At 44.5% G+C, this 144179-nt stretch overlaps 1 protein-coding gene across 2 annotated transcripts; it reads left to right on the top strand.

Annotated features, from left to right (window-relative positions):
- Positions 1-34678: 34678 nt before the first annotated feature.
- Positions 34679-133182, top strand: LOC138680572 (visual pigment-like receptor peropsin). Of its 2 annotated transcripts, XM_069767921.1 has the most exons (7): positions 34679-34738; positions 34828-34960; positions 51006-51211; positions 114032-114131; positions 128730-128834; positions 131423-131646; positions 132635-133146. In XM_069767921.1, exons 2-7 carry the CDS (start codon positions 34840-34842, stop codon positions 133085-133087), a joined length of 1209 nt encoding a protein of 402 aa, XP_069624022.1. In that variant the 5' UTR covers positions 34679-34738; positions 34828-34839; the 3' UTR covers positions 133088-133146. The 2 variants fall into 2 exon arrangements, with proteins under 2 accessions (XP_069624022.1, XP_069624024.1); XM_069767923.1 differs by lacking the exon at positions 34679-34738 and having other exon boundaries at positions 34741-34960; positions 132635-133182.
- The last annotated feature ends 10997 nt before the right edge of the window (positions 133183-144179 follow it).

The following is a 144179-nucleotide window of genomic DNA, read 5'->3' as shown; positions in this document are numbered from 1 at the left end:
CCCTGCGCTTAGTTACCCGATGTTTACCCTGGTTACCAGTGAAGACATCGCTGGATCGGTGTCACACACGCCGATCCAGCGATGTCCACGGGAGATCCAGCGACGAAATAAAGTTCTGGACTTTGTTCAGCGACCAACGATCTCCCAGCAGGGGCCTGATCATTGGTCGCTGTCACACATAACGATTTCCTTAACGATATAATTGCTACGTCACAAAAAGCAACGATATCGTTAACGATATCGTTATGTGTGAAGGTACCTTAACAGTTAATAAAAGATTATGTTCCTGAAAAAATGGTGTGGGCTCCCACATAATTTTCTTAACCAGCAGAGGGAATGCTGACAGTGGGGGGGTCATGGTCCAGTATCCATGATCCCTTCCTAGGCTATTAGTATCAGCCTGCAGCTGTCTGCATAGCCTTTGCTGGTTATTAATTATAGGGGGACCCTACATCTTTTTGGGGGGATGCTCCATTTTAATAGCCAGTAAAGGCCAAGTATACAGTTGTGAGCTGATATTAATAGCCTGGGAAGCTCCATGGTTATTACCCCCTTTCCAGCCTATAAACATCGGCCCCCAGCCATCTGCTTTCCCTCTGTTGGTTAAGAAATTACATGGGAGCCTACGTCATTTTTTTCAGAAAAATTATCTTTTATTTATGTACTGTAGGCTGCACACCAACTGTACTAATTATATATGTCACTTACATCTGTATATCTATCTATTCTATGTGTACATACTGTATGTAATCCATCTATTCTGTCAGCTTCTGATGTGATTTTACAGTACGTGGCTGCTGAATTGCCGGCTTTCCTTCTATCTATGTAATCTATTTATATACCTACCTTGTAATGTATTCACATCCTGTTCCATCCAGATGTGTCCGGATCCCAGAATTCCAAGCAGCGGAAGTTCATCGACCTCCATATTGGGACACCTAAAGTGATGGGTGTCTCAATATGAAAACTGCTGGTGGCACCAACCTCTTGCGCGGTACCTCCAGCGGAACACCGTCACACACACTGTATACGCTGTATGTATCACACACACACACACACACACACTGTATACGCCATATGCAACACACACAGTATATGCCATATGCAGCTCCTTGCGCGTTACCACCAACGGAACACCATCACGAACATACTGCCGCCGGGATCAGCCGAATGATTCACTGATCGCAGTCATCTTTGTACAGGAGTAGTGCAGGGGGAGACAGCTCAAATGAGAGAGTGCATGAGGGAAGAAGACAGCACAGTGTTGGAGAGAGAGAGCAGACAAGGGGGAGAGCACTTGGGGTACACAGGTCAAAGGAGAGATGACATGAGAGAGTGCACAGGGGAGAGAGAGACAGAGCACAAGGGGGGAGACAGCTCAAATGGGACAGTACATGTGGGGAGAACACAATACAGGAAGGAGAAAGCAGACAAGTGGGATAGACAGGTCAAAGAAGAAAGTACAGATGGCAGAAGTCAGCACATGAGGAAAGAGAGAGTGGATAGGTGGGTGAGCACATGGGGGCGAGAGATTCTCAGCGCTGCAAAGCCCGCCCCCATCGTGACATTACCACCATCTAGTCCATGTATATATACATATACAGTGGGGCAAAAAAGTATTTAGTCAGTCAGCAATAGTGCAAGTTCCACCACTTAAAAAGATGAGAGGCGTCTGTAATTTACATCATAGGTAGACCTCAACTATGGGAGACAAACTGAGAAAAAAAAATCCAGAAAATCACATTGTCTGTTTTTTTAACATTTTATTTGCATATTATGGTGGAAAATAAGTATTTGGTCAGAAACAAACAATCAAGATTTCTGGCTCTCACAGACCTGTAACTTCTTCTTTAAGAGTCTCCTCTTTCCTCCACTCATTACCTGTAGTAATGGCACCTGTTTAAACTTGTTATCAGTATAAAAAGACACCTGTGCACACCCTCAAACAGTCTGACTCCAAACTCCACTATGGTGAAGACCAAAGAGCTGTCAAAGGACACCAGAAACAAAATTGTAGCTCTGCACCAGGCTGGGAAGACTGAATCTGCAATAGCCAACCAGCTTGTAGTGAAGAAATCAACAGTGGGAGCAATAATTAGAAAATGGAAGACATACAAGACCACTGATAATCTCCCTCGATCTGGGGCTCCACGCAAAATCCCACCCCGTGGGGTCAGAATGATCACAAGAACGGTGAGCAAAAATCCCAGAACCACGCGGGGGGACCTAGTGAATGAACTGCAGAGAGCTGGGACCAATGTAACAAGGCCTACCATAAGTAACACACTACGCCACCATGGACTCAGATCCTGCAGTGCCAGACGTGTCCCACTGCTTAAGCCAGTACATGTCCGGGCCCGTCTGAAGTTTGCTAGAGAGCATTTGGATGATCCAGAGGAGTTTTGGGAGAATGTCCTATGGTCTGATGAAACCAAACTGGAACTGTTTGGTAGAAACACAACTTGTCGTGTTTGGAGGAAAAAGAATACTGAGTTGCATCCATCAAACACCATACCTACTGTAAAGCATGGTGGTGGAAACATCATGCTTTGGGGCTGTTTCTCTGCAAAGGGGCCAGGACGACTGATCCGGGTACATGAAAGAATGAATGGGGCCATGTATCGTGAGATTTTGAGTGCAAACCTCCTTCCATCAGCAAGGGCATTGAAGATGAAACGTGGCTGGGTCTTTCAACATGACAATGATCCAAAGCACACCGCCAGGGCAACGAAGGAGTGGCTTCGTGAGAAGCATTTCAAGGTCCTGGAGTGGCCTAGCCAGTCTCCAGATCTCAACCCTATAGAAAACCTTTGGAGGGAGTTGAAAGTCCGTGTTGCCAAGCGAAAAGCCAAAAACATCACTGCTCTAGAGGAGATCTGCATGGAGGAATGGGCCAACATACCAACAACAGTGTGTGGGAACCTTGTGAAGACTTACAGAAAACGTTTGACCTCTGTCATTGCCAACAAAGGATATATTACAAAGTATTGAGATGAAATTTTGTTTCTGACCAAATACTTATTTTCCACCATAATATGCAAATAAAATGTTAAAAAAACAGACAATGTGATTTTCTGGATTTTTTTTTCTCAGTTTATCTCCCATAGTTGAGGTCTACCTATGATGTAAATTACAGACGCCTCTCCTCTTTTTAAGTGGTGGAACTTGCACTATTGCTGACTGACTAAATACTTTTTTGCCCCACTGTATGTGTGTGTCGCTGAGATCTTTATATTTATCTATTCTATGTGTATATATCTATTCTATTCTAACCTGTCACGTTGTGATTTTATTGTATGTGGCAGATGAGTTGCCAGCTTTTATTGCATTATTGCAACCATTATATATACAGTATATGTGTTGAAGAAAATTTTCTTTGAAAATGATGTGTAAATTACAGAGAATTACTCTATGTAAAAGCTCATGTTAAAATCGCATTGCAGTTGGATAGCAATCACACTGCATTCAGATGTAAATCGAATGCTAGGTGTGAAAAATTGGATTGTACTTGCATGACACTCGCATGACACTTGCATTACACTCGTTTGACTCTCGGCATTGAGAATCGGACCGATTTTTTTTATATGTTTAGTGTGTCTCCAGCCTAAGGGCTCATACCCATATGCAAGATAAAAAACGGTATGACGAAGAAACAGATGAGTACTATGCGAGTGTCATGCAAGTGTCATGAGAGTACAATGCGATTTTTAAACACAACATCCGTATGAAATCTGTATGCAATCTGTGTGCAATGCGATTTTAACATGAGCTTTTACATACAGCAGTTCTCTGTCATTTACACATCGTTTTAAAATGAAATATTCTTCAAAACACACACATACACATATAATAGATAGATAGGTAGATAGAGAAATAGATTAAAAGCTGGCAAATGATCTGCGGCGTACAGTATAATCACAGAATAGCAGGTTAGAATAGAATAGTTAGAATAGATATATACACATAGAATACACATATACCTGTATATATATATATATATATATATACATATATATATATATATATATATATATATATACATGTCAGTGACACACACATATACATATGTATTTATGTTGCACAGAAAGATAGATAGAAAAGCCGGTAATTCATCTGCCGGCCTCTGTGAAATCACTGCAAGAGCCGACAGGATAGAAGAGATGGATTACATACAGTAAATACATATAGAATAGGTAGATGTATAGATGTCAGTGACAAATACAATTAGTACAGTGTATGTGCAAATTACTGGACATGTATTTAATTAACAAACGATTATTTATTGAAAAAAAGGGAGTGGGCTCCCACGCAATTTTCAAAACCAGCAGAGGGAAAGCCAGCAACTGGGGGCAGATGTTTATAGCCAGGGAAGGAGGTAATACCCAAGGAGCTTATTATCAGGCTATTAATATCAGCTCACACCTGTATACTTAGCCTTTACTGGCTATTAAAATGGGGGACCCCCAAAAAAGCATTTTTTCTCACATCCATTGACTTGCATTGGCGAGTCTCATCTGAGAAACGCAGCAAATCGCAGAATGCTGCGATTTTTTTCTCAGTCCAATTTCAGCTGAGGAAAAAATCACAGATGAGATGTCACCCTTTGAATAACATTGGTAATAGTGCAATCTGATTTTTTATCGGATTGCACTCGTCGGTTTTTCTTGTAAATGGGTATGAGCCCTTACACTTATACTCTAACCTGCTATGTTTAGTTTGTCAAATGCTCCTTATCCAAATGTCCACTTCTTCTCCTCAGTTGGATTTCAGAGTACCAGAGGAACCACCCCAGTATTAGGCACATGAAATATAAAGTTATACATCCAGGAATCCTAGTTTATTATTTAATTATCTATAATTTATTACGTGTACTATTTACAACTAACTTAGGGAGGGAAGCGAGTGGGTGCTGTTGTGGACTCATAAAAAGAGCATTACTGGTAAGTAGTCCGGCTTTTTACCCTTTGCCACGACAGCGCCTACTAGAGAGATTTCTAGAGATCCATCACGTGGGAGAGACCACCATGCTGAGTATGGCTCTGCCAAAGGCTAGGTCAGAAGAATATGAAAGATCGAGTCTGTAGTGATTATAGAAAGTAGACGGAGTAGACCATGTAGCATCCTTACATATAGATTTAATTGGAACGTCTGCTCTCTCAGCCCAGGAAAATGCCATGGCTCGAGCTGAATGTGCTCTTATACCCTCTGGAGGATTTTCATTTTTTGCGGCGTATGCCAGGTAAATCATATCCCTGATCCAACGAGATTAGGTGCCCCTCATGACTCCATACCCTTTTTTATGGCCCTGAAAGGATATAAACAGAGCCCTATGCTGTCTCCATTCCCTAGATCTATCTATGTACTTCAAGACTGCTCTTTTCACGTCTAGGGTATGAATTTTTTTTCTTCTGGAGTGGCGGGATCACTAAAGAAGGAGGGAAGAAAGATCTCTTGAGATCTATGAAATTTTGCTGCCACCTTTGGGAGAAACGAGGGATCCGGTTTAAGTATTAAACTATCCTGGGATATTAATAAAAAAGGTGGGTCTATGGATAGCGCCTGGATATCACTACCCCCTCTGGCCGATGTCAGTGCTACTAGAAGTGTTGTCTTTAGAGATAAATATTTTAGTGGAACTGAGTCTAAAGGTACCGTCACACTCAGCGACGCTGCAGCGATATAGACAACGAGCCGACCTAAACTAGATCGCTGGAGCGTCGCTGTTTAGGTCGCTGTAGAGACGTCAAACACAGCAACTCCAGAATGATGCAGGAGCAATCCAGTGACGTAACGGCGACTCACTTCTCGTTCTCGCTGGTTGTTAGCTCCATGTCAAACAGCTGGAGTGTACCGATCCGACACACATCTAGGGGCCCTATGATCGTTGCTGGCGTCATTGCTTTCGATGTCAAACATGACGATACACGCCGACCTGGCGACGAAATAAATTCTGGACTTCTAGCTCCGACCAGCGATGGCACAGCGGGATCCAGATCGCTGCTGCGTGCCAAACACAACGAGATCGCTATCCAGGACACTGCAACGTCATGGATTGTTGTCGTTCTCTTTGCAAAGTTGCTGAGTGTGACGGTACCTTAACAGTTCAAAGGGGGGTCCCACCAGGGCCTCCAGGACTAGATTCAAGTCCCAGGAAGGAATACGAGATATGTGGACCGGATTCATACGTTTGCGTGCTTTGATGAACTGAGATATCCACCAATCTCCTGCTACATTATAACTGTAAAGAGCCCCTAGAGCAGATACCTGGACTTTTAAGGTATTAACAGACAGGCCTAAATCTCTACCTCTTTGCAGAAAATTCTAAGATAGGTGTTATCGGAACATCCCTGGAGCAGGTGTCTGTATAGAAAGCTAAGAATTTTTGCCATATCTTGGTGTAAATTTTTGTTGTGGAATGTTTCCTGCTCTGTAGGAGCGTATTAATTAGTCCTTCCGAGAACCCTCTTGATCTTAATAACTGCCTCTCAAGTTTCAGGCCGTCAAGTGTAGACTGTCCACTTGAGGATAGACGAATGGGCCTTGAGAGAGCAGATTGCAGACTGAAGGGAGGACCCATGGGTCTGATATTGACATGGCCTGCAGCCAGGAGAACCACGGCCTCCTGTGCCAGAATGGTGTGATCAGGATTATTCTTGTCCTCTCCTCCCTGATCTTCCTGATGACCAGCGGCAACAGTATTATTGGCGGAAAGGAATGCGCTAGTTTGAAATGCCATGGAGCTTGAAGGGCATCCACTATTTCCGGATGATCTGTTACGCTCAGGGAGGTAAATTTCGGTACGTGCTTGTTGTTTCTTGTGGAGAAAAGGTCTATTTGAGGAAGACTCCACATGTGCACGATCTTTCTGAATATTTGGTGGTTAAGACACCATTCTCCTTGCCTCAACGTATGGTGGCTTAGAAAATCTGCTTTTAGATTGTCCTTGCCCTTGATATGAAGAGCAGAGAGGGATAGCAAATGACCTTCAGCTAAATCGAAAATTATTTCTGTTGAAGGCATCAGGCTTTCTGATCTGGTTCCGCCTTGTCTGTTTACATAGGCTGTGGTGTTGTCTGACATGACTCTTATGTGTTTCCCTTGAAGCTGTGGGAGATAATGGTGCAGTGTATAGCTAACCGCATTTAATTAGTTTAGGTTTGACGACCCCAGTAATGCTCTTATATTCCACTGACCCTGTGTGACATTATTTTTCATATGGGCATCCTATCCCGTAGGGCTAGCGTCCATAGTGATTATACAGGAGGGTTTCACCACCCAAGGGACACCGCTAAATAGATCGGTATTATATAACCACCAAACCAGAGAGAAGACTTCTGCAAAAAGAGTTATTATTCTTCCAAGATGACCCCGCAAACATTTCTTCTCAAGGAGGATCTGATGCTGCAGTTTCCAGGTATGATACTGGGCCCATTTGACCACTGGGATACAGGAGGAAAGGGAACCTAACAGGGACATAGCCTCCCTTAGAGACATCCGGGGTCTGTCCATTGCTGCTTTAATTTTTTCTTTAATGAGTTATATTTTTACCTCTGGAAGTAGGCATCTCTGACTCGTTGAGGTGAAAACACAAAAAGGACTGGAGGGTTTGTGGTACGAGCCTGCAAGGACGAAATTGTATCAGCTAGACGATTTTTCATTGGGTGGCCGAATGTCCTACTATCAGTAAGTCTTCAAGATATGGTATAATTAATGTGTCTTTCTGATGTAAGAAAGCCATAACCTCCAACATCACCTTTGTGAAAAGTCGGGGTGCCATAGAGAGACCAAAGGGTATTGCCATGAACTGGAAGTGGTGGATCTCTTCCGCAAAAGACACTGCCACTCTGAGGTATTTTTGATGTTCGCCATGTATGGGCAGATGATAGTATGCATCTCTCAGATCCAGGCCGGCCATCATACATCTAGGGAACAGAAGTTTTATGGTGAACTTAATTGATTCCATTTTAAATTTATGATTGCGGATAAATGTATTTAATTTCCTTAAATTAATGATTGTCGTAAATGACCCATCTGGATTAGAGACCAGGAACAAAGGGAAGTAAAATCCCCTTCCCTCCTGGCCTTCCGGAACCTTTATTAGAACTCCTTTGGATAATATGCTGCAAATTTCTGACTCAAGAGCCGCCTGTTGTATTGGCGACTTGAGAGATGTAATAATAAATGATTCATGGGGAATCTGATGGAATTCTAATCTCAGCCCCTTTTTAACTATGTTCAATATCCAGGCACTTGCTGTTATTGCCTCCCATTTTTGGGAAAAAAATTCAGTCTGCCTCCTACTGGAGGATCAGGTTACCGGTATCCGCCACCTTTCCAGAAGGAGGATCCTTTAAATATAGCACCATTTTGTTTGTCTTCCCTTGTAGTCCAACGGCCCTGTCTTTCTGACGTCCCTCTTTTATTAAATGGTCATCTCCTAAATGTTCTTCTATAGAATGGGAGAGATGGATTAGGGAAACCTTTCTTTCTTTCTTTTGCTTTGGTGAGACTTTCATCTAGAACACTTCCAAAAAGGAACTCACCCTGACACGGGATAGCGCAGAGTTTCGATTTAGACTGCGTGCCCCCTTCCAGCTTTAAAGCCATAGGGCACGTCTTGCATTATTAATCAGGTCAGCCAACCTAGCTGCCAGGCGTAAAAAAGAGCTAGCCGAAGCATCTGCCATAAATGCTGCTGCCCCTCTGATTAACGGAATGGCAGATAGAAATTTGTCTTTGGACACTTTCTGCTGAACTTGCTGCTCCAGATGATCAATCCATACCAGCATGGACCTAGCTGTACATGTACTGGCTATGGCTGGTTTAAAAACTACCGCAGCGACTTCCCAACACCTTTTAAGTGAAAATTCTGCTTTGCGATCAAGCGATGACATACCCGCATCTTCCACTGGTAAAACTGACTGTCTGGAAGTAGAGGCTACCGCTGCATCTACTTTAGGGACTTTAGACCAGTTCAGCAGCTCCTCATCACTAAACAGATACTTCCTTTTAGAAGCTGAGGGAAGGAAGCCCCGCTGATTTCGTTTATCCCATTCCCTATTGATTAGGGCTTTTACTGCTGGGATTACAGGGAAGGCATTTCTTTTCCTTTCTGCCAGTCCTGCAAACATTATTTCTTGCGCTGTTTGGGCCTCCTTGGTAACTGTGCACCCTATAGTGTTCCTAACCAATCTAACTAGGTTGTCAATACTGTCTACAGTACAGACAGTAGCTGCTTTTTTCTTGCCATAATACAAATTCTAACAGTCTATTCAGTAGGACCATCAGCTGTGTATCCACCAGACTTTTGTACAACATAACTGATGGTCCCAACACCATTTATAAGGCAAGAAATCCCACTTATTAAACACTAGATGGCAGCCCGATTCTAAAGAATCGGGAGTCTAGAATCCATATATACTTTATTTATTCAAATGTAAGAATAATACAATTAATAAATAATAGTAAGAAAGAACAAAAATAATAGGCAGTATATGGAGAAAACACCAAACAAAAGTTCAAAATTGGTGTGAAAATGTCACTGAACCACTTCACAACTAAATATATATAGTTTTGGTAAATGGTATTATCATTTTTTTGACGAAATTCAGCAGGAGCTTGAAGAGCAACGTCACTGGGCCCGCCTCCACGCAGTAGAAACTTGCTGTGAGGTAAAAATTCAAAAATCACACCAAAATGGCGGGCGGAGTGTGTCACAGTACGGCACGTTTCTGATTGGTCGCTCGCAGCAGGCGGCAACCAATCAGACACTGGACACTGTTGACGTCACTTATCTCCGGACATTAGCTCCGGACATTAGCTCCGGACATTAGCTCCGGACAAAGCCACGGAAGTTGGCACAAATTGCAGGAAGTAGTATTCTAGGCAATTATATATTAGATGACAGGGTACACCTGTGAAGTGAAAACCATTCCCAGGACTACCTTTTGAAGCTCATCAAGAGAATGCCAAGAGTGTGCAAAGCAGTCATCAAAGCAAAAGGTGGCTACTTTGAAGAACCTAGAATATAAGACATAATTTCAGTTGTTTCATACTTTTTTGTTAAGTATATAATTCCACATGTGTTAAATCATAGTTTTGATGCCTTCAGTGTGAATGTACAGTTTTCATAGTCATGAAAATACAGAAAAATCTTTAAATGAGAAGGTGTGTCCAAACTTTTGGTCAGTACTCTATAGGGAAGCACGAGCGTCCTTCTATGTCCATTTAAAGAGATGACGAAGATGACTGTGATGAGTCGGAGGCTCCCTTAATGTCACTGTCAGATACCGAACTTCCCCTTGCTCTTATGCCTTTGGGGTATACTGGTCTGGCTCAAGGCCTGCTGCAGCGCTTCCCTTATCATCATGCGGATGTCTACTGATGACACCACAGCCTCCTCCTGCATTGTTTTATTAATACAATCCTGACAAAATCTTTTAGGATAGGAGTCAGGGAGGGGCTGGTACATAGGGCACATTCTTTATGTTTTGATTTCTGTCTTTTCATGGTCTGAAAGAAGGGGTAAATAGCAAGAGGAGAAGTAAGCCTAATAGGTAGAGTCCCATACACTCACCCAGTGAAGCTATACAATACCGATTCTGGAGGACGTGGTACAGTTCGAGTCTTGGGTGCATCTGCCACATCACCCTTCCGACTTCTGCCTGCCGAACCTCTGCTGGAGTGCCTGGATCCAGCACTCTGCGCCTGAGAGTCCATTTCTGGTGGGTGCACGTTATAAGCCTCCTCCTGTGGGGATGACATCTTAGCACACTGTTCTCCCTTTCTTCTGGACTTTATATTTTGAATTTGGCGCAGTTCCTGCCGGCTGCCCTACCTCTTCCGGTTTGCCCCGGAAGTATCCATCACTTCCGGGGCAGGAGCGTTCTCTGGCATATTGCACGGCCCTGATCATCCCTCGGCCACTCCACTGATATCGGCTTCCGTGGAGTTGCAGAGGCGGCCAGCGTCTGGACCCCAGTCTCCACCTGGTGCTCCCCATGATGTCGCGCGTGTCGGATGCCTTACCAAACGAGGAGGGAGGCTGATGGGCAGAACTCCCCCGATGCTGTTTCTGGACCAGAGCCCCTGTCGTTCCACAGATACTGCACAGGCAGCGTGCATTGGCCCAGGTATTTTTCTTTCCCGTAGGTGTCCATGCTTCGGTTCCTATAGGAACAGGAAACCAACAGAGGAGGAGAGGTGGGCTGCCCTCTTTTAGTTCTGTAGGCTTCCTGTTCCTATGGGCGGATCCCCTCTCTACAGTGGGTGCTGTCGTGGCGAAGGGTAAAAGCTGACATAGGCAGCTGGAGAGGTTACCTAGAGTGTGCTCCTGCCAGTGGGCACACAGGGCACCTTGTCCTGGTGTAAGTAATGCACCCTCATCTTTTTTTTTTAAGTTGTGTGCCTGGTAGCGGAGCTGCCCTCTCTCAGTACTGCCGCTGCGTGCACATTGCTAAAGCTGGCCATGGACCGCCACATGTGCACACTGCGCATCCCGCCCTCCATAATGCTGCACCACAAGGTGCATGAAAAATTAAAGGGTCCAGCAGCCGGAAACTGGGCTGGCAGCCCCTCAAGAGGTGGTGCACCACGGCCCACTGGGCAGATGCCCGAAAAGGCAGAGTAGCAGTCTGGGCCTGATCTCCAGTTTTATGGCTTTGATTCATATGTGATATACAATTGATATGGCAGGAGCAAGAGATATATATGCCCTGAAACTTCACAGGGAAAACCCCTTGAAATGCACTTTCTAGATTACCATGTAGAGGATTGGCGCAGTAAAAAATGAAGTGTATCGACAGGATCTACGGAAAACAATATGGATTATGATTATGAACTTGACCCTATGGGTCGAAAGTATGACTTAGGTTTTACATATTGTCTATTGAGCTTTAGTGTAGACAGGGCTGAGATGAGGGATAGGCATGGTAGGTACCTGCAGCTTAAAAAAAAAGAAAAGGCAATTTCTCCAGCTGCCGACATTCAGCATATTGACAGCTAGGAACCAGGCATGGATGAGCACTGTCAGTGAGTCACTTACAGCTCACCTCTCTCTGGCTGAGCCCAGCTGATGTTCCCTCCCTGCACTCAATTATATTTGTGTCCTTAAGATGCAAATGCATTTGATGTGTTATACGTCACTTATATCCACTGTAGGGATCTGGCAAATGCTGTCGGACTCTTTTCAGGGTCTGGGAGCTGTTTCAGCATGGTCAGCTAGTCCCCTGGTCTCCATGGATGGTATTCAGTCACTGTTTATGCCGTGATCTTTAAACCAACCGCCATTATTTTGTATGAACCTTTCCCATTTACCATCATTTAGAACACCACCCAAAGGCATTAAGGCCCTTCCCAAACAACTTTACCCATTTCTCTACTGCACCCTTTCCTTCTCTGCTTCAACTATTTGATATGTAGTTTTGACAATTAAAGGCTATGTGCACACGATGCGGATTTGCTGCGGATCCGCAGCCTATTTTTCTGCATAGAAACGCTGCAGAACCGCACTGTGATGTACAGTATAATGTTGTTCAATGGCGAAAAAAAGACGTGCAGATGGTGTGGAAAAATCAGTGTGGAATTGCTGCGGATTTCAAAGAAGTGCATGCCACTTCTGTTCAGCGGATCTGCAGCATTTCTGCACCCCTCCATTTAAAAATTCCACAGAGGCAAAAACCGCTGAAAATCCGCACAAAATCCGCATCAATTCCACACAAAATCCACATAAAAACCATGGTAAATCCACGGCTGCGGATTCTGACAAGAGATGCGGATTTTGTGCAGAAAATGATGTACCTCTTTTCCTACGTATGCACATACCCTTATTCTTATCCGCATCTTCTTCCTTCTGCAGGTTGATTTCCATCTTGCTTTGTTCTCTACTTCTGCACAAATTCCTTTACTGAAAATAATTGCACAGTACTCTTATTCCATAATTTCAAAGCAAGGCAAAACAGCTCCAGAGCTGTGGCCCTCTCTTTCTCTATTCTCATCCTCCCTATGGGGAACTGTGGGGTCTATCAAACTGTAAGGGCTATGGGAGATGTCTTACTATATGGGGGTTGGCGTGGTCATCATATTGATTATGGTGCTGTGGGGGATAACACACTGTACGAGGGGCTGTGGTAACCATACTGTATGGGGTGGATTGGTGGATATAATGCTATGTGAGGGGCTGTACTGGACATCATGTTGCATATGGAGGGCTGGGGTGATCATACTGTATAGGTGGCTGTGGTGAACATCATATTGTATAGGGGAACAATATGAGAAGGAGACACAGTTTGTAGAGGGCTGCATGGCAGGCAGTATGAGGGCAGTGTGAAGAGGGAGCAAGGAATGGATATGGAATGGGGAAAGCGTGAAATGGGGACACAGCATGGGTAGGGATTAGCATGGTGGAGGGGAAAATGAAAAGATATATAGAGCATAAGGGAAAACTGTGGATAGGGGATAGCCATGGTATAGGCCTTAGTTTATAGAAGCAGATGCTGTGGCAGTTATAGCTGATATGAGCAGATATTGTGCCAGCTAATAATGTAAGATGGTGTGGTAATTATAGCTCGCTAAGGTGAACAGTATAGTGGGTGTAGCTCATATGGGCAGACAGTGTGGACGCCATATATCTTAGGAGGCTTATTTAAGGTACAGTATGGACAGATATGTGTATGCAGAAGGCATTTTAATAACACATATTTTTAAGGTAACTGTGTTTGGTTGTGTTACAGAAGCCGGTGAAGACCGAGGTCTGCAGAGAAGAACTGATGATCAACAAAGTCATCATTCTATCTGCACAAGAAATCGAAAAGAAAATCGAAAAGAAAGTGAATGACTCCATTCAGAAAAGATAACATCTATAAGGTAAATGGATGTACCGTATTTTTCAGACCATAAGACACTTTTTTCCCCAAAAAATGTTGGGAGAAAATGGGGGTGCTTCTTAGGGTCGGAATATACTTACAAATTTTGTGGCGGAAGTCCCAGTGGCGGAGGTCCTGATGCAGCTCCCTTCCCAGGCTGGTGCTGTGGTGACAGTGCTCTGTGGTGCGACACTGGCGGAGCTCTGTGGTGTGGCGGCAGCGGCGGGGCTCTGTGCTGCATGGGGGACTCCGCCAGCATTTTGTCAAAGCCCGGAGGCCCCCGCAGCTCTGTTGCTGCAATGCAGTGGCCTCTGGGAAAATGGCAGCCAGGGGCAACGGGCTATCATCCCGAAATGCCAACAGAGCCCCCCACACAACACAGAGCCCCGCTTCCGCCCCAGCACAGAGCGCTGCCACCCCAGCAGAGAGCACTGCCACCCCACAGAGCACAGCCACCCCACAGAAGACAGCCATTCCACAGAGCACAGCCCCCAAACAGCACAGCCACCCCACAGAGCACAGCCACCCCACAGAACACTGCCACCACACCAGCATGGACCACCGAACGACCCCTGTGACCACTCCTCCACCTGTGCCGATCCCTTCCCTGGTTATCTGAATTCAGACTGTAAGACGGACCCCCATTTGACATTTTTTTCAATATTTTCCTTCTGAAAATATGGGTTGCGTATTATGTTCTGGTGCGTCTTATAGTCGGTAAATGTTTATTTGTGATTCTGCCTGCGTTTCATCAATGTTGTGGCTTTTGTATGGTCTGCAGTCTGATAATGGCTGGTAACAACTCCCAGTATCTCTTTACCATTGTTAAGAGCATACTGGGAGATGTAGGTTCATGTTATACAATTGTATATTGCTGTACTAAGCTTTGTTCATGTAATCAAGTACTTATGGTGATTCTGGTCAAGTATTTATGCATTGATGATGATTTTGGTGTCATAGCCATAGAGCACTCTGTCTGTAATGACTCAATATAATATATGAGTTTCACTTTTTGTATTGAAGAACTGAAATAAACTAACTTTTTGATGATATTCTAATTTAGTTAGAAGCACTTGTACCCATATGTTTAGTGATTCATCATAATATATTTAACAAGGAGAAAATATGCTAATAATATTGACATTTTCATTAATGCATAAAATTACAATAAAAATACATAAACAGTATATCATTTTGAGTACAGATATGATTTGATCCACATAACTCAGTGGTTAGCATTGTTGCTTTGCAGCACTAGAATCCTGGGTTCAAGTCTAACCAAGCATAACATCTGCAAAGAGTTTGTATGTTCTCCCCATGTTTGCGTGGGCTTCCTCCCACACTCAAAAGACATACTGATATAAAATTTAGATTTTGAGCCTCATTGGGGGCAGCAGTGATAATGTCTGTATAGCGCTGTGGAATTACTGGTGCTATATAAGTAAGCAAATTATATAAATAGCAAAATAATAAACTCTAATGTATTACTGAATGACCCCTACAGTGGCATGCAAAAGTTTGGGCACTTCTGGTCAAAATTACTGTTATTGAGTCTAGAGATGGGAGAACCCAAACAGTAAAGTTTGGAGTTCGTACCAAACACCTAGTGTTCATGCATGAACCCGAACACGGACCTCTCTGGGAAGTCCATGTTACTGTTTGGGTTCGGCACGCCGAATATTGGATGTTTCCCACACTGTCATCTGTTTCAAAGTGCAAGAAACATTGGTGGCTCTGATCGGCCGGTACAATTATTACAAGTCAGATAGCTGCTGTTCACATGCTGTCGGATGACAGTGTGAGCAAGCAGCTGTGACTTTTGATAAAAAGTTAAAGCTGACAGCTGCTGGCTGCAACTTTCAGCAGCCATCTTTATGGTGGCTGGTTATCAAGAACAGAGGGTCCCACACTATTTTTTAAAACTATTTAAATCAATAATTCAAGAAAATGGCTTGGGGTCCCGTTATTTTTGACAGCCAACCAAGCTAAAGCAGACAGCTGGGGCTGGTATTCTCAGACTGCTAAGGGGCCACTTAGATGGCACACAGGTGGATGCATGGGACTTATGAAGGTAAATTCTTGCAACAGAAATTTTTCAGGGCTTCATAGCAAAAGGGGTGAATGCATATGCACATGAAAATTTTTAGCTATTTGATATCATAAATTTAATTTATGCCTATATTTTTCTGACTTCAGGAACTGAGACTATTTAGTGCTGATGATCACACACCAATCGGTTTACAAAAATATATATAATGTCAGGTTGTAATGTCACAAAATAGGTAAAAAGCGAAAAGTATGTGTGTATTTGGTGGGATGGGGTGGTGGTGAATACTTTCGAAAGCCTATCTATCTATCTATTGATCCATCTACCATGCTCACCCTGAGCTCCTTTTTTAAATAAATCCTAAAGCTAACCTCAATATGTTTCACCTTGGATAAGCCTGTAAGTATTTATTGCTGTGAATTCTTAATGCGTGAGTCATAACTGGGAGCACTACAAGTTACTGAATATTTAAGTCAACAGAGGGATTAAAAAGGCATTGAACAAAAAACAAACTCCCGGAACTTCTCATTATTTTACCCATCAACACATAGACACACACAAAACAAGAGCACTTAACCCAGAAATAAAGATCTTCAACCTGTCCAGAGCTCCAGGTCTGTTCTTTATTCAGCTTTGCCTTAGGTTGCCAACAACTGTCATTAGTTAAAAGACTCTAATCTTTGAAGAAAACTTGTCACATGTAACTCAATAAAAGACAGCTAATTAGCATGTGAACTTTGAAGAGAGTTTATGAAAGTACAGCAAAAGGTACTGGATTAATGAGTGCTTATTTTTTTCTCTCCTTTCAAAACTTACATTTCTTTTGTCTTGTGTGAACTTGCAGAAAACATTGAAGGGCATTGGAAAGGATTTACTTTCATGCCGTAAGCCACGGATGCACATCAGCCATGAAAAACTGCCTTCATGAAATTAAATCCATAACCTTTCCTTCAGTTTAGTGTGCTTGGTCAAATAGTAATAGGTCATTGTATCTGCTATAGTCATGGGAAGTTTTTGTGAATAGTCTACAGCTATTCAATATGCTTTATGCTCCTGTCAAGTCTGTATGTAATAATACATCTGTGTAAACATTTGAAAAGGGACAATATAGTAAAAAATCGATTCCTTCTTAAAAAGGACCTGTCACCTGATTCATGCTCCTCAAACCATGATAAACATGAATCAGAACCTGGTTGCACAATTGTAGCCAGGTATGTTTTTCTCTGGAATGTTCTGGGATTTTCAAGAAAGTATATTTTCAGATATTAAGATATTAGGAGATGAGACTAGTTAAATGCTGCCCCATCCAGATTTTCCAAGTTCAACAGCAGGTGATTGACAGGTCTCTCCCATAGCAAGACATTGGTCAATGGCCTAGAATGGCGCTTTGAGAAGCTAGCTGTTGGTGACTTCAGAGTAGTCTTGTCTACGAGTTCTTAAAGTATACTGTTCATGTAGGAATGCTCAGAACTGACACCCAAGATGGTGCACCACCACATTATGGGTGTCAGGTCCAAGCATTCCTACATGAACAGTTTCCTGGAAGGTGAATTGGTTGTTGTGGGCCAGTTGAATGGCCACAAAGGTCTACCTATCTGACCCCTTTAGACTTTTATCTTTGTGGTCATCTGAAGGCAATTGTCTATGCTGTGAAGATGTGCAGCATCTGAAACATCGTATACTGGAAGCCTGTGCTAGCCTTTCTTCTGCGGTGTTGCTTTCAGTGTGTCAAGAGTGGGAGAAGAAGGTTGCATTAACAATCCAACACAATGGGCAGCACTTTGAACACATTTTATAAGTGATCATAAACTTGTAAATAACTCCTGAAATAAAGTTATGTTAAAACCAAGCATACCATTGTTTTTCTTGTAAAATTCTCAATATGTTTCATGTGTCACATGACCCTCTTCCCATTGGAAAAAATAAAGTTGGATCCAAAATGGCTGACTTCAAAATGGCCAGCATGGTCACCACGCATGTTGAAAAGTTTTCCCCCTCCCATATACAAATGTGCCACAAACAGGAATTTGATATCACCAACCACTCCCATTTTATTTAGGTGTATCCATATAAATGGCCCACCCTGTATTATGCCAGCGATGAGTGCAATGAAAGTTAAAGTCCCATAGAGGGACTAAGTAAAAATGTTAAAAATATTTTTTTAAAGAAAAACATAAGATAAATAAAAAAAAGAAAAACATACCAATAAATACGTATATTTATTTATTCATTTATTTTTAAAAGGTACTTTGATATCGCCGTGTCGGGAACAACCTGATCTATAAAACTGTCATAGTAACATAGTAACATAGTTAGTAAGGCCGAAAAAAGACATTTGTCCATCCAGTTCAGCCTATATTCCATCATAATAAATCCCCAGATCTACGTCCTTCTACAGAACCTAATTGTATGATACAATATTGTTCTGCTCCAGGAAGACATCCAGGCCTCTCTTGAACCCCTCGACTGAGTTCGCCATCACCACCTCCTCAGGCAAGCAATTCCAGATTCTCACTGCCCTAACAGTAAAGAATCCTCTTCTATGTTGGTGGAAAAACCTTCTCTCCTCCAGACGCAAAGAATGCCCCCTTGTGCCCGTCACCTTCCTTGGTATAAACAGATCCTCAGCGAGATATTTGTATTGTCCCCTTATATACTTATACATGGTTATTAGATCGCCCCTCAGTCGTCTAGTTAACCCCTTCTGTGACCATCGCAAACAAAAAGTGCCAATTGTTATCATGTCTCTCACAAAACAGCTCCGAAGCAGAGAAATAAAACATTTTTTATAGCTCTCAAAATGCAAAAACAATTGTTTTTTTCTATAAAATAGTTTTCATTGTGTAAAAGTGGCAAAACCTTAAAAATGAAATGTGATATCGCTGTAATTATTCTGACCCAAAGAATAAGGCTGTCTTATGTCTTTTATCACACGGCGAATGGCATAAAATATACCCCAGAAAACAATTCCTGAATTTCTGCTTTTCGCTCATTCTGCCTCCCAAAAATCGGAATAGAAAGCGATCAAATAATGTTATGTGCCCGAAAATTTCAATTTGTCCCGCCAAAATCAAGCCCTCACATGACTCTGTCTGTAGAAATGTAAAAAAAAAATAGCTATCAAAATATGGCGATGCCAAGTTTGTTTTTGTTTTTAAAAAAAACAATTTTTATTGTATGAAGTGCCTGCTTAATTTATGGGTGGATATCTCCAGAAGCAGGAGCTGGGCATAATATATGGGCATTACAATGTACTGGGCGCTACAATGGCAGATTTGCAATTTTCACTGCTTCTTGTTTCTGGAAAACACCCATGGAATCACAGCACCTGTAGAGAAATTCCCAAAGGGTGTAATTTCCAAAATGGGGCCACTTGAGGGAGGATTCTGCTCTTCTGGTACTTAGGAGCTCTGTATATGGAGCACACGATAATCTGTTCTCCGAGAGTCAAATAGTGTTATGTACCTCCCAAGTCTCGCTGTGTGGCTAAGCAGTGCTGTACAGCCACATATGTGGTACTGCCACGTTCAGCCGAAATTAAAGGGAATCTGTCACCACTTTTTTGGCATATCATGTAAAAATAGAATTCAATTCAGTGTTACCTATGCATTATAACAGTACTTTTGACACCCCCTGACTCTCCTCCTTTGATCAATAAATACCCTTTATATTCCTTCCTCGGTGTATGTAAATCTGCTCAGTCCCATCCAATGGGTGGGGCTTATTGTCGGTCTCCACCCCCCTCCTTGGCTTGCTGTACATATTTGTTTCTGTGAATATCACGGATCGCGTAGTGTTATCATGCATGCGCAATCAAATGGGCTTTTGCACGTGCACAGTATGCTTTGCCACAATACTTCTGGGCCATAGAATGTAATGGCGTATGCCAATGCATGTGCAATATTGATTTTATGCTTTGCCCACTGTTGGGCAAAGCATACTGCGCACGCTCGAAAGACCATTTGAATGTGCGGTAACAGTGCGTGAACGCAGGAATTACCCAAAAGAAATGCTTAATGCAAGACAGGAGGGGGAAGAGACGGACAATAAGCCCCACCCATCGGACCGAGCATATTTATATACATCGCGGGAGGAATAAAAGCGGTATTTATGAATCAAAGGTGGGGAGTCAAGGTGTATCAAAAGTACTGTTATAATGCATAGGTAACACTGAATTGAATGATATTTTTACATGACATTCCAAAAAAGTGGTGACAGATTCCCTTTAAGTGACAAATTTTGATGCAATTTTTATCCATCTGCCCATGTGAAATTGTAAAGTTTGTACTAAAACAACATTTTTGTGATAAAAATTTAAATTTTCTTTTTTCACTGCTCAATGGTTTTCAATTCTGTGACAGACCAATATAATATAATCAATATAGTCAATATAATCGCTACACCCTTAGATCAATTAATTGAGAGGTATAGCTTGTAAAATTTTGTCACTTGTGGGTAGGTTCTGCTGTACTGGCACTTCAAGGGCTTTTCCAGTTGGTCACGGGCCACGGAACCCCAAACCATAACATCAAAATCTGCACTAAAACACTATAACATATGGTTCTCCTTCCTTTCTACATTACATGTAGGGTACTGGCATACTCAGGAGAAATTGCACAACAAACAGAATGGTCTATTTTGTCCTATTAGCCCTTATGAAAATAAAAAACTTGAGGCAAAAACATTTTAGTGGTCAAAATGTAATTATTCTTTCTTCACCGCCTAAGGGTATAAAATTCTGTGAGGCACATGTGGTGTCAATATGCTCACTGTACTGCTATCTGAATTCATTGAGAAGTGTAGTTTATAAAATGGGGTTACCTATAGAGGGATTTTGCTGTTCTGGCACCTCTGCTAATGTGACATGTCATCATCAAACCATTCAAGCAAAATCTGAACTTCAATATGGCACGCCTTCCCTTCTCAGCTTTGCTCTGTTCCTTAAAAGTAGTTTTTGACCACATATGGGGTATTGATATACTCACTATAAATTACGTAATAAATTGTATGGTCCGTTTTCTCCTATAATCACTTTTGAAAATTGAAAACTTGGGGCCAAAACAACATTTTAGTGGAATAAATGGAAATTTTCTATTGACTTAACCCAATGTTGCACATTTCTGTGAATCGCCCGAGGGTTAAAAATGCTCACAACATCCCTGGATGAATTCGTCACGAGGTGCAGTTTCCAAAATGAAGTCACTTGTATGGGTTTCTGCTGTTTTGGCATATCAGGGGCTCTTCAAATGTGACATGTCATCTGCAATCTATTCTAGCCAAAATTGCGCTTCAAAGTTCATTTGGCGCTCCTTCCCTTCTGAGCCCTGCCATGTGCTCAAACAGTAGTTTTCCACCACATATGTGGTATCAGCGTACTCAGGAGGAATCACAAAACACATTTTGGGGTCCATTTTCTTCTGTGTGTAAAAATAAAAAAATTGGTGATTAAGCAGCATTTTTGCAGGAAAAATGTATTTTTTCATTTCACGGCTCAACGTTATAAAATTCTTTGAAGCACCTGTGAGTTCAAGGTTCTCACCACATCCCTAGACAACTTCCGTGAGGGGTGTAGTTTCCAAATTGGGGTAGTATGTGGTGTTGTGAATTCTGTGGCAGAGCTCCCTCCTGTGGTCACAAGTGGTACTTCGGCTGATTCTGTCTATGAGCTTCCGTTGGTGGAGGTGAGTGGTACTGCGGCTTCTGAGTTTCCTTCCTCAGGTGATGTGGTGAAGTCGTTAGGTGCTGCTCTATTTAACTCCACCTAGTGCTTTGCTCCTGGCCTCCAGTCAATGTTCTAGTATTGGTCTTGCTTCCTCCTGGATCGTTCCTGTGGCCTGTCTGCTCTGCATAAGCTAAGTTTTGCTTGTGTTATTTTTGTTTGCTATTTTTTCTGTCCAGCTTGCTTAATTGGTTTTTCTTGCTTGCTTGAAGCTCTGGGACGCAGAGGGAGCACCTGCGTACCGTTAGTCGATGCGGAGGGTCTTTTTGCCCCCTCTGCGTGGTTGTTTGTAGGGTTTTGTGTTGACCGCAAAGTTATCTTTCCTATCTTCGGTCTGTTCAGTAAGTTGGGCCTCACTTTGCTAAATCTATTTCATCTCTGCGTTTGTATTTTCATCTCTACTCACAGTCATTATATGTGGGGGGCTGCCTTTTCCTTTGGGGTATTTCTCTGAGGCAAGGTAGGCTTATTTTTCTATCTTAGGCCTAGCTAGTTTCTCAGGCTGTGCCGAGTTGCATAGGGAGCGTTAGACGCAATCCACGGCTGCCTCTAGTGTGGTTGGATAGGATTAGGGAATGCAGTCAGCAGAGTTCCCACGTCTCAGAGCTCGTCCTATGTCTTTTGGTTATTGTCAGGTCACTTTGTGTGCTCTGAACTTCAAGGTCAATTGTGGTTCTGAATTACCTAATCATAACAATGTGGGGGTTTCCACTGATTAGGCATATCAGGTACTTTGCAAACGCAACATGGTCTCTGCTATTGATTCCAGCAAATTTTTAGTCTCCAGAAGTCTATTTTGGTGCTCCTTCAATTCCAAGCCCTGCTGGGACCCCGAACAGTAGTTTTCCACCACCTGTGGGTTATCGATGTACTCGGCAGAAAATACGTAACAAATTGTATGGTCCATTTTCTACAGTTTCCCTTATGAAAATGAATACTTATGAAAACTTCTCAGGAAACAATCAAAATGAAATGTACTGTATATAATAGAAAATAAAGATATTAAAAAAAGCCATACCTTAAAATCATCATATCTTTACTCCAATAGTAAATGCTACAAAACAAAATAGCACAGGTAATGCCAGAATTGGGTTTTTGTTCACCTCATCTCATAAAAAATGTAATAAAAATCCTCAAAAGTTATAGATTTTCCAAAAAGGCACCAATAAATATTGCAGATTTTTATGCAAGAAAAAACAAACCAAGCTCTCATAGAGCTATATATATATATATACATATACTAGATGTTGGCCCGATTCTAACGCATCGGGTACTCTAGAATATCTATGTATGTATGTATGTACGTCGCACTGTGAGTGGGGGTTAAATTCCACGCCAATATGGCTGATCGGCCAGCAGGGCGCGACCAATCAGCGAAGCGTGGTTTAAATCTGGCGCCAATTTGCGGCCGGACTGCACCTGCCGCTGATTAGTCGTGGCCGGCTGGGCACGACAAATGACCAAAGTGGTGTTTAAATACCGTGCCAATATCGCTGATTGGTCCCGCACGGCTGGCCGCGACCAATCACTGAAGCGGTGTTTAAATCCCGTGCCAATATCGCTGATTGGTCGCAGCCGGCCGGGCGCAACCAATCAGTGAAGCGTGGTTTAAATCCCGCATCAATTCACTGCTGAACTGCGTCTGTCGCTGATTGGTCGCAGGATGTCAGGGGGTTCGGGTGCAGGATATAGTACAGCCACGTAGTATATAACACAGTCATGTGGTATATAGCCCAGCCACGTAGTATATAGTATATAGCACAGCCACTTAGTATATAGCACAGCCACGTACTGTAGTTTATAGCACAGCCACGTAGTATATAACAGCCACATAGTATATAGCACAGCCACGCAGTATATAGCACAGACATGTAGTATATAGCACAGCCACGTAGTATATAGCAGTCACATCGTGTATAGCACAGCCACATAGTATATAGCACAGCCATGCAGTATATAGCACAGTCACATAGTAATATAGCAGCCACGTAGTATATAGCACAACCACATAGTATATAGCACAGCCACGTAGTATATAGCACAGCCACGTAGTATATTGCACAGCCACATAGTATATAGCACAGCCCACGTACTATATAACACAGACAGCCACGTAGTATATAGCAGAGCCACGTAGTATATAGCAGAGCCGCATAGTAGATAGCACAGCCACGTAGTATATAGCAGCCACATAGTATGTAGCAGCCACATAGTATATAGCACAGCCATGTGGTATGTAGCAGCCACGTAGTATATAGCAGCCACATAGTATATAGCAGCCACATAGTATATAACATAGCCCACGCAGTAAATAACACAGCCCATGCAGTATATAACACAGCCCACATAGTATATATCAGTCACGCAGTATATAACACAGCCCAAGTAGTATACAGAAGTGTGGGCACCATATCTCTGTTAAAAAAAGAATTAAAATAAAAAATAGTTATATACTCACCCTCCGGCGTCCACCGAAGTTATCCCGATGCGTGCGAGGCGCTGGCGGCAACCTCGCCACTCGCGCGCATCGGTGGACAGCGGAAGGTGAGAATAGCACCATTTTTTTTTTAAATTATTTTTAACATTATATCTTTTCACAATTGATGCTGAATAGGCAGCATCAATAATAAAAAGTTTGTCACACAGTGTTAATAGCAGCGTTAACAGACTGCGTTACACCGCGTTATGTCGCGGTATAACGCAGTCGGTTTAACGGACTGCTAAAAGGCTATGTGGGTGGCAGGCGCTGACTGGGAGGGGAGTATGGAGGGGGCACTGACTGCAGGGGAGTAGGGAGCGGCCATTTCGTGGCCGGACTGTGCCCGTCGCTCTTTGGCCGCAACCAATCAGTGACTTGGGATTTCCGTGACAGACAGACAAACAGACAGACAGACAAACAAACAGACGGAAGTGCCCCTTAGACGTTTATATATAGGTATATATATATATATATATATTGCGCAATATTGTAAGAGTATTCTGCATATAGCATTTTCTGTCATAAAGTGAATTGCTGGGCATTTTTGCATTTGTATCGATCCATACTATAAAATTTTATCATTACCTATCGTGCCCAGAGAATGCAAAAAAGCGAAATAAACAGTGATCAAATTATAAATCACATTAATTGGGTATTGACATTATCATATCAATCTGCACCAGCAAAGTTGAAATAAAACTAAAATAAAAAAACAGAATTGATTTTTTTTCTACATGCCATCTCACAAATAAAGTGTACAAAAAACTTATAAAAAGTTACCCAACAATGAAACCAGTGCAAACTAAAAAATCTACATTATAAATTTAAAATGTCAAATAAATGTAATAGTGAATGATGTTAGAAATAAAGAAAAATGAGCACTTGGGGTAAATTGACATTATCGGCTTTGGGGAGTACAAACCTTGTCAAAATCTGCCTTATGCCTAGCATTCTTTAAATACTACATAATTCACCTACTTCTATTCCTAAATACTGGTTTAGAAAGATGCACAATATTTTCAGGGATTTGGTCTGGAGGAGAGGATTACATATGATAAAGCTGGAAAAGTTTCAGCTGCCTAAAAACCTGGGGGTATTAGCATTACCACAAACCTGGTGATACCTTCTAGCCTCTTAGTTCCACAATTTTAGAGGCTGGGTTCTGGATGGGTTCGAAGGGGTAGGGGTCATAATGCTAAAATTTATGGGTGGGGGTGGTAAGTTTAAGGTCAATTCAAAGGGTTTTCTGACTTACTCTTATTCATAAAATTTGGTGGTCCTGCAAGAACTGGTTGGGAATGGGAGAATACTCAAAATATACACCTATTTGGAATAACCCCTGTTTGAGGGAAAGGCAAAGTTTTGAAGGTTTTGGGAAATGGAAAGTGAAAGGATTGAACTACTTGCATAAATTATATGTGTGAGGACCCTGAAATAGTCTCCCGGGCTCTTGCAGCATAGCACAATTGTAAATATCTGAAAAATTCAGGGTTACTCACATTGAAAGCTTGTTTTAAGTGTTCATTTAATACAGTATATAGATAGATAGACATAGTGTTGTAGTTCAGGTTGAGATACTTGAAAATTTAACTTGAAACAAATAGATTTAATAAGCTTGAGAACAGAGGTCATGGCAGTCAGGACTTCATAAAATCACTTTGACTTTGACTGCCTGAGGTGTTTCCATGAGATTCAACATCTTGTTGACTCATATGTCCCGTCTGAATGGACATATCAGAGGTGAATGATCTTGCATAAAAAGAATCTTTTATTTAATTATTTTAATTGTATTTACATTATTTATTCCATATTTGTACAGATTGTATACATTACAGGTACGATACAATGGTATTTGATTTAGGAATTACCGTATGTATTACTTAAAATTCAGTAAGTTGAAGATAAGTGAACTATGAGGTCCTCTGACGTTGCTGATCTCCATTTGTTTTTATGTATAGTAAACAGAATTAATTGGGGCAGGACCCTTTTAGTCATGTGTATAAAGCCTTGGAACAACATTTAAAAACTAAACTATTAATTATTTTTTTGATTTGTTGTTAACATTATGGAAGTCACCTGTCCTGTATTTCCCTAGCTCCACTACCATGCAAAGACCATGAAAAAAGTTGTTAAACTTATAGAAAGTTCTTAAGCAGTGCTAAGTTTTTAAGATTGGGTTTATCACTAAAGTAATAGAGCAAAAGAGAATAACAATTTATAGAAAATTTAAAAGGTTTTTCAGAAAAAAAAGCCCAGTGGATTGTACCTGTAATGCATCCACAATCTCAATCCACTGTTACCTGTATTATCCTTTTTTCATTTCCTCTTTTGCTCCCTGCAGCCATCGTTGTGGTCTCTTATTGTTTACACCCTGAACTTCCTCCAAGTTCTCTCTCTGTTCATCTAAACTACATTTCCCAAGAGACAGAACTGAATCTGTACTACAGCTTCCTCAATCCCACCTTCAATGCCCAATCATTCTACCTGCAAAGCACCATCCTGAGACTTCCTACACAGTCTCAAGATAGATAAATCACTGCCCACACAGTTTCTCCCTCTTAACAGTCCTCCCATTTCACCTGGTATGAGCAAAACTCATACTCTCCTGCAGTCAATCTAACAGCTGCTGACACTGGCACCACACAGGCTCAGTGTACTTTAGTGTAGCAATGAATTATAATTTTTTCAAATATTGTAATATCATCTAGCACTCAGCAAAGCCCATTACCATCCCCTCTGGCCAAACTCCCTAGATTATTATTTATTATTATTTAGCGGCCTTCAGCTTAATCTTGAACCATGGTGACTTGCTGAGTGACAGCTCTGTAGGAAGGTCAATCTTGTGCCAGCCTAGATAGGTCCACCTGCACCTACTATCTTGATAGGATAATGATGTCAGTTTTGCAGGTCTTCCTCTTCTGCTTGTTCCATAGGGTGAAAACTGCAATTGAAATACAATATGATAATGAGCATGCTATAGCTTTGAAGTCCACACCATGATATCATGTTTGTGCAGATTTATTTCCTCAAAGTGTGACTGGGATTTTGAAGAAGCCATTTACAAAACCATGATATGTGAACTTGCACTAAGTTTCATTGTGCTCCTCTCGGTCTACAGAGGCAAAGCACATTTAGGACCACCAGGGTGACCATTCTGCTGGTCTAAAAAGTGAATCTCCAAAAGCGCACCACTTGACATGTAGGAAGTCAGGAGGTTGGGAATAGAAGATGAAAAAACTCCTTTAAAGCTGCAACTTCCTGTGTTATAATAATAATACTAATTTTATTTATATAGCGCCAACATATTCCGCATAAACAATCTTGTGTATTTCAACTGCTGCGCATAGAGAAATAACACACAGAGGCTTTATTATAGTGATTTTGGAGCAATCACATTTTAAGTGTTAAAAACATACTCCTGAGGAAGGCTCATTCAGAGCAGAAACGCATTGTGTTTTTTAAAAAGTTTTTCATATTGTTAGTGCATGAGCACTTTAAAAAATATTTCTAGAATAAATTAAATTGTAAACACGCAAGTGTAATATTGTGACTCTGGAACACCACCTGGAGTTTGCTCCTGAATTAAGGTCTTTTTGGGATTCCAGCTACTAGAGGGAAGCGCCTCCGAAAAAGCTTTTTCCACTATAAGTGTTAAAATTGTATTTCTTAAGTAAGAAAACAATAAAAGAATTCCCATTTGTTAAGGCTTAGCTTGCATATAGGCAGCAATTTAATGTGATTCTAATTGGAAATTCTGTTGCACAGCCTTAAAACAAAGTATGTAGTGTTACATTTTGGGAAATACTGAATTCCAGTGTAAATGTAGAAATTTTTCGTGTAAAGTAAATTGTAAATCCTCAGATTTTTTTTCTTGTGTAACTTAAATAGCTTAAGCCCTAATGAGATTAACCTCCTCTTACCAGGAACTTAAGGCAGCAATAATATTCTTGGAACTGAATTCTGTTTTAATTTGTTCTGTGCACTCTAAGAGTGGTCATAAAAGTGATATCGCAAGTGTCCGGAAACAGGTCTTTTACCAATATTGCTGTCAAAATCAACTAGTAGAGCAACATTTTTTTTAAATGACAATTTTTCTTTTCACCATTTATCTACTGCCTTTAATAGAAAATCAAAAACACAATGAAAGAACCAAGGTTGGTACTAGAGAAGAGCGGTAAACATACATAGAATGTTTATAAAGTAAAAAATAATTAAAAGTAAAAATAAAAATAAATTTAAACTCAGATATCTTTCTTCAAGCCCACTTATATCACCATGACCATCCAGTTCAGTCTTATTTTGCATATTCAGTACATCACATGCCAATGCAATAACTGCTGAAACTCAAATCCATACAAATTGTTCGCTGTCCCAAAATGTTTACTAAAAACAGTACAAATTGAAAATGAGCGGATAGCATAGCACAACCATGGTCCAGGTCAGTGATCTCTGGCCGCAGACAGAACTACGTGAATTTCCTGAGCTACCGGATACCATTTGATTTTCTGGCCTTGGGTAATATCCTCCATGATCCTTTCCTCAACCCTCACTCTACCAAAATGCTTGTGCATGCCTTAATCATCTCTGGCCTTGACTACTGCAACATCCTCCTTTGTTGATAACCCTTTTACACTCTCGCACCCCTCCAGTCCGCCCTTAAGGCCGGGGTCACACTAGACCGTAATACGGACGAGTGCAATGCGATAAAAAATCGCATAGCACTCGTCCCAATGTTAATCTATGGGGCAGCTCCCATCATCCGATATTTTATCGGCCGTATTCAGGATCCGAGTGAAATCGCAGCATGCTGCGATTGTCAGCGTTTCTCGGCCGAGAAACGCCAATGAAAGTCTATGGGGGTGAGAAAGAATAGCACAGCACACGGACCATCAGTGTGCCTTGCGAGAAATTCTCAGGCATTGGGCAGGTGACAGGAAAGGCTCAGCCATTATTTGCTCATTTTGCAAGTGTGTGAGAAAATCTCACCATACGGATGCCATACGGATGTCACACGGATGTCACACTGATCATTTAATGCGAGAAAATCGCATCCTCGCACTGCACACGGATCATTGTTTTGGTAACATTTGTGCGATTCTCGTCCGTCAAAAACGGACCCTTTTTTTATACGTTGTGTGTGTCCCCGGCTTAATTCTGCTGCCGGACTAATTAATCTCTCTCCTCGCTACACTCCTGCTTCCCCTCTTTGCAAATCCCTTCACTGGCTCCCAATTTCCCAGCGCATCTAGTTTAAACTACTAACACTGACCTACAAAGCCATCCATAACCTTTCTCCTCCGTATATTTCCATACTAATCTCTCAATATCTTCCCTCACAATCTCTGGTCCTCCCAAGACCTCCTTCTCTCCTCCTCACCCAATTGCCTCCAAGACGTCTCCCGAATATCCCCCATCTTCTGGAATTCTGTGCCCCAACACGTCCGGTTATCCACCACATTTGGATCCTTCAAACGGAACCTGAAAACCCATCTCTTCAAAGAAGCTTACAACCTGTAATGACCACACGGCCACCTCAACACCATCGGAGCTACTGCAACGCCCGACCTACTGTCTCCTTCCACATAATCCTGAAGAATGTAAGCCCGCAAGGGCAGGGTCCTCTTCCCTCTGTATCAGTCTGTAATTGTTACTTTATTTACTGCAAGTGATATTTGTATTTTGATGTAACCCCATCTCACACAGCACCATGGAATTAATGGCATAGAAAGAAAAAAGAATGCAGCACTCACCCACGACCTTCATGAAAAAGTGTGTCCTTTATTCAGCGACGAAAGCTTTACAGGACATTAAGCGGCATCAGCAGGGAAGTGAGAGGGAGCGGGAGTGGAGAGAGACCGGACGACGGCCGTTTCGCGCTACGGCGCTTCTACGGGTCCATATACATAAAACAGGTGATGTCATTTCCTTATAAAGGTTTAGACCCACCTGATTCTATTAATTGCAAAATGTGCGATAAAAACAAAACAGTCTCTTAATACAGAATGCTATATTACAAGGATATTATATGAACACTGCCATGTCTAATTTGTCGTTGAGACCACCCGGTCCTTGAGCGTTAGTTTTGAGGATCCATTTAGCCTCACGCTGCAGGAATAAGCGGTCATGATTACCGCCATACTGTGGGAATTTAACTATCTCTAGACCTGCGAAGCGCAACTGACCAGGGTCACCGCTATGCGCCTCCACCATATGTCTCACAAAGCGCACGCGTCCCTTGCCTGTCAGAATTGAATTATAATGCTCACGGATTCGGACTATGAGTAGTCTAATCGTCTTCCCGATATAAAATCGGTAACAAGGGCAGAAAATGACATATACTAAGAATCTACTCTACTAAGAATCTCCTATATTAACTGACCATTTGTAAGCGAACAAGTGGGAAGTCTCTGGAAGGTTTCTGAAATCAGCGTCTTTTTGCAGCACATGCCAATTTTTTCGTATTGCTGCTTGTATGTCCTTATCTAATGGGCTATGTTTGAATGTGAACGTGAACGTACGATTTTTATTGCGGCTTCCACTCGCATTATTGATTTTATTTTTACTTTTTTTGCCCTTTTCTAACAGCTGACGTTGGGATAACTTAGCCGCTCTAGATTCTGCCTGTTCGAGGACACCTACTGGATATTCCCTGTTCAAAAAACGTCTTTTTAACTCATCCACCTGATTTTTGTAGTTTTCCTCGTCATTATTAATTTTTCGCAATCTGACCATCTGACTAAACGGGATACTATGCTTTGTGTGATTCGGATGCGCACTTTTGAAATGTAAAATATTATTTGTGGCTGTACTTTTTCTGTGGACTTTCGTTACAATAGTTTCATTTTTAATTTCCACTTTAACATCTAAAAACTCCAATTCTCTATTGCTAAATACAGAGGTGAATTTCATGTTTTCATCATTATTGTTGTTTAGGAATGTTACAAATTCATTGAATGTGGATTCCCCACCATCCCATACCATAAAAATGTCATCGGCGAATCTTAAATAAAGCCGTATATGGCGAAGGTATGGATTCTGGGGTCCGGTGACATGTTTCTCCTCAAACGCTGCTAAAAACAGATTTGCGAAGACACATGCCACCGGGGTCCCCATCGCAGTGCCAACTTTTTGGAGATACCATCTATCCAGGAACTTGAAAGCATTATGCGACAGAACAAATTCAAGACTGTCTAACACGAATGAGATGAAATTCTGATCTTTTTCTGTATTCATCAGAATACGATGAATTGCCTCCAAACCCTTTTGTTGTGGGATTCTTGTATAGAGGTTGACGATGTCAATTGATGCGAGAGCAAACGTTGGTTGCCACTGAAAGTCCTTGAGGGCTAACAAAAAATCCCCTGAATCCTTTACAAAGGAGGGGATCTTGGATAGCAATGGTTTTAATAACCAATCCAAGAATTGGGAAAGCGGTTCCGTTAATGATTCTTTACCCGAAATTATCGGTCGACCTGGCAGTTTTTTCGCACTTTTGTGAATTTTTGGGATGCTGTACCAATGCGCAAAATTTGGAAATTCTGGCAGTAATTTTTCTGCTCTCCCTTTTGTCAACGTCCCCTTTTCCACATACTTCCTTAATAAACTCCTCAATTTTTCTTTAAATTTACCGGTGGGATTGCTGTCTAGAATAATATACGTGTCTGTATCATTAAGCTGAGATAACACCTCCTCAATATAATAAGATCTCTCTAGCAACACAATATTACCGCCTTTGTCGGCTTTTCGAATGATGACATCCCAAGTCTGTATCTCTCTTAAGGGTCTTTCTTCCTGCAATGACAGATTTTTTGGCGGTTTTCTGTATAATATTGCCTCTATATCTTTAACAACTAGATCTTGAAAGAGATCAATCGTATTCCCTGGTGATATCGGTAGCATCCAACTAGATTTGACCCCTCCCACAAATGGATCAATTGATGTGGATATCGGAGACATGGGCACTCTTTCATCTAGATCCTCAATATCTCTGCTCAACTCTGCTAACACGTTTGTCATTTCTATATCTTTCGGGTCCATGACCGGATAAGCCATGAATCCCAAAGATCCAATTGTAACAGGACAATCAGTAGCAACTAGCACAGACCCTCTCTCATAATTATTTTTGCAAAAATGTTTATACAAATGTAACTTTCTGGCACTCTTGAACAAGTCCACTTTAAAGTCACATAAATCAAATGATTCCGGGAGACAGAAATTTAATCCACGTGAGAGCACCTTCTCCTGATATATCGTGAGAGATTTTTTCGATAAATTGATGATTTGTAAGGTTTTTTCATTTTCACTTACAACACTTGAATCATTTACCGCCTCCACGATACTTGCTTGCGTTTTTTTTAACGCGCTTTTTTCTCCCTTCCCATCTGATTTTTTTCCCCCTAAAGGGATAAGGGGGGGAGATTTGCTGACGTGGACGGGACCTCTGCACTAAGGTCCTCAGCAGCACTAGAGTCAGAGTCCATGATCCAGCCATCTCTCACGACTTTCGGTTTCTTTGTAAATTTCCTGGAGCAATTTTTAGTAAATGCTTTTCTTGGATTGTTTCTGTTCCATGAAAAAATCTGGCCCATTTCGAAATCCCTCTTATCACAAAGGAATTTTTCTTTTTTCTTTTCTTTTGTTTCCATCTGAATCACCATTAGCCTTTTTTCCAGTTTTTTCCCAAAATTATTAAAATTTTCTTCATTAATACGCGAGGACAACTACTCTTTCGACTTCTCCAATTGCTCGCAAACTAGGTTATAGTCCTTTTCGTTTCGTGCAATTACTAATAGGAGTAACTTTTATGAACATTCTAGGTGGATTTGTTCCCAGGCTTTTAAAAACATGGGATCCTCCCTGAATTGAGAAATGTCCTTATAAACTCTGAGACCACTCGGCACTCGATTGCATTCAGCATAGGATTTCAAAGATTTTATTGTCCAATACAATCGAATTTCTCTTTCCGCCAAAGAGTATATCTTAGACTCCAATGTTTTAGTGCTGATTAATTCTAGTTCATCCTTGTAGTTGCAGTCTATAAAAAACTCCACCGTTCCCTCTCTGCCTGCGAGTCATCCACTCGAAACTTCTCGATCCTTTGCCAGATCCACTGCTCCTTCCATATTAATTTCCATGATGGAAAACAATAATCGCTGTAAAATAGAGCTCGTGCTCAGGTCCACACAAGAAAATATCCACTGAAAAAATCACTTCTCCAACAAGAATAAGTAAATGACCGGCACCGAGTTCCACTAGCCAGCAACAGGAGCTCTACAACTGTGATCTGATTAGGCAGGACTCGTCCTGCCTAATCAGATCACAGTTGTAGAGCTCCTGTTGCTGGCTAGTGGAACTCGGTGCCGGTCATTTACTTATTCTTGTTGGAGAAGTGATTTTTTCAATGGAATTAATGGTGCTATATAAATAAATTATAATAATAATGTTGCTTGCAGCTCACAGGTGACAATGCTCCAGCATAGGAAATCATAAACTGAACCTGGAATGCCAGAAGATTGGGAAATTCACGCAGCTCCTGTCCACGGTCAGAGAGCACTGACCTGGACCTTAGTTGCTCAAAGAGATCCGCTCATCTCCAATTGGTACCTAGAACTGTTTTTAGCATACATTTTAGAACTATGAATTATTTGCATGGATTTGAGTTTCCAAACATTTTTATTATTTTCAGGAGTTATCGCATGGGAATGTAATGTACTGTGTATACAAAATAAGACTAGACTGGATTGTCATGGCGTTACAAGTGGGCTGGAAGAGAGGTTTAATTTTTGGGTTACATTTTCTATGTATTTTTACTTTTTGATTATTTTCATGTATTTATTACTTTATAGATATACTGTCCAACAGGGCCCCATTAGTCTTCCCTTTAGGGCTCCTTCTCACTTGCGAGAAATACGTGCGAGTCTCGCATATTAAAACCAAGCTCTGGCTCCGGCACTTGGGACCGGAGCATGTGATTCCATGTATTGCTGTGCGGCCGCACGCTCCGGTGCCAGAGCTTGGTTTTAACATGCGAGACTCGCACGTATTTCTCGCAAGTGAGAAGGAGCTCTTAGACAAACACTTTAACCAGAATTTGTTGCCACTTTTCTATTAAAAACAAAGACCAGTTGGATGAAATCTCAATATTACTGGTGGTTTCGGCTTTTGGACTGTTTCAATTTGTCTATTATAAGCAAAAAAAAAATCCTTAAAACGAAAGTAACCCCCTATAAAATGTCAGTGTTGCAACTGTTGTCAGTATATTTTATTTATGAGTCTCCTTGTGAGAATATGTGAACAAAATCAGAAAGATGGCGGCCTTTGGCCTAGTCATCTCCATGTATTACCTATTTAGCGATAGTTAAATATTGTAGTTTATTAAGAAGGCTAATAGTGCCTTAAGTAAAAGCACTCTATAATTAGGACTCAGTCTGCCCTGTCTTAATTTGATCTATATCCAGTAATGATAACAGACATCTCAGGTAAACCTATCTATTATATATGCTGTTCAGTGACATACTGTGATGTATTTATAGCCCGGATTACAGAATGAGGAGGAGGAGGAGGGGGTCAAACGGTTACACAGCTCCTGTCTGCTGAGAAGATTTTCATCCTTAATTTGTTAATCTTGAAACGTAAGTCGCAAGCAAGTTCTAAATGCTAGACAGCAGGAAAATTCTCTCAATTCATGCCATCCTATAGGTAATTTATTATTTTCATCCAGACCCCACATAAAATGTCCATACAGTTTCCACGGCCAGCACCATGGAGGAATAATAATATGACCCTACCACAAAAAGAGAATCCACTGTCAGAGCAAGGGGAGACAATAATAGGCGTATATCTTCTATCTCTAGGTACGTACAGTCAGTATCATGTATAATTATTACACATGATACTTGTTTGTGTATGTTGGGTCCAATAAAGATCAAACGATCTATCTATCTATCTCATATCTATCTATCTATCTATCTATCTATACATCCTATATCTATGTATCAATGTATCTATCTGTCTATCTATCTATCTCATATCTATCTATCTATCTATCTATCTATCTATCTATCTATCTATCTATCTAATCTATCTATCTATCTCATATCTATCTATCTATCTATCTATCTATCTATCTATCTAATATCTATACATCCCATATCTATGTATCAATGTATCTATTGCATATCTATCTCATATCTATCTATCTATCTATCTATCTATCTATCTATCTATCTATCTATCTATCTATCTCATATCTATCTATCTATCTATCTATCTCATATCTATCTACTTTATCTATCTATCTCATATCTATCTATCTGTCTGTCTATACATCCCATATCTATGTATCAATGAATATATCTATCTATCCCATATCGATCTATTTATCTATCCACCTACCTATCCATCCATCCACCTACCTATCTGTCCATCCAACCATCTACTTATCTATCCATCCATCCACCTGTCCATCCATCCATCTATCTATCTATGAATCTATCTATCTATCTATCTATCTATCTATCTATCTATCTATCTATCTATCTATCTATCTATCTATCTTAACCATAGGATTTTGGGAATCCAGTATATACAGCACATGTAATGGTTCTTTTATTGCCATCAGTTTTTGTTTTTTTTCATTTTTAATTTTCTAGTATTTTTCAATGATATTTTGAAGTTAAGGTTGTAAATGATATTACTATTGTAATTTGTTTGATCCGCACTGCCTTATAGTTGTTACATATTTCAATTAATTGGATACAACAATTCACCTTCCAGGATACATCAGAACAACTATGATAAGGTACAAGTAGATCTGTCATTAATATAAGTGGATCTGTCGAGATAACTGAGCATCAACCTCTTCCACTACACTCATGTCCAAAATATGTATCAATGGAAGTACTTATCTCATTACATAAGCTACTTATGTTATCCTGCGATCAAGTACTCCACGGAAACAAACTAAAGTCAGGAATGTCAATTCAGGATTTTTACTAGAAATACTTGTGATGATGATGGATAGATAGATAGATAGATAGATAGATAGATAGATAGATAGACTATACGGATACATTATTGGGCTAATATTTATGGTAGACTCCTGACTTGGCCCTGACAGATGATGTTAAATAGCAACACGCACTCTTATTATCTTCTATTATAGGCCATTGCCACAGTTCTCTGGCAGTGACTTTCTCCGCTCTTCCTATTAAAAGCTCATCTATGCTCAGCTGAACTTAATGAATATGGAGAAGTTGAAAAAAGATAAGTTTTGGCTAAAAGAGCTTTCGACAGCTGTTATCTTCTACGGTGTACGGTCACTTTCAGTGGAAGAGGAGAAGATAGTATAAACTAGATTAATAGAGATATAGAAAGTGAGAGAGAGGGATGAATGTTTTCTTCCCATTAGCCCATTGCCATCCCCTACTGAGTAATGCATTTTATATAACCTGGGGGGAAGGAGAGAAAATAAAAACTTCTCGGACCATGTCCTTGGCTTAGAAAAAATGGTTTCGAGTTGATTCAGGGATTGGACTGATAGACTTAAAGGGCATTTACACTGCACGATTATCGTAAAATGGATAATCGTGCCGTCTACAGGATCATCTGTTGAACCAGTGAAATGTTCATTTATTAGATGAAATGATATTTTGGTTTGCACAAAATATCAAAACCGCATCATCTGATCTGCCAAGAATAATAGCAGTCTATGGGCACAGAATTATTACAGTGTGCCTTCAAAGTTTGGTCTGCCTGCGTCCAGGCTTTTTGCTGATTAGCAAAGAAATGGTGGATTGGTGGTTGGTTACTGCCACCTGTCGACTAATGTTAACCTACCTTAAATGGATGGTGCTATGAAAAAAAATGTTTTCTCAACAATTGAAAAAATGCAAAGTATTAATGTTTTCATGTTTTCCTTTTTTAATTATTATAATTTTGATTTAATTAAGTAAAATATGAAAAATAATTTAAAAAGGTTTGGTATTTCCACTTTTAAACACTAGGGGGAGCAGCTGCTAAAATTTACCATGAAAACCTAGTGTACGACTAGCTCACATTACGACTGCAGTAAATGTGGCGGCGTCTGCTCACATGTGTGTGATGTCATCTCGCTCCTCCCCTTCTGGGCATGTGTAATAGAGGATGAAGTTTAGGATCACATTAAAGGAGCCATTTTGTTGGTGACTGCAAGGTGATACTGATAAGTAGTTTGTCACCGAGGACGGCTGGCAGAGCCGATGCTGTTACTTGGTGCTGCTCACTGTATCATAAGTTGGGGTTAGATATGTGAAGAGTATCACATGAGCGATTAGATACACTTAAAGTAACACACACTGGGATTAATTACAAGGCTAAGTGTAGTTTATCACATCATGGGATTAGATATAGAGCTCAGCGGAGTGTATCACACAGGATGGGATTGGATGTGCAGTATCTAATATGTGAGACCGCTCCATCCACTCCTATAGAATCAGTGGTGTAGTTCATGACTCCGCTCCATCCACTTCAATGGGAGCAGTGGTGTAATGTATGACCTCATTCTGTTCACTTCTATGTGATCGGTGGTGTAATGCGTGACCTTTCTCTATTCACTTCTATGGGAGCAGCAGTGCAATGTGTGAACCTGCTCCATCCACTACATTACTACTCCCATAGAACTGGATGGAGCAATGTCACACATTACACCACTGCTCCCATTAAAGTGGACAGCATGGGATCACACATTACATCAATTCTTCCATAGAAGTGGACAGAGCAGTGTCACACATTACATTGCTGCCACATTAATTGCGCCCCCACCCCCTAAAAAAAACTAACATTCAACAGGGTCACGGAAGAGCATATCTCATAACTTTGAAGCCCTTACAAATAAATTTGTGTCCTATTCAACCCCCTAGTTTCTCCATATAGTCCTCCATATATTCCAGTGAACCCCACATAGTGCTCCACAGTAAAATTGCCTCACATTGAATATAAAAGAATATATAGATATCCTGTAGATTTCTAATTTCTCAAGTCCCTACATATAACTAACCTGCATCCTTTAGTGCCTTTTATGCAGCACTAAAGGGTGTTTAGCTTTGCTTAAGGCCCCTTCACATTAAGCGACGCTGCAGCGATACCGACAACGATCCGGATCGCTGCAGCGTCGCTGTTTGGTTGCTGGAGAGCTGTGACACAGACCGCTCTCCAGCGACCAACGATGCCGGTAACCAGGGTAAACATCGGGTAACTAAGCACAGGGCCGCGCTTAGTAACCCGATGTTTACCCTGGTTACCATCCTAAAAGTAAAAAAACAAACAGTACATACTTACCTACCGCTGTCTGTCCCCGGCGCTGTGCTCTGCACTCCTCCTGTACTGTCTGTGTGAGTACAGCGGCCGGAAAGCAGAGCGGTGATGTCACCGCTCTGCTTTCCGGCTGACCGACGCTCACAGTCAGTGCAGGAGGAGTGCAGAGCACAGCGCCGGGGGACAGACAGCGGTAGGTAAGTATGTAGTGTTTGTTTTTTTACTTTTAGGATGGTAACCAGGGTAAACATCGGGTTACTAAGCGCGGCCCTGCGCTTAGTTACCCGATGTTTACCCTGGTTACCAGTGAAGACATCGCTGGATCGGTGTCACACACGCCGATCCAGCGATGTCCGCGGGAGATCCAGCGACGAAATAAAGTTCTGGACTTTCTTCAGCGACCAACGATCTCCCAGCAGGGGCCTGATCGTTGGTCGCTGTCACACATAACGATTTCATTAACGATATCGTTGCTACGTCACAAAATGCAACGATATCGTTAACAATATCGTTATGTGTGAAGGTACCTTTACACTAATAAATAAGTGAAAGAAAACTATGTGGGATCCCCACTATTTCTGATAACCAGCAAAAGTAAAGCAGACAGCTGTGAGCTGATATTATCAGATTGGGAAGGTCCATGGTTATTGGGCCCTTCCCAGCCTAAAAATACCAGCTTGCCGCCTCCTCAGAAATGGCGCATCGCAGCCCCATATATTGCCCCACAGTATAATGTGCCCCACAGCATAATTGCCCCATATAGTGTCCTACAGTATAATGGTCCCATACAATGCCCCACAATATAATGGCCCCATATAGTGCACCACACTACATGTGCCTCACACAGTGCTCCGCAGTATAATAGTCCTAAATAGAGCCCCACAGTATAATGACCCCCAAAAAGTGCTCCACAGCATAATGGCCCCACAATATAATGATCCCATTTAGAGCATCACATTATAATGGCCCCATATAGTGTTCCACAGAATAATGTGCCCCACAGTATAATGGCTCCATATAGTGCCCTGCAGTATAATGACCCCATATAGTGCCCCACAATATAATGTCCCCATATAGAGCACTACACTGTAATGTGCCTCACACAGTGCTCCTCAGCATAATGGGCCCATACAGTTCCTCACAGTATAATGGTCTAATATAATAATAATAATAATAATAATAATAATAATAATAATAATAATAATATTATTTCTATAGCTCCAACATATTCTGCAGCACTTTACATTTTAGTGGGGACTTGTACAGATAAAAGACATTACAGCATAACAATAATCACATAAATCAACAGATACCAAGAGGAATGAGGGCCTTGCTCGCAAGCTTATAATCTATGAGGAAATAGGGGAGACAAGAGAGGTGGATGGCAACAATTGCTTTCATTGTATTAACCAGCCATAACGTAAGAAATCGGGTGTTCATGTAATGCTGCATGAACCAGTTATCAAAAAAAAAACACAAAAATTGAGCTTAACTTAAGTTGGTACACATGCAGAAGTTAAACGCATGTTCACATTGGCCTCAAAACATTGAAACCTACAAGAGAAAAACTAAGCAAAAACCCTGATGTACCTAAGTAAAAAAGCAAAAGTGCATTTAAATAACATTTTTAGTAATACTGTTTTTTAGATAAAAAAAAATAGCACAAAAGCCAGCCCAACGCGTCAAGGTAGCTCTGATCGGGACAGTCCTACACTGTCTAATATTAAAACTTTACCATGTGTCAATGTTGACCTCAGTGTGAATAAGAGCAGACAAAAGGACTAGGCCCACCAGGGAACACCAGACTGGGGAAGCCTTATATGCAATCTCTAGCTCAGAAACAGGGAGGCCACACCCCAGCTTGCACAGAATGCAACAATACAAAGAAAAAAACACAAAAATTGAGCTTAACTTGAGTTGGTACACATGCAGAATTTAAACGCATGTTCACATTGGCCACAAAACATTAAAACCTACAAGAGAAAAAGTAAGCAAAAACCCTGATGTAATTAAGTAAAAAAGCAAAAGTGCATTTAAATAACACAAAGTTTTTAGTAATACTGTTTTTTTTATAAAAAAAAATAGCACAAAAGCCATCCCACTGTGTCAAGGTAACCCTGATCGGGACAGTCCTACACTGTCTAATATTAAAATCTTACCATGTGTCAATGTTGACCTCAGGTTATCAGCCTGAATATGTAACAGTACAGACACAGAGGGTTATTAAATGCATAAAGCATGTGAGAACATGATACGAGGAACCAGGCTATGGTAAAAATTTTGAATGGGCAAAACAGGAATAGTTAGATTAATGTGTTGAGACGGTAGGCCAGTCTGAAGAAATGCTTAAAACTGTGGGTATTTTGGATTAATCAAATTATCCTGGGTAGTGCATTTCAAAAAATTGGCATAGGACGTAAAAAGTCTTGGAGACGGGAGTGGGAGGTTCTGATTATTGAGATTGTTAACCTCAGGAAATTAGCAGAACAGAGGGCACGGGTAGGGTGGTAGACTGAGATGAGGGAGGAGATCTAGGGTGGTGCTGAACCATGGAGTACTTTGTGGGTGAGGGTAATAAGTTTATACTGAATTCTGGAGAAGATGGTTAACCAGTGTAATGACTGGCTCAAGGTAGAGGCGCTGGTGTAACAGATGGTGACGAATATGATCCTGGCTGCAGCATTCAAGACAGATTGGAGAGGGGAGAGTTTGGTAAGAGGGAGACCGATTAGTAGAGAGTTAGAATAGTCCAGACGGAAATGAATAAGATAAACAGTAAGAGTTTTTGCAGAGTTGTAAATAAGAAAAGGTTGAATTCTAGAAATGTTTTTGAGGTGCAGATGACAAGAGCGAGCCAGTGATCGAATGTGGGGGGTGAATGAAAGATCTGAATCAAGTATGACCCCAAGGCAGCTGGCAGGTTGCTGGGGAGTAATGGTAGAACCATACACGGAAATGGCAATGTCGGGCATAGGTAGGTTAGTAGAGGGAGGAAACACAAGGAGCTCAGTTTTTGGCAGGTTCAGTTTTAGATAGAGGGAGGACATGATGTTGGAGACAGCATTAAGACAATGTCCAGAATAAAGAGAAAAAAATGCAATCGCACAGCTGCTATACGCTAGACCCTTACTGCTCCAGGTGCAGAAAAATGCACTATTAAAGCCTTTTGTCAGAAAACAAACTAAACAAAAAAACCGCTAAAAAGATTATACCTTGGTGCTGCTTAAGAAAAACAGATCCAACATGATACATAAGAAGAGACTGAAAGCGCACTCACCGGTATATGAACAATCAAAGCGGTTTATTCACATGAGATCATGCGGTGCAAGGAGGGCATGTGAATACAAAAGAGGATGACAGCTGTTTCGTGCTAGGTGAGCACTTCAACAGATCCAATCACCTTCAGATCCAATTGGATCTGTTGAAGTGCTCACCTAGCACGAAACAGCTGTCATCCTCTTTTGTATTCACATACCCTCCTTGCACCGCATGATCTCATGTGAATAAACCGCTTTGATTGTTCATATACCGGTGAGTGCGCTTTCAGTCTCTTCTTATGTATCATCAGCATTAAGACAATCACTGGTGTTTTCTAAAATGGCAGGCGTGATGTCAGGAGAAGAGATGTATAATTGGGTGTCAGCATAGAGATGGTGCTGGAAACCAAATTTGCTGATTGTTTGACCAATAGGGGCAGTATACAAAGTGAAGATGAAGGGGCCTAGGACCGAGCCTTGAGGAAACAAAATAGTAAGGGGAAGATGAGAGGAGGAGGAGCCAGCAAAAGCTCAAAAATCACTGAGTGTGGTGGAAAAGCAATAAAACTTAACCTTTATTAATAATAATTAAATAATAATATAACAATCCACCATGCTCGTATGCAGTCTGTCCTATATGACCCCTATATGGGCTTCACAAAGGTCACTATTATATACTTAAAAAATTAGCACTGTATTTACAAATTGATTAATGAACATCCCCTGATATTTTAAGGAGACATCTCCAGGTATACTATCTCATGGGCAATATTAGATAGCTATTCCACTAAACCCTTATCCTGAGGATATACCATATTCTCATTTCTATTTATTAACAGCCAATTTCCAAACAAACTGTCAGTAAACTAAAGTGCTGTTATTACTGCACATTCCCCCAATGAATTGACAATTGTCAGACTGTCAATAAACTAAAGTGCTATTATATTGCCCATATTCTCAAAAGGAGTTGCGATTCTCCATCATACAGTGTCAATCTATTAACGACACAATGGCTCCTATGTCCACTTAAGGCAAAAAAGTAACATCCACTAGCCGAGGTGGATCACTAATACCCTCCGTCTCTAGATATCACATCTCATATGTGCGGCACCCCAGGAGTTCGGGTACCACAGTAGTGCTGTCTTCCTCTCAGGGAGGGTAATGCTATGCCTGGAAACAAGAGGGATCTCTTTAGCAGGTAAATCACACACACAACACCTTCTGAATCCAGGCCAGGAGGGGGAGCTCAAAATCCTGTTTAAGGGCAGCTTCCCTGAATAAAGATCCTGGTTTGGAGGAGGAGTCAAACAGTTGGTCCTGAGAGACCAGTGAGTGCAATTGAGTCTGGAGAGGAGACAGGAAAGGAGCAGAGGAGAGATTTTAGGGCTCAAGGAGGCTGTGAGTGGGCCTCCAAGGAGCCAAAGCACAGGAACCGGGTACCAGGAGCCCGAGGGTAGAGTGGAAGTATAGGACACTGAGCAGAACCAGAGGGCACAGAACTACATTTATACAGCCCAAATTAAGCCTGTGGTACAGCAGCACCCTGGAGCATGGAGTCACCGTGCAGAGACCCCAGAAGGAATGGCTCAAGCTGCCTACCATACAGGTACCTGTCCCAGGGCAGGGGAAAGAACCAGGACCTTGTTAGGACATTACAGACAGCAAGGGACCATAGCAAGCACAAAGTGGAAGGCTCCCAACCTGACTTGCCAAAGGGATTCCACTTGTTTCCAGGCTGCCTGGACTCCTAATGTACCTGTTGCTGGTACCCTGGACTGAGGTCTGTTACATCTTCAGTAAAACAGGTAAAGACTACAACGCAGTGTCCGTTACTTATTTGTCAGCTGATACCATCTGGCCCATTCACCTTAGAACCCACTTCACCTGTGGGAAGCGTTACCATCATTGCTGGGACAATATCCCCCAGAGGACCCCTTTAAAGCAGCATCAGTCCCACTATTGACCGAACACCACAGGTGGCGTCACAACAGACTTTATCACAAATTCCCTTAAAAGACTGTTCCCTTTTTAGAGTGAGTCCCAGGGCCACGGACTGGGTCGCAGCCACTGTGACTTCCCCTTTAAGCGACCGGAACCAGTGCCGAGTACCCCAGTCTCTGGTAGAGTGACTCATAGGCACATATATGAAATAAAATTCACATTCTGCCAAAAATGAAGAGCCATATAGTCAAAGCTCTATCACTCAAATGCAGTAGCTCCCCATCCCTATATTTGTATCGGGACTAGTATGTTCAGAATCTGCCTGAGATGTTAGGCCATAATTTATGCTCAAATCATTCCTTCAGTATCGCCTCAACGTGTTTCACCCTACAACATTTCATTAAGGTACATCAGGAGGCTTAACCCTATTGGCTTTGTGCTTATATATTTACATTGGAGAATATTGTTACCGGCCACGATGAGAGCCGCCAGCAAAAGAAACAGCGAAGGAGCGGTCTGAGAGGTAGGAGGAGAACCAGGAGAGAACGGTGTCCTTGAGGCCAATGGAGTGGAGCATAGTGAGGAGGGGCTGATGATCCACAGTGTTGAATGCTGCAGAGAGATCCAGGAGAATTAGCATGGAGTAGTGACCATTAGATTTAGCTGTTAGTAGATCATTAGAGACTTTAACCCCTTTACCCCCAAGGGTGGTTTGCACGTTATGGACCGGGCCAATTTTTACAATTCTGACCACTGTCCCTTTATGAGGTTATAACTCTGGAACGCTTCAACGGATCCCGCTGATTCTGACATTGTTTTCTCGTGACATATTGTACTTCATGATAGTGGTAAAATTTCTTTGATATTACTTGCATTTATTTGTAAAAAAAACGGAAATATGGCGAAAGTTTTGAAAATTTCGCAATTTTCCAAATTTGAATTTTTATGCAATTAAATCACAGAGATATGTCACACAAAATACTTAATAAGAAACATTTCCCACATGTCTACTTTACATCAGCACAATTTTGGAACCAAAATTTTTTTTTTGTTAGGGAGTTATAAGGGTTAAAAGTTGACCAGCAATTTCTCATTTTTACAACACCATTTTATTTTAGGGACCACATCTCATTTGAAGTCATTTTGAGGGGTCTATATGATAGAAAATACCCAAGTGTGACACCATTCTAAAAACTGCACCCCTCAAGGTTCTCAAAACCACATTCAAGAAGTTTATTAACCCTTCAGGTGTTTCACAGGAATTTTTGGAATGTTTAAATAAAAATTAAGATTTAACTTTTTTTCACAAACAATTTACTTCAGCTCCAATTTGTTTTATTTTACCAAGGGTTACAGGAGAAAATGGACCCCAAACCTTGTTGTACAATTTGTCCTGAGTACGTCTATACCCCATATGTGGGAGTAAACCACTGTTTGGGCGCATGGGAGAGCTCGGAAGGGAAGGAGCGCCGTTTGACTTTTCAATGCAAAATTGACAGGAATTGAGATGGGACGCCATGTTGCATTTGAAGGGCCACTGATGTGCCTAAACATTGAAACCCCCCACAAGTGACACCATTTTGGAAAGTAGACTCCCTAAGGAACTTATCTAGAGGTGTGGTGAGCACTTTGACCCACCAAGGGCTTCACAGAAGTTTATAATGCAGAACCGTAAAAATAAAAAATCATATTTTTTTTCACAAAAATTAGTATTAGTTTTTCGCCCCCAATTTTTTATTTTCCCAACGGTAAGAAAATTAATTGGAACCAAAAAGTTGTTGTACAATTTGTCCTGAGTATGCTGATACCCCATATGTGGGAGTAAACCACTGTTTGGGCACATGGGAGAGCTCGGAAGGGAAGGAGCGCCGTTTGACTTTTCAATGCAAAATTCACAGGAATTGAGATGAGACGCCATGTTGCGTTTGGAGAGCCACTGATGTGCCTAAACATTGAAACCCCCCACAAGTGACACCATTTTGGAAAGTAGACCCCCTAAGGAACTTATCTAGATGTGTGGTGAGCACTTTGACCCACCAAGAGCTTCACAGAAGTTTATAATGCAGAGCCGTAAAAATAAAACAAAATTTTTTTCCCACAAAAATTATTTTTTAGCCCCCAGTTTTGTATTTTCCCAATGGTAACAGGAGAAATTGGACCCCAAAAGTTGTTGTGCAATTTGTCCTGAGTGCGCTGATACCCCATATGTGGGGGGGAACCACCGTTGGGCGCATGGGAGGGCTCAGAAGGGAAGGAGCGCCTTTTGGAATGCAGACTTAGATGGAATGGTCTGCAGGCGTCACATTGCGTTTGCAGAGCCCCTAATGTACCTAAACAGTAGAAACCCCCCACAAGTGACCCCATATTGGAAACTAGACCCCCCATGAACTTATCTAGATGTGTTGTGAGAACTTTGAGCCCCCAAGTGTTTCACTACAGTTTATAACGCAGAGCCGTGAAAATAAAAAAATCTTTTTTTTCCCACAAAAATTATTTTTTAGCCCCCAGTTTTGTATTTTCCCAAGGGTAACAGGAGAAATTGGACCCCAAAAGTTGTTGTCCAATTTGTCCTGAGTACGCTGATACCCCATATGTTGGGGTAAACTCCTGTTTGGGCACACGGGAGAAGGGAAGGAGCACTGTTTTACTTTTTCAACGCAGAATTGGCTGGAATTGAGATCGGACGCCATGTCGTGTTTGGAGAGCCCCTGATGTGTCTAAACAGTGGAAACCCCCCAATTATAACTGAAACCCTAATCCAAACATACCCCTAACCCTAATTCCAACGGTAACCCTAACCACACCTCTAACCCAGACACACCCCTAACCCTAATCTCAACCCTATTCCCAACCGCAAATGTGATCCAAACCCTAAACCTAACTTTAGCCCCAACCCTAACTGTAGCCTTAATCCTAACTGTAGCCTTAACCCTAGCCCTAACTCTAGCCCTAACCATAACCCTAGCCCTAACCCTAGCCCTAACCCTAGCCCTAACCCTAACCCTAGCCCTAACCCTAACCCTAACCCTAGCCCTAATCCTAGCCCTAACCCTAGCCCTAACCCTAGCCCTAACCCTAGCCCTAACCCTAGCCCTAGCCCTAACCCTAACCCTAACACTAACCCTAACCCTAGCCCTAGCCCTAACCCTAGCCCTAACCCTAGCCCTAACCCTAATGGGAAAATGGAAATAAATACATTTTTTTAATTTTTTTATTTTTCCCTAACTAAGGGGGTGATGAAGGGGGGTTTGATTTACTTTTATAGCGTGTTATTTAGCGGATTTTTATGATTGGCAGCCGTCACACACTGAAAGACGCTTTTTATTGCAAAAAATATTTTTTGCGTTACCACATTTTGAGAGCTATAATTTTTCCATATTTTGGTCCACAGAGTCATGTGAGGTCTTGTTTTTTGCGGGACGAGTTGACGTTTTTATTGGTAACATTTTTGGGCACGTGACTTTTTTTATCGCTTTTTATTCCGATTTTTGTGAGGCAGAATTACCAAAAACCAGCTATTCATGAATTTCTTTTGGGGGAGGTGTTTATACCGTTCCGTGTTTGGTAAAATTGATAAAGCAGTTTTATTCTTCGGGTCAGTACGATTAGAGCGACACCTCATTTATATAATTTTTTTTATGTTTTGGCGCTTTTATATGATAAAAACTATTTTACAGAAAAAATAATTATTTTTGCATCGCTTGATTCTGAGGACTATAACTTTTTTATTTTTTTGCTGATGTTGCTGTTTGGCAGCTCGTTTTTTGCGGGATAAGATGACGCTTTCAGCGGTACCATGGTTATTTATATCCGTCTTTTTGATCGCGTGTTATTCCACTTTTTGTTCGGCGGTATGATAATAAAGCGTTGTTTTTTGTCTCGTTTTTTTTTTTTTTTCTTATGGTGTTTACTGAAGGGGTTAACTAGTGGGACAGTTTTATAGGTTGGGTCGTTACGGACGCGGCGATACTAAATATGTGTACTTTTACTGTTTTCTTTTTTTTATTTAGATAAAGAAATATATTTATGGGAATAATATATATATTTTTTTTTCATTATTTAGGATTTTTTTTTTTTACACACTTGTAAAAATTTTTTTTTACTTTTTTACTTTGTCCCAGGGGGGGACAATACAGATCGGTGATCTGCCAGTTTGCACAGCACTCTGACAGATCACCGATCTGTCAAAGAGCGCTGCAGCGTTACCAAGTGCCTGCTCTGAGCAGGCACTTGGTAAGCCACCTCCCTCCCTGCAGGACCCGGATCCGCGGCCATCTTGGATCCGGGACTTGCTGCAGGGAGGAAGGTAGGAGACCCCCGGAGCAACGCGATCACATCGCGTTGCTGCGGGGGTCTCAGGGAAGCCCGCAGTGAGCCCCCTCCCTGCGCGATGCTTCCCTGTACCGCCAGCACATCACGATCATGTTTGATCGTGGTGTTCCGGGGGTTAATGTGCCAGGGGCGGTCCGTGACCGCTCCTGGCACATAGTGCCGGATGTCAGCTGCGATAGGCGATAGGCAGCTGACACCTGGCCGCGATCGCCTATGACATACTATTCCGTCCTTGGGAAGTAGGGCCCACCCCACATGAACGGAATAGTACGTCTAATGGCAGAAAGGGGTTAATGAGGGAAGTTTCAGTAGATTGTAAAGAGTGGAAACCGTATTGAAGAGGGTCGAGAAGAGAGTTATCTGAGAGATATCAGATAATATGGGAGTGGACCAGGCGTTCGAGGAGTTTAGAGCTGAAGGGAAGATTAGAGACAGGTCTATAGTTAGCAGCACAGTTTTGGTCGAGGGATGGTTTTTTAAGTAATGGATGTATGATGGCATGCTTAAATGAGGAGGGAAAGATACCAGAAGAGAGAGAGGTTGAATATTTGTGTTAGGTGAGTGGTGACAGCAGGGGAAAGGGACTGGAGGACATGTACAGGAATAGGGTCACTGGTGCAAGTAGTTGGGCGAGAAGATACAAGAAGCCTGATCACTTCTTCTTCTGTGACTAGTTCAAAATCAGAGAATGAGCTAGATGCAGTGCAGTGCATGAGCTCATATAGTGTCCCACAGTATAATGGCCTCATATAGTACCCCACAGTATTTTTTGCCCTACAGTGTAATGGCCTCATATAGTGCCCCACAGTATAATGGCCCCAGATAGTGACACACACTATAATGGCCCCATATAGTGGCCCACAGTATAATGGCCGCATATAGCACCCCAATGTGCCCAATATAGTGCATCCTGGTTTATGTCTCTCCATACTGGTATATGTCTCTCCATCCTGGTATATGTTCCTCCATCCTGGTATATGTCTCTCCATCGTTGTATATGTTCCTCCATCATGGCATATGTTCCTCCATTCTGGTATATTTTCCTCCTTGCTTACATGTGTTTCCCATCCTGATATATGTCTCTCATCTTGGTATATTTCCCCCATCCTGGTGTATACTCCCCATCCAGGTGCAGGTCTTTCCATCCTGGTATATGTCCCCCATCCTTGTATATGTTCCCAATCCTGGTATATGTTCCTCTATTCTGGTATATGTTCCTCATTTTGGTATATGTTCCCCATCCTGTTATTAGTTCCCCGTCCTGGTATAAGTTCCCCTTCCAGATATATGTCCTTCATCTTGGTGTATGTCCCTTATACTGGTATATGTCCCCATCCTTGTATATGTTCCCCATTCTGGGATATATCCCTCCATCCAGATATATGTTCCTCATGTCGAAATATGTACCCCATCCTGGTATATGTTCCCCATCCTGGTATATGTCCCTTATTTTTGTAATGGTCCCCATCCTGGTTTATGTCCCCTATCCTGGTATATGTCCCCCAAATATTCAATGCATAAAAAAAAACAATAAACGCTTCTACTCACCTTCACTCCACTTCCACGCAGCGTGGCATCCTATTCAGTTTGTTCAGAGAGCAGCAGTGTGTTTGTGGCACTACTGTCACAATTTTATTCTACTCTTGTCCTGCTCATCATTGAATTTCTTCAGTTCTAGTAATAGTAGTTTAATAATGAATACTGTGTATACAATGTCCTTATATTCAACTATGCACAGAGCAGGGAATGTTCGATATATTTTGCCCACACCTGACTAAATTTCATGTTATTATAATTAATATTATAAGCTTCTGAACTAAGAGAGACAATTTTGATGACTCTTTTTTTTAATGCTGGTCTCAGTCAGGAATTGATAGTCCCTTAATATGATCGGGAGTGAAACATATATGTTATTTAGATTATTGCTTCATTACAATAGTGCCTGATAACATGGGTTTTAATTAAATGTAAACCATTGCTTTGGATACTTTCAAGTGTATATTTAGAATTACCAAGATGTTAAGTAAAAACATAACATGTAAGCAAACAATCATTAAGCTATACTACATCTTTATTAATTCTTCCACTTTAATCATGTGAAAGACATGATATACATACAGTATATGATAAGGATTAAAGGCATGGTTATACATTTACATTTTCACACAAATTTTGGTACAGATTCTGCTTTGAAATCCGGATTTTTAAATTATTTCTATAAATAATTTAAAAAAACGGCATAGGGAACCCTCTATTCCTGATAACCAGCCTTGCTAACTCTGAAAGCTAAGGGTAGCAGACCGCAGCTGTCACTTTTGCCTGGCTGGTTATCAAAAATACAGGGGAACCCACTCCAGTTTTTTTTATTATTTATTTAGAGCGCAGGCGCCAGCTGATAAATACTCCCATCAACCGACACTTGCTCTTGTTGTTATTAGCGGCAACAGGCGTAGGCTGATGGGAGTAGTTGTCCCATCAGTTGAAGCCAGTGACCGGAGACAAACTTTTTACATCCGATCACAGCTGCGAGCTCAAGCTGTCATTTGACCACATGGGAACAGCGGCTGTCTGACCGGCGGAAATGATTTTACTGCCAATCAGAGGCATTGTTTGCTGCGCTGCCATGCACAGTGTTCAGGCCCCCCATTCAAATGAGTGGGGTCTGGGTTCGAGTTTGGGTACTGATCTAGTACTCAAACCAAAGTTTTTTTAACTGTTCGTCTGAACCTGCCGGACTTGAACATTCAGGGGTTCATCCATCATTAGTTGCAGACAAGTGGCAGAGATTGTAGCCCCAGTTTTAATGTTACTTTTTGCTTAAATATATTACATTATGAGTGCATACTTTGTCATGTTTTCCCAGTTAGATTTTTGCATTATTTTACTGTTACTGATACATTGTAAAAGGCTGAAAGGTAAGTACAGTACATGTATAATGTAGGTTTACAATAGTCCACAGCTACTATTTCATCTGCTCATTCATCATCTTCACTAAAACTCTAACTATCACCATTAACTAATACTATTAATTATGAAATATTATTCATTATTAACAAATCATACATTTCATTTTCAGGATGGATGTCATGGTTTGGAAACAGTATTGTCATTTTTATATTGTACAAGCAGAGGAACAGTTTGCTGCCCACAGATTACCTGACTTTTAACCTGGCAGTTTCAGATGCCAGTGTCTCTGTGTTTGGCTACTCCCGAGGCATCATAGAGATCTTTAATGTTTTTAGAGATGATGGCTTTCTAATTACCTCAATATGGACCTGCCAGGTAAGAACAGAAAGCATGGACCTAGCTGTCAATGTATGTTTGTGAAGTGTTGAGGTCTCCTATCCTATTTATTTTACAGTAATTTGGGGATCAGGTGTCAAAAAGTTTTATATAAGGAAACTGTAATGTCAACAAACTTCACATAAATCAATAGTACGTGTGAATATAAGAAACTTTGTAATATATCTTACCAGAGAAATCTGCTTCATTCCATACTTACCAGCTACTTTTTTACCTTGCCTATGCCTCCTGAACTTTTCATAAATTCTGATAAAAATAGCACAACTCCGTCTTGTATTGTTATTTCACTGTGGTATCATGTACTTAGCCCATTATACTCTACTAGATGGTGGCCCAATTCTAACGCATCGGGTATTCTAAAATATGTATGTCCACGTAGTATATTGGCCAGCCACGTAGTATATTGCCCAGTCACGTAGTATATTGGCCAGCCACGTAGTATATTGCCCAGTTACGTAGCATATTGCCCAGTCATATAGTATATTGCCCAGCCACGTAGTATATTGCCCAGTCACGTAGTATATTGCCCAGTCATATAGTATATTGCCCAGCCACGTAGTATATTACCCAGTCACGTAGTATATTGCCCAGTCACGTAGTATATTGCCCAGTTACGTAGTATATTGCCCAGTCATATAGTATATTGCCCAGCCACGTAGTATATTGCACAGCCACGTAGTATATTGCCCAGTCATGTAGTATATTGCCCAGTCACGTAGTATATTGCCCAGTCACATAGTATATTGTCCAGTCACGTAGTATATTGCCCAGTCACGTAGTATATTGTCCAGCGAAGTAGTATACAGCACAGAGCCACGTAGTATATTGCCCAGTGATCTAGTATATTGCCCAGTCACGTAGTATATTGCCCAGCCACGTAGTATATTGCCCAGTCACGTAGTATATTGCCCAGTCACGTAGTATATTGTCCAGTCACGTAGGTATATAACACTGCCCACGCAGTATTTAGCAGTGTGTGCACCATATCCCTGTTAAAAAAAATAATTAAAATAAAAAATAGTTATATACTCACCCCTGGGATCCAGCGAAGCTGTGTGATGCGGCCGCCATCTTCCGTTCCCAAGATGCATTGCAAAATTACCCAGATGACTTAGCGGTCTCGCGAGACCGCTAAGTCTTCTGGGTAAGTTCGCAATGCATCTTTGGGAACGGAAGATGGCGGCCGGTGCAAGCACATCTTCCGATGACGGAAGGTGAGAATAGCAGGTTTTTTGTTTTTTTATTATTTTTAACATTACATCTTTTTACTATTGATGCTGCACAGGCAGCATCAATAGTAAAAACTTGGTCACACAGGGTTAATAGCAGCGGATACGGAGTGCGTTACCCATGGCATAACGCGGTCCATTACCGCTGGCATTAACCCTGTGTGAGCGGTGACTGGAGTGGATTTTGGAGCGGGCATTGACTGTGGGGAGTATGGAGCGGGCGTCGGGGACACTGACTGCGGGGAGTATGGAGCAGAGCGCTGGGACACTGACTGTGGGGACTATGGAGCGGGGAGTATGGAGCGGAGTGCCGGGGACACTGACTGCAGGGAGTATGGAGCGGGCACGGGGACACTGACTGTGGGGAGCATGGAGCGGGGAGTATGGAGCGGAGCGCCGGGGACACTGACTGCACGGAGTATGGAGTGGGCACGGGGACACTGACTGTGGGGAGTATGGAGCGGGTGCCGGGGACACTGACTGCGGGGAGCATGGAGCGGGGAGTATGGAGCGGGCGCCGGGGACACTGACTACGGGGAGTATGGAGCGGGCGGCGGTCACTGTGATTGTAGGGGAGGGACTAATTGGACTGTGCCCGTCGCTGATTGGTCGCGGCAGCCATGACAGGCAGCTGCCGAGACCAATCAGCGACGCGGGATTTCCATTACGGAAGTTGAGGACAGAAAGACGGAAGTACCCCTTAGACAATTATATAAATAGATGGAGAAGAAAGACAAGAGGAGGTGTGAGGAGCAGAGTGATGAAGCAAGCAGAGTAAGACACAGGAAAATTGTGCTGAGCTTTCTAACAGGTACTTTACCTCATATCAGAGCTTGATTTTCATCAACACAGCTACAAATAAAAGGTATTTTACACTTCTATTTCACCCTCTTTCATATGTACCACACTATATTCAGGGGAATAGATCAGTGGCCCAAAGCCCCGAGTACTTGTTTTTACATATGATCCCAGTTCCTGCCACTTAAAATAAAATCTATGCATATTTGATTATCATGTACCAGACCTAAATATTATCCACTGTACAGTATATACTACAACACACTATATAAAGACAAATATTGCCAAAATTATCACTATGCAAAGCACAGATAATATCGCCACATGATGACCAACACAATTACCACTATACAGTGAAGAAAAAATATTACCATACCCCGCAGAACAATATACATGCTGTTCAATGACCAATTTTACCACCATACATCTATCACGATATAATGACTGAATTGCACCACCAATCTACTATATATACAGGTGCATCTCAAAACATTAGAATATCATCAAAAAGTTAATTTATTTCAGTTCTTCAATACAAAAAATGAAACTCATATTATATACAGTCATTACAAACAGAGTGATCTATTTCAAGTGTTTTTTTCTGTTAATGATGATTATGGCTTACAACCAATGCAAACCCAAAAGTCATTATCTCAGTAAATTAGAATACTTTATAACACCAGCTTTAAAAAATGATTTTAACATAGGAAATGTCAGCCTACTGAAATGAACTGTATATTCAGTAAATGGACTCAATACTTGGTCGGGGCTCCTTTTGGCATCAATTACTGCATCAATATGGTGTGGCATGGAGGCGATAAATCTGTGGCACTGCTGAGGTATTATGGAAGCCCATGTTGCTTTTGATAGTAGCCTTCAGCTCGTCTGCATTGTTGGGTCTGGTGTCTCTCATCTTCCTGTTGACAATACCTCATAGATTCTCTATGGGGTTAAGGTCTGACGAATTTGCTGGCCAATCAAGCACAGCGATACTGTTGTTTGTAAACCAGGTATTGGTACTTTTGGCAGTGTGGACAGGTGCCAAGTCCTGCTGGAGAATGAAATTTCCATCTCCAAAAAAGCTTGTCTGCAGAGGGAAGCATTAAAGTGCTCTAAAATTTCCTGGTAGACGGCTGCGCTGACTTTGGTCTTGATAAAACACAGTGTACCTATGCCAGCAGATGACATAGCTCCCCAAACTATCACTGATTGTGGAAACTTCACACTAGACCTCAAGCAGCTTGGATTGTGTGCCTCTCCACTCTTCTTGCAGACTCCTGGACCTTGATTTCCAAGGTCTAGTGTGAAGTATCCACAATCAATGATGGTTTCAGGAGCCATTTCATCTGCTGGTGTAGGTCCACTGTGTTTTATCAAGACCAAAGTCAGTGCAGCCGTCTACCAGGAAATTTTAGAGCACTTCATGCTTCCCTCTGCCAACAAGCTTTTTGGAGATGGAAATTTCATTTTTCAGCAGAACCGTCCACACTGCCATATGTACCAATACCTAGTTTAAAAACAGCAGTATCACTGTGCTTGATTGACCAGCAAACTTGTCTAACCTTAACCCCATAGATAATTTATGGGGTATTGTCAAGAGGAAGATGAGAGACACCAGACCCAACAATGGAGATAAGCTGAAGGCTGCTATGAAAGCAACCTTGGCTTCCATAACACCACAGCAGTGCCACAGGCTGATCTCCTCCATGCCACGCTGTATTGATGCAGTTATTGATGCAAAAGGAGCCCCGTCCAAGTACTGAGTGCATTTACTGAACATACATTTCAGTAGGCGAACATGTTGGATTTTAAAATAATTTTTTCAAGCTGGTGTTATAAAGTATTCTATTTTACTGAGATAATGACTTTTGGGTTTTCATTGGCTGTAAGCCATATTATTAACAGAAACAAACACTTGAAATACATCACTCTATTTGTAATTATTCTAATATATGCGATTCACTTTTTGAATTGAAGAACTGATATAAATTAACTTTTTGATAATATTCTAATTTTGTGAGATGCACCTGTATATACAGTATATATATATATATATATATATATATATATATATAAATAACATTACATTAAAAAGATATTAAGAGAATATTAAAAATATATTATCTGCATACGGTGACCAGATAGTGATTACTAGTGTTGAGCATTCCGATACCGCAAGTATCGGGTATCGGCCGATACTTGCGGTATCGGAATTCCGATACCGAGATCCGATACTTTTGTGGTATCGGGTATCGGTATCGGATCAATAGGGATGTGTAAAATAAAGAATTAAAATAAAAAATATTGATATGCTCACCTCTCCGGCGGCCCCTGGACATCACGCTGCTAACTGGCCGGCTTCTTTGTTTAAAATGAGCGCCTTCAGGACCTGCGAATGACGTCGCGGCTTCTGATTGGTCGCGTGCCGCCCATGTGACCGGCACGCGACCAATCAGAAGCCGCGACGTCATTCTCATTCACAAAACTCCTAATTCTAGGAATTAAGGACCTGCGAATGACGTCGCGGCTTCTGATTGGTCGCGTGCCGGTCACATGGGTGGCATGCGACCAATCAGAAGCCGCGACGTCATTCGCAGGTCCTAAAGGCGCTCATTTTAAACAAAGAAGCCGGCCGGTTACCAGTGTGATGTCCAGGGGCCGCCGGAGAGGTGAGCATATCAATATTTTTTATTTTAATTCTTTATTTTACACATCCCTATGGATCCCAGGGCCTGAAGGAGAGTTTCCTCTCCTTCAGACCCTGGGAACCATGAGAATACCTTCCGATACTTGATGTCCCATTGACTTGTATTGGTATCGGATATCGGTATCGGCGATATCCGATATTTTTCGGGTATCGGCCGATACTATCCGATACCGATACTTTCAAGTATCGGACGGTATCGCTCAACACTAGTGATTCCAGCTCAGTTATATACAGTATTCGTCACCTACAGGTGACATTCGTTCTGGTGAGGGTCGTTCACTTTTATAACCTTTCCAAACTGTTCTATCTGAATCATTACTATTATTAGCGCTTTTCCCTAAACTTGCTACATATACAGTGCACGTGAAAAAACACAAAAATTGAGCTTGGATTAAGTTGGTATACATGCAGCACATAAACACATGTTCATAAACGCATGAGCAAAAACCCTGCTGTTACAAAATAAGTAAAAAGCAAAAAAAGTGCATTTAAATAACTCAGGGTTCTTAGTTATTCTGTTTTTGATCACAAATAGCATAAAAAAGCATACAGTGCACAGTAGAGTTGAGCGACCTTGACCTTTTTAGAGTCGAGCCGGGTTTCGCGAAACCCGACTATCTCAAAAGTCTGGTCGAGTGAAATCAGCCGATTATGACGTAAAGTCGGGATCGACCGAAACACGAAACCCAATGCAAGTCAATGGGGCAGCATAGTCGGCAGTGAGTGGGGGCCAGGAAAACACCTAGAGTGCCCATTTTAATGTCAAAACCATCCATTCTTCTTAATGAAGCTTGTCAAGCGTAATTTACCTTATAATAATTGGAAGGCATTTGAAATTGGGGTTCATTTGGCTAAAGTTGTGGTGGGTAGGGCTGGTTCAAGTAATTAGTGGGCCCAGGAAATCTGGACCACGTCACGGCAGTGGAGCAGGGAGAGGTAAGTATTTCAACTTTGCAAGTGCTGTGAACCTGAGCAAGCAGGGGGGGCCCACTCGTTGGCATTGGCACTGGCACAGGGCCCCTCAAAGTACAGCGGTGTGTTTGCACGGCGGGGGCGCCTCCCACCGGCAGCAACACTTTTGCGTACTATGAGAGGCCCTGTGCCAGTGACGTCGCCAACTAGTATTCCTCCCCCCACCTGATGAAGGAACCTCCACTTTCATCTGCACCTTCCTCTTTGTCCCCGTGTAAGGTGGTATGGTATGCGGGAAGAGCAACCTGACTTTCAGCAGGGTCACAATGTTGTTGTGTAGCGTGCACGGGGAATGTTGCGTTATGGGTCAATGGACCAGCAGACTCATCTATCACTGGCTGGGCAATGGGCAGGATGAGGAGGAAACACAGATATAGGCCCAAGGAATAAAGTTGGCTAAATGCAGTTCAAAATTGGTAACACAGGAATAACCAGGGGGCATTGCAGTGGAGGACAACTGGAATGAAAGGCTGACACAGAGAGTAGGCCCAAATCAGTAAGTAGTCGAAATGCAGTTCAAAATTGGCAACCGTAGTAAACAGGTGGCACAGCTTTGTTCAGTGGAGGAGAACAGCAAGGAGTGGCAGACACCGATAGTAGGCCCCAACCCAACTAGTAGGCCAAATGCAGTCTAACATTAACAACTACTTAACGAGCGCCTGAAAACAGAATTTCAGGACAGGAAACCAGGAGAACAGCAAGGAGTGGCAGACACCGATAGTAGGCCCCAAACCAACTAGTACGCCAAATGCAGTTGTTCCGTTTAACCACAATTTAATGAGAGCCTGAAGATAGAAGTTCAGGAAAGGCAACCTGGAGAACACCTTGGAGTGGAACACACCATCTCTCTACACCCCATACCCAATTTGTAGGCCTAATGCAGCGTAGTTTCCAACAACTACTAAACGAGAGCATGATGATCGAAGCATTGGCGAGGAAACCTGGGGAACACCTTGGAGTGGAACACACCATCTCTCTACACCCCATACCCAATTTGTAGGCCTAATGCAGCGTAGTTTCCAACAACTACTAAACGAGAGCCGGAAGATCGAAGCTCAGGAAAGGCAACCTGGAGAACACCTTGGAGTGGAACACACCATCTCTCTACACCCCATACCCAATTTGTAGGCCTAATGCAGCGTAGTTTCCAACAACTACTAAACGAGAGCATGATGATCGAAGCATTGGCGAGGAAACCTGGGGAACACCTTGGAGTGGAAAACACCATCTCTCTACACCCCATACCCAATTTGTAGGCCTAATGCAGCGTAGTTTCCAACAACTACTAAACGAGAGCCAGAAGATCGAAGCTCAGGAAAGGCAACCTGGAGAACACCTTGGAGTGGAACACACCATCTCTCTACACCCCATACCCAATTTGTAGGCCTAATGCAGCGTAGTTTCCAACAACTACTAAACGAGAGCATGATGATCGAAGCATTGGCGAGGAAACCTGGGGAACACTTTGGAGTGGAACACACCATCTCTCTACACCCCATACCCAATTTGTAGGCCTAATGCAGCGTAGTTTCCAACAACTACTAAACGAGAGCCGGAAGATCGAAGCTCAGGAAAGGCAACCTGGGGAACACCTTGGAGTGGAACACACCATCTCTCTACACCCCATACCCAATTTGTAGGCCTAATGCAGTTTAGTTTCCAAGAACTACTAAACGAGAGCCGGAAGATCGAAGCTCAGGAAAGGCAACCTGGAGAACACCTTGGAGTGGAACACACCATCTCTCTACACCCCATACCCAATTTGTAGGCCTAATGCAGTGTAGTTTCCAAGAACTACTAAACGAGAGCCGGAAGAACGAAGCTCAGGAAAGGCAACCTGGAGAACACCTTGGAGTGGAACACACCATCTCTCTACACCCCATACACAATTTGTAGGCCTAATGCAGTGTAGTTTCCAAGAACTACTAAACGAGAGCCGGAAGATCGAAGCTCAGGAAAGGCAACCTGGAGAACACCTTGGAGTGGAACACACCATCTCTCTACACCCCATACCCAATTTGTAGGTCTAATGCAGCGTAGTTTCCAACAACTACTAAACGAGAGCATGATGATCGAAGCATTGGCGAGGAAACCTGGGGAACACCTTGGAGTGGAACACACCATCTCTCTACACCCCATACCCAATTTGTAGGCCTAATGCAGCGTAGCTTCCAACAACTACTAAACGAGAGCATGAAGAACGAAGCATTGGCGAGGAAACCTGGGGAACACCTTGGAGTGGAACACACCATCTCTCTACACCCCATACCCAATTTGTAGGCCTAATGCATTGTAGTTTCCAACAACTACTAAACGAGAGCCGGAAGATCGAAGCTCAGGAAAGGCAACCTGGAGAACACCTTGGAGTGGAACACACCATCTCTCTACACCCCACACCCAATTTGTAGGCCTAATGCAGTGTAGTTTCCAAGAACTACTAAACGAGAGCCGGAAGATCGAAGCTCAGGAAAGGCAACCTGGAGAACACCTTGGAGTGGAACACACCATCTCTCTACACCCCATACCCAATTTGTAGGCCTAATGCAGCATAGTTTCCAACAACTACTAAACGAGAGCATGAAGATCGAAGCATTGGCGAGGAAACCTGGGGAACACCTTGGAGTGAAGCACACCATCTCTCTACACCCCATACCCAATTTGTAGGCCTAATGCAGCGTAGTTTCCAACAACTACTAAACGAGAGCCGGAAGATCGAAGCTCAGGAAAGGCAACCTGGAGAACACCTTGGAGTGGAACACACCATCTCTCTACACCCCATACCCAATTTGTAGGCCTAATGCAGCGTAGTTTCCAACAACTACTAAACGAGAGCATGATGATCGAAGCATTGGTGAGGAAACCTGGGGAACACCTTGGAGTGGAACACACCATCTCTCTACACCCCATACCCAATTTGTAGGCCTAATGCAGCGTAGTTTCCAACAACTACTAAACGAGAGCCGGAAGATCGAAGCTCAGGAAAGGCAACCTGGAGAACACCTTGGAGTGGAACACACCATCTCTCTACACCCCATACCCAATTTGTAGGCCTAATGCAGCGTAGTTTCCAACAACTACTAAACGAGAGCATGAAGATCGAAGCATTGGCGAGGAAACCTGGGGAACACCTTGGAGTGGAACACAACATCTCTCTACACCCCATACCCAATTTGTAGGCCTAATGCAGCGTAGTTTCCATCAACTACTAAACGAGAGCCGGAAGATCGAAGCTTAGGAAAGGCAACCTGGAGAACACCTTGGAGTGGAACACACCATCTCTCTACACCCCATACCCAATTTGTAGGCCTAATGCAGTGTAGTTTCCAACAACTACTAAACGAGAGCCGGAAGATCGAAGCTCAGGAAAGGCAACCTGGGGAACACCTTGGAGTGTAACACACCATCTCTCTCCACCCGATACCCATTTTGTAGGCCTAATGCAGTGTAGTTTTCTACAACTACTAAACGAGAGTCGGAAGACCGAAGCAATGGCAAGGAAACCTGGGGAACACCTTGGAGTGTAACACACCATCTCTCTCCACCCCATACCCAATTTGTAGGCCTAATGCAGCCTACTTTCCGACAACTACTAAACGAGAGCATGAAGATCGAAGCTCAGGAAAGGCAACCTGGGGAACACCTTGGAGTGTAACAAACCCTCTCTCTACACCACGGAAGGGCTGATTCTTAGGAAGGAAGGCTGTCGGAAAGAAGCAGGGCGCGTCCGAGGGTGATTATATTCTTATTAGGTATATACTCACCCTCGGACGCGCCCTGCTTCTTTATTTGTAATGAATGTTTATTTGCAATGTGGTTTTGACTTACTCTATTTTTTTGGTAAATAATGATTTTATTATTTTCATTGTTTTGCATCTTCTTGGCAATAATATAAAGAAGACGCGACAGGACAACACTCGGTGGATGCCATATCTGTGTTTTAAATTGAAAAAAACTTTCAGTTAACTACTTGCAGGAGAAAGTTATTGTAGCTGGTGGCCATTTTTAGTACTGTACCAGATTTTTGTTGTATGTGTTTGTTTTTAATGTTAAAATGTCTGCATTTGATATCTCTCCAGTATTTTCTTTTTTATAAGCAAAATACTTATTTTTATATTTTCTGATGTTGGTTCCAGGGGTACACGGGCAGCAGTGGTGTGGTCAGTGGAGGCCTAGTGGAAGGAGTGACCGCAGACAGGCATCGAAGGCCTAAAGTAAAAAAATTGGGCTGGCTGTAGGCAATTTTAAATTGGTTCCAGGGGTACACGGGCAGCAGTGGTGTGGTCAGTGGAGGCCTAGTGGAAGGAGTGACCGCAGACAGGCATCGAAGGCCTAAAATAATAACACATGGCTGTAGGCAATTTTAAATTGGTTCCAGGGGTACACGGGCAGCAGTGGCCTGGTCAGTGTAGTAGTAGTAGAAAGAACGGACCGCAGACAGGCATCGAAGGCCTAAAATAAAAAAATTGGGCTGGCTGTAGGCAATTTTAAATTGGTTCCAGGGGTACACGGGCAGCAGTGGTGTGGTCAGTGGAGGCATATTGTAAGGAGTGACCGCAGACCGGCATCGAAGGCCTAAAATAATAACACATGGCTGTAGGCAATTTTAAATTGGTTCCAGGGGTACACGGGCAGCAGTGGTGTGGTCAGTGGAGGCCTAGTGGAAGGAGTGACCACAGACAGGCATCGAAGGCCTAAAATAATAACACATGGCTGTAGGCAATTTTAAATTGGTTCCAGGGGTACACGGGCAGCAGTGGTGTGGTCAGTGGAGGCATATTGTAAGGAGTGACCGCAGACAGGCATCGAAGGCCTAAAATAATAACACATGGCTGTAGGCAATTTTAAATTGGTTCCAGGGGTACACGGGCAGCAGTGGTGTGGTCAGTGGAGGCCTAGTGGAAGGAGTGACCACAGACAGGCATCGAAGGCCTAAAATAATAACACATGGCTGTAGGCAATTTTAAATTGGTTCCAGGGGTACACGGGCAGCAGTGGTGTGGTCAGTGGAGGCATATTGTAAGGAGTGACCGCAGACAGGCATAGAAGGCCTAAAATAATAACACATGGCTGTAGGCAATTTTAAATTGGTTCCAGGGGTACACGGGCAGCAGTGGTGTGGTCAGTGGAGGCATATTGTAAGGAGTGACCGCAGACAGGCATCGAAGGCCTAAAATAATAACACATGGCTGTAGGCAATTTTAAATTGGTTCCAGGGGTACACGGGCAGCAGTGGTGTGGTCAGTGGAGGCCTAGTGGAAGGAGTGACCACAGACAGGCATCGAAGGCCTAAAATAATAACACATGGCTGTAGGCAATTTTAAATTGGTTCCAGGGGTACACGGGCAGCAGTGGTGTGGTCAGTGGAGGCCTAGTGGAAGGAGTGACCGCAGACAGGCATCGAAGGCCTAAAGTAAAAAAATTGGGCTGGCTGTAGGCAATTTTAAATTGGTTCCAGGGGTACACAGGCAGCAGTGGTGTGGTCAGTGGAGGCCTAGTGGAAGGAGTGACCGCAGACAGGCATCGAAGGCCTAAAATAATAACACATGGCTGTAGGCAATTTTAAATTGGTTCCAGGGGTACACGGGCAGCAGTGGTGTGGTCAGTGGAGGCATATTGTAAGGAGTGACCGCAGACAGGCATCGAAGGCCTAAAATAATAACACATGGCTGTAGGCAATTTTAAATTGGTTCCAGGGGTACACGGGCAGCAGTGGTGTGGTCAGTGGAGGCCTAGTGGAAGGAGTGACCGCAGACAGGCTTCGAAGGCCTAACATAACAAAAATGTCAATACAATGGTATTGTCAGTGGCAGGCATTGAAGGATGTCAGCGCATAGATTAAACATTGGTGGAGCTGTGAGATAATTTTGCAAGTGGTAGAGCACTGTTTGAGCTGGGGGGGGACTGTCTTGTGGCCGGCGGTACAGGCCCAGGGCCCCTCATATTACAGCGGTGTGTCTGACGTTGGGTGCGCACCACCACCGCCAGAGACAATTTATTGTACTAGGAGGGACCCAGTGGCAGTGCCGTCGACCAAAAGCGGGCACACCCACCTCTTCAGACAAACAGCACTCTCACGGGTGCTGTCGCCAAGTGTCGATACCACGGCCCCGTGTGGGGAGTTTGGCCATTTAGTGAGGTGTAAACATGTCGTATGCTGGACAATCAGGTGCAGAAAATTACGAGATTGGAAAAGGCATTCAGAATAGTCCACAGGCAAGACCTTTTCATAGGAAAGCTAGGTGTCAGCCGGGCAAGGTGGGGCAAAAGATTTCGAAATCCAGTTGTGGTTCATTTTAATGAAGGTTAGATCATCTACATTTTGGGTAGCCAGACGAGTCCTTTTTTCTGTTAGTATTGAACCTGCAGCACTGAATACTCTTTCTGATAGGACACTAGCTGCCGGGCAAGCAAGCTCCTGCAATGCATATTCTGCCAATTCTGGCCAGGTGTCTAATTTTGATGCCCAGTAATCAAATGGGAATGACGGTTGAGGGAGAACATCGATAAGGGATGAAAAATAGTTTGTAACCATACTGGACAAATGTTGTCTCCTGTCAATTTGAATTGATGCTGCAGTACCTGTCCTGTCTGCGGTCATAGCAAAATCACTCCACAACCTGGTCAGAAAACCCCTCTGGCCAACGCCACTTCTGATTTCTGCCCCTCTAACTCCTCTGGTCTGCTGGCCCCTGCAGCTCGTGTGAGAACGATCACGGGCGCTGTGTGCAGGGAATGCCAGAAGCAAACGGTCAACAAGAGTTGATTGTTTGGTTGCTAATATTAGTTCCAAGTTCTCATGTGGCATTATATTTTGCAATTTGCCTTTATAGCGAGGATCAAGGAGGCAGGCCAACCAGTAATCGTCATCGTTCATCATTTTAGTTATGCGTGTGTCCCTTTTGAGGATACGTAAGGCATAATCCGCCATGTGGGCCAAAGATCCAGTTCTCAAATCTGCGGTTGTGCTTGGTTGAGGGGCAGTTTCAGGCAAATCCACGTCACTTGTGTCCCTCCAAAAACCAGAACCCGGCCTTGCCGCGCCACCAATTTCCAGTGGCCCCGGAAAAGCTTCCTCATTAAAAATATAATCATCCCCATCATCCTCCTCGTCCTCCTCCTCCTCTTCGCCCGCTAACTCGTCCTGTACACTGCCCTGGCCAGACAATGGCTGACTGTCATCAAGGCTTTCCTCTTCCTCAGCTGCAGACGCCTGATCCTTTATGTGCGTCAAACTTTGCATCAGCAGACGCATTAGGGGGATGCTCATGCTTATTATGGCGTTGTCTGCACTAACCAGCCGTGTGCATTCCTCAAAACACTGAAGGACTTGACACATGTCTTGAATCTTCGACCACTGCACACCTGACAACTCCATGTCTGCCATCCTACTGCCTGCCCGTGTATGTGTATCCTCCCACAAAAACATAACAGCCCGCCTCTGTTCGCACAGTCTCTGAAGCATGTGCAGTGTTGAGTTCCACCCTGTTGCAACGTCTATGATTAGGCGATGCTGGGGAAGGTTCAAAGAACGCTGATAGGTCTGCATACGGCTGGAGTGTACGGGCGAACGGCGGATATGTGAGCAAAGTCCACGCACTTTGAGGAGCAGGTCGGATAACCCCGGATAACTTTTCAGGAAGCACTGCACCACCAGGTTTAAGGTGTGAGCCAGGCAAGGAATGTGTTTCAGTTGGGAAAGGGAGATGGCAGCCATGAAATTCCTTCCGTTATCACTCACTACCTTGCCTGCCTCAAGATCTACAGTGCCCAGCCACGACTGCGTTTCTTTCTGCAAGAACTCGGACAGAACTTCCGCGGTGTGTCTGTTGTCGCCCAAACACTTCATAGCCAATACAGCCTGCTGACGTTTGCCAGTAGCTGCCCCATAATGGGAGACCTGGTGTGCAACAGTGGCAGCTGCGGATGGAGTGGTTGTGCGACTGCGGTCTGTGGACGAGCTCTCGCTTCTGCAGGAGGACGAAGAGGAGGAGGAGGGGGTGCGAACGGCTACAGCCAACTGTTTCCTAGACCGTGGGCTAGGCAGAACTGTCCCAAACTTGCTGTCCCCTGTGGACCCTGCATCCACAACATTCACCCAGTGTGCCGTGATGGACACGTAACGTCCCTGGCCATGCCTACTGGTCCATGCATCTGTTGTCAGGTGCACCTTTGTGCTCACAGATTGCCTGAGTGCATGGACGATGCGCTCTTTAACATGCTGGTGGAGGGCTGGGATGGCTTTTCTGGAAAAAAAGTGTCGACTGGGTAGCTCGTAGCGTGGTACAGCGTAGTCCATCAGGGCTTTGAAAGCTTCGCTTTCAACTAACCGGTAGGGCATCATCTCTAACGAGATTAGTCTAGCTATGTGTGCGTTCAAACCCTGTGTACGCGGATGCGAGGCTAAGTACTTCCTTTTTCTAACCATAGTCTCATGTAGGGTGAGCTGGACTGGAGAGCTGGAGATCGTGGAACTAGCGGGGGTGCCGGTGGACATGGCAGACTGAGAGACGGTGGGAGATGGTATTGTTGCCGCCGGTGCCCTAGATGCAGTGTTTCCTACTACGAAACTGGTGATTCCCTGACCCTGACTGCTTTGGCCTGGCAAAGAAACCTGCACAGATACTGCAGGTGGTGCGGAAAATGGTGGCCCTACACTGCCGGAAGGAATGTTGCGTTGCTGACTAGCTTCATTGGCCGAGGGTGCTACAACCTTAAGGGACGTTTGGTAGTTAGTCCAGGCTTGCAAATGCATGGTGGTTAAATGTCTATGCATGCAACTTGTATTGAGACTTTTCAGATTCTGTCCTCTGCTTAAGGTAGTTGAACATTTTTGACAGATGACTTTGCGCTGATCAATTGGATGTTGTTTAAAAAAATGCCAGACTGCACTCTTTCTAGCATCGGATACCTTTTCAGGCATTGCAGACTGAGCTTTAACCGGATGGCCACGCTGTCCTCCAACAGGTTTTGGCTTTGCCACGCGTTTTGGGCAAGATACGGGCCCGGCAGATGGAACCTGTTGCGATGTTGATGCCTGCTGCGGCCCCTCCTCCTCCGCTTCAGAACTGCTGCCGCCTGCACCCTGTTCCCCCAATGGCTGCCAATCGGGGTCAAGAACTGGGTCATCTATTACCTCTTCTTGTAGCTCGTGTGCAACTTCATCTGTGTCACCGTGTCGGTCGGTGGTATAGCGTTCGTGATGGGGCAACATAGTCTCATCAGGGTCTGATTCTTGATCAGCACCCTGCGAGGGCAATGTTGTGGTCTGAGTCAAAGGACCAGCATAGTAGTCTGGCTGTGGCTGTGCATCAGTGCACTCCATGTCAGATTCAACTTGTAATGGGCATGGACTGTTAACTGCTTCACTTTCTAAGCCAGGGACGGTATGTGTAAAGAGCTCCATGGAGTAACCCGTTGTGTCGCCTGCTGCATTCTTCTCTGTTGTTGTTTTTGCTGAAGAGGACAAGGAAGCGACTTGTCCCTGACCGTGAACATCCACTAACGACGCGCTGCTTTGACATTTACCAGTTTCACGAGAGGAGGCAAAAGAGCTAGAGGCTTAGTCAGCAAGATAAGCCAAAACTTGCTCTTGCTGCTCCGGCTTTAAAAGCGGTTTTCCTACTCCCAGAAAAGGGAGCGTTCGAGGCCTTGTGTAGCCAGACGACGAACCTGGCTCCACAGCTCCAGACTTAGGTGCAATATTTTTTTTCCCACGACCAGCTGATGCTCCACCACTACCACTACCCTCATTACCAGCTGACAATGAACGCCCCCGGCCACGACCTCTTCCACCATACTTCCTCATTGTTTTAAAAACGTAAACAAACTAACGGTATTTGTTGCTGTCACACAAATTACACGGTGAGCTATAACTTCAGTATGATTTAGCTACCCCTTTACAGGTGAGTGAGACCACAACGAAAATCAGGCACAATGTTACACACTCTGTTGTTGGTGGCAACAAATGAGAGAGATGCCACACACGCAGGACTGTCACTGAAGCACAAATGTAAATATTAATCTCCCACTGATTTGATTTTTTTTTTTTTTTCAGGGAGACTTTAGGAAAAAAAAATAATAGAATAAAATGATTTTTTCAGGAAGAATTTAGAAACCAAATAAAATAAAATGATTTTTTCAGGGAGAATTTAGAAAACAAATAAAACAAAAAAAGGCTTTCTATGGCCCACTGAGTGAGAGATGACGCACACAGGAGTCAGGAGTGGCACACAAGCCCAGAGGCCAATATTTATCTCCCACTGATTGATGTAGTGATTTTTTCAGGTAGATTTTGGAACCCAAATCAAGCTAAAAAAATAATAGGCTTTCTATGGCCCACAATTGGAGAGAGAGAGAGATGGCACACCCAGGAGTCAAGACTGGCACACAAGCAGAAAGGGCAATATTAATCTCCCACTGATTTGTTTTTTTTTTTTTTTTTTCAGGGAGACTTTAGGAAAAAAAATAATAGAATAAAATGATTTTTTCAGGAAGAATTTAGAAACCAAATAAAATAAAATGATTTTTTCAGGGAGAATTTAGAAAACAAATAAAACAAAAAAAGGCTTTCTATGGCCCACTGAGTGAGAGATGACGCACACAGGAGTCAGGAGTGGCACACAAGCCCAGAGGCCAATATTTATCTCCCACTGATTGATGTAGTGATTTTTTCAGGTAGATTTTGGAACCCAAATCAAGCTAAAAAAATAATAGGCTTTCTATGGCCCACAATTGGAGGGAGAGAGAGAGATGGCACACCCAGGAGTCAAGACTGGCACACAAGCAGAAAGGGCAATATTAATCTCCCACTGATTTGTTTTTGTTTGTTTTTTTCAGGGAGACTTTAGGAAAAAAAAATAATAGAATAAAATGATTTTTTCAGGAAGAATTTAGAAACCAAATAAAATAAAATGATTTTTTCAGGGAGAATTTAGAAAACAAATAAAACAAAAAAAGGCTTTCTATGGCCCACTGAGTGAGAGATGACGCACACAGGAGTGGCACACAAGCCCAGAGGCCAATATTTATCTCCCACTGATTGATGTAGTGATTTTTTCAGGTAGATTTTGGAACCCAAATCAAGCTAAAAAAATAATAGGCTTTCTATGGCCCACAATTGGAGAGAGAGAGAGAGATGGCACACCCAGGAGTCAAGACTGGCACACAAGCAGAAAGGGCAATATTAATCTCCCACTGATTTTTTTTTTTTTTTCAGGGAGACATTAGGAAAAAAAATAATAGAATAAAATGATTTTTTCAGGAAGAATTTAGAAACCAAATAAAATAAAATGATTTTTTCAGGGAGAATTTAGAAAACAAATAAAACAAAAAAAGGCTTTCTATGGCCCACTGAGTGAGAGATGACGCACACAGGAGTCAGGAGTGGCACACAAGCCCAGAGGCCAATATTTATCTCCCACTTTTTTTTTTTGGTTCCAGGGAAAATTTATAAACCCAATAAAAAAAATAATAAATAGGCTTTCTATGGCCCACTATCTGAGAGAGAGAGAGAGATGGCACGCTTAGGACTGGCACACAAGCCCAAAGGCCAATATTAATCTCCCTTTTTTTTTTAAGGGAGAATTTATAAAACAAAAAAAAAAAAAATAAATAGGCTTTCTATGGCCCACTATTTGTGAGAGAGATGGCACGCTCAGGACTGGCACACAAGCCCAGAGGCCAATATTAATCTCCCACTTTTTTTTTTTTTTTTCCAGGGAAAATTTATAAACCAATAAAAAAAATAATAAATAGGCTTTCTATGGCCCACTATCTGAGAGAGAGAGATGGCACGCTTAGGACTGGCACACAAGCCCAAAGGCCAATATTAATCTCCCACTGATTGATTTATTGATTTTTTCAGGTAGAATTTAGAACCCAAATAAAGCAAAAAAAAAAAAAAAGGGCTTTCTATGGCCCACTGAGTGAGTGATGATGCACACAGGAGTCAGGAGTGGCACACAAGCCCTGAGGCCAATATTTTTCTCCCACTGATTGATGTAGTGATTTTTTCAGGTACATTTTAGAACCCAAATCAAGCAAAAAAATAAATAGGCTTTCTATGGCCCACTATTTGTGAGAGAGATGGCACGCTCAGGACTGGCACACAAGCCCAGAGGCCAATATTAATCTCCCACTTTTTTTTTTGGTTCCAGGGAAAATTTATAAACCCAATAAAAAAATAAATAAATAGGCTTTCTATGGCCCACTATCTGAGAGAGAGAGATGGCACGCTTAGGACTGGCACACAAGCCCAAAGGCCAATATTAATCTCCCACTGATTGATTTATTGATTTTTTCAGGTAGAATTTAGAACCCAAATAAAGCAAAAAAAAAAAAAAAAAAGGGCTTTCTATGGCCCACTGAGTGAGTGATGATGCACACAGGAGTCAGGAGTGGCACACAAGCCCTGAGGCCAATATTTTTCTCCCACTGATTGATGTAGTGATTTTTTCAGGTAGATTTTACAACCAAAATCAAGCAAAAAAATAAATAGGCTTTCTATGGCCCACTGACTGAGAGATGGCACACACAGGAGTCAAGAGTGGCACACAAGCCCTGAGGCCAATATTTTTCTCCCACTGATTGATGTAGTGATTTTTTCAGGTAGATTTTATAACCCAAATCAAGCAAAAAAAAAAATAGGCTTTCTATGGCCCACTGAGTGAGAGATGGCACACACAGGGATGGCACTCTAGCAGAAATGTCAATCTTAATCTCCCACAAAAAAAAAAAAAAAAACAGGGAGTGTCCTTCAATTACTATCTATCTCCCTGCAGTAATCTCAGCCAGGTATGGCAGGCAGCAATAAGGAGTGGACTGATGCACAAATTAAATAAAAAGTGTGTACAAACAAACAAGATAGCTGTGCAGAAAGGAAGGAACAAGAGGATTTGTGCTTTGAAAAAAGCAGTTGGTTTGCACAGCGGCGTACACACAGCAATGCAGCTATCAGGGAGCCTTCTAGGGCAGCCCAATAAGCTACAGCGCTGAGGGGAAAAAAAAAAAAAATGTAGCTTCCACTGTCCCTGCACACCGAAGGTGGTGTTGGGCAGTGGAAATCGGTACAGCACAAGCGGTTTGGTGGTTAATGGACCCTGCCTAACGCTATCCCTGCTTCTGACGAAGCGGCAGCAACCTCTCCCTAAGCTCAGATCAGCAGCAGTAACATGGCGGTCGGCGGGAACTCCCCTTTATAGCCCCTGTGACGCCGCAGACAGCAAGCCAATCACTGCAATGCCCTTCTCTAAGATGGTGGGGACCAGGACCTATGTCATCACGCTGCCCACACTCTGCGTTTACCTTCATTGGCTGAGAAATGGCGCTTTTCGCGTCATTGAAACGCGACTTTGGCGCGAAAGTCGCGTACCGCATGGCCGACCCCGCACAGGGGTCGGATCGGGTTTCATGAAACCCGACTTTGCCAAAAGTCGGCGACTTTTGAAAATGAACGACCCGTTTTGCTCAACCCTAGTGCACAGTATAAAGAATGCATCTAAAAATAATACTGTCCCATGGAAAGTGCTTTCTAGAAAATAATAAGAACCCCTATTTGTCCTTGAAGAGTAATAATGTCCCATAGTACCCCAAATGCCCCCTTTAAGTAATGACAACCACTGAGTGCATGCATAAAAATCATGGTGCCACATAGCAAACATCCTAATTAGGCCCCAACAAGCTCCCAAAAACCTTTGACTGAGTAGGTGAGATCAAGGTTCATAGATATAGTCACAGAAAGGCATACCGCCAAATTTTTAAAGACAGTGTTAGGGATATGTCTTACGTCACTTACACAGTAATTTTGCCAATATTGAAGCCCCTTAGTGTACTCAAATACTACAATACCTATTTACCGTAATAGCCGCTGTAGCGTGGCTTAAGGTCGTATAGTCGACGGAAGGTATGTGTCGCAGAGATGGCTTGTCTCTGTGATGTAACCCGGAGTGTTTTCTTTAATGCACATAAGCACTAAAGGATCGTTTAGTACACTTGGGTCTGGGTTTCGGGTAACTGTGAGAGATGGGAGTGTCTGGCTACCCATATACCTTACCCCTGGGTAGGGGCATCATCATATCTCTATACAGTTAGGGCCAGAAATATTTGGAGAGTGACACAAGTTTTGTTATTTTAGCTGTTTACAAAAACATGTTCAGAAATACAATTATATATATAATATGGGCTGAAAGTGCACACTCCCAGCTGCAATATGATAGTTTCCACATCCAAATCGGAGAAAAGGTTTAGGAATCATAGCTCTGTAATGCATAGCGTCCTCTTTTTCAAGGGACCAAAAGTAATTGGACAATGGACTCTAAGGGCTGCAATTAACTCTGAAGGCGTCTCCCTCGTTAACCTGTAATCAATGAAGTAGTTAAAAGGTCAGGGGTGGATTCCAGGTGTGTGGTTTTGCATTTGGAAGCTGTTGCTGTGAGCAGACAACATGCGGTCAAAGGAACTCTCAATTGAGGTGAAGCAGAACATCCTGAGGCTGAATAAAAAGAAAAAATCCATCAGAGAGATAGCAGACATGCTTGGAGTAGCAAAATCAACAGTTGGGTACATTTTGAGAAAAAAGGAATTGACTGGTGAGCTTGGGAACTCAAAAAGGCCTGGGCGTCCACGGATGACAACAGTGGTGGATGATCGCCGCATACTTAATTTGGTGAAGAAGAACCCGTTCACAACATCAACTGAAGTCCAGAACACTCTCAGTGAAGTAGGTCTATCTGTCTCTAAGTCAACAGTAAAGAGAAGACTCCATGACAGTAAATACAAAGGGTTCACATCTAGATGCAAACCATTCATCAATACCAAAAATAGACAGGCCAGCGTTAAATTTGCAGAAAAACACCTCAAGAAGCCAGCTCAGTTCTGGAAAAGTATTCTATGGACAGATGAGACAAAGATCAACCTGTACCAGAATGATGGGAAGAAAAAAGTTTGGAGAAGAAAGGGAACGGCACATGATCCAAGGCACACCACATCCTCTGTAAAACATGGTGGAGGCAACGTGATGGCATGGGCATGCATGGCTTTCAATGGCACTGGGTCACTTGTGTTTATTGATGACATAAGAGCAGACAAGAGTAGCCGGATGAATTCTGAAGTGTACCGGGATATACTTTCAACCCAGATTCAGCCAAATGCTACAAAGTTGATTGGACGGCGCTTCATAGTACAGATGGACAATGACCCCAAACATACATCCAAAGCTACCCAGGAGTTCATGAGTGCCAAAAAGTGGAACATTCTGCAATGGCCAAGTCAATCTCCAGATCTAAACCCAATTGAGCATGCATTTCACTTGCTCAAATCCAGACTTAAGACGGAAAGACCCACAAACAAGCAAGACCTGAAGGCTGCGGCTGTAAAGGCCTGGCAAAGCATTAAGAAGGAGGAAACCCAGCGTTTGGTGATGTCCATGGGTTCCAGACTTAAGGCAGTGATTGCCTCCAAAGGATTTGCAACAAAATATTGAAAATAAAAATATTTTGTTTGGGTTATGTTTATTTGTCCAATTACTTTTGACCTCCTAAAATGTGGAGTGTTTGTAAAGAAATGTGTACAATTCCTACATTTTCTATCAGATATTTTTGTTCAACCCTTCAAATTAAACATTACAATCTGCACTTGAATTCTGTTGTAGAGGTTTCATTTCAAATCCAATGTGGTGGCATGCAGAGCCCAACTCGCGAAAATTGTGTCACTGTCCAAATATTTCTGGCCCTAACTGTATGTGTTTGAGGACCTGTGATGATGTCACGACCATGTGGCTAATCATGTGATGGGTTCCTGGGTGTGGTTAGAACTATATAATGTAGCCTAATGCTTAACACAGGACCTGTATGTGGGGAGGTGATAGCCTCCAATGTGTGTTGAGGCTCCAGGACTGAGCCTGAAATACTGGACATTAGTATTTTATTTTGCCTGAGTTAAAGGCTATTTGTTTTCTGTTTTTGGAGTTGTTGAATAAACCCAGTGAACTTTTAAAGGAACGTGCCTCCTGATTGCCACCTGCTGCACCTGAGGGAGTACAACCCCTACACCGCTTTAGAGTATGATGTCCTCCAAAATGAAGCACACACAATATGATGCCACCATAGTGCCCCTTCAGAGTATGATGTTAGAGCACCCCCCAGTAGGGCAATGGGGTCCTTTGGTTCTCGATGGGGATGTCACGGTGGCCCGACCCGGCCCGTGGCCCTTCGAGGGGCGTCAAACGAAATGAAGAGTTTCTATGAGAATAGTGTTCGTGACACCACCTGTGGTATTCGGTCATGGTGACCGATGCTGCTTAGGGGTCCGCTGGGGTGATGTTATGGCAGCTAGATGGTATACCTTCCCACAGGTGAAGTATGTCCCCAGGGCTTCCCAGAGTGTAGCTGGTGGGTGGTGGATGATGTAAGGCACAGTGAATAACAAGGACACAAGGTTGCAGTCTCTTTACCTTTACTGAAGGCTTCAGCATCCACAGTCCAGGGCACCAGATCACAGGGCAGGTTCTAGCTACCGGCTTCTGCGCCTCAGAAAGGAGGCAGCCTTTTACAGGGCAGAACTCCTTCTGGTTTCCTCTCCTTTGCTATGACTTCATTTCTCACTCACTACAAGACAATTCCCTTCTGATATCTCTTTCTTAGGATGCTGCCGCACGTGGGGCAGGCGCAGCTCCGTGGACCCTCGTCCTCTGCAGACCTCAGTCTGCATCTGGCTCCCTCCCACTCCAGCCAGCTCCTCCCTTGTTCTGCCTCCCTTTCTATCCAGATCACCAGTTTTACCTAGTTGTGAGGAGTGCCCTAATAGATAGAAGCATGGCTCCCCCTGGCGGCCTGGAGTGTGAAGTGTGTTGTGTGGTTTGTGATACCTGGTAAGGTGATCTCCTTTATTGCCTTCAGACGTAACATTACTCCCCCTGGTGGAAGAATGACATTACTGCAACGACCAGGACCCTGGGGCGCTGCCCCCCCCCCCTTCCCCCGTTAAATCCAGTACTCCCGGACTGGGAAAAGAAAACAACAATAAATTAGCAAAAGACATGCAACATTTTTGAAATGCTATAAAACAAATTAATTTAACTGTTGCTTCCCTTTATGGGAGGTGAGAACACTTGAACTTGCAAACAATAACATATTTACATTATGTGCGTGACTTTTAAAGGCAAATGGAAAACAATTATTATCTAACTATGAAACACAATTACCCATACAGGTATACTATCTACTTAGTGCAAGTACCCTCTGTTAGGAGTCGAGTTTCCTCTGCTGCACAGGGGGAATCTCGATCCGTCTCCGCTGCGGTCTCCCATTCTCCTCCAGCCGCAGTGGAGTCTGCTCAGCAGGGACGTCGATCCCAGCGTCTCGCTCAGTCTGACTCTGTGCGAAGAGTTGCTGCTACTTTTCCTGCTTCTGCCATTAAAGCCAGTGCTGGGCAGCGGCGAGTGGACGTTTCTGGATCTAAGTCCTTATTTGCACATACTGAGCATGCCCAGGGTAAGATCTCCCGTTGGAGATCGAGGGTCATGTGCTCAGGCTCTGCGGCACATTCCATTGGTCCTCTTGGCAGGTCTTGGAAGGGCAAAAGTTCTGTGGCCACTTCCTGTGCTGCAACTATATAAACTGCGCATGACCGCACGGCCATGCGCTAGTATTGTCTCATAATGCTATATGTGTGTGTGTAGATGAATGTATGTCGATGGATGAAAGCTCCTAAATATCCCTCCCTAGAGTTGTTGTCTGCTCGCGGATGTTGGTAGCTATCTAGCGCCCGACTAATCATCTGCACGATACACACATTACAGCGTCCTCTTGCTGTGTCCGCCTGTACGGCGCCGTGCGCTTGCCTTGCGCTTTCCATACCCAAGCCAGTGTGGTTGGTGGCGTCCGTCAGTGCGGCATTGCTCGCACTCCGGTGCATTTATATATTTATACTTAGTTTCCTTACACACCCAGTTGCGGTGTAGTGCCAGCGAGGGTCTAATCGGACTTCAATCCCAGTTGGGGTTAAGTACGCTGACTACTCGCTCGCGCTTTAGGTGCGGTACCGCGATCCTGTGACGCAACAGGATTGCTCCCTTTACGCTGGGTGAGGTTGAACCCACGTGTATATACTTTAGTGTACCGCCATATAGTCTGTATTTACTAGCAGCAGGTTTTCACCTGCACGGTGGACCCCGGACTGCGAACGCATCTATATCACCTTTCTTGGTGCGTTCCGCCAGTCCTAACAGAATACTAGCGCCAGGGTCTGGCTAGTAAATGATGGACGATCAGCGTTCACAGCGGTACATCCAGCAGCTGGAGGGAAGGTTGGCGGCTCTTGAGCGTTCGACCTCAGCTGTGGATGTCACTGCTGTCGCTGTTCAGGCTGCTAGTGTTGCTGCAGCCACCTTGTCCACTGCCGCTCCTGTCCCGACTCTAACTCGCCTCCCGCTTCCAGAGAAATTCTCTGGTGACAGTAAGTCTTGTAGGGGTTTCGTGAGTCAGTGCTCTATCCATCTCGAGCTTCTGGCCTCTCGTTTCCCTACAGAGCGGGCTAAGGTGGGATTTATAGTGTCTCTTCTGTCGGACAGAGCGTTGCAGTGGGCTACGCCGCTATGGGAGCGTAGCGATCATGTGGTGCAGAGTGCTCCGTTGTTTATGAGCACTCTGAAACAGGTCTTTTTGGGACCTCGTGCCACCCATGATACGGCGCTCCAATTGTTGGCATTGACTCAGGGCTCGTCCTTGGTCAGTCATTTTGCCGTCCACTTCCGCACCTTAGCATCTGAGCTGGAGTGGTCGGATAAAGCCCTCATTCCAATATTTTGGAGGGGGCTGGCTGACCACGTTAAGGACGCCCTGGCCACTAGGGAGATTCACGCCACACTGGAGGAATTAATAACTCGATCCACTCGTATTGATCTCCGTTTTCATGAGCGGAGGTTAGAGCGAGCCCAGTGTAGGCAGAGGTTTCGGCTGGCTCCCACCTTCGCCAAACCTTTGGAATCTTCAGACCAGGCTCCTGAGCCCCATGAGCCTGTGGTAGAGTCTCGAGCAGGATCTAAGTCCCGGACCGCTCGTGCACTCCAGATTTGTCATCTTTGCCAACAGTCTGGACATCTTGCCTCCAGATGTCTCCAGCGGTCGAGGAAACGTCAGCGTCTAGTGGTGGTTGGTGGAGGTGCACTAGACACGGCGACGTTTGCCTCCAAATTGTCCTTTAAGGGAACAATAACATTGGGCTCATCCTCTCACTCGGTGGAACTCTGCGTGGATTCTGGGGCCGAGGGCAATTTTATGTCTTCAGCCTTCGCCCAACGTCACGCAATTCCTCTGGTCATGCTATCTCAACCAGTAACGGTACGAGTGGTGAATGGGTCGACACTGCCCACACAGATTACACATCAAACTATCCCTTTTACTCTGTCCATGTCACCATCTCATCAGGAGATTATATCTCTACTCGTCATTCCTGAGGTAATTGATGAGGTTCTCTTGGGGATACCTTGGTTACAGTACCACTCTCCTCACATCGAGTGGTCCTCAGGCAGAATTCTGGGATGGGGTGAATCTTGTGGGAACAGGTGTCATCGAGAGTGCGTTCAGGTTACTACTACTGAGGTACCCGCAGATCTCTCCTCTCTCCCCAAGCAATATTGGTCTTATGCAGACGTGTTCTCCAAAAAGGCAGCGGAGACTCTTCCGCCCCATCGCCCCTATGACTGCCCTATTGATCTCTTGCCTGGTGCTGAGCCTCCCCGGGGTCGAGTCTATCCATTATCTCTCCCGGAAACGGAGGCAATGTCTCAGTGCATACAAGAGAATCTGGCAAGAGGGTTCATCAGGAAGTCAGTGTCACCTGCTGGGGCAGGGTTCTTTTTCATGCAGAAGAAGAATGGAGAACTACGTCCATGCATAGACTACAGGGGTCTTAATGCTATCACAGTTAAGAACAAGTACCCTTTGCCATTGATATCTGAGCTTTTCGATAGGCTTCGGGGAGCTAGAGTGTTTACTAAACTAGATCTGCGGGGTGCTTATAACCTGATTCGCATCCATGAGGGGGACGAGTGGAAAACGGCATTTAACACCAGAGATGGGCACTATGAGTATCTGGTGATGCCCTTCGGGCTCTGTAATGCACCTGCCGTTTTCCAAGACTTTGTCAACGACATCTTCCGGGATATGCTTTCCACCTCGGTTGTAGTCTATCTGGATGATATTCTCATCTTTTCTCCAGATATTGACTCCCACCGGAGAGATGTTGGCAGAGTCTTCGACCTCCTACGGGCAAACTCTCTTTATGCAAAGTTGGAGAAGAGTGTGTTTGAGCAGGAGTCCTTACCTTTCCTGGGCTATATCATCTCCGCCCAGGGATTGGCTATGGATCCTGCCAAACTACAGGCTGTGATGGACTGGCAAGAGCCCCATTCTCTTAAAGCGGTGCAGCGCTTTATGGGTTTCATAAACTATTACCGCCAGTTCATTCCCCACTTCTCAACTCTGGTAGCTCCCTTGGTAGCCCTCACCAAGAAGGGAGCGAATCCCAAATTGTGGTCGGAAGAGGTCTCCAAGGCCTTCACTTTTATTAAGTCCCACTTTGCTAGCGCTCCCATCTTACATCGTCCCGATGTGGATAAGCCATTCCTAATGGAGGTGGATGCCTCGTCCGTTGGTGCTGGAGCAGTCCTCTACCAAAAGGATGCTCAAGGTCGGAAGCATCCATGCTTCTTCTTCTCTAAGACCTTCACGCCAGCGGAGAGGAACTACTCCATCGGGGACAGGGAGTTGCTAGCAATGAAGTTGGCCTTTTCGGAGTGGAGACACCTTCTGGAAGGTGCGCGGTTTCCCTTCCAAGTTTATACGGACCACAAAAATTTGGTCTATTTGCAGACAGCCCAGCGGCTAAATTCTCGCCAGGCCAGATGGTCCCTGTTCTTCTCCCGGTTCCACTTTTCCCTTCATTATCTCGCCGGGGAGAAGAATATCCGTGCTGACGCTCTCTCTCGCTCCCTTATGTCAACTGAGGAGGAGGAAGAGGAGCCTCGGCTTATTGTCCCTTCCGAGAGCCTGAGAACCGTGGCGCCGGTTTCACTAGAGTCTGTGCCTCCGGGCAAGACTTTTGTGCCCATTAATTTGTGACCGGAGGTTCTCTCTTGGGCTCATTCGTCCAGGGTGGGTGGACACTTTGGAACAAAGAGGACATCTGAGCTACTGGCGAGGACGTACTGGTGGCCGCATATGGTCCGGGATGTCAGGGATTATGTTCTGGCGTGTGTCTCCTGCGCCAAAAATAAATCTCCGCGTCAAAGGCCAGCTGGTTTGCTCTATCCCTTGCCGGTGGCAGATAGGCCCTGGGAGATGGTCGGGATGGACTTTGTTGTGGGTTTGCCCAAGTCTCGCGGCTGTACCATCATTTGGGTCATCACCGATCATTTCTCAAAAATGGTGCATTTGGTGCCGCTACCACGGTTACCTTCTGCACGGGCCTTGGCAGCGTTGTTCATTAGACATATCTTCCGCCTGCATGGTATGCCAGACAAAATTGTCAGTGACCGGGGTCCCCAGTTTGCGTCTCGGTTCTGGAGAGAGCTCTGTCGTCTTCTCAGTATTGAGTTGAATCTCTCTTCCGCTTATCATCCCGAGACGAATGGGTTGGTAGAGAGGGCCAACCAGACCTTGGTCACATACCTGCGACATTTTGTTTCAGCCAGGCAGGATGACTGGGCATCCTTGCTATCATGGGCAGAGTTTGCACTGAACAATGCCGTAGCCGACCCCACTGGACAAACCCCATTCCTCCTCAACTATGGTCAGCATCCACGGGTACCTGTGCCTATGCCCGTGTCTTCCGCCGACTCCAGGGTGGCAGACTGGGCTGTGGAGGCACGGGATATTTGGGACCGCACTCAGGATGCCATTCGGGCCTCTAAGGAGAGAATGAGGTCCTCCGCCGATGCTCATCGGCGCCCCGCTCCGACCTTTGCTCCTGGCGACTTGGTGTGGCTCTCCGCCCGTAACATCAGGCTGCGAGTTGAGTCCACTAAATTTGCTCCTCGCTACTTGGGCCCATTCAAGGTCCCCGAGCAGGTTAATCCTGTGGTCTATCGTTTGGCCCTTCCGCCACGCCTGGGTATCACCGACACCTTTCATGTGTCCCTCTTGAAACCCGTGTATATGTCCCGGTTCTCTGAGTCATCTGCTGGGACATCGGGTTCGTCTACGGATGATTATGAGGTGAACGCTATTTTGGGGTGCAAGGTGGTGCGTGGTAAAAAAATTTATTTGGTAGACTGGAAGGGTTATGGCCCCGAGGACAGGTCCTGGGAGCCTGTTGAGCACATTCGGGCTCCGCAGCTCATTGCTGCCTTTGAACGTAGCGAGGCCCAAGGAGGGAGGGGCCCTAGGAGGGGGGGTAATGTTAGGAGTCGAGTTTCCTCTGCTGCACAGGGGGAATCTCGATCCGTCTCCGCTGCGGTCTCCCATTCTCCTCCAGCCGCAGTGGAGTCTGCTCAGCAGGGACGTCGATCCCAGCGTCTCGCTCAGTCTGACTCTGTGCGAAGAGTTGCTGCTGCTTTTCCTGCTTCTGCCATTAAAGCCAGTGCTGGGCAGCGGCGAGTGGACGTTTCTGGATCTAAGTCCTTATTTGCACATACTGAGCATGCCCAGGGTAAGATCTCCCGTTGGAGATCGAGGGTCATGTGCTCAGGCTCTGCGGCACATTCCATTGGTCCTCTTGGCAGGTCTTGGAAGGGCAAAAGTTCTGTGGCCACTTCCTGTGCTGCAACTATATAAACTGCGCATGACCGCACGGCCATGCGCTAGTATTGTCTCATAATGCTATATGTGTGTGTATAGATGAATGTATGTCGATGGATGAAAGCTCCTAAATATCCCTCCCTAGAGTTGTTGTCTGCTCGCGGATGTTGGTAGCTATCTAGCGCCCGACTAATCATCTGCACGATACACACATTACAGCGTCCTCTTGCTGTGTCCGCCTGTACGGCGCCGTGCGCTTGCCTTGCGCTTTCCATACCCAAGCCAGTGTGGTTGGTGGCGTCCGTCAGTGCGGCATTGCTCGCACTCCGGTGCATTTATATATTTATACTTAGTTTCCTTACACACCCAGTTGCGGTGTAGTGCCAGCGAGGGTCTAATCGGACTTCAATCCCAGTTGGGGTTAAGTACGCTGACTACTCGCTCGCGCTTTAGGTGCGGTACCGCGATCCTGTGACGCAACAGGATTGCTCCCTTTACGCTGGGTGAGGTTGAACCCACGTGTATATACTTTAGTGTACCGCCATATAGTCTGTATTTACTAGCAGCAGGTTTTCACCTGCACGGTGGACCCCGGACTGCGAACGCATCTATATCACCTTTCTTGGTGCGTTCCGCCAGTCCTAACAGAATACTAGCGCCAGGGTCTGGCTAGTAAATGATGGACGATCAGCGTTCACAGCGGTACATCCAGCAGCTGGAGGGAAGGTTGGCGGCTCTTGAGCGTTCGACCTCAGCTGTGGATGTCACTGCTGTCGCTGTTCAGGCTGCTAGTGTTGCTGCAGCCACCTTGTCCACTGCCGCTCCTGTCCCGACTCTAACTCGCCTCCCGCTTCCAGAGAAATTCTCTGGTGACAGTAAGTCTTGTAGGGGTTTCGTGAGTCAGTGCTCTATCCATCTCGAGCTTCTGGCCTCTCGTTTCCCTACAGAGCGGGCTAAGGTGGGATTTATAGTGTCTCTTCTGTCGGACAGAGCGTTGCAGTGGGCTACGCCGCTATGGGAGCGTAGCGATCATGTGGTGCAGAGTGCTCCGTTGTTTATGAGCACTCTGAAACAGGTCTTTTTGGGACCTCGTGCCACCCATGATACGGCGCTCCAATTGTTGGCATTGACTCAGGGCTCGTCCTTGGTCAGTCATTTTGCCGTCCACTTCCGCACCTTAGCATCTGAGCTGGAGTGGTCGGATAAAGCCCTCATTCCAATATTTTGGAGGGGGCTGGCTGACCACGTTAAGGACGCCCTGGCCACTAGGGAGATTCCCGCCACACTGGAGGAATTAATAACTCTATCCACTCGTATTGATCTCCGTTTTCACGAGCGGAGGTTAGAGCGAGCCCAGTGTAGGCAGAGGTTTCGGCTGGCTCCCACCTTCGCCAAACCTTTGGAATCTTCAGACCAGGTTCCTGAGCCCCATGAGCCTGTGGTAGAGTCTCGAGCAGGATCTAAGTCCCGGACCGCTCGTGCACTCCAGATTTGTCATCTTTGCCAACAGTCTGGACATCTTGCCTCCAGATGTCTCCAGTGGTCGAGGAAACGTCAGCGTCTAGTGGTGGTTGGTGGAGGTGCACTAGACACGGCGACGTTTGCCTCCAAATTGTCCTTTAAGGGAACAATAACATTGGGCTCATCCTCTCACTCGGTGGAACTCTGCGTGGATTCTGGGGCGGAGGGCAATTTTATGTCTTCAGCCTTCGCCCAACGTCACGCAATTCCTCTGGTCATGCTATCTCAACCAGTAACGGTACGAGTGGTGAATGGGTCGACACTGCCCACACAGATTACACATCAAACTATCCCTTTTACTCTGTCCATGTCACCATCTCATCAGGAGATTATATCTCTACTCGTCATTCCTGAGGTAATTGATGAGGTTCTCTTGGGGATACCTTGGTTACAGTACCACTCTCCTCACATCGAGTGGTCCTCAGGCAGAATTCTGGGATGGGGTGAATCTTGTGGGAACAGGTGTCATCGAGAGTGCGTTCAGGTTACTACTACTGAGGTACCCGCAGATCTCTCCTCTCTCCCCAAGCAATATTGGTCTTATGCAGACGTGTTCTCCAAAAAGGCAGCGGAGACTCTTCCGCCCCATCGCCCCTATGACTGCCCTATTGATCTCTTGCCTGGTGCTGAGCCTCCCCGGGGTCGAGTCTATCCATTATCTCTCCCGGAAACGGAGGCAATGTCTCAGTACATACAAGAGAATCTGGCAAGAGGGTTCATCAGGAAGTCAGTGTCACCTGCTGGGGCAGGGTTCTTTTTCATGCAGAAGAAGAATGGAGAACTACGTCCATGCATAGACTACAGGGGTCTTAATGCTATCACAGTTAAGAACAAGTACCCTTTGCCATTGATATCTGAGCTTTTCGATAGGCTTCGGGGAGCTAGAGTGTTTACTAAACTAGATCTGCAGGGTGCTTATAACCTGATTCGCATCCGTGAGGGGGACGAGTGGAAAACGGCATTTAACACCAGAGATGGGCACTATGAGTATCTGGTGATGCCCTTCGGGCTCTGTAATGCACCTGCCATTTTCCAAGACTTTGTCAACGACATCTTCCGGGATATGCTTTCCACCTCGGTTGTAGTCTATCTGGATGATATTCTCATCTTTTCTCCAGATATTGACTCCCACCGGAGAGATGTTGGCAGAGTCTTCGACCTCCTACGGGCAAACTCTCTTTATGCAAAGTTGGAGAAGTGTGTGTTTGAGCAGGAGTCCTTACCTTTCCTGGGCTATATCATCTCCGCCCAGGGATTGGCTATGGATCCTGCCAAACTACAGGCTGTGATGGACTGGCAAGAGCCCCATTCTCTTAAAGCGGTGCAGCGCTTTATGGGTTTCATAAACTATTACCGCCAGTTCATTCCCCACTTCTCAACTCTGGTAGCTCCCTTGGTAGCCCTCACCAAGAAGGGAGCAAATCCCAAATTGTGGTCGGAAGAGGTCTCCAAGGCCTTCACTTCTATTAAGTCCCACTTTGCTAGCGCTCCCATCTTACATCGTCCCGATGTGGATAAGCCATTCCTAATGGAGGTGGATGCCTCGTCCGTTGGTGCTGGAGCAGTCCTCTACCAAAAGGATGCTCAAGGTCGGAAGCATCCATGCTTCTTCTTCTCTAAGACCTTCACGCCAGCGGAGAGGAACTACTCCATCGGGGACAGGGAGTTGCTAGCAATGAAGTTGGCCTTTTCGGAGTGGAGACACCTTCTGGAAGGTGCGCGGTTTCCCTTCCAAGTTTACACGGACCACAAAAATTTGGTCTATTTGCAGACAGCCCAGCGGCTAAATTCTCGCCAGGCCAGATGGTCCCTGTTCTTCTCCCGGTTCCACTTTTCCCTTCATTATCTCGCCGGGGAGAAGAATATCCGTGCTGACGCTCTCTCTCGCTCCCTTATGTCAACTGAGGAGGAGGAAGAGGAGCCTCGGCTTATTGTCCCTTCCGAGAGCCTGAGAACCGTGGCGCCGGTTTCACTAGAGTCTGTGCCTCCGGGCAAGACTTTTGTTCCCATTATTTTGCGACCGGAGGTTCTCTCTTGGGCTCATTCGTCCAGGGTGGGTGGACACTTTGGGACAAAGAGGACATCTGAGCTACTGGCGAGGACGTACTGGTGGCCGCATATGGTCCGGGATGTCAGGGATTATGTTCTGGCGTGTGTCTCCTGCGCCAAAAATAAATCTCCGCGTCAAAGGCCAGCTGGTTTGCTCTATCCCTTGCCGGTGGCAGATAGGCCCTGGGAGATGGTCGGGATGGACTTTGTTGTGGGTTTGCCCAAGTCTCGCGGCTGTACCATCATTTGGGTCATCACCGATCATTTCTCAAAAATGGTGCATTTGGTGCCGCTACCACGGTTACCTTCTGCACGGGCCTTGGCAGCGTTGTTCATTAGACATATCTTCCGCCTGCATGGTATGCCAGACAAAATTGTCAGTGACCGGGGTCCCCAGTTTGCGTCTCGGTTCTGGAGAGAGCTCTGTCGTCTTCTCAGTATTGAGTTGAATCTCTCTTCCGCTTATCATCCCGAGACGAATGGGTTGGTAGAGAGGGCCAACCAGACCTTGGTCACATACCTGCGACATTTTGTTTCAGCCAGGCAGGATGACTGGGCATCCTTGCTATCATGGGCAGAGTTTGCACTGAACAATGCCGTAGCCGACTCCACTGGACAAACCCCATTCCTCCTCAACTATGGTCAGCATCCACGGGTACCTGTGCCTATGCCCGTGTCTTCCGCCGACTCCAGGGTGGCAGACTGGGCTGTGGAGGCACGGGATATTTGGGACCGCACTCAGGATGCCATTCGGGCCTCTAAGGAGAGAATGAGGTCCTCCGCCGATGCTCATCGGCGCCCCGCTCCGACTTTTGCTCCTGGCGACTTGGTGTGGCTCTCCGCCCGTAACATCAGGCTGCGAGTTGAGTCCACTAAATTTGCTCCTCGCTACTTGGGCCCATTCAAGGTCCCCGAGCAGGTTAATCCTGTGGTCTATCGTTTGGCCCTTCCGCCACGCCTGGGTATCACCGACACCTTTCATGTGTCCCTCTTGAAACCCGTGTATATGTCCCGGTTCTCTGAGTCATCTGCTGGGACATCGGGTTCGTCTACGGATGATTATGAGGTGAACGCTATTTTGGGGTGCAAGGTGGTGCGTGGTAAAAAAATTTATTTGGTAGACTGGAAGGGTTATGGCCCCGAGGACAGGTCCTGGGAGCCTGTTGAGCACATTCGGGCTCCGCAGCTCATTGCTGCCTTTGAACGTAGCGAGGCCCATGGAGGGAGGGGCCCTAGGAGGGGGGGTAATGTTAGGAGTCGAGTTTCCTCTGCTGCACAGGGGGAATCTCTATCCGTCTCCGCTGCGGTCTCCCATTCTCCTCCAGCCGCAGTGGAGTCTGCTCAGCAGGGACGTCGATCCCAGCGTCTCGCTCAGTCTGACTCTGTGCGAAGAGTTGCTGCTGCTTTTCCTGCTTCTGCCATTAAAGCCAGTGCTGGGCAGCGGCGAGTGGACGTTTCTGGATCTAAGTCCTTATTTGCACATACTGAGCATGCCCAGGGTAAGATCTCCCGTTGGAGATCGAGGGTCATGTGCTCAGGCTCTGCGGCACATTCCATTGGTCCTCTTGGCAGGTCTTGGAAGGGCAAAAGTTCTGTGGCCACTTCCTGTGCTGCAACTATATAAACTGCGCATGACCGCACGGCCATGCGCTAGTATTGTCTCATAATGCTATATGTGTGTGTGTAGATGAATGTATGTCGATGGATGAAAGCTCCTAAATATCCCTCCCTAGAGTTGTTGTCTGCTCGCGGATGTTGGTAGCTATCTAGCGCCCGACTAATCATCTGCACGATACACACATTACAGCGTCCTCTTGCTGTGTCCGCCTGTATGGCGCCGTGCGCTTGCCTTGCGCTTTCCATACCCAAGCCAGTGTGGTTGGTGGCGTCCGTCAGTGCGGCATTGCTCGCACTCCGGTGCATTTATATATTTATACTTAGTTTCCTTACACACCCAGTTGCGGTGTAGTGCCAGCGAGGGTCTAATCGGACTTCAATCCCAGTTGGGGTTAAGTACGCTGACTACTCGCTCGCGCTTTAGGTGCGGTACCACGATCCTGTGACGCAACAGGATTGCTCCCTTTACGCTGGGTGAGGTTGAACCCACGTGTATATACTTTAGTGTACCGCCATATAGTCTGTATTTACTAGCAGCAGGTTTTCACCTGCACGGTGGACCCCGGACTGCGAACGCATCTATATCACCTTTCTTGGTGCGTTCCGCCAGTCCTAACACCCTCTAAGGGTATACTGTAAAACCTCAAAGTGCAAATCAACATTTTCTTTATTCTTCTTCAGATGCAGGACTATCTGTCTACCCCCACGGGCCTACTGCATTTCCCTTTAATTTATTCAACCTATCATTTTATTTAACTGCAATTTTATTCAAAGTACATATTCAAGTTAATTCTCGATTCCTTCTTTCAACTAGGAGCTACAGACTCTCACGCCTGTTCAGCTATTCTCCTTGCGTACCAGCTCCGCCTAGCTGCTGTTCCGCGACAAGCTCCATTTATTTTATTCAACAGTGCATCATCAAACTTTCTGGCTACATACTATCAGCTATGTAAACATTATTGCTAATTAATTTTTTCTCTTTATTGCATTAACTCATTATTTGCTATACTAACTTTATAATATATTAACTCTTTATCAAGTGCAACATTTCAACATTCCCTTTAAGGGCAAAAACAACATTCAAGTCTTTTCTGAGGTAGCGTAAAATAATGACATCATCTGTATTCAAGTCAATTTAAAGGCGACGTGAAGCGAGGGACCCGTGATGAACTCCCAACGTTGGGCTTGGGTGGGCTACAAGACGTGTAATCTTGACCCGGAATTCTGCCACACCAACAGGTTTTTCTTCAGGTCTGTAAAGTAAAGCAATTATTACATCAAGATTTAACAGCAGTTTCTGTTAAGAGGCAGTCTCTGTAAAAGCCTCCTTTTGTAAAACCAGTAGGAAGCACCTTTAAGAAGGTGCAAACTATTTACAGGCAGTTCAGGAATCATTCACCGTCCATGATCCTGCAGTCTTTAAATCAATAATAAAACTTGTGCAAAACAGATGCAGAACTTGGAATCCTCTTATAACTGAGGACCACTTTAAGGCATAACCCTGGATGGGTTCAAAGGGCAGGAAAAGAAAAGCAATGTCTTTAAAAGAACTATTCACATTTGTCAGGTTTTTATAGGTTTACTAGTAAAACTGCATCCAGGGCCGAATACGGTATTTATTAACTTTTGGCCTTGGACGACTCGTGTATATATCCTCGTCTACATCGACCCCATGGGTCCGTTGCACATGCATAGTCAGGTCGTGAGCTGCAATTGCGGTTTGAGTGGCTTGAGTGCGCATATTAGTCACCGCATTAGCTGGTGCTGCCACATCCTGGGTAGCTGCAGGGGTGGCCAGATCAGCCTGCCAGGCACTGGGTGACACCATTAAGGAGGTACTTCTCCTTACTTCCCGGGCATGCCAACCATTATCTGTCCAATAGCGGGTGTAAGTGACTATGTCTCCCTTACGCGGATCATAGTCGGTACAGTCTGTTTCAGTGGGAGATGGTCCTTCTTGTTCGGTGGCGGGGACCCCTATTGGTGGCTCTATCTCCTGAATGTAGCCCTTCCCATTCTGGAGGGGAGAGACCACCACCACCCCCCATCGCACCGGAAGCGCAGGTGTCGGGTCAAAGCTGGGGCAGTCCCCTCCCATGTTGGAATGCCCTTCTTCTTCTCCTGCACTCTTTGTGGCGCTGTAATTGCGGCGGTTTGGGCGGGACTTTTGGCAATAAATGGCGCTACGCAGTCTTTAAGTAAATCATAGTTCAAATACGATTCTGGCACAGCTCTTAGGCGCACATGACCTGATTTTCAGGCTTAAGTAGATCCTGTTCGTGACGCCAAGATTTGGAGCGCCCCCCAGTAGGGCAATGGGGTACTCGGTAGCGGGTCCTTGTTTCTCGATGGGGATGTCACGGTGGCCCCACTTGGCTCGTGGCCCTTCGAGGGGCGTCCAATGAAATGAAGAGTTTCTATGAGAATAGTGTTTGTGACGCCACCTGTGGTATTCGGTCAGGGTGACCGACGTTGCTTAGGGGTCCGCTGGGGTGATGTTATGGCAGCTAGATGGTATACCTTCCCACAGGTGAAGTATGTCCCCAGGGCTTCCCAGAGTGTAGATGGTGGGTGGTGGATGATATAAGGCGCAGTGAATAACGAGGACACAAGGTTGCAGTCTCTTTACCTTTACTGAAGGCTTCAGCATCCACAGTCCAGGGCACCAGATCACAGGGCAGGCAAAGTCCAGCCGGTCCAAAGGCAAATACCGAGTTCCCCTTATCCAGGTGGAATTCAATAGCCTTCCTCTAGCGCCTGTGTATTGTAGGCACTCCCTGCTGAGCTTCTTGGTGAGGTCCTCACAACTATTGCAGATGTAATGTCTCTTTCTCTCTGTCCCCCTGATGGATAGGATAGGACAAACCCGTATGACTGATGGCCTGAGGCTTTTTTACAGGGACTCTACCATGCCCCGGCCCCCACAAGCTGCCACCGTGCCTCCTGGGTGTAAGGTCGGACAGCCAACGTGGAATTGACTGTCCTGCCAGTCTCTGAAGTAAAGCATAGAAATCCTTACTCCCTCGGTGTTCTGGCTCCCGGCTTCTGTGCCTCAGAAAGGAGGCAGCCTTTTATAGGGCAGAACTCCTTCTGGTTTCCTCTCCTTTGCTATGACTTCATTTCTCACTCACTACAAGACAATTCCCTTCTGATATCTCTTTCTTAGGATGCTGCCACACGTGGGGCAGGCGCAGCTCCGTGGACCCTCGTCCTCTGCAGACCTCAGTCTGCATCTGGCTCTCTCTCACTCCAGCCAGCTTCTCCCTTGTTCTGCCTCCCTTTCTATCCAGATCACCAGTTTTACCTAGTTGTGAGGAGTGCCCTAATAGATAGAAGCATGGCTCCCCCTGGCGGCCTGGAGTGTGAAGTGTGTTGTGTGGTTTGTGATACCTGGTAAGGTGATCTCCTTTATTGCCTTCAGACGTAACACCACTCCCCCTTGTGGAAGAATGACATTACTGCAACAACCAGGACCCTGGGGCGCTGCAATGTCCCTTGTCATCCCCCAAAGTGTTATGTCCCCACAGCCCCCCTAAGCACTGACAATCAGCTAGCTAAGCACCACCAGTTAAATCAATGGAATGTGTCAGGAATTTTTTATTTTTCAAAATCTTAAGAGGCCCATACACTTTTTACCCCAGACATCATCTGTCCGGAAGGGTAAAGATTAGAGTTGAGCGACTTTTACTTTTTTAGGATCGAGTCGGGTTTCGCGAAACCCAACTTTGTCAAAAGTCGGGTCGGGTGAAATCGGCCGATTATTGCAAAAAGTCGGGGGCCGACCGAAACACGAAACCCAATGCAAGTCAATGGGGAATCAAAGTCGGCAGTGAGTGTAGGACAGGAAAACACCTACAGTGCCCATTTTAATGCCAAAAACATAAATTCTTATTTCTTAAGCTTGTCAATCTTACTTTACTTTATTATAATAGTTAGGCATTGAAAACAGGGGGTCATTTGGCTAAAGTTGTGGGGGGGTAGGGCTGGCTCAAGATTTTCGTGGGCCCAGGAAACGCGGAATGCGTCACGGCGGTGGAGCAGGGAGCGGTAAGTATTTCAACTTTGCAAGTGCTGTGATCCTGAGCAAGCAGGGGGGCCCACTAGTTGGCACTGGCACAGGGCCCTTCATAGTACGGCGGTGTGTTTGACGGCGGGTGGCGCCTCCCACTGCCAGAGACACTTTTGCGTACTGTAAGGGGCCCTGTGCCAGTGGCAACGAGTATGCCCCCCCCCGATGAAGGAACCTGCACTTTCATCAGCACCTTCCTCTTTGTCCCTGTGTAAGGTGGTATAGTAAGCGGGAAGGGGAACCTGACTTTCAGCAGGGTCAGATTCTGGCTGTGTAGATTGCAAGAGGAATGTAGTTCCGGGATGTCAGGGATTATGTTCTGGCGTGTGTCTCCTGCGCCAAAAATAAATCTCCGCGTCAAAGGCCAGCTGGTTTGCTCTATCCCTTGCCGGTGGCAGATAGGCCCTGGGAGATGGTCGGGATGGACTTTGTTGTGGGTTTGCCCAAGTCTCGCGGCTGTACCATCATTTGGGTCATCACCGATCATTTCTCAAAAATGGTGCATTTGGTGCCGCTACCACGGTTACCTTCTGCACGGGCCTTGGCAGCGTTGTTCATTAGACATATCTTCCGCCTGCATGGTATGCCAGACAAAATTGTCAGTGACCGGGGTCCCCAGTTTGCGTCTCGGTTCTGGAGAGAGCTCTGTCGTCTTCTCAGTATTGAGTTGAATCTCTCTTCCGCTTATCATCCCGAGACGAATGGGTTGGTAGAGAGGGCCAACCAGACCTTGGTCACATACCTGCGACATTTTGTTTCAGCCAGGCAGGATGACTGGGCATCCTTGCTATCATGGGCAGAGTTTGCACTGAACAATGCCGTAGCCGACTCCACTGGACAAACCCCATTCCTCCTCAACTATGGTCAGCATCCACGGGTACCTGTGCCTATGCCCGTGTCTTCCGCCGACTCCAGGGTGGCAGACTGGGCTGTGGAGGCACGGGATATTTGGGACCGCACTCAGGATGCCATTCGGGCCTCTAAGGAGAGAATGAGGTCCTCCGCCGATGCTCATCGGCGCCCCACTCTGACCTTTGCTCCTGGCGACTTGGTGTGGCTCTCCGCCCGTAACATCAGGCTGCGAGTTGAGTCCACTAAATTTGCTCCTCGCTACTTGGGCCCATTCAAGGTCCCCGAGCAGGTTAATCCTGTGGTCTATCGTTTGGCCCTTCCGCCACGCCTGGGTATCACCGACACCTTTCATGTGTCCCTCTTGAAACCCGTGTATATGTCCCGGTTCTCTGAGTCATCTGCTGGGACATCGGGTTCGTCTACGGATGATTATGAGGTGAACGCTATTTTGGGGTGCAAGGTGGTGCGTGGTAAAAAAATTTATTTGGTAGACTGGAAGGGTTATGGCCCCGAGGACAGGTCCTGGGAGCCTGTTGAGCACATTCGGGCTCCGCAGCTCATTGCTGCCTTTGAACGTAGCGAGGCCCAAGGAGGGAGGGGCCCTAGGAGGGGGGGTAATGTTAGGAGTCGAGTTTCCTCTGCTGCACAGGGGGAATCTCGATCCGTCTCCGCTGCGGTCTCCCATTCTCCTCCAGCCGCAGTGGAGTCTGCTCAGCAGGGACGTCGATCCCAGCGTCTCGCTCAGTCTGACTCTGTGCGAAGAGTTGCTGCTGCTTTTCCTGCTTCTGCCATTAAAGCCAGTGCTGGGCAGCGGCGAGTGGACGTTTCTGGATCTAAGTCCTTATTTGCACATACTGAGCATGCCCAGGGTAAGATCTCCCGTTGGAGATCGAGGGTCATGTGCTCAGGCTCTGCGGCACATTCCATTGGTCCTCTTGGCAGGTCTTGGAAGGGCAAAAGTTCTGTGGCCACTTCCTGTGCTGCAACTATATAAACTGCGCATGACCGCACGGCCATGCGCTAGTATTGTCTCATAATGCTATATGTGTGTGTGTAGATGAATGTATGTCGATGGATGAAAGCTCCTAAATATCCCTCCCTAGAGTTGTTGTCTGCTCGCGGATGTTGGTAGCTATCTAGCGCCCGACTAATCATCTGCACGATACACACATTACAGCGTCCTCTTGCTGTGTCCGCCTGTACGGCGCCGTGCGCTTGCCTTGCGCTTTCCATACCCAAGCCAGTGTGGTTGGTGGTGTCCGTCAGTGCGGCATTGCTCGCACTCCGGTGCATTTATATATTTATACTTAGTTTCCTTACACACCCAGTTGCGGTGTAGTGCCAGCGAGGGTCTAATCGGACTTCAATCCCAGTTGGGGTTAAGTACGCTGACTACTCGCTCGCGCTTTAGGTGCGGTACCGCGATCCTGTGACGCAACAGGATTGCTCCCTTTACGCTGGGTGAGGTTGAACCCACGTGTATATACTTTAGTGTACCGCCATATAGTCTGTATTTACTAGCAGCAGGTTTTCACCTGCACGGTGGACCCCGGACTGCGAACGCATCTATATCACCTTTCTTGGTGCGTTCCGCCAGTCCTAACAGAATACTAGCGCCAGGGTCTGGCTAGTAAATGATGGACGATCAGCGTTCACAGCGGTACATCCAGCAGCTGGAGGGAAGGATGGCGGCTCTTGAGCGTTCGACCTCAGCTGTGGATGTCACTGCTGTCGCTGTTCAGGCTGCTAGTGTTGCTGCAGCCACCTTGTCCACTGCCGCTCCTGTCCCGACTCTAACTCGCCTCCCGCTTCCAGAGAAATTCTCTGGTGACAGTAAGTCTTGTAGGGGTTTCGTGAGTCAGTGCTCTATCCATCTCGAGCTTCTGGCCTCTCGTTTCCCTACAGAGCGGGCTAAGGTGGGATTTATAGTGTCTCTTCTGTCGGACAGAGCGTTGCAGTGGGCTACGCCGCTATGGGAGCGTAGCGATCATGTGGTGCAGAGTGCTCCGTTGTTTATGAGCACTCTGAAACAGGTCTTTTTGGGACCTCGTGCCACCCATGATATGGCGCTCCAATTGTTGGCATTGACTCAGGGCTCGTCCTTGGTCAGTCATTTTGCCGTCCACTTCCGCACCTTAGCATCTGAGCTGGAGTGGTCGGATAAAGCCCTCATTCCAATATTTTGGAGGGGGCTGGCTGACCACGTTAAGGACGCCCTGGCCACTAGGGAGATTCCCGCCACACTGGAGGAATTAATAACTCTATCCACTCGTATTGATCTCCGTTTTCACGAGCGGAGGTTAGAGCGAACCCAGTGTAGGCAGAGGTTTCGGCTGGCTCCCACCTTCGCCAAACCTTTGGAATCTTCAGACCAGGCTCCTGAGCCCCATGAGCCTGTGGTAGAGTCTCGAGCAGGATCTAAGTCCCGGACCGCTCGTGCACTCCAGATTTGTCATCTTTGCCAACAGTCTGGACATCTTGCCTCCAGATGTCTCCAGCGGTCGAGGAAACGTCAGCGTCTAGTGGTGGTTGGTGGAGGTGCACTAGACACGGCGACGTTTGCCTCCAAATTGTCCTTTAAGGGAACAATAACATTGGGCTCATCCTCTCACTCGGTGGAACTCTGCGTGGATTCTGGGGCGGAGGGCAATTTTATGTCTTCAGCCTTCGCCCAACGTCACGCAATTCCTCTGGTCATGCTATCTCAACCAGTAACGGTACGAGTGGTGAATGGGTCGACACTGCCCACACAGATTACACATCAAACTATCCCTTTTACTCTGTCCATGTCACCATCTCATCAGGAGATTATATCTCTACTCGTCATTCCTGAGGTAATTGATGAGGTTCTCTTGGGGATACCTTGGTTACAGTACCACTCTCCTCACATCGAGTGGTCCTCAGGCAGAATTCTGGGATGGGGTGAATCTTGTGGGAACAGGTGTCATCGAGAGTGCGTTCAGGTTACTACTACTGAGGTACCCGCAGATCTCTCCTCTCTCCCCAAGCAATATTGGTCTTATGCAGACGTGTTCTCCAAAAAGGCAGCGGAGACTCTTCCGCCCCATCGCCCCTATGACTGCCCTATTGATCTCTTGCCTGGTGCTGAGCCTCCCCGGGGTCGAGTCTATCCATTATCTCTCCCGGAAACGGAGGCAATGTCTCAGTACATACAAGAGAATCTGGCAAGAGGGTTCATCAGGAAGTCAGTGTCACCTGCTGGGGCAGGGTTCTTTTTCATGCAGAAGAAGAATGGAGAACTACGTCCATGCATAGACTACAGGGGTCTTAATGCTATCACAGTTAAGAACAAGTACCCTTTGCCATTGATATCTGAGCTTTTCGATAGGCTTCGGGGAGCTAGAGTGTTTACTAAACTAGATCTGCGGGGTGCTTATAACCTGATTCGCATCCGTGAGGGGGACGAGTGGAAAACGGCATTTAACACCAGAGATGGGCACTATGAGTATCTGGTGATGCCCTTCGGGCTCTGTAATGCACCTGCCATTTTCCAAGACTTTGTCAACGACATCTTCCGGGATATGCTTTCCACCTCGGTTGTAGTCTATCTGGATGATATTCTCATCTTTTCTCCAGATATTGACTCCCACCGGAGAGATGTTGGCAGAGTCTTCGACCTCCTACGGGCAAACTCTCTTTATGCAAAGTTGGAGAAGTGTGTGTTTGAGCAGGAGTCCTTACCTTTCCTGGGCTATATCATCTCCGCCCAGGGATTGGCTATGGATCCTGCCAAACTACAGGCTGTGATGGACTGGCAAGAGCCCCATTCTCTTAAAGCGGTGCAGCGCTTTATGGGTTTCATAAACTATTACCGCCAGTTCATTCCCCACTTCTCAACTCTGGTAGCTCCCTTGGTAGCCCTCACCAAGAAGGGAGCGAATCCCAAATTGTGGTCGGAAGAGGTCTCCAAGGCCTTCACTTCTATTAAGTCCCACTTTGCTAGCGCTCCCATCTTACATCGTCCCGATGTGGATAAGCCATTCCTAATGGAGGTGGATGCCTCGTCCGTTGGTGCTGGAGCAGTCCTCTACCAAAAGGATGCTCAAGGTCGGAAGCATCCATGCTTCTTCTTCTCTAAGACCTTCACGCCAGCGGAGAGGAACTACTCCATCGGGGACAGGGAGTTGCTAGCAATGAAGTTGGCCTTTTCGGAGTGGAGACACCTTCTGGAAGGTGCGCGGTTTCCCTTCCAAGTTTACACGGACCACAAAAATTTGGTCTATTTGCAGACAGCCCAGCGGCTAAATTCTCGCCAGGCCAGATGGTCCCTGTTCTTCTCCCGGTTCCACTTTTCCCTTCATTATCTCGCCGGGGAGAAGAATATCCGTGCTGACGCTCTCTCTCGCTCCCTTATGTCAACTGAGGAGGAGGAAGAGGAGCCTCGGCTTATTGTCCCTTCCGAGAGCCTGAGAACCGTGGCGCCGGTTTCACTAGAGTCTGTGCCTCCGGGCAAGACTTTTGTTCCCATTAATTTGCGACCGGAGGTTCTCTCTTGGGCTCATTCGTCCAGGGTGGGTGGACACTTTGGGACAAAGAGGACATCTGAGCTACTGGCGAGGACGTACTGGTGGCCGCATATGGTCCGGGATGTCAGGGATTATGTTCTGGCGTGTGTCTCCTGCGCCAAAAATAAATCTCCGCGTCAAAGGCCAGCTGGTTTGCTCTATCCCTTGCCGGTGGCAGATAGGCCCTGGGAGATGGTCGGGATGGACTTTGTTGTGGGTTTGCCCAAGTCTCGCGGCTGTACCATCATTTGGGTCATCACCGATCATTTCTCAAAAATGGTGCATTTGGTGCCGCTACCACGGTTACCTTCTGCACGGGCCTTGGCAGCGTTGTTCATTAGACATATCTTCCGCCTGCATGGTATGCCAGACAAAATTGTCAGTGACCGGGGTCCCCAGTTTGCGTCTCGGTTCTGGAGAGAGCTCTGTCGTCTTCTCAGTATTGAGTTGAATCTCTCTTCCGCTTATCATCCCGAGACGAATGGGTTGGTAGAGAGGGCCAACCAGACCTTGGTCACATACCTGCGACATTTTGTTTCAGCCAGGCAGGATGACTGGGCATCCTTGCTATCATGGGCAGAGTTTGCACTGAACAATGCCGTAGCCGACTCCACTGGACAAACCCCATTCCTCCTCAACTATGGTCAGCATCCACGGGTACCTGTGCCTATGCCCGTGTCTTCCGCCGACTCCAGGGTGGCAGACTGGGCTGTGGAGGCACGGGATATTTGGGACCGCACTCAGGATGCCATTCGGGCCTCTAAGGAGAGAATGAGGTCCTCCGCCGATGCTCATCGGCGCCCCGCTCCGACTTTTGCTCCTGGCGACTTGGTGTGGCTCTCCGCCCGTAACATCAGGCTGCGAGTTGAGTCCACTAAATTTGCTCCTCGCTACTTGGGCCCATTCAAGGTCCCCGAGCAGGTTAATCCTGTGGTCTATCGTTTGGCCCTTCCGCCACGCCTGGGTATCACCGACACCTTTCATGTGTCCCTCTTGAAACCCGTGTATATGTCCCGGTTCTCTGAGTCATCTGCTGGGACATCGGGTTCGTCTACGGATGATTATGAGGTGAACGCTATTTTGGGGTGCAAGGTGGTGCGTGGTAAAAAAATTTATTTGGTAGACTGGAAGGGTTATGGCCCCGAGGACAGGTCCTGGGAGCCTGTTGAGCACATTCGGGCTCCGCAGCTCATTGCTGCCTTTGAACGTAGCGAGGCCCATGGAGGGAGGGGCCCTAGGAGGGGGGGTAATGTTAGGAGTCGAGTTTCCTCTGCTGCACAGGGGGAATCTCTATCCGTCTCCGCTGCGGTCTCCCATTCTCCTCCAGCCGCAGTGGAGTCTGCTCAGCAGGGACGTCGATCCCAGCGTCTCGCTCAGTCTGACTCTGTGCGAAGAGTTGCTGCTGCTTTTCCTGCTTCTGCCATTAAAGCCAGTGCTGGGCAGCGGCGAGTGGACGTTTCTGGATCTAAGTCCTTATTTGCACATACTGAGCATGCCCAGGGTAAGATCTCCCGTTGGAGATCGAGGGTCATGTGCTCAGGCTCTGCGGCACATTCCATTGGTCCTCTTGGCAGGTCTTGGAAGGGCAAAAGTTCTGTGGCCACTTCCTGTGCTGCAACTATATAAACTGCGCATGACCGCACGGCCATGCGCTAGTATTGTCTCATAATGCTATATGTGTGTGTGTAGATGAATGTATGTCGATGGATGAAAGCTCCTAAATATCCCTCCCTAGAGTTGTTGTCTGCTCGCGGATGTTGGTAGCTATCTAGCGCCCGACTAATCATCTGCACGATACACACATTACAGCGTCCTCTTGCTGTGTCCGCCTGTATGGCGCCGTGCGCTTGCCTTGCGCTTTCCATACCCAAGCCAGTGTGGTTGGTGGCGTCCGTCAGTGCGGCATTGCTCGCACTCCGGTGCATTTATATATTTATACTTAGTTTCCTTACACACCCAGTTGCGGTGTAGTGCCAGCGAGGGTCTAATCGGACTTCAATCCCAGTTGGGGTTAAGTACGCTGACTACTCGCTCGCGCTTTAGGTGCGGTACCACGATCCTGTGACGCAACAGGATTGCTCCCTTTACGCTGGGTGAGGTTGAACCCACGTGTATATACTTTAGTGTACCGCCATATAGTCTGTATTTACTAGCAGCAGGTTTTCACCTGCACGGTGGACCCCGGACTGCGAACGCATCTATATCACCTTTCTTGGTGCGTTCCGCCAGTCCTAACACCCTCTAAGGGTATACTGTAAAACCTCAAAGTGCAAATCAACATTTTCTTTATTCTTCTTCAGATGCAGGACTATCTGTCTACCCCCACGGGCCTACTGCATTTCCCTTTAATTTATTCAACCTATCATTTTATTTAACTGCAATTTTATTCAAAGTACATATTCAAGTTAATTCTCGATTCCTTCTTTCAACTAGGAGCTACAGACTCTCACGCCTGTTCAGCTATTCTCCTTGCGTACCAGCTCCGCCTAGCTGCTGTTCCGCGACAAGCTCCATTTATTTTATTCAACAGTGCATCATCAAACTTTCTGGCTACATACTATCAGCTATGTAAACATTATTGCTAATTAATTTTTTCTCTTTATTGCATTAACTCATTATTTGCTATACTAACTTTATAATATATTAACTCTTTATCAAGTGCAACATTTCAACATTCCCTTTAAGGGCAAAAACAACATTCAAGTCTTTTCTGAGGTAGCGTAAAATAATGACATCATCTGTATTCAAGTCAATTTAAAGGCGACGTGAAGCGAGGGACCCGTGATGAACTCCCAACGTTGGGCTTGGGTGGGCTACAAGACGTGTAATCTTGACCCGGAATTCTGCCACACCAACAGGTTTTTCTTCAGGTCTGTAAAGTAAAGCAATTATTACATCAAGATTTAACAGCAGTTTCTGTTAAGAGGCAGTCTCTGTAAAAGCCTCCTTTTGTAAAACCAGTAGGAAGCACCTTTAAGAAGGTGCAAACTATTTACAGGCAGTTCAGGAATCATTCACCGTCCATGATCCTGCAGTCTTTAAATCAATAATAAAACTTGTGCAAAACAGATGCAGAACTTGGAATCCTCTTATAACTGAGGACCACTTTAAGGCATAACCCTGGATGGGTTCAAAGGGCAGGAAAAGAAAAGCAATGTCTTTAAAAGAACTATTCACATTTGTCAGGTTTTTATAGGTTTACTAGTAAAACTGCATCCAGGGCCGAATACGGTATTTATTAACTTTTGGCCTTGGACGACTCGTGTATATATCCTCGTCTACATCGACCCCATGGGTCCGTTGCACATGCATAGTCAGGTCGTGAGCTGCAATTGCGGTTTGAGTGGCTTGAGTGCGCATATTAGTCACCGCATTAGCTGGTGCTGCCACATCCTGGGTAGCTGCAGGGGTGGCCAGATCAGCCTGCCAGGCACTGGGTGACACCATTAAGGAGGTACTTCTCCTTACTTCCCGGGCATGCCAACCATTATCTGTCCAATAGCGGGTGTAAGTGACTATGTCTCCCTTATGCGGATCATAGTCGGTACAGTCTGTTTCAGTGGGAGATGGTCCTTCTTGTTCGGTGGCGGGGACCCCTATTGGTGGCTCTATCTCCTGAATGTAGCCCTTCCCATTCTGGAGGGGAGAGACCACCACCACCCCCCATCGCACCGGAAGCGCAGGTGTCGGGTCAAAGCTGGGGTAGTCCCCTCCCATGTTGGAATGCCCTTCTTCTTCTCCTGCACTCCTTGTGGCGCTGTAATTGCGGCGGTTTGGGCGGGACTTTTGGCAATAAATGGCGCTACGCAGTCTTTAAGTAAATCATAGTTCAAATACGATTCTGGCACAGCTCTTAGGCGCACATGACCTGATTTTCAGGCTTAAGTAGATCCTGTTCGTGACGCCAAGATTTGGAGCGCCCCCCAGTAGGGCAATGGGGTACTCGGTAGCGGGTCCTTGTTTCTCGATGGTGATGTCACGGTGGCCCCACTCGGCTCGTGGCCCTTCGAGGGGCGTCCAATGAAATGAAGAGTTTCTATGAGAATAGTGTTCGTGACGCCACCTGTGGTATTCGGTCAGGGTGACCGACGTTGCTTAGGGGTCCGCTGTGGTGATGTTATGGCAGCTAGATGGTATACCTTCCCACAGGTGAAGTATGTCCCCAGGGCTTCCCAGAGTGTAGATGGTGGGTGGTGGATGATATAAGGCGCAGTGAATAACGAGGACACAAGGTTGCAGTCTCTTTACCTTTACTGAAGGCTTCAGCATCCACAGTCCAGGGCACCAGATCACAGGGCAGGCAGAGTCCAGCCGGTCCAAAGGCAAATACCGAGTTCCCCTTATCCAGGTGGAATTCAATAGCCTTCCTCTAGCGCCTGTGTATTGTAGGCACTCCCTGCTGAGCTTCTTGGTGAGGTCCTCACAACTATTGCAGATGTAATGTCTCTTTCTCTCTGTCCCCCTGATGGATAGGATAGGACAAACCCGTATGACTGATGGCCTGAGGCTTTTTTACAGGGACTCTACCATGCCCCGGCCCCCACAAGCTGCCACCGTGCCTCCTGGGTGTAAGGTCGGACAGCCAACGTGGAATTGACTGTCCTGCCAGTCTCTGAAGTAAAGCATAGAAATCCTTACTCCCTCGGTGTTCTGGCTCCCGGCTTCTGTGCCTCAGAAAGGAGGCAGCCTTTTATAGGGTAGAACTCCTTCTGGTTTCCTCTCCTTTGCTATGACTTCATTTCTCACTCACTACAAGACAATTCCCTTCTGATATCTCTTTCTTAGGATGCTGCCACACGTGGGGCAGGCGCAGCTCCGTGGACCCTCGTCCTCTGCAGACCTCAGTCTGCATCTGGCTCTCTCTCACTCCAGCCAGCTTCTCCCTTGTTCTGCCTCCCTTTCTATCCAGATCACCAGTTTTACCTAGTTGTGAGGAGTGCCCTAATAGATAGAAGCATGGCTCCCCCTGGCGGCCTGGAGTGTGAAGTGTGTTGTGTGGTTTGTGATACCTGGTAAGGTGATCTCCTTTATTGCCTTCAGACGTAACACCACTCCCCCTTGTGGAAGAATGACATTACTGCAACAACCAGGACCCTGGGGCGCTGCAATGTCCCTTGTCATCCCCCAAAGTGTTATGTCCCCACAGCCCCCCTAAGCACTGACAATCAGCTAGCTAAGCACCACCAGTTAAATCAATGGAATGTGTCAGGAATTTTTTATTTTTCAAAATCTTAAGAGGCCCATACACTTTTTACCCCAGACATCATCTGTCCGGAAGGGTAAAGATTAGAGTTGAGCGACTTTTACTTTTTTAGGATCGAGTCGGGTTTCGCGAAACCCAACTTTGTCAAAAGTCGGGTCGGGTGAAATCGGCCGATTATTGCAAAAAGTCGGGGGCCGACCGAAACACGAAACCCAATGCAAGTCAATGGGGAATCAAAGTCGGCAGTGAGTGTAGAACAGGAAAACACCTACAGTGCCCATTTTAATGCCAAAAACATAAATTCTTATTTCTTAAGCTTGTCAATCTTACTTTACTTTATTATAATAGTTAGGCATTGAAAACAGGGGGTCATTTGGCTAAAGTTGTGGGGGGGTAGGGCTGGCTCAAGATTTTCGTGGGCCCAGGAAACGCGGAATGCGTCACGGCGGTGGAGCAGGGAGCGGTAAGTATTTCAACTTTGCAAGTGCTGTGATCCTGAGCAAGCAGGGGGGCCCACTAGTTGGCACTGGCACAGGGCCCTTCATAGTACGGCGGTGTGTTTGACGGCGGGTGGCGCCTCCCACTGCCAGAGACACTTTTGCGTACTGTAAGGGGCCCTGTGCCAGTGGCAACGAGTATGCCCCCCCCCCCGATGAAGGAACCTGCACTTTCATCAGCACCTTCCTCTTTGTCCCTGTGTAAGGTGGTATAGTAAGCGGGAAGGGGAACCTGACTTTCAGCAGGGTCAGATTCTGGCTGTGTAGATTGCAAGAGGAATGTAGTGGTCTGGGTCAATGTACCAGCAGACTCATCTAGCAGTGGCTGGGCAATGGGCAGGATGAGGAGGAAACACAGATATAGGCCCAAAATAAAAAAGTAGGCTAAAAGCAGTTCAAAATTGGTAACAGGACTAAACAGGCGGCATTGCTCTGTTCAGTGGAGGACAATTGTAACGAGTAGTGCAGACACAGTAAGTAGGCCCAAAATAAAAAAGTAGGCTAAATGCAGTTCAAAATTGGTAACAGGACTAAACAGGCGGCATAGCTTTATTAAGTGGAGGACAATTGTAATGAGTGGCGCAGACACAGGTAGTAGGCCCAAATAATAAAGTAGGCTAAATGCAGTTCAAAATTGGTAACATGAGTACACAGGCGGCATTGCTTTGTTCAGTGGAGGAGGACAACTGTAATGAGTGGCTGACAGCCAGACACAGGTAGTAGGCCCAAATGATAATGTAGGCTAAATGCAGTTCAAAATTGGTAACAGGAGTACACAGGCGGCATTGCTTTGTTCAGTGGAGGAGGACAACTGTAATGAGTGGTGCAGACACAGTTTGTAGGCCCACAATAAAAAAGTAGGCTAAATGCAGTTCAAAATTGCTAACAGGACTAAACAGGCGGCATTGCTTTATTCAGTGGAGGACAACTGTAATGAGTGGCTGACACAGTTAGTAGGCCCAAATAATAAAGTGTGATAAATGTCTGCCCAAAAATTGTTCATAAATAAACAGGTGGCATAGCTAGGTACAGGGGTGGGCTCCTCTGCTGAGTAGCAGACAGTGGTAGTTGGCGCAAAAGTAATAACTGGTCTAAATGGAGGCCAGGGCCCCTGTATATTTTTACTATCATCTATCATTTCAACAAATTTGTATTGGTAGTGCCATTGAAGGATTTAACAGCACAGACTACACAGTGGTGGAGCAGCGAGAAGTAAGTTTTGCAAGTGGTAGAGCACTGTTCGAGCTGGGGGGGAACACGCTCTCGTGGGCGGCGGTACTGGCACAGGGCCCCTCATATTACGACGGTGTGTCTGACGATGGTTGTGCACCACCACTGTCAAAGACACTTCATTGTACTATGAGGGACCCTGTGCCAGTGCCGTCACCCAAGAATGGGCACACCCACCTGTCCAGGCAAACGGCACTCGCACAGGTGCTTGTGCCAAGTGGTGACCGCGGCCCTGTGGGGGGAGTCAGCCCATTTAGGGAGGTATAAAAATGGCCTATGGTGGACATTCAGCAGCTGCAAATGGAGGAATTGGAGCAGTCAGTAAGAGGAGGCCAAAAGCAAGACATTTTTCAGGCAAGCTACGTGTCAGCAGGGGAAGGTGGGGCAAAATAATTTGAAATCCATGATTGGTTCATTTTAATGAAGGATACATCATCAACATTTCAGGTAGCCAGACATGTCCTTTTTTTGGTCAGTATTGAACCAGCAGCACTGAAGACTCTTTCTGATAGCACACTAGCAGCAGGGCAAGCGAGCTCCTGTAATGCATATTCTGTCAAATCAGGCCAGGTGTCTATTTTAGATGCCAAGTAATCAAAGGGGAATGACCTGAGGGAGATCATCGATAAGGGAGGAAAAATAGTTGGTGATGGTATTCTTGATGTTGGCCTACATACAGTGTTTCCTACCAAGAACCTTGTGATTCCCTGACTGCTTTGGCCTTGCGACGATACCTCCACATTTGGTGCTGGTGGTGTCCTAACCGGTGGGCTTACAGTGAGGGAAGCAATGTAGCGTTGCTGACTACCTTCATTCTGAGCAGGTGCACCAACGGTATGGGACGTTTGGTAGTTAGTCCAGGCTTGCAAGTGCATGCTGGTTAAATGTCTAAGCATGCACGTTGTATTTAAATTGTATTTAAATTTTGGAGATTCTTCCCTCTGCTAAAGGTCTTTGAGCATTTCTTACAGATAACTTTGCACTGATCATTCCGATCTTGGTTAAAAAATTGCCACACTACACTCTTCCTACTATGGAACACCTTTTCAGGCATTGCACGCTGTGCTACTTTAACCAGATGGCCACGCTGTCCTAAAACTGTTTTTGTTTTTGACAAACGTTTTTGGCCAGATACGGGCCTGCCAGATGAAAGCTGTAGCGATGTAGATGGCTGCTGTGGATCATCCTCCTCCGCTTCTGAGCTATTGGCAACGGCACCCTCTTCCCCCAATGGCTGCCAATATGGGTCAACAACTGGGTCATCTATCACCTCCTCTTCAATATCATGTGCACCTTCTTCTGTGTCACCGTGTAAGGTGCTATAGCGTTCGTGATGGGGCACCATAGTCTAATCAGGGTCAGATTCTGGCTCAGTACACTGCAAGGTCAATGTAGTGATCTGAGTCAATGGAACAGCATGATAATCTAGCTGTGGCTGTGCATCAGTGCACTCCATATCTGATTAATCTTGTAATGGGCTGTTAACAATTTCCCTTTCTAACCCAGGCACGGTATGTGTAAAGAGCTCCATGGAGTAAACTGTAGTGTCGCCTGCCGCATCCTTCACTTTTGGTTTGGGTGAGGAACACAAGGAAGCGACTTGTTCCTGACCGAAGCATCCACTGACGACTCACTGCTTTTATATTTGGAACTTTCTTAAGAGGAGGCGAAAGAGCTGGAGGCTGAGTCAGCAAGGAAAGCCAAAACTTTTTCCTGCTGCTCTGGCTTTAAAAGCTGCTTTCCTACTCCCAGATAAGGGAGCCTTCGAGGCCTTGTGTAGCCAGACGATGACGCTGGCTCAACACCTCGAGCCTTAGGTGCTATTTTGCTTTTCCCACTACCACCAGATGCTCCACCACCACCACCATCAGTACCAGCTGGCAACGACCGCCCACGGCCTCTTCCAACAGACTTCCTCATTTTTGGGAAAATCTAACCAAAATAACAACCGTTATATGGTACTGTAAAACTAGGTAAAAAGTGTAAATAAACTTGTTGAGAATTTAAATCTCCCTTTTTTGGGGGGAGACTGAACCTAAACTCAGGCCCTGTGTATAACACTACACAATGTAAGTGGCAGAACGTGGCTGGCTGATATACAACAAACTAACAGAACTGACGTAGATTCACTTTGTGACAATTTAAATCTCCCTTTTTTGGGGGGGAGACTGCACCAAAACTCAGGCCCAGTGTATGACACTACACAATGTAAGTGGCAGAACGTGGCTGGCTGATATAAGACAAACTAACAGAACTGACGTAGATCCACTTTGTGACAATTTAAATCTCCCTTTTTTAGCGGGGAGACTGCACCAAAACTCAGGCCCAGTGTATAACACTACGCAATGTAAGTGGCAGAACGTGGCTGGCTGATGTACGACAAACTAACAGAACTGACGTAGATCCACTTAGTGCCAATTTAAATCTCCCTTTTTTGGGGGGAGACTGCAACAAAACTCAGGCCCAGTGTATTACACTCCACAATGTAAGTGGCAGAACGTGGCTGGCTGATGTACGACAAACTAACAGAACTGACGTAGATCCACTTAGTGCCAATTTAAATCTCCCTTTTTTGGGGGGAGACTGCAACAAAATTCAGGCCCAGTGTATTACCCTACACAATGTAAGTGGCAGAACGTGGCTTGTAAGATGTACGACAAACTAACAGAACTGACGTAGATCTACTTTGGGACAATTTAAATCTCCCTTTTTTGGGGGGGGAGACTACAACAAAACTCAGGCCCAGTGTATAACACTACACAATGTAAGTGGCAGAACGTGGCTGGCTGATATAAGACAAACTAACAGAACTGACGTAGATCCACTTTGTGATAATTTGAATCTCCCTTTTTTTGGGGGGAGAATGCACCATAACTCAGGCCCAGTGTATAACACTACACAATGTATGTGGCAGAACATGGCTGGAAGATATATGAAAAAATACAAGGACTGTAGTACAATTTCAATCTCCCTACAATGATCTCAGGACAAGTGTGGCAGCAATAAAAAGGACTGCTGCACACAAAAGTGTGGACAAATAAACAAGATAACTGTGCAGAAAGGAGCAACAGGATTTTTGCTTTTAAAAAAGCAGTTGGTTTGCACAGCGGCGTACAAACAGCAATGCAGCTATCAGGGAGCCTTATAAGGCAGCCTAATAAGCTACAGAGATGATGCACAAAAATATAAACTCCACTGTCCCTGCAAAGAAAAGGTGGTGTTGGACAGTGGAAATCGCTACAGCACAAGCAGTTTCGGGGCTTAATCTTCCCTCCCTAACTATATCCCTTCTTCTGATGCAGCTGCGGCAACCTCTCCCTATGCTACGATCGGCAGAAGTAAGATGGCGGTCAGCGTGCACGCCCCTTTATAGCCCCTGTGATGCCGCAAAAAGCAAGCCAATCACTGTCATGCCCTTCTCTAAGATGGTGGGGACCGAGACCTATGTCATCACGCTGCCCACACTCTGCGTCCTTTCATTGGCTGAAAAATGGCACTGAAAGCATCATACGAAACGCAACTTTGGTGCGAAGATCGCCGACCCCATGGCCGATCCCACACTAGGATCGGGTCGGGTTTCACGAAACCCGACTTTGCCGAAAGTCAGCGATTTTTGAATTTGTCCGATCCGTTTCGCTCAACCCTACCTCTGACATATCAAGTAATTATTTTTGGCAAAATTTCCCTTTTAAGTCCCAGGTAATATTATATTACATGAGTTATAACTATACTGTAAGGATTCATAAACACCTGACTAAGCAGTTCCCTGCTGTACTCAAGCTAAGGGCTTGCGCAAGTCTCTCGCATCAAGTCCCGGCATTGCAGCCGGCACTCGGGACCGGAGTGTGCGGCTGCATGTATTTCTATGCAGCTGAACGCTCCATTCCCTAGTGCCGGCGGCAATGTCGGGACTTGATGTGAGGGACTCGCGTGAGTTTCTCGCATTGAACTCGCAAGTGTGACCGGACCTAACCAGGTTTATCAGCCCTTTAAGAATGTCACTGTTACTATTTGTTATAAGGTCCACTTTTTAGATACTAAATCATTATTTGGAAAGCAGCAACAGGAATGTCTTTGAATACAGAACAATAATGTGCCCTCTCTACTACAAGAAGGAAATAAAACTCAGCAAAAGCCAATTGACAAAAAAATCGGATGTGGTTTCTGTGACTTGTGCAGCAGCTTTATTTGCAGATAATGGAAGGATTAGAGCTGCAGACTAAGTTGACATACAATAGCTACTTTGGCAATCTATTTTCAATCCATTCTAACTCTGTTAAAAAGGGATTAGGGGAGAAATGTTGGCAAAATATTCAATGACAGTTGTCATGTGATAAATAAACAGGAACAAAGTGCTAATCATTGAGCAAGGTGAAATATATTATGCATTGATGAAACAAGTATTAAGGTATGTGGGGCCCGTTGAGTGTTGCAGCAGATTTTTGTGGGGGCACTAAAAACGCTGTGTAAAATACGCATATTTTTTACATGTTTTGATGCCTTTTTGCTACAAAATTGCTAAAAGATTTGACATGCTGCATATTTAAATAAAAAACGCTTTGATTGTTCAAATCCACACAAAAAAAAAATAAGTAGCATGTGCATGCATTTTAAGAAATCTCATTCACTTTGCTGGTACTGAAAAAACACAGTACAAACATATTAATTTCACTGGAATCATTTTCTATTTCTTTCCATATATTAATTTAGCCTTGTCAACATTAATTCACACATCAAATAATGAACTATTAAAATATTTACAGTAGTTTGTGGACCATAAGATGCACCCCAATTTTTTTTAATAAAATGGTGGTGCATGTTATATCTGCTTTTACGTAACTTCTGGGGGGTTGGCTGCGGTGGAGCGGGGTCCCAGGAGGCAGGGTTACGCTGCAGGAAGTTGGCAGCAGAGGCAGGAGAGGGGAGATGCTGCGGACCCCGGGCAGGGAGGAGGGAGTATTTGGCAGTGCGAGGCTGCGGCAGGCCCCGGGCTTTCAGAAAATGGCAAGGACTTCACATACTTTTCTCTGTGGTGGACTTCGTGAAAATTTCCGTCGAAGGAGGTACATGTGTAGATTGAGATCTAGGTTCCTGATATCTTGGCTCCTGATATTTCAATGTGCGCATGCGCAGCCTCTGGTGGCCATTTTCCCAAAGTCCACCGCAGTGCGGGGACTCTAGACATTTTCTGAAACCCCGGGGCCTGCTGCAGACTTGCACTGTCGAATACCCCCTCCTCCCAGCCCGAGACCCACAGCATCACCCCACTGCTGCCCCTGTCATTCTCCTGGGACCCCTCTCCACTACAGCCGTTCCCCGGTAAGCTCCAGATTTTAAGACATACCATCATTTTCCTCCAATATTTTTTGGGAAAAAAGCATCTTCTAACCCCAAAAAATCTGGTATATAGAATACAGTGGGGCAAAAAAGTATTTAGTCAGTCAGCAATAGTGCAAGTTCCACCACTTAAAAAGATGAGAGGCGTCTGTAATTTACATCATAGGTAGACCTCAACTATGGGAGACAAACTGAGAAAAAAAAATCCAGAAAATCACATTGTCTGTTTTTTTAACATTTTATTTGCATATTATGGTGGAAAATAAGTATTTGGTCAGAAACAAAATTTCATCTCAATACTTTGTAATATATCCTTTGTTGGCAATGACAGAGGTCAAACGTTTTCTGTAAGTCTTCACAAGGTTGACACACACTGTTGTGGGTATGTTGGCCCACTCCTCCATGCAGATCTCCTCTAGAGCAGTGATGTTTTTGGCTTTTCGCTTGGCAACACGGACTTTCAACTCCCTCCAAAGGTTTTCTATAGGGTTGAGATCTGGAGACTGGCTAGGCCACTCCAGGACCTTGAAATGCTTCTTACGAAGCCACTCCTTCGTTGCCCTGGCGGTGTGCTTTGGATCATTGTCATGTTGAAAGACCCAGCCACGTTTCATCTTCAATGCCCTTGCTGATGGAAGGAGGTTTGCACTCAAAATCTCACGATATATGGCCCCATTCATTCTTTCATGTACCCGGATCAGTCGTCCTGGCCCCTTTGCAGAGAAACAGCCCCAAAGCATGATGTTTCCACCACCATGCTTTACAGTAGGTATGGTGTTTGATGGATGCAACTCAGTATTCTTTTTCCTCCAAACACGACAAGTTGTGTTTCTACCAAACAGTTCCAGTTTGGTTTCATCAGACCATAGGACATTCTCCCAAAACTCCTCTGGATCATCCAAATGCTCTCTAGCAAACTTCAGACGGGCCCGGACATGTACTGGCTTAAGCAGTGGGACACGTCTGGCACTGCAGGATCTGAGTCCATGGTGGCGTAGTGTGTTACTTATGGTAGGCCTTACATTGGTCCCAGCTCTCTGCAGTTCATTCACTAGGTCCCCCCGCGTGGTTCTGGGATTTTTGCTCACCGTTCTTGTGATCATTCTGACCCCACGGGGTGGGATTTTGCGTGGAGCCCCAGATCGAGGGAGATTATCAGTGGTCTTGTATGTCTTCCATTTTCTAATTATTGCTTCCACTGATGATTTCTTCACTCCAAGCTGGTTGGCTATTGCAGATTCAGTCTTCCCAGCCTGGTGCAGGGCTACAATTTTGTTTCTGGTGTCCTTTGACAGCTCTTTGGTCTTCACCATAGTGGAGTTTGGAGTCAGACTGTTTGAGGGTGTGCACAGGTGTCTTTTTATACTGATAACAAGTTTAAACAGGTGCCATTACTACAGGTAATGAGTGGAGGAAAGAGGAGACTCTTAAAAAAGAAGTTACAGGTCTGTGAGAGCCAGAAATCTTGATTGTTTGTTTCTGACCAAATACTTATTTTCCACCATAATATGCAAATAAAATGATAAAAAAACAGACAATGTGATTTTCTGGATTTTTTTTTCTCAGTTTGTCTCCCATAGTTGAGGTCTACCTATGATGTAAATTACAGACGCCTCTCATCTTTTTAAGTGGTGGAACTTGCACTATTGCTGACTGACTAAATACTTTTTTGCCCCACTGTATGTACAATATAAAAATCTGGACCTTAAATAAATATGTCACACACTGCTAATAATGTACTGTAAGTATTTAAAAGTAATATTTCACCAGATTTTTGATACCTAATTGAACATTGTATAGGAAAAGAGACCCTGATTCCAATGATGTATCACTCACCGCTGTGACACATTCAAAGTTTTTAGATCTAGCAGAGCTAAGAAAGATTACCTCACCCATATCCCAGCTTTCTGTGTACATTGTCTATTGCCATTGAGCTGCTTATCAGGGGACACGGCTGACACCAGGAACACCATACTGACAAAATTTTGGGGCCCCCTTGAGAAATTCCCCCAGGTTCAACTCTAGCTCCGCCTCCACCCCTCAAACATTCCACAGTCCCACAGCCCACGTTCAGAAAAACTCTAACTGCATAAAGATGCAGCAGTTGGCACCTGTGTTTTGACATTAGAGATGTGCTGCAGTGGTCCGCTGACCGTGCGCACTAAACGTCCCACGTACTCATCCTCCAACTGTACAAGTGCACTCAAATCTCTTCCACTTGTGGGGCAGGGCCATGTGGATGGGACACAGAACATCAGCCAGTGGACTCATCAAACAGCAGGAGTGCCTACTGCATGACTTGGGGCTCAGACTGCTTGGCTGATTTGCAAAGGGCGGGTTAGAAGTCAGATTACCATGATCAGCAGGTATTAACCATACGCTTTCATCAGGGGACCGGGTGCAAGATAATTTGAAGGAACTGGAGGCATCCTCAGCCATCCAATCTAAAACTGGTAATGTACACGAGGCTGTTGGGGCATGCTGCACCAGGCTGTTAGAGCAATGCTGCACCAGTCTGTTATGGCACTCTACACCAGGCTGTTATGGCACTGTGTATCAGGCTGTTAGGACATTATGCACCAGGCTGTTTTAGGCACTCTACACAAGGTTATTATTGCACTGTGCATTTGGCTATTAGGGCATGCTGCACCAGGCTATTATGACATCTTGCACCAGACTGCTAGACAATACTACACCAGGCTGTTATGGCACTCTTCCATACACGCCACCTGAGGAAGCAGGGAGAAATGCACATTGGGGCCTACCAATTGCAGTGACTGAACCATTATAATGTAAGGATATCTCTATGTTAACTACATTTGGTGACTCATACTTATTGTTATAACACAATAGGATCTAATTTTTACAGCATTGGCATTTTGCACTAGCACTTTAACATTCTTTGTTCAATTGTTTACTTTCCTATTGCATGGCATGTCTGTGATAACTTCAGAAGTGACCACAGCTGAAAAGCTTGTTGATTGGCTGTACTGCCGAACAGTAAAAAAGAAAAAGTCAGTGTTAGGCGTTCGCTACCGGACACTAGGTGTCAGGTACAAACCCCGAACTTTACAGTTCGGCCTCGCTCATTCCTACTCATTGTACATAAGTACAGTATATACTGTACAAGCATCCAGAAATGATAAAAAATACACACAATTCAGCAATGTATAAACTATATATAACTAAGTTTATACAAGCATCCTGTATTGCAGAAAACTTCACAGAAATATATATCAGCAGGCAGTAGTAAATAAACCACACAGGTTATCGCAGTAAACGTTTCAGTAATCAAGCATCATCTTCCCCCAGATTGTAATTACTGTAATTATTGCAGCAATCATCCACACCTCCAACACTGATTTATTAACATGGTAACAATAATTTGCATCCATGATCCATCTTATGCTGTTCGCATCCTCACTACCCCTTTACTGTCAAAGATAGTGACCAAGGAGACATGCACCAATCATCCATCACTGTACGATCATAATTTCCTAATAATCATGTAGTGCAAGCAAACTGCCAATCACTCGATGAATGATCAAAATATTTGTTAGTCAAGCTTAATGATTGTTAGTCTGGCATCGCCCATTGTAAAAGGGGCATATGTTGTTGAGATCAAGGACAGTCTATGTGCACAGAACAATCTATTACTGTCTAAACAGGCCATTAAATGATTCCCAATAGGCAAACATGTAGCCAATCAGCACTTTAATGCCGCAAGTTGGCTGGCCTAGACCAATAATGCTCTGGCCCCCATACATTTATAATGTCCCACAATGTAGCCCATGTACAGTATAATGTCTGCCCATTGTGGCCCTAATACAGTATAGTGTCTCCCATTCTGGCCCCTCTACAGTAATAATGTCTCCTATTCTGACCTGCATACAGTAATTATGTACTCCATTTTTTCACCATACAATAATAATGTCGCAAATTCGGAGTCCCAATATAGTAATAATGCCCCCATTCTGGTCCCAAATGCAGTAATAAGTGTGCCCCCATAGATTATAATGTTCCTCATTGTGGTCTCAATATAGCAATGATGTCTCCCATTCTAGCCCCCATAAAGTATAATGTTATCTATTCTGGTCCCTATGTAGTATAAGGTCCCCCATTGTGGTTCCCATAGAGAACTATGTCCCTCATTTGTGTTCCCCATACATTACAATGTCACCACACACAGTATAATGTCCACCTTTCTGGTAACCTAAAGTATAAAGTTCCCCTTTGTGGTCCCCATACAGTACAAATGCCCTCTGTGATGTTCTTTATATTGCAATTAAAAAAAACAACAACAACTAATCCACTCACTTCTCCACACTGCCATAATGAGCAGCTCCTTCTTCTGAAAGCAGTGTCGAGGGTGGTGTGATGCATTGACATCAGTGCGCTGCCTGCGATGGCGATGGCGATGCCAACATCAGCTGCTGCACTAGTCTTTGATAGGCTGATGGCAAGTACAGATATTGCGTGGCAGGAATTCAGTGGATCTCTGCTCTACAATATTTTTCAACTGTGTGTGCACCTGAAGACGAACATTCAGCTGAAACTAGAGCTCGCACTAGTGAACTCCCCTCAGACCCATGCCTGTGATCCTCACACCTCTATCTGAGACGCTGCGACTGGCCGCTGCCCATTGCGCCACATCTCAGTCTGACAGGGGAGCAGCATCAAAGAGCAAGCCATACTTTCAGATAACCCCAGATATTTGATATAGATCCTCTTTATGTTAATAGATTAATGACCATATTTCCTTTCTTTTATGGATAAGATAACATATGAGTCAATAAACATTTCTTTTGCAGCGGTAACAAATTCTATTACTCAGTATATGAACATGACAAATGCTCATTGCTTAGGGCTTTGGCTTCAGCTTTTGAAATGTGATCTAACGAGAAAAGGAAGACCTCTTTTTGGTCTCTTGGGATAGTTTATGGCTCATAGCTTATCAAGGGATCACTGGAGATTACGTCAACTGCCCTTTGGCATATTGATGAGTCAGATATGTAAAGGTAAAATATTTGTGTCCTTGCATCCTAAATTATTGTTCCTACTGACAACAAGCTAGGGCTATGTTCTAAGGATGTGCTCAAGATTTTCCATCTGGATTTGAAGGCAAACAAATCTGAAGTGTATGTCAGATCCAAAAAAGTGAATAAGATTTCAACAAATCCCATCCATACATGTACAGTCATGGCCAAAAGTATTGACACCCCTGCAATTCTGTCAGATAATACTCAGTTTCTTCCTGAAAATGATTGCAATCACAAATTCTTTGGTATTATTATCTTCATTTAATTTGTCTTAAATGAAAACACAAAAGAGAATGAAGCAAAAAGCAAAACATTGATCATTTCACGCAAACTCCAAAAATGGGCCAGACAAAAGTATTGGCACCCTCAGCCTAATACTTGGTTGCACAACCATTAGCCAAAATAACTGCGACCAACCGCTTTCAGTAACCATCAATGAGTTTCTTACAATGCTCTGCTGGAATTTTAGACCATTCTTCTTTGGCAAACTGCTGCAGGTCCCTGATATTTGAAGGTTGCCTTCTCCATACTGCCATTTTTAGATCTCTCCACAGGTGTTCTATGGGATTCAGGTCTGGATTCATTGCTGGCCACCTTAGAAGTCTCCAGTGCTTTCTCTCAAACCATTTTCTAGTGCTTTTTGAAGTGTGTTTTGGGTCATTATCCTGCTGGAAGACCCATGACCTCTGAGGGAGACCCATCTTTCTCACACTGGGCCCTACATTATGCTGCAAAATTTGTTGGTAGTCTTCAGACTTCATAATGCCATGCACACGGTCAAGCAGTCCAGCGCCAGAGGCAGCAAAGCAACCCCAAAACATCAGGGAACCTCCGCCAAGTTTGACTGTAGGGACCGTGTTCTTTTCTTTGAATGCCTCTTTTTTTCTCCTGTAAACTCTATGTTGATGCCTTTACCCAAAAAGCTCTACTTTTGTCTCATCTGACCAGAGAACATTCTTCCAAAATGTTTTAGGCTTTTTCAGGTAAGTTTTGGCAAACTCCAGCCTGGCTTTTTTATGTCTCAGGGTAAGAATTGGGGACTTCCTTGGTCTCCTACCATACAGTCCCTTTTCATTCAGATGCCGACAAATAGTATGGGTTGACACTGTTGTACCCTCGGACTGCAGGGCAGCTTGAACTTGTTTGCATGTTAGTCAAGGTTCTTTATCCAACATCCGCACAATCTTGCATTGAAATCTCTTGTCAATTTTTCTTTTCTGTCCACATCTAGGGAGGTTAGCCACAGTGCCATGGGCTTTAAACTTCTTGATGACACTGCGCACATTAGACACAGGAACATTTAGGTCTTTGGAGATAGACTTGTAGCCTTGAGATTGCTCATGCTTCCTCACAATTTGGTTTCTCAAGTCCTCAGACAGTTCTTTGGTCTTCTTTCTTTTCTCCATGCTCAATGTGGTACACACAAGGACACAGGACAGAGGTTGAGCCAACTTTAATCCATGTCAACTGGCTGCAAGTGTGATTTAGTTATTGCCAACACCTGTTAGGTTCCACAGGTAAGTTACAGGTGCTGTTAATTACACAAATTAGAAAAGCATCATATGATTTTTCTAACAGTGCCAATACTTTTGTCCACCCCTTTTTTATGTTTGGTGTGGAATTATATCCAATTTGGCTTTAGGACAATTCTTTTTGTGTTTTTTCATTTAAGACAAATTAAATGAAGATAATAATACCAAATAATTTGTATTTGCAATCATTTTCAGGAAGAAAATGAGTATTATCTAACAGAATTGCAGGGGTGTCAATACTTTTGGCCATGACTGTATGATGCTTAAACAAATGGGGAGAAATTGACATGCAACGGGGATTTCAAGTTTGCAGTACAGTAACTGTACCTGTGGATTTTAATCATAAATTTCATTCTCTGCAATTCATAGGGTTTAATCTGTGCCAAATGTGAGAAAACATTTGCAAGGCACCCAGATTATACCCAGTACCCATTTCTTTAATGACAACCTCCTAAACAGAAAATTATTCTGCCATCTGAACATTACACTCCCAACAAAAAAGCTATTTTCACTGACTTCACATCAGAAAACCTACATTATTTTTACTTTAACCTATTAGTAACAACAAACCAAAAGGGAAAACTTCTCTAAAACCCCAATTTCTGCCGATCAGAGAGAAGATTCCCATAAAACCGTAAGAACATGAGGGTTAGAGGTTTTAACAGAACAGTGATATACAATTCCTCTAAATAACATTTGTCTAAGCACAATTAGATTTCTATACAGTATAACTTTAGGTTTGATGCTTCATTTATGGGTATGTGCATGTATGGGCACACCAACACATGCTAACTAAAATGCAGTTCTCGGGAAAGCTCATCAAAAAGATACATTTTATTTAAATAGTATTAAATTAATTGAAATTTCTTACGTCTCTTTTCACTTCAGGTGGATGGATTTCTCACTCTACTCTTTGGCCTCGCCAGTATAAATACCCTTACCCTAATTAGTGTAACTCGTTATATTAAAGGTTGCCATCCACAAAGAGGTAAGTAAGCATTGAAGAGACACAATTACATACTAGTTTCTGAAACTCACTTTCATTTCCATGTATTTCATTCATCTTTCTTGTGGATGACTGGAACCAAAACTGGCCTATAGCGGGTTACCATGGCATAAATCTGTGGAAAAATGTTCCTTGAAATATTCTTACATTAAAGAGGTTTTAAGTAAATAAGAGTTAATCTTTGCAAAATTACAAATTCTACAAAATTCTGAGATCATGAACATAATTAAAAAATGAAACCAAATATAAACCCCTTTAACTGTCAAATCTGAAATCGGGACTGGCTCAAATTATTTTAATATTTTATTTTTGCTATATGTTCCTGCAAAAATAGATTTTTATCAGCAGCAAGATCACAAAAGGCTAAATTCATGATGACTAGAGTTAAGCTAAAAGACTTGCAGGACCCTGGTCCAGCAGCCACGCCATCAGTCTGAGTCTGCCAGACCAGAACCTATGAGGCTCCTTCTACCTCAGGGAAACCCCAGCACCTCTTTAGATTAGTAAGTCTAGCGCAACTAGTATCATCATTGCACACAAGACATCATGGTGGCCCTATCAAGCAGAAGAAGTGCCAGGGATACCGATAAGTATAAAAAGGTTTGTAGGGCTCCAATCCTGGACTACTGACTTCACTGAAGAACCAGTTTCCTGTAATCTTTTAGCTCAAATCTAATTCTGTTATAACATTTATAAAAATCTAAATTGATGTTTATACATTTGTAGAAAAAAAATGATTATTACTAATTTATTTTTTGGCATTACACATTATTTTCAAAGACACATGTTACGTTCAACTCCATGTTTAGCTATAGATGTTCTTCTGCAAGTCATGTTAAGACTTGAAGTGTCACTGTAATATATGATTAGGAAAAAGTGGCATCTTGCTCACCTCAAAACAGCCTGCACAGTAGTTACCCTTTTCCTACCTGGAGGCTCTCTCTAAATCCTCAACAGTCACCCAAACATCCAACTAATGTGTAATATATGATAGTAGATGGAAATAATGCATCCTAAGTCCCTCTGTCTCTGCGAGACTCCTCTTATGATAGGGGACTTGATTTCAGAAGGATAAGCTGATAAATTAATTACGGCCTAACTGTGAACCTATTGATCACTTACTGGCAGTAGAAGTCAAGGGAAAGGTCAGGTACAGGTGCATCTCACAAAATTAGAATATCATCAAAAAGTTAATTTATTACAGTTCTTCAATATGAAAAGTGAAACTCATATATTATACAGAGTCATTACTAACAGAGTGATGTATTTCAAATGTTTATTTCTGTTAATGTTGATGATTATGGCTTACAGCCAATGAGAACCCAAAAGTCAGTAGCTCAGTAAATTAGAATAATTTAGAACACCAGCTTTAAAAAAAAATATTTTAAAATTTGAAATGCTGGGCTACTGAAATGTATATTCAGTAAATGCATTCAATATTTGGTCGGAGCTCCTTTGGCATCAGTTACTGCATCAGTGTGACGTGGCATTGAGGCGATCAGCATGTGGCACTGCTGAGGTGTTGCTTTGATAGTAGCATTCAGCTACTCGGCATTCTTGGGTCTGGTGTCTCTCATCTTCCTGTTGACAATACCCCATATATTCTCTATGGGGTTAAGGTCAGGCGAGTTTGCTGGCCAATCAAGCACCGTGATACTGTTGTTTTTAAACCATGTATTAGTACTTTTGGCAGTGTGGACAGGTGCCAAGTAATGCTGGAGAATGAAATTTCCATCTCCAAAAAGCTTGTCGGCAGAGGGAAGCATGAAGTGCTGACTTTGGTCTTGATAAAACACATTGCACCTATACCAGCAGATGACATACAGTAGCTCCCCAAACTATCATTGATTGTGGAAACTTCACAATCTTACAAGAACCTTACTGGAGATGTAAATTTCATACTCCAGCAGGACTTGGCACCTGTCCACACTGCCAAAAGTACCAATTCCAGGTTTAAAAACAACCAGCAAACTCATCTGACCTGTCAAGAGGAAGATGAGAGACACCAGACCCAACAAGGCAGACAAGCTGAAGGCTGCTATCAAAGCAACCTGGGCTTCCATAACACCTCAGCATTGCCTCAGGCGCATCGCCTCCATGCCATACCGCATTGATGCAGTAATTGATGCAAAAGGAGTCCTGACCAAGTATTGAGTGCATTTACTGAACATAAATCTCAGTAGGCCAACATTTCGGATTTTAAAATCATTTTTTCAAGCTGGTGTTGTAAAGTATTCTAATTTACCAAGATAATGACTTTTGGGGTTTCATTGTCTGTAGGCCATAAGCATCAACATTAACAGAAATAAACACTTGAAATAGATCACTCTGTTTGTAATGACTCTGCATAATATATGAGTTTCACTTTTCATATTGAAGAACTGAAATAAATTAACTTTTTGATTATATTCTAATTTTGTTAGCTGCACCTGTATGTTGGATCTCAAAACATGTAAAATTCTTTGTTTTCGGAACAGATAAACTCACTAACAGAACTGACTGGAAGTGGTCGTTCTCTTTTCCCAGATGGAAAAGAACATGTACATTCCATCTAATGACATAGTTAAATAACTTAAAATTGTAGGCCATCATCTTCTATTTATCTCCAGAGCAGTCATATATTTCAGACTAGTAAATACATCAAGGAACTTATCACCTTGATGACCCTGAACACTGCTTCTGGTTAATACATCTGTAAAAAACTGAAAGATGAACAGGGTCATTCCTGGAGCAAACTAGAACAGGAAGATTTTAGAAATACATCAGCAGTGACGTACTTAGCTCATTTTCACCCTTTGGACATTGACCTTACACCCTTTGCCTCCACAGCTAATTTTTCAATTTTACATTTACATTTCTCTCCTCTTCTTCCAAGAGCCATAACTTCTTTGTTTTTCCATTGACAGAGCTGTAGGAGGGTTTGTTTTTTGCAGGATAAGATACAGTTTTGAATGACATCATCTATATTACCGTAGAATCCTCTTAAAACTTGGAAATAAATTCCCAAGTCTGATGAAATGATTTAAAATTGTAATTCCTCTATTGTTATTTGTGTCTTGTTTATACATCTTTCATTGTATAGTACAAATTACCTGGCAGGCTAGCAGCATGATTCTCCATGTCAGTACAATTATGGCAATAGTAAAGCTACATAGTTTTTTTTTCTATTTAAGTAATGCAAAATATTCAGAAGTTTGAGGGGTTGCATTTTTCTGCACTGGCATAAATTCAATTACAGTATACACTTCTCCTTCTAATTGGATTTACTTAGGACATGAACTCATGTCTTCGTGCAGCAGCTCTAGCTATGAGCCACAGCCCGCAATAAGGCCAGGTTCACACTGCGTTTTAGCGGTCTGTTAGACGGACTACGTTACACCGTGGCATAACGCGGTATAACGCAGTCCGTTAACGCCGCCATTAAGCCCTATGGCGGACACATCACTAGCGCACGCCCATAATGGGCATGCACTAGCGATGTGCCGTCATTGAGTGATGGACCCTGGGACGCGGGCTGCAGCGTTTCTGGGTCCATCACTGCTAGCGCAGATAGAGCATCTGCTAGCTCTATCTGCGCTAGCGGTATGACAAGTTGGCACTTGCGTTAACAGCAGCCCGCTGTTAACGCAATGTGAACCTAGCCTAAGTGACATAAAAGAATTTGGAGATCTTGATCTGTATTGCATGTAATGAACCCAGAAGCAGATTATACTTGTACATGTCCATAGAGATATATTCTATATAACAATGTATTTCTACAACCCCTGGCAAAAAGTATGGAATCACCGGTCTTGGAGGATGCTCATTCAGTTGTTTAATTTTGTATTAAAAAAGCAGATCACAGACATGGCACAAAACTAAAGGCAACTTTCTGGCATTAAGAAACACTAAAAGAAATTAAGAACAAAAAATGTGGTAGCCATTAATGGTTACTTTCTTTAACCAAGCATAGTGGAAAAGTTATGTAATCACTCAATTCTGAGAAAAAAATTATGGAATCACCCTGTAAATTTTCATACGCAAAAATAACACCTGCATTAAATTAGATCTGCTTGTTAGTCTGCATCTAAAAAGGAGTGATCACACCTTGGAGAGCTGTTGCACCAAGTGGATTGACATGAATCATGGCTCCAGCAAGAGAGATGTCAATTGAAACAAAGGAGAGGATTATCAAACTCTTAAAAGAGGGTAAATCATCAGGTAATGTTGCAAAAGATGTTGGTTGTTCACAGTCAGCTGTGTCTAAAATCTGGACCAAATACAAACAACATGGGAAGGTTTTTAAAGGCAAACATACTGGTAGACCAAGGAAGATATCAAAGCATCAAGACCGGAAACTGAAAACAATATGTCTCCAAAACAGGAAATGCACAGCAAAACAAATGAAGACTTAATGGGTGGAAACTGGAGTCAACGTCTGTGATCGAACTGTAAGAAACCACCTAAAGGAAATGGGATTTACATACAGAAAAGCTAAACAAAAGCCATCATTAGCACCTAAACTGAAAAAAAAACATGTTACAATGGGCTAAGGAAAAGCAATCATGAACTGTGGATGATTGGATGAAAGTCATATTCAGTGATGAATCACGAATCTGCATTGGGCAAGGTGATGATGCTGGAACTTTTTTTTGGTGCCGTTCCAATGAGATTTATAAAGATGACTGCCTGAAGAGAACATGCACATTTCCACAGTCATTGATGATATGGGGGTGTATGTCAGGTAAAGGCACTGGGGAGAAGGCTGTCATTACATCTTCAATAAATGCACAAGTTTATGTTGATATTTTGGACACTTTTCTAATCCTATCAATTATAAGGATGTTTGGGGATGATGAAATCATTTCTCAAGATGATAATGCATCCTGCCATAGAGCAAAAATTGTGAAAACATTCCTTGAAAAAAGACACCTAAGGGTAATGTCATGGCCTGCAAATAGTCCAGATCTCAATCCAATTGAAAATCTTTGGTGGAAGTTGAAGAAAATGGTCCATGACAATTATCCAACTTGCAAAGCTGATCTGGCAACAGCAATCAGAGAAAGTTGGAGCCAGATTGATGAAGAGTACTGTGTGACACTCATTAAGTTCTTGCCTCAGAGACTGCAAGCTGTTATAAAAGGCCAGAGGTGGTGCAACAAAATACTAGTGATGTTTTGGAGTGTCTTTTGGTTTGTTTGTTTTTCATGATTCCATATTTTTCTCCTCAGGATTGAGTGATTCCATAATATTTTCCCTATGCTTGGTTAAAAAAGTAACCATTACTGACTACCACATTTTTTGTTCTTGATTTCTTTGAGTGTATCTTAATCCCAGAAGGTTGCCATTTGAAATGACTTTAGTTTTGTGCCATGTCTGTGATCTTCTTTTTTTTTCTACAAAATTGAACAAACAACTGAATGAACATCCTCCAAGGCTTGTGATTCCATAATTTTTGCCAGGGGTTGTATGTTCTCTGTATACTAAAGGTGAATAAATCGTTTTTGTTCATATAAAACTACTAAAAATAATGACAAAAATTACAAATAAATGTCATTTTGTTTTCTTTTTTTGTAAGCCTCCTCAGTAATCAAACCCACAACCTTCATTACAGGCAAGAGCTAAAGGCTCTGGTGATGTAACAGCGAGAATTTTGTATACTTGAACTGTATTGCAGGCTCTCACTCTACAGGAAGATTGTACTGATAGCAATTCACTTCTATTTACAATTTATGCATTTGTATTCTAGAGGGAGAATAACAGATTTTTTTTCACCATATAAAATTACTAAAAATAATGGAAAACACTTAAAATAATGGCTTATTAATGCATTTAACATTTAAAAAGTAAAAATAAACATCACAAATCAGCAAATAACAGACATTTGGTGTCCCTATAGTTGTAATAACCCACACAACACAGCGATCAGAATTATTTATGGGGACTGGTAAATGACGTTAAAGAATGGTATGATTGATATTTTTTCTCTATTAAAACCATAAAAAGTAATAAAAATGTATAGCTGAGGTCGTGTTCACATGTGCGTAAATGCTTTTTTTCTACTGCTTTTTTTCTGCAGGTGTCCGCACCCCCAACGCAATAAGAATCTTCTCTGATTATTGCATATTTGCAGGGTTTCTTTTATGCATTTTCTTCCTTATTTGATGAAATTTTTGTTGCCATCACAAACTAGAGTTTTTAATAAGTTTTTTAAAAGATAGTACCAAAAAGCTTTGATTCTGCTCTTAAAAATGCAACAGCGTTTTTTTCATGCATTTTTTTTCAGAAGAAGCGTATAGAGAAAAAATGCACAGAAAAATCAGAGTTCAGCAGCATCTTTAGATGCACAGAGGGAAGAGATTTCATGGAATCACATCCACTTTGCTTTTAAATTTTATACCATGTCCACATGTAGCATAAATGCTTTGTACACTGCTCAAAAAATAAAAGGGAACACTTAAACAACAGAATATAACTCCAAGTATATCAAACTTCTGTGAAATCAAACTGACCACTTAGGAAGCAACACTGTTTGACAATCAATTTCACATGCTGTTGTGCAAGTGGAATAGACCACAGATGGAAATTATTGGCAATTATCAAGATGCACTCAATAAAGGAGTGGTTCTGCAGGTGGGGACCACAGACCACAACTCAGTACCAATGCTTTCTGGCTGATGTTTTGGTCACTTTTGAATGTTGGTTGTGCTTTCACACTCGTGGTAGCATGAGACGGACTCTACAACCCACACAAGTGGATCAGGTAGTGCAGCTCATCCAGAATGGCACATCAATGCGAATTGTGGCAAAGGTTTGCGGTGTCTGTCAGCGTAGTGTCCAGAGGCTGGAGGCGCTAGCAGGAGACAGGCCAGTACACCAGGAGACGTGGAGGTGGCCATAGGTGGGCAGCAACCCAGCAGCAGGACTGTTACTTCAGCCTTTGTACAAGGAACAACAGGAGGAGCTCTTCCAGAGCCCTGCAAAATGACCTCCAGCAGGCCAAAAATGTGCATGTGTCTGCACAAACGGTTAGAAACCGACTCCATGAGGATGGTCTAAGTGCCCGACATCCACAGATCGGGGTTGTGCTCACAGCCCAACACCGTGCAGGACACTTGGCATTTGCCACAGAACACCAGGATTGGCAAATTCGCCACTGGCGCCCTGTGCTCTTCACAAATGAAAGCAGGTTCACACTGAGCATGTGTGACAGACGTGACAGAGTCTGGAGACACCATGGAGAGCGATCTGCTGCCTGCAACATCCTTCAGCATGACCAGTTTTGCAGTTTGTCAGTAATGGTGTGGGGTTGACAGCCCTCCATGTGCTCGCCATGGGTAGCCTGACTGCCATTTGGTACCAAGATGAGATCCTCAGACCCCTTGTGAGACCATATGCTGGTGCGGTTGGCCCTGGGTTCCTCCTAATGCAGGACAATGCCAGACCTCATGTGGCTGGAGTGTGTCAGCAGTTCCTGCAAGATGAAGGCATTGAAGCTATGGACTGGCCCACCCGTTCCTCAGACCTGAATCCGATTGAACACATCTGGGACATCATGTCTCGCACCATCCACTAATATCACATTGTACCACAGACTGTCCAGGAGTTGGTGGATGCTTTTGTCCAGGTCTGGGAGGAGATCCCTCAAGAGACCATCCGCTGCCTTATCAGGAGCATGCCCAGGCATTGTAGGGAGGTCATACAGGCACATGGAGGCCACACACACTACTGAGCATCATTTCCTTGTCTTGAGGCATTTCCACTGAATCTATCTATGTGGGATTTTAGTGTTCCCTTTATTTTTTTGAGCAGTGTATTTTCTGCTGCTTTTCTTTGCACAGAAATTCTCCTCTGTTTAACCCCTTTCGGATGGGATAGTACGTCCGAGGTCAGATCCCCCTCTTTGATGCCGGGCTCCGGCGGTGAGCCCGCATCAAAGCCGGGAAATGTCAGCTGTTTTGAATAGCTGACATGTGCCCACAATAGCGGCGGGTGAAATCGCGATTCACCCCCCGCTATTAGCTAGCTAAATGCCGCTGTTAAACGCTGACAGCAGCATTTAACCGGTACTTCCGGCCATCCGGCCGGAAATGAGCGCATCACTGACTTCCGTCACATGATCGGGGGTCAGCGATGCATCAGAATGGTAACCATAGAGGTCCTTAAGACCTCTATGGTTACTGATGCCGGCCTGCTGTGAGCGCCACCTTGTGGTTGGTGCTCATAGCACACCTGCAATTCAGCTACATAGCAGCGATCAGGCCCGATCGAGTGGTGCCAGCTTCTAGCCTCCTATGGAGGCTATTGAAGCATGGCAAAAGTAAAAAAAAAAGTAAAAAAAAAGTGAAAAAAATAAAAAAAAATATAAAAGTTTAAATCACCCCTCTTTCGCCCCATTCAAAATAAATCAACAGAAAAATATCAAACCTACACATATTTGGTATCACCGCATTCAGAATCGCCCAATCTATCAATAACAAAAGCATTAATCTGATTGCTAAACGGCATAGCGAGAAAAAAATTTGACATGCCAGAATTACGTTTTTTTGGTCGCAGCGACATTGCATTAAAATGCAATAATGGGCGATCCAAAGAACGTATCTGCACAAAAATGGTATCATTAAAAACGCCAGCTCAGCATGCAAAAATAAGCCGTCACCTGACCCCAGATCACGAAAAATGGAGACGCTACGGGTATCGGAAAATGGCGCAATTTTTTTTTTTTTTTATTTAGCAAAGTTTGGAATTTTTTTTCACCACTTAGATTAAAAATAACCTAGACATCTTAGGTGTCTATGAACTCATAATGACCTGGAGAATCATAATGGCTGGTCAGTTTTAGCATTTAGTGAACCTAGCAAAAAAGCCAAACAAAAAACAAGCGTGAGATTGCACTTTTTTTGCAATTTCACCGCACTTTGAATTTTTTTCCGTTTTCTAGTACGCGACATGCTAAAACCAATGATGGCTTTCAAAATTGCAATTGCAAAAAATAAGCCCTCACATGGCCATATTGACGGAAAAATAAAAAAGTTATGGCTCTGGGAAGGAGGGGAGCGAAAAAGGAACACGGAAAAACGGAAAATCCCAAGGTCATGAAGGGGTTAAGGGTATGTTTCCATGGTCAGTAAACGCTGCGAGTTTGACAATGCATACAGCTGCAGCATCAAACCCGCAGCGTCCAGATGTTACAGCATTGTCGACGGGATTTCAAGAAATCCCATCTCCACTATGCATTAAAAGACGCTCGCGGTTCCCTGTGTAAATGGACATGCGGTTTGTCTTTATAGAACGCAGCATGTCTGTTTATGTTGCGAAGATGCTCAGTCTCCAAAATATAAATTTCCCATTCACTATCATTAGATGTGGTAAAACTGCATCATCTTTATAGTCACATGCGTAGTAAGTGCGGAAATGCAGCTTACTACACATGGGTACTAATTTAAATAATGTCTTACCTTCTGACACAGCCGGAAGTTCGCGACCACTGCAGTTCTTGTGATGAGATCAGATGTTCGTGAGAACGGCAGTGCAGGTGACTGCTGGAGACCGCGTTATCTCGGGTGGTCATCTACAAGCTTTGCTACATTGGACTACATTGGACAGGGAGTATTTTTGTTGGTTTATTATTTTATTTTTTTGCAGGAGATCGACAGCGTGCACTAAGTATGGTTAATTAAGATTATCAAAGGATTTTATTCTGGCTGTGTCTTTGTAGACCATACAGCTATAGGATTAGTAATGGATAGGTGTCTTATAGACGCCTCTCCATTACTAATCCGTTGGCTTGATGTCAACGAGCAATATACAGGTGACATCAACCCCACAAATATTACCCCACTTGCCACCGCTACAGGGCAAGTGGGAAGAGCCGGGTAAAGTGCCACAATTGGCGCATCCTCATTTTTTTGAGGGGATCCCACTATTTTTGTTAACCATCCAAGGTAAGCAAGACTGCTGCGGCCTGTTATTATCAGGCTGGTAAAGTTCATGGATAGTGGATCCTTACCAGCCTGAAATACCAGTCCCAGTAGTCTGCTTTACTCTGGATGGTTAACAAGCATAGGGGGACCCCACGTCATTTTTTTTGTTATTATTTATTTATTAAAGAGGGGGCCTCCATGCTTTCCTCCACTTCCTGTGTCGCGTATATCCGGCTGTGTCACAAGATTGACCATTATTTAAATTCGTACACATGCATAGTAAGCTGCGTTGCCGCACTTAATACACATGTGACTAGAAAGATAATGCAGTTTTACCGCATCTAATGAAAGTATATGTTTCCACGATCAGCAAATGCTGCAGGTTTGATGCTGTGTTCATTCGCGGCTTCCAACCCACAGCGGCCAGATCTTACAGCATAGTGGATGGGATCCCATGCCCACTATGCATGGACAGACGCCTCCGGTTTCCCTGCGGAGGCAGATATGCGGAGCATCTTTCGAGACTGCAGCATGTCAATTTATCTTGCGGAGATGCTCAATCGCAAGATAAATTTCCCATCCAATGTATCAGTGAACACATGTGGAATCACCTGCGTTCAAAAGCCAACATCGCTTTGGATGCAGTGCACATGCACTATGTCCAAAGCACTGCTGGTTCCTGACCGTGGGAATATACCCTATGGGTAATTTCCGCAGTGGAGACTGAGCATCACCACTACATAAATAGACATGCTGCGGTCTGGAAAGACGCACTGCATGTCCGACTCTGCGGGTGATCCTCGGGCATCGGTGCACGCATAGTGGACATGGGGTTTCTTCAAATCCCATCCACTATGCTGTAACATCTGGCCGCAGTGGGTGGGATGCTGTGGATGTACGCAGTATCCAACCCACAGCATTTACTGACCGTGGGAACATACCCTGCAAACAGAAAATCACTTTTTTCTTTTATTTTCCTTCCCAGATGCCAACTTTCAATTAGCTTTATTTCAAGTGACAAAAAAAACGCATGCGGAAAAAATGCATCAAAAATGCATGAAAAAAGCACATGAAAAAAGCGCATAAAAAACGGGTGACCTGCCAGTGACCTCAGATGCAGATTTCACCTGCATCAAATCCTGAGCAAACACTGAGCCATTCCTGACCGTGGAAACATACCCTAACTGTCCAAGTAAAGTGGATGTGATTTTATGAAAACTGCGTCCCTCGTGCATCTAAAGACGCTGCTGAATTGTGTAGTTTTGGTGCTTTTCTTTCTAGAATCTTCTACATGGAGCCTAAAAAATGCATGTAAAAAAACTGTAGTTATTTAGAAAAAACAAAGCTTTTCTGTTCTATAAAACCAGACATTAAAATCACGGTTTCACATCTGCACTAAAACGCATCATACGGGGGGGGGGGGGGGAATAAGTATTTGATCCATTGCTGATTTTGTAAGTTTCCCCACTGAGAAAGACATGAATAGTCTATAATTTTAAGTATAGGTTAATTTTAACATTGAGAGATAGAATATAAAAAATAAAACCCGGAAAATCACATTGTATTAACCTATACTTAAAATTATAGACTGTTCATGTCTTTGTCAGTGAGAAAACTTACAAAATCAGCAAGGGATCAAATACTTATTTCCCCCACTGTATAAGGAGGAAAAGGCATAAAAATGTAGCAATAATCAGAGAATATTGTTATTGTGTAGTTTAGTGCAGGTATCTGCAGAGAACAAAAAACAGTGTATTTTTGCAATGTGTAAACACGGCCTTAGAGCTCTTTCACATATCAATGTCTCCGGTACGTGTGATGACAGTTTTCACACATACCAGCGACACTTACATATGTAGACCTATTCAAGTAAATGGGTCTGCATACATGCCAGTGTGTTTTTCCACGGACCGTGCATCCGGGGGCAAAACATGCTGAAGTGTCCATTTTGTCAACAGCAGCACAGGCCATAATAGGTCCCACACATGCGAATACTGATGACTAGCAGATGACATCCGTGTGTCATCATGTGACATGTACCGGCACCTGGGAATCAGCAGTCCTGTTTGTGCTGTTCTTTGGCACTTGGTGCTGAAGACAGCTCATATCATTGCCTCCTGCTGTCCCTGCGATCAGCGTGAGCAGGGGACAAAGTTGAGAGTTGTATTCAATGATAACAGCAAGAGCAGGCAGACGCTGATTGGTGTTTTGATTAGCCAGTGCCTGCGCTTTAAATAAATTAAAAAAGAAAAATGCCGTAGGTTCCCCTGTCTTTTTGATAACCAGCCAGGCAAAACTGACAGCTGCGGGCTGCAACCTTCAGCTGTCAGCTTTAGCAAGGTTGGCAATTAAGAATAGAGGGGTCCCCAAGCCGTATTTCTTATTTTCTTAATTATTTAAGTTTTTTTTAAAAAATTGCGTGCGGTCCTCTCAATTTTTGACAATCAGCCAAGCTAAAGCAGACAGCTGGGGGCTGGTATTCTCAGATGGTAAGGGGCCATGGATTTTGGCCCCCACCTGCCTGAAAATAGCGGCCCACAGCAATCCCATAAAGGGCACAGGGGACAGTGATGTGAGCTGTCTTCACAACTCGGCACTGGGAAACCACTGATTCCCGGGTGATGGAACGTGTGATACTGATGAGGCACACGTTTGTCACACGCACGCCACACATATCAAACACACTGACATCCAGCCTCCTGGGATATTGATACCAACTTTGAATACATATGATGCTTTTTTCCCATTTTTTTCATAGTGGTATGGTCACCAAACAAACTTAATTCTGGCATTTTGAATTTTTCCTCCTTAGGCCATGTGCACAGGTTTAGCGTTTGGTGAGTTTTTTACTTCACTATTTGTAAGCCAAAACTAGGAGTGAAACATTCAGAGAAAAAGTATAATAGAAACACGTCACTATTTCTGCATTTTTTTTTCACCTACTCCTGGTTTTAGCTTACAAATACTGAGGTAAACACTCACCAAATATTCATCGTGTGACCATTGCCTTATACTATGTTCCCACGATGAGCTCTTGGTATGTTTTTGATACTGCCTATTTTTATTGCATCAAAAATGCAGTTCCAGTTCCTGCTGTGTGTGTTTGAAATCCACAACATATCAATTTTTTTTTTATTTTTTAATCCTTAGGGAACTTGAACCTGCGATCATCTGATTGCTTATACTATATATTACAATACCACATATCTTGGCTGAGCTTCACAGGAAGACTAAGGCTATGTGCACAGATTGAGTAAAAATTCTGCACCATTTCTGCATCTCTTGGCAGGAAAAATGCAACTGCAAAAACGCACGTTTTTGGTGCATATTTTTTACCTGTGCTTTAGGTGCCTTTTGCCTGTGTTTTTGGCTGATTTGAGTGAAGTCAATGGTGGAAAACTCTGGCAAAAATGCACAGAGAATTGACATGCTGCAGATTATTTTCTGCACCAAATCTGCAAGTCAGAAAAAAGCAATATGTGTATGACACTTCAGGTTTCTCATTCACTTTGCTGGCATCATGTTTTGCTAACAAATCTGTGCAGAAAAAATGCCATAAAAAGATGGCAAAAACATGTAAATGTAGCCTGAGATGGCAGTGATTGGGACTTCAGTAGGACTCGGCTGTCTTGGTAACACATTGATGCCTCATGATCATGTAGCGGAGGGCTGATGGGAGCTGATGTGCGCAAACACTGTCGACCTCTTTATTTAAATGCCACTGTCAGATAGTTATGGAGGCATTTAAATGGTTAACAGCAACAATCGGAGCTCAGCTCCATCTGCTGCTAGACACAGATGCTAGTTATATAACATAGCCAGCATCTACTGCTAATGAAAGGAGCTCAGCAGCCCATATGTCCTCTCCACACAAGGGCATCCTAGCATTAATATACCAATATGTCATTTTGCATTAAAGGGAACCTGTCAGCAGATTTTGCCGCTATAAGATGTGGCCACCGGCCTTCGGGGCTTATCTACAGCATTCTATAATGCTGTAGATAAGCCCCCAATCCGACCTGCATTTGAAGAAGAATACATTTTATTATACTCACCCGGGGGGCGGTCCTGTGCGGTCCGGTGTGATGGGTGTTGCATGTCTGGGTCTGGCACCTCCCATCTTCTTGCGACGACGCCCTCCTGCTTCTTCGTCTCTCCGTTGCATCGGTGTTCCTGCGCAGGCGTATTTCTCTGCCCTGTTGAGGGCAGCGTAAAGTACTGCTGTGTGCAGGCGCCGGGCCTCTCTGAGCTTTTCCAACACCTGCGCACTGCAGTTCTTTACTCTGCCCTCAACAAAGCAGAGAAGTACGCCTGCGCAGGAGCGCCGATGCCAGTGAGCGATTGAAGAAGCAGGAGGGCGTCGTCACAAGAAGATGGGAGGCGCCGGACCCCTACCTACAACACCCATCGGACCAAACCGCACAGGACTGACCCCCAGGTGAGTATAATATAACTTATTTTTCTTTACTTGCAGGTCTGACCAGGGGCTTATCTACAGCATTACAGAATGCTGTAGATAAGCCCGGAAAGGTAGTGGCCTGAAGAGCTCCCTTTAAGGGCTTAATGAGTGTAACTTGAGGATCTGTTTAAGCTAAAGTTGTACTTTCTAATTTTCTTTGAATTGCTCTTTTTTTTACCAAATACATCAATAATACTTACTTAATGTTATGTTCTACAGCAAACTGCATTACCAATGGCAGCATTACAATATCATTGATCCTCATCTGGATTGCAGCTTTGTTCTGGTCAATGGCACCCTTACTAGGCTGGGGAAGCTATAGAGGTGAGTTGCCTACAAACTGGGTTATCACACATTACTAATGATAGTGGTTCCGGATAGTTAAAGCAGAATCTAAAATGTAACGCTAAAAACACACGTGAAAAAAATTCTTAAATTAAATTTTAGAGATGAGCACTTTGATTTGGCTGCCCTAGTCCAGAATCCAACACAATCTCATACATTTACCAAGGCCCTCTTATTATTACCTCCTGGATGAAAACTACCATAGTGTGTTGAAATGCACATTGAGGGTGCACCGTTATACTACCAGCATGTCAGGTGCATGCCATCGTATAATTGTGCTGAATATTATCTTTATATTGCAGCAGGCTTTCAGCATTCATCATTATTTTTATTAAATCTATCCGAGTTATATGCTATTGAGATGTTATATACCGTTGAGAATATATTGCTCTTCATTCTGTTATTGACTCAATATTTGAAGTGATGCATATATTTTATCCTTGCTACATATGCACTGCTCGAATATATTGTTCCATTGTTACTTGAATCGTTATACAGTAGTTCCTCATTATATTTAATAATGAGGCCTAGTCCTGTTTATGTCGAGATGCCTAGTAAACGCCAGGCTGTCATGGAGAACTGAACTGAACCCGAACCAGTGCAGAGTGAAGCAAATTACTCATCTTTATTAAAGCCAGAGACAAATTTTGAAAACTGATGATAGGGAAAAAGCACCCATAAGATTTTTTGTGGAAGTCTTACAAGCCCTACATTAAGTCAGTTCAAACACTAAAGCAAATTTTACACCTTCCTCCATGGTTTTGGAGAGTTGAACATATGGTGGAGAACATACTTATACAATTGTGAAGATTGAACAATATATGTAGTCTACTGGTTTGTAATGATACAGGAGATATGTTACAATGTTACAAAAATGTAGTTTACCACAGGTTTTAAGTGAAGTATGCCCCATAGCAGTTACAATTGTCCTCTTCTGTGCGTACCATCTCTGGTGATGTTTTATGATGCCCGCCCATCGGTTTTCCCTGTTTGTCAATGTATGTCTGTTTCCCCAGTATATGATCTGCCTGGGTTGAAGTTGTGGTGGGTATGAAAAGGTAAGAGTCCATGGGATTTTTCTCTGAGGAGTAAGTGGAAGTTGGTGAGAAGCTATTTTTGACTGATGGTGGAATAGTGAAACATGAAACCTCAGATGAATCAGCCTTTGCGGTGTACCACCAATTATCCTTGCTTTCCCGTAGTACAGTGCGGAAAGAAAAGTATTTAGTCAGCTACCAATTGTGCAAGTTCTCGAAACTTAAAAAGATGAGAGAGGCCTGTAATTGACATCATAGATAGACCGCAACTATGAGAGTCAAAATGAGAAAACAAATCCAGAAAATCACCTTGTCTGATTTGTCAAAATTTATTGTGCAAATTATGGAGGAAAATAAGTATTTGGTCACCTAAAAACATGCAAGATTTTTGTCTCTCACAGACCTATAACTTGGTGGCTAACTAAATTCATTTTTTCCCAACTGTATGTGTTCATGCTCACAGTATACTTAGATTCAGGTGGGACATCTGCAAAATTGATTTCTCTAAAGGTACCTTCACATTAAGCGACGCTGCAGCGATACCGACAACGATCCGGATCGCTGCAGCGTCGCTGTTTGGTCGCTGTAGAGCTGTCACACAGACAGCTCTCCAGCGACCAACGATCCCGAAGTCCCCGGGTAACCAGGGTAAACATCGGGTTACTAAGCGCAGGGCCGCGCTTAGTAACCCGATGTTTACCCTGGTTACCAGCGTAAAAGTAAAAAAAAACAAACACTACATACTTACCTACCGCTGTCTGTCCCCGGCGCTGTGCTCTGCACTCCTCCTGCACTGGCTGTGAGCACAGCGGCCGGAAAGCAGAGCGGTGACGTCACCGCTCTGCTTTCCGGCTGACCGATGCTCACAGCCAGTGCAGGAGGAGTGCAGAGCACAGCGCCGGGGACAGACAGCGGTAGGTAAGTATGTAGTGTTTGTTTTTTTTTACTTTTACGCTGGTAACCAGGGTAAACATCGGGTTACTAAGGGCGGCCCTGCGCTTAGTTACCCGATGTTTACCCTGGTTACCAGTGAAGACATCGCTGGATCGGTGTCACACACGCCGATCCAGCGATGTCCACGGGAGATCCAGCGACGAAATAAAGTTCTGGACTTTGTTCAGCGACCAACGATCTCCCAGCAGGGGCCTGATCGTTGGTCGCTGTCACACAGAACGATTTCCTTAACGATATCGTTGCTACGTCACAAAAAGCAACGATATCGTTAACGATATCGTTATGTGTGAAGGTACCTTAAAGCTCCCCAAGATTTCCCTTGTATCTCTTCCCGTTTTGTATACCTTTTCTTCAAGTAACTGCAAACAGGCCTTTTGTGGTCAAGATGAATTAAAGCCATAGTGTTTGTATCATCTTTATATCAGGTCAAGCTTGTGATCTTACTTTAGATAAAATAAAAAAGAGACTGTGGGGCATATTTCATAGGTCCCGAATGCCTGCAATCATGTCATATCATCAATTCTATTAATTTTAGTTTGGTTAAAATATTAACTACTCATTCTCTCGTTTTCTTAGATCGCATGTATGGGACTTGTGAAATTGACTGGACCAAAGCTAGTTTCTCTACAATTTATAAATCATATATTGTGTCCATTTTTATTTGCTGTTTCTTCCTGCCTGTGTTGGTCATGGTGTTCTGTTATGTTTCAATAATTAATACGGTGAAATCAAGCCGTGCTTTAACTACAGAAGGAAATTTATCAGAAAGGCAAAGGAAGATGGAAAGAGATGTAACCAGGGTATGTTTCATGAAGCAAGTATTAACTACGTATTCAAGAACTATTAGTACTGAAAACTTGGTTAATATACAGTTAATATGCAAAACCTTGGATAATAAGAAAATGAGCATATACTCTGTAGAAAGTAAATGAATAAATAGTAATATTTCATGTAAATAACATAGGGTACTTAGTTAACTCTATTTTGATATAAAAAGCGTAAAAGCCATCCCACTGTGACAAGGTGTAGCCAGTTGGGATGGATCTATCTCTAGTATTTAAACCTCACCTTGTGCCAGCCAATCTCAATATAGATGTGGGCAGAGCAAGGCCCATGGGAAACTGAATGAAATGCCTAGCTCCAAAAGGGGGAGCAGAACCCATGTTAATATACAATTAATGCCTTATCAGTTTTGAACTAGTAGTAATCGCAATGGGCGGATTGATTCCCAGGACTTCAGTCCATCAGCCAAGTCAGTAGTCTCTAGCCAGTGGATGAGAGGCTCTCGAATCTCTAGCTATTCAGGATTCCTGCATGGTTTTTGGTTAGTTGGGATAGTGAGACGTAATCCGTTAGCCCAGGTGATCAAAAGCTGCACTGGGGTTCACCATAAGATAAGAGATTTGCGAACCTCCCATCCAATGGCCAGAGACTAATGATGTGGCAGGTGGATCGGCGTACTGAAAAATGATCATCCCATATAGAATAATAATAGTTTCAAACTGATAATATATTTATCGTATTATTTTACGCCATGTTTTCAGTTACTTAGCTAAAAATTAGATTAGCTTTGGCTAACAATGCTTGAACAGTTAATAATGCCATAAGGCCATTAGTGAAACACAATGTAAATTAATGTTCTCAGTGAGAGGTGGGTCTGACAGAGCAAGAGACTCTCCTTTTGTGACACTTTCTCTGTCTAATTACCATATATTAGAATATTTCAGAGTACTGTAACATTTATTTGTTTTGAACGTGTAAACTTTATCTTTATTTTACGATTCTCAGGTTTCAATTGTGATTTGCACAGCCTTCATTATTGCTTGGTCTCCATATGCTGTTATATCTATGTGGTCTGCGTGGGGATTCTATGTACCCAGTCTTACCAGCATATTGGCAAGCCTCTTTGCTAAATCTGCCAGTTTCTATAATCCACTGATCTACTTTGGGATGAGCTCCAAGTTTAGAAAGGATCTGAGTATCTTGATTCCATGCACGCAGCAGAGTGGCAAGGATCCAGTCCGCCTGAAACGCTTCAAACGTCTAAAGCACAAACAGGAACCTGTACAACAATTCAGGCATAAAAAATGCATTGAAAATCCAGAACCACAAGTAGTACCATGTGAAGACTCTGGGGTGGGAAGCCCTAGCAATAGCCCTCCACTGGAAATGAAAGATGTCTGCACCTGTCATTTAGATATAGCACCTGATAATCCTAGTTATCAATGTGATCGATTATGAATTTCAATAATTCTCCAGGTTCTCTTAAAATGCATGATTTTTCTTAAGCCAAAGTAAATGTATGCAAAGAATTACAAAAATAAAAGATCTCATGCAATTTTCTAATAATTATGTTTACGTTCAACAACTTAAGAAATATTGTTTTATATTTCACTCTACTCTCCACATTGATAAACATCGACAATGCAATACTTAAAGAAAAGTGTAAGCAGAAAATGATCTAGTATTTAAATCAGGGTTTTATGTTAAATATACTTTTTAATATTTTATAATGTTTTTTTTTTAAATCACTATCTACGGTATGTTAGAAATTAAGAAATCTTGCTATTTTAACACTGCCACTAAATGAAATATTGGGCCCATATTTCCTGTGCTTTTCAGCAGTCATTGACTAACTTTCATTCATCTCATTCATCGAATTGCAGAATTAATTTCTGCACATGACATTTTTTAAGTGAGAGCAGCAGGTGAGCTCTGATAATCACCTACTGTGAACAGGGCCGCCATCAGGGCATTACTGCCCTGAATTGCGTATGGGGCCCGGTGGGCAGAGGGGGCCCGCATCGGGCCCCATCTTATCTGCTCACCGGGCCCCTACCAGCAGGCTAAACCGGGCCCTAAACACGCGCTTCGGCAGTTTAACGCAATTGACGTGCGGGCCCGCGCCCGCACGTCAATAGTTAACAGCTGCCAGCCAATCGGAGGTTGGCAGCTGACGTCATCCACAGCGCGCACATCGCTGGCATCTGACATCATTGTCAGACAGGGGGCAGAATGCTGGACACGGGGGCAGAATGCTGGACACGGGGGCAGAATGCTGGACACGGGGGGCAGAATACTGGACACGGGGGCAGATTGCTGGACACGGGTGCAGACTGTGAGACACGGGGGCAGACTGTGAGACACGGAAGGAGACTGTGAGACACGGGCAGAATGCTAGACAGGGGCAGAATGCTGGACATGGGGGCAGAATGCTGGACATGGGGGCAGAATGCTGGACACAGGGGTAGAATGCTGGACATTGGGGCAGAATGTGAGACACGAGACATGATTGGAGACACAGGGGGCAGGATGAAAGACATGGGGGCATGACTGGAGACACTGGGGGCATGACTGGAGACACTGGGAGCAGAATGCTGGACACGGGCAGACTGAAACACGGGGCAGAATGCTGGACACAGGGGCAGACTGTGAGACACGGGCCAGAATGCTGGACACAGGGGCAGAATGCTAGACACAGGGGAAGAATGCTGGACACGGGGGCAGAATGCTGGACATGGGGGCAGAATGCTGGACACGGGTAGAATGCTGGACATTGAGGCAGAATGTGAGACACGAGACATGATTGGAGACACAGGGAGCAGGATGAAAGACATGGGGGCATGACTGGAGACACTGGGAGCAGAATGCTGGACATGGGCAGACTGAAACACGGGGCAGAATGCTGGACACAGGGGCAGACTGTGAGACACGGGGCAGAATGCTGGACACGGGGGCAGAATGCTGGAAATGGGGGCAGAATGCTGGACACGGGATAGAATGCTGGACACAGGGCAGAATGCTGGACATTGGGGCAGAATGCGAGACACGAGGCATGATTGGAGACACAGGGGGAAGGATGAAAGACATGGGGGCATGACTGGAGACACTGGGGGCATGACTGGAGACACTGGAGGCATGACTGGAGACAGAGGGGGCAGGATTGGAGACAGATGGGGCAGAATGGAGATACAGGGGGCATGAATGGAGACACGTGGCAGGATTGTAGACATGGGGGCATGATTGGAGACATAGGGGGCAGAATGGAGACACGGGCAGGATGAAAGACATGGGGGCATGGTTGGAGACACTGGGGAAAGGATTGCAGACAGATTGTGCAGGATCATGGGGCAGGATGGATACGATGGAGACAGATGGGACAGGATGGATACTCATAAGGGCAGGATGGGAGAACATATGGCTGACGCCAGGAATGAGACACACGGGGGCCAGGATGGGGAATATTTTTACCATAGTGGCTAATTAAGGTATATTGTTACTGCAGTGATGTATTTATTTTATTTTTTGAGTATACTGTTTTAAATGGGGGGGCGGTCCTGTTACTGTGTAGAGTGACACTATGTCACCTTTTTTCTGCATGTGGTGTAATATAGAAGTTGGGAAAAATTAGTAATGTGTTCTGCAAGCTGAGCTTGAGATAACTGTGTTATTTTCTGCAGAGATGAGCCCTGGCTGAAAGAAGTGATGGTGGTCTGTGCTGGATGAAAGATAAAGGACTTCACCTACAGACGTCACTGGTGAGTCAGTGTGTTACCTATATACTGACACTATACACTGTATATTATATACAGAGGTCCTGTGTATAATGTCACCAGTGATCACTGTATTACCTATACATTATATACAGAGCTCCTGTGTCTAATATCACCAGTGATCATTGTATTACCTGTACACAGACACTGCATACTAAGTACAGATCTCCTGTGTATAATGGCACTGATGGTGATAGTATTGTGTTTTTTTATTACTGATGATCAGTATTGTAGTATTCAGTCACTATGTGGTGGTAATATGTGGTCTGAACATGGTGTTGTGGCATTTGTTCCTTGTATGCGCTATTTGGTCACTTTGTGGTGGTAATATGTAGTCTGGTCATGGTGTTATGGTATTTGTACCTTGTATGTGATATTATTCGATCACTGTTGTGGTAATAAGTGGTCTGGTCATGGTGTAGCGGCATTTATTCCTTGTATGTGATATTATTGGTCATTTTAAAAATTGAAAAATAAATAAAAATATACCTAAATTGTATTGCATATTTTAGCAAATATTTAATAGGTTACAGTAGAGAAGGGCTCGGCCAAAAGTGTCTACCGTGTTATGGTGGTGGCTTAAAAAATCTTTTGGCCATAACAAAAGCTGCTGGCTATATGTGTGATCTGGTGATGGGAACTGTTAATGTGTGATAGGTGAGAAGTGTAGTTTTTCCAAGAGAGAGCAGTGGGACTGTGGACAGTTCGAGGGGTGGAGCGTGGAGATGGGGCTGGGGTGGAGCCTGGGCTGAGTCTCAAGGGGGCCTCGAAAATTTTGCTAGTATGGGGCCCTGAAATTTCTAGTGGCAACCCTGACTATTATCCTGTAGTTATCTACAGTATAATAGAAGAGTTACTGGTAATGTTTATCCTCCCTGACATGGTAATGATAATTAAATAAACAAGGAAGTAAACTGATTGACAGTCACTGCACCTCTTTGCTCACAGATCGCACAAATAATATGATCGCTCTGTGCACATAGCACATCATATTACTAACAGCAATGTTCTGATTACATACTGTAGGAAAATGTACTACTAAAAACGATGATTTTTTAAGCATACTTATAAATTCACAGACTAGTGTTTTGCTAGGTCATTGGGTGATTGATGGTGTATACAGGCTGTTAATCAGCAAACAAGTGTTTCTATGTCAAATATTGGCCTATCTAAATGGGCCCTGAACGGGAAAGTATGAAAACTGATAGATTTTTTTTTTAAGAGTTGAGTTTTTTCTGATTAGAAGATTGTGTCATTGTGAACTGCTGGGAGTCTGAATGCAAGAACACCATAATTCTCTCCATTTTAGTGCCACGGTCAGAGAATGACAGCGGCATTTAAATGGTTAAATGGTTATTAGCAGCGATTAAAGCTCCGCTCCAATCACTGCTCTTAGACTAAGTTCACATTAGCGTTCGGAGGCTTTGCGGAGGGCTGCGTACTTCCTCCGTTAAGCTCCACCTACTTCTGCATACTTCTGCATGCGTCCTGCGTACCTATCTTTAACACTGGGTATGCAGGACAGATGTATGTGGATGCGTTGTTTTGACGCGCCCACCGACCGCATCAGAACGCAGCAAGTTGCGTTTTGGCGGGAGCATCAAATCTCCAATATCACCTGTTACCTGTGCTCCGGACTGCACCTTCAACCAGGAATTAAAGGTAAATAAATCTGAAGCCCTTGTGTCCTCTAGTCCTTTCCCACACCCTCAGTCCTGGACCCCAACATCCACGATCCCTGATAGACTGTACTGGTAGCCCCGGGGCCTTGCTCCACCTGTGGGGAGCAGAAGCATCTCAGCTGCAACACCATCAGCCTCAGCGGTCCCCTTAAGCAGCGTCGGCTACCCATTGCCAAACACCACAGGTGGGCCATGGACCGGGTCACCGGTGCCCTGACCACCCCTTTTAGAATCGTCCGACATGGTTCCGAGTACCCCACGGCCCTAACGGGTGTTGCATTACTTGTCATCATGGGTGGGATTGAAGTAGTCCGGTACCACCGGGTCCTGTGTGCCATAAACTTTATTGAACTGTTTGGTAACCGCCATTATCACACCGCGCGGAGTGCAAGAAGTAGAAAGGGTGTGAAAAGAAACCCTGCCCCACGCTCTGACATCAGCTTGCAGGAAGCAGGAGGCCTTGACCCGGAACCCCTGCAAGCTTGATTCAAAGGAAACAGCTGCGCATCATGGTCCTACAAAATCCAGACCTGGACTTTGCGTGCTTTAAAGATAGGGCCATTCGGGTGCTGCATAAACCAAATCCCAGTGCCACAGCGCCACCTTGGCACCCAGCAATTACATACCACCAGGAGGCAGCATCCTTTCCCCAGGCCACCGTTGAGGCCAGCGTGCAGACCTTAGATAATGACCCTTCTGCAGTACTCCAAGTTCAGGAGTTAACCAAAAGTGTGGCTATTCTGACTCAAACAGTGCAGTCCATGCAAGTATCTTCCCCAAATGTAAAGATACAGCTGGCCTCCAGTCCAGATTGCATCCCGTGGCAGCGGCAGAGGAGAATCCCACTGACCAGAAGGAGAGATAATGATCGCTATGACCAGGATGGATGACACATTTGTTGGCGGGACACATTGCAAGATTTTGCAATTTAAATGAGCAACCCTTGGGGTAGAGGGCCAACCCCCAGGAGTAAGACGACCAGGCCCACAAAGCTGTCGAAGCAAGTACATGGGAGGATGGTCGGTCCTGCCCATTGTGATTGATGGCATCCTGATGAACGCTTTATTGGACAGTGGCTCCCAGGTGACGACTATGCCATATATTCTTTACAAACGGTACTGGGCTGACTCTGATAATGATCTGACCATAGTCGTCAGCAATGGTCAGCCTTTGCCACAAGTGGGGTATAAGGAGGTGACCATTAAGGTGGGGCGAGTAGAGTTGAAAGCTCAAGGTCTGATAATTGTAGATATTGATTGGCGAGAATGTAATCCAATCATGACCCTAGGTACCAATGTGATAGAAAACTGTCTTGGCGAGGTAATTGTTTTATTGCAGCAGGTAGCCCAGACCGCCAGTTCCGGTGAGCAGCGAGTCCTGCAAAAAGACATCAAAGCCCTGATGCAGAGATAACAGGTAGAGCAGTCTGGTGGAGAAGTCGGGAGTGTCAGAGTGAGTGATCCAATCCCCATTGCAATATCCCCTAGTAGTGAAATGTTAATCTGGTGTCGAGCAGCAATAGGCCTCGGGTCAATACAACCAAGCCCTGGTAGAACCTGTGTACTCTGATAGTAGGCCCATCCTGACAGCCAGAGGGGTAGTAGATGTCTGCAAGGGGAGAGTACCGATACACATCCTGAATTGTGGGGAGAAAGAGGTCCATTTACCCAGATATGCCACCCTTGCTAAGCTGTTCACTGTAACAGGTGGAAGACAATGGCTCTGAGGGGCTGTTGGAGGATTGGTGTCAGAAGTTACACGTAGGCACTGACTCCACCCCTTTGCACCAAAAGCATGGGGCTTACCAGGTGGTCCGAGAATATGAACTGGTCTTTACCAACACCCTCTAGACTTTGGGCAGGAAAAAGGGGTCCAACACCATATCCCCACTGGAGATCATCCACCCATTAAAGAGAGGTACCTGCCTGTACCTCCAGCTCACTATCAATGTGCCAAGGGTATGTTACGGGAGATGAAGGAGGCTGGGGTGATCAGAGACAGTTGTAGCCCCTGGGCAGCTCCATTGGTTCTCGTTAGAAAGAAAGATGGTACAATGAGGATGTGTGTTGACTACAGGCAGATTAACTGCATTACACTTAAGGATGCCTACCCGTTACCCAGAATTGAGGAAACATTAGCGGCACTGAAATCCACCATTTCTCCACCTTAAATCTCACCAGTGTGTATTGGCAGGATCCCGTGGCAGAGGCGGATAAAGAGAAGACCAATTTCACGATACCCATGGGCTTAAGCGAGTTCAAGTACATGCCATTCGGCCTTTGTAACGCACCTGGGACATTCCAGAGGATGGTGGAGTGTTGCCTCAGGCACAAAAACTTTGAAACCATTCTGTTGTACCTGGATGACGTCATCGTCTTCTCCAAGACCTATGAAGACCACTTGAAGCACCTGGCCGAGGTGTTGGAAGCCCTGTCCAACTTTGGCCTGAAAGTGAAGCAGTCCAAGTACCACCTTTTGAAGGCCAAGGTGCAGTACCTAGGCCATGTAGTAAGTGAAAAAGGCATGGCACCAGACCCTGACAAAGTCACCGTTATCAGGGACATGCCAAAACCAAACACCATTCCTGAAGTACGGCAGTTCCTCGGGTTGGTAGGCTGCTACCAGAGATTCATCAAGGACTTCACCAAGATAACTGCACCCCTGCAAGACCTGCTAGTGGGCCAATCCAAGAATGACAAGATCAATAATTTTCCATTCAAGTGGAACAGCAGGCTAGAAGAATTCTTCACCTGGTTGAAGTTGGCTCTCATGGGGGATGAAGTCCTGGCCTGCCCTGACTATGACCAACCATTCATACTTTACACTGACGCCAGCAATGTGGGATTGGGAGCAGTGCTGTCACAAGTGCAGAAAGGCAGAGAGAGAGTGATTGCCTACACCAGCAGGAAGCTTCGTCCCACTGAGAGGAACCCCGACAACTATAGTTCCTTCAAGTTGGAGTTTCTCGCTATAGTCTGGGCTGTGACTGAGTGATTCAAATACTACCTGGCTTCAGAGAAGTTTACTGTCTTCATGGACAATGATCCGCTGATGCACTTGGAAGCCGCAAGGCTAGGTGCATTGGAACAGCGATGGATGGCCCGGCTGTCTAACTACGAGTTTACTATCAAGTACCAAGCGGGGCATAAGAACGCCAATGCTGATGCATTGTCCGGGATGCCCAATTTACCAGACGAGGGAGAAGACTCGGAAGAGCTAGAAGCAATCGAGTTACCAGCCTTCCACCACCCCTAGGTGGCCTGGTGTTCCCATTGTGTGAGGAACAAGCGCTATGTCATGCAAGAGGCCACAAATAACCCGTTGCCCCACTATGGATGGGCAGAGATGCAGGATAGTGGCCTGGCAGTCTGCCTAGTAAAGGAGTTGCTGACACAAGCTGATTCGCACCCAGGTCCAGATGCTCCATAAGAGACCCAGCAGTTGTGGAAAGAGAAGGGCAAGCTGTTCATCTATGAGGGTAAGCTGTGTCAGAGGAACAGCAACTTGCGCACACACGAACTGTCTGGCAAGTGGTAGTCCTGAAGTGGGATGCGCCAATTGTCTTAAAGGCGTACCATGATGGAGCAGGACACTTCGGGTGGAAGAAGCTGGAAGTCCTACTTCGTGAGATATTCTATTGGATTGGCATGAAGAAAGCCATTGTGAGGTGGTGCCAAGAAAGTGGCCCATGCAGCCTGTGCAGGAAAGACCACAACAGCCAGAGGACTCCCCTACAGCCCATAGTCATGAAGCAGCCACTTGAACTAGTAACCTTGGACCACGTGAAGCTAGCCCCAAGCCAGTCAGGCTATATTTATGCCCTGAGCATAGTGGACCATTACTCAAGGTTCCTGGTAGACGTGCCTGTCAAAGACCAAACAGCAAACTCAGCAGCCAAAGCGTTTCAAGAATACTTTTGTCGACCACACGGTTACCCTGAACAAGTGCTCACCGAACAAGGCCCAGCCTTTGAGGCAGAAGTGTTCCAGGAGTTCTGTAACCTGTACGGCAGCAAGAAAATCAGGACGACGCCGTACCATCCACAGACAAATGGCATGTGCGAGAAAATGAACCAGGTGGTAATTGACCTGATGAAGACCTTGCCCCTGGCAGAGCGAAACCTGTGGCTAGAGAAGTTGACGGATTTGGTAGATCTATACAATCATCTCCAGGTTAACTCCACCAACTGCACTCCGGCCTATGTGATGAGAGCAAGTTACCTGGCAAGTTACCCATTGACTTGAACATGGGAGTCCTAACTCCTGAGACGACATCACCAGATGCAGACTGCGATACAGAGTGGCAACAGCAATACCGCAAAGTGCAAGAATGTGTAGAGAAAAGTTTGCCCCAGTCAAGACAGAGACAGGAAAAGAGCTACAACCAAGAAGTTCTTGCTACTCCCTTAGCACCGGGAAAACAAGTCCTCAAAAGAAAAAGGAGGATTCACAAACTAGGTAATCAGTGGGAGGCTGAACCCTACACCGTCATGCCTTCAAACTTTGATAACACCAAGGTGAGCATCATCAGAAAAGATGGAGGAGAAACCTCAGCAGCAGTATCAAGGGATCATCTGAAAGTATGCCCTGACCAACTGAAATACAAAGTAGATAAAAATGCCCCTCAACCCATAGAAGGAGAGGAAGAGAAAATCCAAACCGTTCTTGGAGATTTTCCCCAGTCATCGACGGAGGTGAACCAAGCCATCGTAGTACCTGTCCTGATCTTTCCCCAGCCTACTGCACCTGACTCAAGCAGCAGATTCCACACCAGCAGCGGAGCAAGAGAATATACCCCCTGATAGCTGTGAATCTGTCAAACCCATGGTGAGTCTACGAAGTCGCAGACGGCTGCCCAGTTTACCCGTAAGTTGCAAGCCTACCAGTAGCACAGACACTAGTGGGTCCACAACAGCAGCAGCAAACACATCAGGCCAGGCTAGGTCATCAGAAGAACCTGTACTGCGTAGACACACCCGTAGTACCAGAGGTCAGATCCCAGCCCAGTATAGGGACTAAAATGTCAATGTACAAAAAATATAAATAAGTTGAAATGTATATATTGCAACCACCAAGCAAATGAGCCTACAGAGATTCTGTAAGAACTTTTGAAGCATTCTATTTTATCTGTTGAAGGACATTTGGACCACAGGACTAAGTGTGGCAAAAACCTTAATTGTACAAAGCTACCAACTTGGCTCAGGAATGACAAATGGGCTTATCAAAGCATAAACAATTCACAGCACCTCACAGCAAATACAGGGTTAACTTTTACCTACAAAGGAGGCACACATCAATTCCAGAGAGTCCTTCCCCGAAAACATCCAAACATTCAAGTAGAAAATGAAGACAGCGCCTCAAATAGTGAAAAATCACAGTTCCTTTATTCTGCCCTTTGTGGCATCATTTCGATCTACAGTATATGATCTTTTTCAAGCCCATGGACTAATCGTCACCAGGACTATTTTTGAGTTATGGTTTTTGTAATTTTTGTTTTTGAAATCCTGTAAACTGTTATAATTGTTCACCTGTTATTTGATTATGTTTTCTCAGTCCAGGAGTACTGAATTCCACTAGAGAGAATGTGGCACCTCAGGAGTCCAGTTGCCACAGAGGCATTGCATCGCTTACAAGGGGTGATGTCATGCCTGGAAGCAAGAAGGGATCCCCATTCCAGGTACATCAGCATGCAACACCTTTCCTACTCCAGACCAGAAGGGGGAGTTCTAACACCTGATTTCAGAGGAGCTTCGCTATAAATTCTGGCCTGGAGGCGGGGTTAGTGAGTTTTAGTCAGAATCTGAGACAGTGAAGGAGGAAGAGGCAAGTGAGGAGAGCCTGGGGGATTGGAGCTGCGACTGAGCTCACCCCAGGACTGAGCACCAAAGACCGGACAGCGGAGTCCGTTGTTGTGTAGGAACTGCAGGCCCAGCAACTACAACTGGAGGGCAGGAGACTGCAGGTCCCCTGGCCCCAGCTTACATCCTGAGGTAGAGCAGCATATGAGAGCCCGGAGTCATCATGAGGGAGTGACACCTGGAACAGGCTCAAGCTGCCTGCCATGCAGGTAGTGTTCCATTTAATGGACAGACTGAGAGAGGGACTTGAGTAGAGAATAAAGCTTCAAGAACCCAGAGAACAGTGCAGAAGGGAGGCCTCCAAATCCGCCTGGCTAGGTGGATTCTGAATTGCTTCCAGGCTGCCCGGATCTCCAATACCACCTGTTACCTGTGCTCTGGACTGCACCTTCAAGCAGGAATTTAAAGTAAATAAAACTGCAGCCCTTGTATCCTCTAGTGCTTTGCCGCACCCTCAGTCCTGCACCCCAACATCCATGATCCCTGATAGACTGTACTCGTAGCCCCGGGGCCTTGCTCCACCTGTGGGGAGCAGAACCATCTCAGCTGCGACACCATCGGCCCCAGCGTACCACTTAATCAGCGTCAGCTACCCATTGCCGAACACCACAAGTGGCGTCACGTGAAATTCCCTACAAACATTCCCTCATCCCTTTTATTGCACGCCCCGGGCCATGGACCAGGTCACTGCTGCTATGACAACCCCTTTGAGTACCCCACAGCCCTAGCGAGTGTCGCAGATGTGTATGTAACTTTCTGCAATCCTGTCTGGAAATAGTAAGAATGAAGAAGAAAATCGAAAATGAATGCCTTCATTGCTCTTACCTGTACTATATGCACTTACACGATCTACAGAGCTCCTGTGCTTAATGTCACCAGTGCTAATATTAGTTTTAGTACAGTTGTGAACTTGTGAGTGCTGTTCTTCTCCACTTTTTTGTGATGTATTCAGTTACTATGTAGTGACAATATTAGGTCAATTATGGTGGGGTGGTATTTATCCCTTGTATTTGATATTTTGGGCTAGTTAATCTTGGTATAGTGGATTTTGTTCAGTTGGTGGCTATACTTAAAGGGAGGCAAACACATATCTTTATAGAATCTGGAAAGATACATGGGTCTGTACATCTAACCTACATTCTGGTAGGGGCCCAAGTATATATTTTGCTCATAAAACTCTACATATGCTGCTGGCAGTCATCCCCCTGTTGGGCCTTGCAGCATCCATAACCATAATTAAC

This window comes from Ranitomeya imitator, chromosome 5 (genome assembly GCF_032444005.1).
Source record: "Ranitomeya imitator isolate aRanImi1 chromosome 5, aRanImi1.pri, whole genome shotgun sequence".
Lineage (NCBI taxonomy): Eukaryota > Metazoa > Chordata > Amphibia > Anura > Dendrobatidae > Ranitomeya > Ranitomeya imitator.
The sequence above is the reverse complement of the archived record's forward strand: the minus strand, read 5'-3'. Positions and strand labels throughout refer to the sequence as shown.

What these genes read in the sequence shown, in the direction of transcription:
- LOC138680572 (XM_069767923.1), top strand. Translation starts at nt 34,840, where the DNA reads ATGTCCATACAGTTTCCACGGCCAGCACCATGGAGGAATAATAATATG. An exon ending in CCTCAATATGGACCTGCCAG is followed by an intron (nt 51,212 to 114,031) that starts GTAAGAACAGAA and finishes TTTTCACTTCAG; the next exon opens with GTGGATGGATTTCTCACTCT. An exon ending in AGGCTGGGGAAGCTATAGAG is followed by an intron (nt 128,835 to 131,422) that starts GTGAGTTGCCTA and finishes TCGTTTTCTTAG; the next exon opens with ATCGCATGTATGGGACTTGT.